We start from the raw sequence: 113215 nt of genomic DNA, 5'->3' as shown, positions 1-113215 counted from the left end.
TCATTCAAGAGATATGCTAAAAAATCCTTATGACTTTATATGGTACTTATAAATGTAATCACAAAAAATATGATGCAAAAAGAAGTCTTTATATTTATAATTTTATATAGAGAATATAGAGGTGATATATTATCCAATATAATTTGAATTTTATTTATTGAGTTATTTTAGAATCAAATACTTTCTAGAATTATACTTTCCACAAATCAATGCGTATACAAATGCATATATAAATGTTAATATTATACATATACCATCAATAACCAATGTTAATATTGCAACTATATGAATGCAAAAATATATATATATATATATATATGTTTAAGTACTTTTGACTATTGAGGTGGAGTTTCTCTCACGAGTTGCATGGCATATTAAATAAAACAGACATGAATAAGTATACAATAAATTAATTAATTAATAATGCTAGCTAGGAGATGCTTTTTTGCCTTTCAATGAATACACTGCTTATATACATATATAAGTAAATGAGGAGTGCCATAATTTTATTAATATAAAAAAATAAGAACTCCATTAAATTTTATTAATATAAAGATAATTAATTAATTTTGAATGAATTAATAGCAAAGATAAGATGTTGGACTTAGATCGGCTTTCCGCTTTAAGCAAAAAACTAGAAATGACGTGAATCACAATCGAACTACAAAAGTTACAATAAACTTCTGAAGTGATAAAAATATTTAATTAAAGACTTTATTTGAAATATTTTTATCTCATTAAAGAATCTATTAGTGATTTTATTAATATTCAATTATTAAAACTTTTTTTATTTTTTTAATTATTTACTATTATTATTTATTATTGTTATACAATATATTTAAAAAAATTATGAATTACTAAGGAAATAGATATTAACTATAATTATAAACTAAACGAAATAACATAAAAGATAAAACAAAAAAAAGAAATACCTAGCTCAGTCCATGTGTGATTGAGGAATGTAAATAAAAGGTGAAGATGGCACTTTGATATGGAAAGAGGGAGTAAGTATTAATAAGTACTATGAAATACAAAATAAAATATAATATGATAAGATATTTTTATCTTTTTAGATATAATAGAATAACATTTATGTCATTAAAAATATAAGTAAACTTATGTATTTGTCTCTCCATTAATGGAGATAATCATTATTGGTATAAATGTAATGGAAACACCGGTTGTATGTAATAAGAATAATCATCATTTGATTATTAGCAATAGAACCAAAACAAAGAAAGCTCAGAATAACAAAATGATTCACATTTGTTTACAACTTTCACACATGAGAAAGAGATTGGCTTTGGAAAAGGGTAGTGGTGAACTATATGATAACTTGAGATTTTGGTTTACAGTACATAGAGCTTTTTTTTTGGGTTTCAAACCTTACATTAAGGGTTTTGATTGAATGAGAGAAAAATGAAAATTGAGAATTGGAAAAGGGAAGAGAGATCCCCTTCTATCAAGTTGCCTTCCTTTTTTCGGATATCTTTCTGCATGTTTGTAAATTATCATCTTTTAAATTTTATTCCTTTCTTTATTTTTTCTTTTTAAATTTTTGTAATGTATGCAATAAATGCTAGCCTTTATTAAAAAATTATTTTTGAATAAAAACGAAAACTTTTATTTATTTTTTATAAATTAAAATAATTCTACCCATAATTCAAAACTTTTCTAGTTGTAATTAAGAACCGAATAATGAAGAAAGATAAAGTTGTATTTTTTTTAATCATTTTTTAGTATTAGAAATATATATATTGTTTTCTAGATACAAATCAGTATTATAAAAACAGTTTCATGTCAGTTGGTTCACTTGTTAAATCAGTGAACCGGTCTCAATATCAGTACGATATAACAAATATATCGGTCATACAAAGATCAAAAATCAACCAAAATCGGGATTTTCAATTGAACCGTACTGGACATGCTGGTCAGTTTGATTTAAAATTATTATTTTTAATGAAAATGACATATTTTTACTAAAATGTTGATACCGAGTCAAACACACAACTAGAACATTTTTTATACTTCTAAAATATGATTTACCATTAAGTGATATATTATTTTTTGTTTTAACAAATTGTGCAAATAAAACTTGTTATTGTCTTCTTTTTTATTTGTCAATATTAATGTTAGTATAAAATATATGTATATCTATCTTCATTGATATACGGTTTAATTTGTGAACTATTATACTATTATACCAGTATTGTGGTCGGTTTCATAACTGGTACATTATTAATACATTGATACAAATTAGATAAATTTGAGAGTTGATGGTACTTTATAATTCTCAATTTAAATAATTTGAAATAAAATAAAGATATAAGAGAATGATGTAGTAATATTTGTAATTCTCACTCTGGTAAATAAATTGTAATTCAGTAAACCCCAAAGTTGCAACCACCCAAAACTCAAAGAACTTAAGCTATGTGATTTCACCGGATTGAATTGTGTAATAATGCACTTTACCCACTTCAGATTCTCTTCTTCCCTCCCTTCTCTCATAAGACTCACATAGGCATCCTTTTAAAAAAAATATTGATTACCTCTTTTCCTTTCAATATATCTATGACTTTCTCTATGTAGAGTGGGGGATGCACCCCATAAATTCTCTATAATTGTTTGTTAATCTCTAGAGATGGAATAGATAGAAATATTATTTGTTCTCCTAATAATTTTTAGTTCTTTACTAATAAAATTCATTTCTGATAAAAAAATATATCCATGACTTTGAATGCCTTTTATTTTCTCCATATTCAACATTTATTATATTAATCAGGTTTTGGTCAGGTTCACGGTCGAGTATCACATATATCAAATCCGAATCAATTATTTTAAATTGGGAAAACTCAAACCCAAATCAAGTTAAAGTAGACTTTTCTCCATTAAATTTGGATTAGGTTCAAACAACTATCCAGAAGTTTGAGTTATGTTATCATCTCTACACATTAGTACAAAGTTTCTTCCATGGAACAAGAGCTTAGAGGACAACTGCAGCCTAGCTAAGGTTTCAATCTTATTATGAGGCATGTACTTGTCGCAAGGGTGTTGTTGCTACATCTGCTCTAAACAAGCATATAAATAGGTTTTAAGGATCTATTGTTTTAAATTATAGTTATTTTTACAACATAATTATGATTATTATAATTATAGTATTATGGTGATTGCAATATGGATTATGACCTTATGTAACTTAAATGTAATTCAATGCAACCTAAATGTTGCCTAATATTATTACATTGGGACTATATTATTATGTTTTGGTTTCACACTACAATTATGGTGTAATGTAGTTACAGCGGTCAATAAAAGTAAAATATTACAGTCGTATTTAAAACAAAAAAAATCACATATATAATTAAGTGATGATTGAATCTGATAGAGTATTCTTACAAATATATTCCTTATTTATAATTAGTTTGTGTATCTATTCTATTAATCTTGTATCTCTTATGTTAAGTCATATCCATTATATTAGGTAACCTATTAATAACATAGTTAATTGCATAGTGAATAGTTTCCTTATTTATTATATAACAATCATGTATTTATAATTATACTATGGAATGAGATAAACAAAGATTTATTTCCCATTAGAGAAACTTCATTTTTTTTAAAATTTATGTCATGCAATTTTCTTTTGATAAGCGGAAAAATGCATATTAAAGGAGCACATCGGGTTCCGCTAGTCTGCAAGGGGCCAAGGCAGTAGTTTTTTAATTCTGAACATTACTATCGAGAAAACGTTGTGTTTTAAATCATGAGAAAAAGTTGCATCATGGCTTATAAGAGACATTACATTATGATAAATTCAATATCAACGTAAAAATTTATAGACTGTTACCATTCATTATGTATTACACATTCAATAATAATCAAATATGAATGATATAATGACAGTATAAAAATCTCTTACTTTGTAGGTGCATAAATCTCATCATGTACATATCATTCAAATCAAACGAAAACTTAGCTAAGTCAACAATGTTATATGTATATGAGTTAGTTTTCACGGTCTAAGTGAACCTCTGAGATGGATGCAATCTTGCACAATTTCGTGGAAGAAAACTGGTCACCCTCTTGCTTGTAAGCAATCAGATTCAAAATTCACAACCATTAGATAGAAGCTAATCTTGCATATTTTCGTGAAAGTAACAGTGTTGCACATATTTTTAACAATATTAAAATTTGTGCAACTGTTATATACTAATATTATTCGTTTTTCATACTTACATATTACTGTAAAATAACAATACAACATGCCTTGAAAATAACAAACTTATAGGGATGTGAACATAGTGATTTAGTAATATTTATAATCTATAATTCAAAACTTATTGCTCAAGTTTTTAACCATATTTTGGTGAATAATTTGTACTTCATTCAACCGTATAGAAACCTTAAGCCCTGGTGTCAGCTGTTGTTTGTTTACTTTACTTGTAAACAAGATGAAGAAGAAAATGGAGCACGAGGAAGAAGAAGAATAAAGCAAAGAAGGAAATGAATATTATTTGTAGAGAAGGAAGATGAAGAATAAGATGTGTAGAGAGGTAAGCGTTTGAGTCTAGTATTATTGCCTTAAGCACACTTCAAGTACAAAGCAAACCTTCCTTTTATAGCATCAATCAACTAACTACTTAAAGTATATACTAAATATATTAAATAACTAAACTGAATCACAATGCATTAACAACACTCCTCCTTAATTCAGTCAATTCTCAATCTTACAATGTCTATCCTCAACCTTAATTTTTCAAACCTCTCCTTCTTCAATGGCTTGGTGAAGATATCTGCAAGTTGCTCTTCACTTCTGCAGAACACCATCTTCAACTTTCCCTTGCTTACTTGATCTCTTAGGAAATGAAATCTTGTCTCAATATGTTTGCTACGACCATGAGACACTGGATTCTTAGCAAGATGTATGGTTGATTTGTTGTCAACCATTAATACCGACCCGTTACCTTCTTCCTTTAGCTTTAGTTCTACCAACAATGTGTCTAACCAAAGACTTTGACAAGTTGCCATACACGCTGCCTTGTACTCTGCTTCACAAGAGGATAGGGCAACCACGTCTTGTTTCTTTGAACACCATGAAATTGAAGAGTTGCCAAGCATAAACAGATACCATGTTGTGCTTTTTCTGTCAAGCTTATCTCCACACCAATCAGCATCACTAAAGCCAAGCATATCATAATTGAGATTGCTGAAGTTGTTTGGTAGTAGCAGACCAAGATCTATGGTTCCTTTGATGTATCTAAGCAATCTTTTGGCTGCTAGGAGATGCCCTCTTGTTGGTGCCTCCATAAATCTACTGATCAGGCCTACAACATACACAATGTCAGATATTGTGTTGCAAATATACCTTAGGCACCCAACCATTTTCATGTACATGGTTTTATCAGCAGCTAAGTCATCTTGTAGCACTAGATTTCCTGCTTCAACAGGTGTTGAAACAGAATTGCAATGTGACATGTTGAATCTCCTCAAAACATCGGCAATGTACTTCTTCTGATGTATGACAATTCATCCCTTGATTCTAGTGAATTCTATCCCTAGGAAGTAGGATAGGTTTCCTAGATCACTCATATCAAACTCACTCTTCATAGCTTGCATGAATGAATTGATCTCACGCACATCACTGCCTGTTACTAGGAGGTCATCTACATATAGGCACACAATTATCATTTGATTTAGCTCTGCACCTCTTAGGTAGACATCATACTCAGTTGTGCATTTGGAGAAGCCAAGCTTCAACAAGAAACCATCAATCCTCTTATTCCAGGCTCTTGGTACTTGCTTAAGGCCATACAAAGCCTTATGCAATCTGTACACCAATCCTTCACTTCCTGCTACTTCAAACCCAGGTGGTTGAGCAACATACACCTTTTCTTCTAATGGCCCATTCAAGAATGCTGATTTTATATCTATTTGTTGAATGCACCAACCCTTATAGCTTGCCAATGATACCACCAATCTTATGGTTTCCATTCTTGCAACAGGGGCAAAAACCTCATCATAGTCTAGGCCTTGTTTTTGAAGAATTGCCACAAGTCTGGCCTTGTATTTGGTCACATATCCTTTTGGATTTATCTTTACTTTGTAAACCCACCTTACATCAATGGCCTTCTTTCCTTTTGGTAGCTGAGTGAGCTCCCAAGTTCTATTTTTCTCAATGGACATGAGTTCTTCTTGCATAGCCTCAAGCCAATGATTCTGCTTGAATGCTTCTTCTGAGCTTACTGGTTCCATTTCAGCCAGGAGAGCCATGTGAACCAATTCCCCTTCAGTGGTGATTTCTGAGTCTGGAAAGACTTCATAGTCACTTAGTCATAATGGTAGTTGTCTAGCTCTTTGTGGTCTTTGTTGATTTGGAATTTCTTCAACAACTGGTTAATTAGAATGTAATAGTTCCAAGTCTGCTAGGCCATCATCAAACTGCATTGTTGTGTGCTTTGATGGATCATTGTTTTGTCATTCCAATTCCAGCCTTGTGTTTCATCAATTTTCACATCTCTACTCAGCATTATCCTATGACTTAGTGGATCATAGACTCTGTATGCACCTGTAATATGATAGCCAAGCAATACAAGTTTCTTGCTTCTATCATCAAGTTTCTTTCTTTGAGCATCAGGTACATGAGCATAGCAAAGTGAACCAAACACTCTAAAGTGATCCACCCTTGGCTTTGAGCCTGACCAAGCCTCTTCAGGTGTAGTTTCCCTTAGCCTTTTTGTAGGACTTATGTTTATGATATACACTGCTATAGAGACAACTTCACCCCAAAATCTTTGGGGCGTAGACTTTGTTCTGAGCATGCTTCTTGTCATGTTGAGAATGGTTTTGTTCTTCCTTTCTGCAGTGCCGTTATGCTGTGGGGTATATGGAGCAATTACTTCATGAGTCAATCCTTCCTTGGCACAATAATCTTTCATCTCACTTGACAGGTACTCTTCTCCTCCATCAGTTCTCAAAGTCATCAATTTATGTCCACTTTGTCTTTCTACTTGGGCCTTAAAGTTGACAAAGGTTGAGAATACTTCACTCTTCCTCTTGATCAGATAAACCCAGGTCTTCCTTGTAAAGTCATCTGTGAAGGTCACGAAGTACATGTTGTTTCCCAATGATTGTTCTTCAAAGGGTCCACATACATCTGAATAGATCAACTCAAGTGCCTTTGTTGATCTAGTTGGTATATGAGACACAAAGTTCCTCCTACTTTGGTTGCTTGACAGACAATCATCACACAAGGTGCTTGAACTACTAATTGATGGTAATCCAGTGACAATTCCTTTCCTGCTCAGAAGTTCAAGACTCTTGAAGTTCAGATGGTCATACCTCTGATGCCAAGTCCAATTGTCATGAGTTATCTTAGATAGTAAGCACTTATGATTATTAACTTGAATTCCAATCTTGAAGGTTCTATTTTTGGATAGTGGAACTCTCAAGATGAGATTCTTGTCACAGTCATACACATTTAGCATCTTGTCTGCCATGGTCATTTCATACCATTTTTCAAGTAGTTGGCCAAGGCTAAGTAGATTACTCTTCATCTTGGGCACATATAGGACATTTTTTATACTTGCACTCTTCCCATCCTTTCTTCTGATTGAGATATCTCCAACTCCTTCAGCATTGATGGAGCTATGATCAGCAAACTTCACTCTACTCTTGGCATTTTCGTCAAGACTCTCAAACCAATCCTTGTTGCCTGACATATGATTGGAGCACCCTGTGTCAAGATACCAGCAATCATCCTTGACTTCTTTTTCGGATGTGACCATTAGTAGGACCTGTTCCTCTTCAGATTCCTCCTCTTGAGCCAACCTGGATTCAATTTCTGGACCACTGCCATGAGCAATCTTGAACCTGCACTCAGATGCAAAGTGACCAAAATTCTTGCAATTAAAGCATTGAATTTTCTTCTTATCAAACTTCTTCTTGTTTCTCTTTGTCGTCTGGTCTTGTCCACTGCCTCTGTTTTCAGAGAATGAGTTTGAGTCATGCCTTGTTCTTTCATAGGTTCTTCCTTTTTCAGGTTTCCATTTGTTCTTAAATCTCTTTGTGAAGTTTCCTTGATTGAATGGCCTTCTGCTTGCTTGAGCTTGGAGAGCTTGATCAGTGTTTCTCTATGAGCTTCTTTCCTTGATCCTTTGTTCATGTGCCTCTAAGGTGCTTTGCAATTCTTCAATCTTGAACACCTCAAGATCCTGAGACTCCTCTATGGCAACAACTACATGATCAAATTTGGGGTTTAAGGTCCTCAACACCTTTTTAACTACCAATTGATCCCTCATTACTTCACCACATCCCTTCATCAGATTTGTCAGTGATCTGATTTTGGTGAAGTACTCTGCAATTGTGTCACCATCTCTCATTTGTAGCAATTCGTATTCTCTTCTCAAGGTTTGGAGCTTCACCTTCTTTACCTTCTCTGCACCAGCATAGCATTTTTCAAGGTTGTCCCAAACTTCTTTTGTTGTTTTTGCGTTGGAAATCTTCTCAAAATTTGATTCATCCACACATTGATGAATCATGAACAAGGCTTTACAATCTCTCTTCTTGCAATCTCTGTGAACAAGTCTCTGAGCCTTGGTTGCATCCTCATCTACTGATTGATAGCCTTCTTGAATTATATCAAGTACTTCTTGATAACCAAACAAGACCTTCATCTGTATGCGCCATCTTTCACAGTTCTTGCTGCCCAGAGTGGGTAGTGTCATTGTGAAACCACTATTTGTAGCCATGAATGAATGAAGAAGTTTCCCCTTTCCCACATATCCAAGAATCGAAGGAATCACCTAAAGCAAAGCTCTGATACCACTGTTGTTTGTTTACTTTACTTGTAAACAAGATGAAGAAGAAAATGGAGCACGAGGAAGAAGAAGAAGAATAAAGCAAAGAAAGAAATGAATACTGTTTGTAGAGAAGGAAGATGAAGAATAAGATGTGTAGAGAGGTAAGCATTAGAGTCTAGTATTATTGCCTTAAGCACACTTCAAGTACAAAGCAAACCTTCCTTTTATAGCATCAATCAACTAACTACTTACTATAAACAGAAAGTATATACTAAATATATTAACTAACTAAACTGAATTACAATGCATTAACAACATCAGCAACCCCAAATTTCAAAATACTTATATTGCAAGACGTTACTGTCATTGATTGTCATCATAGTTCTTTCTATGCTCCTTAAAAACGCAAAAGATAAAGAAAAACCAACACCCAATAGACACACCATTTTGTTTTTCACAATATTATTGTCACTCATATGTATTACTTTTATTTTAACACATGAATGGATTATGCGTTGATAGCTTAGAAGGCTCTGGAACTGTCAGTGCATATATTATTTTCTCGATGATCACATATTGGAGCCTCTTGTTGGACGACACACATGATTCCTTTTACGAGCATGTTCTTCACTATGATGCTGTGTCCTACATGCATATCCATACCAGCAATCTTCTCTTGCTGATGCTTCTGGTGGAAGACGCTTTTGTGATAATAATAATATACACAAACAATAAAAGAAAGACAATCAACAAACAGTTTTAGTAGAGAGCTAGAATCTGTTGATGAGCATTATGCTTTGAGTTCAAGGTACTTACGTATTTCGGTATAGAAATCCGAAACCAGTATAGGAGAAATGACACCAACTTCTGAAAACAATCACTGCATGATTAAAAGAAAGCATTATGAGTATGCAAAGATTGAAGTGACACTGATAACAATCATCCAGCACTGTTAATATCTATAGAGAGACATAAGATAAACTATCATCCAGTATGAGTATGACACTATTTTCAGTGTTAACAGTATGCAACATGTCTGAGATATGGGACCTGTTACAATATTTAGATAATTCCACTTTAGCTTTCAATGATTCAGGACAACACCTTACCAGCATACAGATGTGCTAGCATTAATCGTCTCAGCGTGATTCAACACCAATCGTGTTACATCTGCTAAGAGAAAAACATGATTAATGATGTATAACACAGGGATAAACATCATATAAGTGAGAGATAAGCATGTAAAAATAAAAAGCCGTCACCAACAGAAAAATGAGAAAAGGAAACCTATGTATGAATGAGTCAAGGTCGCTAGTGTACAAGATCAATCTTTGCACCAATGTATCACTGTTTATAAGAATATTATACAAAATCTACCACTTGATTGAAATTGTGCTTTATGAATAGTATGCAAATGTGAAACGGGGATCTTAAAAACCCAGAAGAATAATTCTCATGAAGCATTACAGGGGATACAAATTTATCACTTTACCAATTTCTTTGTTGTTCAGCTTTACTATCCACTCTGATACAACATCTTGTAATGTCCTCTCCATATGTCTAATGCAACTATCAGTGATCTAGAAAATCATAAATGATAATGACGGTAAAAATGATAAGCTAAAACAGATAAAAAAATGATAACAATAAGGGGATCAGAAAGCACATACATTCTGTTCATGCAGATTATTTTCATGTGCTAACAAAGGGATTCTTGAGATAGAGTGTTCTGAGATCTGCAAAGCAAAAAAACAAGTTGACAAAGGTCACGGATCATGACTAAGTGACTCGTATGTTATATCCACGACTTCCGTAACAATTAAAAGTTGTGACAAACGAAGATGAAGTAGTTCATACAGGTTTTAAAGTATCCCGGGAGCAAATAGGGTAAGAGTTACTGCCCGTTACCCCTAAAGCATGCCAGTAAGCTCCACAAAATGATCTATCACATCCTGAACCTGAGAAAGGAAAATTTGAAATTCTTTGAAAGGACATGAGTATTAAACCTCACCACGAACAAATGCAAAGTACATAAAGTAGTTGATTCCTCAGACGGAATTTAAAATGAGCTACAACAAGATACAAAGCTGCAAGCTAGCAAGAAATACCTTGACCCCAATCAAAAAACCACTCAGAAAAACAGAAACTCAAATTTGGCAGTGCTACTAAACCACATATGAAAACTTACAATATTGAGGAATGTTAAAATCAGTACGGGATGGCATCATTCCTCCACATGCTTGACATTGGAGATGAACAGTGTTATTATTGCAATGAAACCCACCAACTTCATTAACTGAAAATTATAAGTAGTGAAAACGATGAGTATAAGACCAAAAAAATAAGTGAATAAATAAAGCAAGATATCACAAGTGATGCAAAATTCCGAGAAAGCCAGAGAGGATATATGGGGGCATATCAAGTCAGAACACTTGAATATAGTGACAAATAACATTTAGTATAAGCCATTAGATTAGCATTAACAACTTAGATTAAATCCCTAAATAAAATGAATTGTATGCCTTCTTTCTTTTATTCCCCCTCCCACCACATCCTCGCTGAACTTTCTTTCTTTACTTTCTGTTTTTTCTTTCTTTTCAGTTTGTTTAGGAAGAAATTAGTACTTGTTATGTTGAGTATATTAATAAAATACTTTTATTTTAGCTTTATGAAGAAACACTCTATTTAAGGGTGAAACTTTACTAGGATTGAGAACTCATTGAATTCTAAAGTACAAAATACTGCACAATTTATACCCAAAAAAATCCCATATACCATAGTGAAATAATGGTGTACTAATACCCCAAAATGATAACTTTTGGCTCTATGTATAGCACATAAAACGATAGGTTGCATTGTTTTACGGACATTATTTGGTGCCCGACATTGTCTGGGAGTAACATTACCGCATTGTGGACACGGAAGGTATGTGCCATCACTTTGATCATCCACTGGTGTGTGAGCTCTCTTTCGACGATTCTTCTTTCCAGATCCAATGACCTAATAGTGAAAAGTGAAAACACAAAAGGTAGCAACAAAACATCATTACACACTAACAAATGATAAACCATGATTTAAGACCGCAAAATCCAACAAAAACTTATCAATCTCCATTTTCAGGTGGAATACAGGATTCTGGCAAACAACGTTGATGATAATATAACTTACTGCAAATAAAATTGTAAGTATTTTATTGCATTAACTGACCCCAAAAATGAGTACATTTTAAGATGGTTTGTTTTTGGGTTAACTGCATAACACTGCTGTGGGCAATCAATTCTGACCATTAAAAGAATCATGTTACTCACAAGGTTTGATCGTACGGATGAATAAGTATCTAAGAGTGCAACTTCTTCATCTGAGCGTCTTAAGGAAGAATCAGCTTTTAGCATATCCTGTCGAAAAGAATTAATGAATGATAACAACTAAACCTTATCACACCAGGTTGGTCAACTACATGGGTTAATCAATACCATCGGGCAATGTCAATTATCAAAACTCATACTTTCAAGTAATATCTTTTAGAAAAGGACAAGGTACAATTCTTTGGATGCTTGCAACATGTGTAATGCACATGCTAAGTCTTCATTAATAAGCTGTTACACCTATTAAGTTTTTTTTAAAACAACACAGGCACCTAAACAATTGTACCTGAGATTTGCCCTTTAGAAAAACAACAGACTAAAAAGGGAGAAGAAAGTCCATAGATTAAAGAAGCAAGTACTAAATGTAATGAAAGAGAAGCCCCTAAAGCATGGACTAGAAGTTGTTCAAAAGCATGATTAAAAAAATAGTATCTTATATGAAAGCAGTCAATTCTTTTTGAAGGTGCAGTCAAACATTAAATATCAAGCTTAAATGCAGTCCTTGACGTCAATAATAAACAATGCCAAAATTCCTAAGGGTCTGATTACGAGTTGGGTTTTGGAGAGGATGAAGGGAAATGAAAGGCTTCAAAGCCATGAGATACACTTGTGAGATAGCTTTGAAGCCTTCCATTTCCCTTCCTTCCACTCCAAAACCCAACTCGTAAGTAGCAAACGAACCCTAAAAGTATATTGTGTTTGTTTATTTGTCGTGAGTCATGACAAGGAACACACACACAAACATTTTAAAAGTAAGTAAAGCCTAAATTATGATTAAGGTGTCAATTGGTGAAGCTTTTAGAAATCAATAATCAGAAAAGGTGCCCCTAAGATGACAAATACAAGAAACCATGAGAACTTTGAGGCTAAACTATATTTTGGGCTAGTCATCCTAGGAACTATGCAGGAGATTAAACTTTGCCTTCCATATAAAAAAAACCCTCTGATCCCAGGCACATTATCCTTTGCCCCCTATTCCACTGGCGCAGATGCCCTAAAGTGGAGAAACACACTCCAATTAAACATGATTAACTATCTCATCCACTTGTAACTCAACTTCTAGGAATGCTTTGGCATAAAACTTACCTCTGCAATGGTACGCAGAAAGTGGTTTTTTCCAACAAATTGAACAACTCCTCTGCAATGAGGACAGAGTACATTTGAGTGGTTTTCTTGTGATCTCCTTAACCACTCTGAGAAGCAACCATTGCTGTAATGTCAAACAAGATTTCAAGGAAAAGTCAATTAATAGAAACATAAGTGCAGTACTAAGAAAAGGGTAAGATCCTTGCCAAAAGTTATGAAGGCATGGAGCAACAGTGACAACATCATGCCATATGTTTAAGCAAATGCTACACTTAGCATTCTCAACATCTACACAGATCTGACCGAAAAAGTCAAGTCAGTACTATTGCTACAGATGAAAAAAGTGCTGAAGACATTGAAGGAGACATAATAAGTTATAAACTGTCAACCTGAAGCTGTCTCTGGCTAATTTCTGGGCTTGACAAGATATCAAATCTGTAGCTGACAAATCCTAGCAGCATGAAAATAGAGAAAGATGGAATTAAAGTATTTAGCTTGGAAATATAAAAACATTGGAATCAAAAGCCAAATAATTAGCATACAGGCTCAGTCTAACTCTACAATAAAGACATTTACTAATTATTGAGAAGACCCAAAAATCATGTAAAACCAACCAGAATTTGGAACTTAACACTGGCAAGTATAATTTAACCATGTGAAAACAGGAGAAAAAAACTATTGAGACAAGTCATTCCCACTTGTTTCGACATATTTCATATTAGGTAATAGATGCAAATTACATGCACTAATATATGCCAATGTTACCTCCCAAGGCCTATTTTCTCTCTAATGACCTATACTAACTTAGATATTTAACATACTGAAGAATTAATTTCACCGCTTTTGCCAAACCAAGCTCGAATCCTATTAAAGAAAACATGATAACATGTTAATCAACCGAATGAAACTTGAAATGTATATATTTTTTAGACAAACCAAAGGATTATCCCATTAGCATCACTATTTATGGAAGTGTAACAGCAGAGTCGAAGATATAAAACATAAATTTACAATTTTTAACTCTATATATGTCATCAGCAATATAAATTGTTACACTAGCATAAGTATTAAAGAGACTCTAACCTTCTCTATCAGGACCTGGAATAATTTCACTCCCATCCTTGATGACAACAGTGTTCTCATTTTGCACCTCAGCCCCATCAACAAGTATTGTATTCGGACTACAAGATAAATGCATGATACACTCAACAACAAAAAAGGGAAACAGTATGGAAAATAAGCAGAGGAAAGAAGACAAGACCCTTCTTGTGGAGAGACATAAAACTTTCAATATTTCAAGAGGGGAATTTATGAAGTATTTGGTAATCCTTCGTCATCAAGAAGGTGAAACAAATTATAGTGATTCCAACCCTAGCAAAGCCGGGAAGTGAATATATCATATCATTGTTCCTACTAACAATCATCATGAGAGGGTATATGGAAAAATGTAAAACATTAGCTATATCTGCTCCAACTGCAACTTTAAAGGATATTTGTCCAATAATAGATAGGAACAACTAACTGTGAAGGGCTCATAGATCGCATTTGTAAGTTTTAAATTCCTCTAAAAAAATCATTTCTAATAAATCACAACCATTATCTTGAAGAAAATTAAGGAGCGTGATTTACTACTCAATTACTTAATGATCACTATTAAGTAATCATGAATTTACCTCTTGTTTTCTACTGTAGCAGAACATAGATCAGAATTCCTAATTATTTTGCACCAGCTATGTTTGTCACTAAATGCAGCTGATATCTCTGAACATATTACTTTTTCATCTGACCTTATCTCAACATCCGAATATCTCGAGTCTGACGGAACTGCAAGAAGGAAAGAATTTGACCAAAATAAGAACCTTTAGGAAGTTTCAAACTCTACACTAAAACTTTTGGGGAATACCGAAGTGACCTTAACAGTTAAAACTACTATGCTTGTAAACAGCATTCAAAATACAACCTTTATACATCTTCTTTATCCACCATCACATGTATAAAATAAACCCAATAAAACAACGAACTGCATCACTAGCCTCCATTTGAACAAACTCTCCCAACTCCTTCTCAACCAAATAAACTAAAAACCTATAAAGTTGTTGTCAATGTGATAGTCACACCTCTCAAAGTAATCATAGTTCAAAAGTGATTTCCACAACAACCCAATATTACAGTCTATACACTACAAAAGGAAAAAAATGGAGGCTTTATTATTCCACAAAATGTGGGGTTTAGTGTTTTTATCTGCTAACTGAAGAAAAAACAAATCTTTCACACCCTATCTTCTGGTTCTACTTAAACTTTGAAGATTGAAATGAAATCAGATAATGGGGATGGGGTAAAATTGAAAAATGTGGAATACCCAAGTTTGAAACTTGAATTGATATTTGTATTATGAATACCACTAAGAAATTGAAAAGGAAAGAATAATGGTTACCAAGTTTTGCCCAGATTTCATCATGAGAGGGTTTGATTCCAGAGCATTCACCTTTTTCTCCCATTGATCACAAAAGCCTTTCCTTTTTGTTTGCCTCTGAATGAAAGAGAGGGTTTATAAATGAGTTCAAAGCGTGCGTGGGAAGCAGTAACACTAAATTATCATCGCATGCCGAGTCAGTTCAAGTGGGTCACCAGATTCTCCTATTTGGGACCACATCAGCTCTACAACTTTGCTTTTCCATTGAGTAATACAAAAAGTGAGACAAATATTATTCATATTTGGAATTATATAAAAAATATTTAATAATTATAATTTTAACTTAAATATTTTTTATAATTAATCAAAATTGATGGTACAGAAAATGGAACAATAGATGTTTTCCCTATTTAGATGGGTAATATACAAGGTAAAAAATAGAATGTCATAACTATTATTATATAACTGATTACTCTTTCTATTTGAAATTAAATTGAGATTCCATTTTAAGACTTACAATATGTTCCCTTAAGAAAAATACTTAATACATGTTTTGAAAAATCAATCTTCATCGTTATTTTTATTTTAAAAAACCAAGTTTCCCAAAAAAATACATGTATAGTACTTTTCATTATGTGAAAATAAAAACAACAAATAACACGAGACAATATCTATTGTCCCATTTTTTGTACCATTAATTCTAATTGTTTGAAAAAATTATTTAAGTTAAAATTGTAATTATTAAATATTTTTGTGACAATCTTACCTCCTGACATATAGAGTGGTACAAAGTTATAATAGAGCAGGTGTGATCCCTCTACATTGCATGTAGTTAAAGGATGGCACAAAATATTTACAATTCCAACGGACAAATGTTTTAAAAAAATAAAAGAAAATATAATTTTTAATAACATATTTATCCTTTCATTATAAATTTAAAATGAAATTACACTTTTGACATAGGGAGAAATACACATTTACCCTACTTCAAATACCACTCTATGAATTTATGGAATAGGAACATATTGTTTTTAAGTCTATCTCTAATCAATCATAATAAAACAAAAATAGATAAAGTCATAAATGCATTTTTTAATTAATGTGACATTTTGATTAGTTTAGAACAGATTTCGGCACATAGGAGAACAAATATTTGTTCCAATTTAAAAGGATTCACATTTTGGTGAATGCTTTTTTGTTTGTCGGTTAATTTGTTCATATATGTGATCTTTCTTACCGTAGTTATATATAATGAGAGGGCATGTGTGATAACATCTAAATTTGGAAAACAGGTGATATCTTTATGTGTGTGCATATCTTGTACATAATATTTTCTAGATTTTTTTTATATTTTTCGATTTAGTATTTATTGTTCTAATATTTTTTACAGGAAATGTTTATGGAGTTGTTTATTACATTGAAGGATAAAATGAAGCAGAAGCTATTGGAGGTATCAAATACTGTATTTGGGTAAGTTACTATTTTTATGTTAAATTTTTTCAGTATAACACAAATAACATGAAAAAATATAAGAATATGACATTTAAATATAACTTGTTTCTCAATTATTGGAAATGAAACTAGTTTACTTATATTAGCATTGAGATATTAGATTTAGATTAGTAACCTTTTGCTTTACTCTCACGGTATAGCACTTATTTGAATCTTAGTGATTCAATGAATCTACTTTAGACCATTTTCAGAGTACAATAATTAAAAATCTGGATATTGCCTTAGAGTTGGATGTCACTAGGGATTGGCAAAAAAAACTCATATCAGTAGGTACTCGCAGGTAAAACCCATATGAGCACGGATACGGGTCACAAATGGATACATGTAGGTATTATAAATAGGTTTTTAAAAATATTTATAGTACATACGGACGTGTATGAGTATTATGGTACCCGTACCTGCGGGTACCAGTTATTTATATGATTAATATATTATATTTAATTAAAATAAAAAATATATTATTCTAACATTCATTACACTATGTATATTTTTTTTTACTTTGTTTATATATTTTATAGAGTTTGGTGGTAAAACATCCTACAAATATTATTAGTAGAAACACATATATTTTACAAAAATATATACTTTTTGTTAAGGAAATGAGAACAAAAAATCACACAAATAGAAAACACCAATAAATTTAGCATTTTTGTCAAATATTCAATCAAAAGGTACAAAAATAATTAAGTTTTATCTCATTTGAAACATAATAGAAGTAAAAAATTAAAAATTCATTTATAATATAGGAAATTCACAGGTATCCGTTATACCCGCGAGTACCTAGAAAGACCCCGCACACGGCTACCCATATGGATACGGGCGAGTTTGGGTAATGTTCTCCTGTTTTAAAACAAGTAGCAGGTAGCTACTACTGCATGTGCCCGTTGCCATCCCTAGATGTCACAGTAGTTGTTTCTGTTGGAAAAATATTTAAGATAGACTTTAATGCAAAACTTTATACTTAAAGATAAATAATATATACATACTAAAGATGAAGAACACTACATATATAGCTAAGGCATTTCATATCAAATCATCAAGAAAAACATAGATAAAACTATAGTGAAAACATACCTTAGTATATTATAAAGAATATGGTGAAAGAACTTTATATCATCTTTCATCATGTATCCATCAACTTCATATTTTTTGTTCTTGTATACAAAGGCATGTTCACAGTAGAACATGTAGGTTTTTTGGCCTTCCAATTGTAGATCATCATTAGCTTTAGTTTTTCTTCTAATAGGATGAAGAGAATGATGGTGTCTTATGTCACTTGTCTCATAAGATAGTCCACAATTGGGGACAAACCCTTATTTATAATAAGTGCATACACTCTCATGAAGAGTTATGCTACTTGATTTCTTATTTCCAATTTTGTCCATCATAAAAATAGAAATAAGACTTTAAGTATCAATACAAAAAATTTCATCACAATTTTGTTTATTGTCATATATCTTACTCGGATTAGATCACTTTAATTTGACTATTTAAAATAATGATCATAAATACATTTAAACATTACATATGTGACATGAGTGTCATTGTTTGAAAAAAATTGAAAATTCAATAAATGATAATAATTTTTTGGACAAATCACATTTTTTTACATTGAATGATGCACTACCTGTGATTGATCAAAGATCAAAAAAATTCGTAAAAAGATGTTGTCCGACGTTTTGTCTTCTTCTTTTCTGGAAATTATAAATATTTGATGTTTAAAGTTTTATACTAAAATTAATAAATCTATATGAAATAAAGTTGTTTGATTAAATATATTAGCTTTTTTAAAATGTAGCTTTTAAATAAATTATTTATATTGAATTTACATCATGTTTCATAATTGTTTAAAGTTGATTAAAAATGTAATAAATATTTATCGAAGCTTAAAAGTGTTGAATGTATACATTGTAATTCTAAGTAGCTTTAAGTATAGAAACCAATTGGGCTTAGCATTTGTGTAATTGGGCCTAGTAGTTAAAACTTGCTATAAATGGAAGGTTCAGGTTGTTAATCAACAACCAATTCATTTCTATTTCTGTTTTCCACTATTCATTATCTTCTTTAATTCTTTCTCTTCTACAGTGGTATCAAGAGCCATATAATCAAGGAGCTTGTGGTGAAGTCCCCAATTTTTCGAAGAAACTAAGTGATAAGGAATTCACGGGGTTACAAGGATCAAGATTGTGAAGTATGACTACATCAAATGGATTCAGCATAAATCTACCTATCCTAGATGGGAAGAACTTCGATCATTGGAGAATCCAAATGAAAGCTATATTTGGATTTCAAGATTGCCTTGATGTTGTACAGTAAGGGGTTAAAGAGTTGGATGAAAACTCAACCGAAGCAGAGCAGATGGAGTTTAAAGAGGCAAAGAAAAGAGATTCCAAGGCAATCTTCTTAATCCATCAATGTGTGGATCACTCGAATTTTGAGAGAATATCTACAGCAACAACTTCTAAGGAAGCTTGGGAAATCCTAGATAAGTGCTATTCGGGTGGAGTGAAGGTGAAGAAAGTGAGATTGCAGATGATGCGCATGCAGTATGAGCTACTGCAGATGGAAGAACAAGAGTCCATAGCAGACTACTTCACAAGAATCAGAACCTTAATCAATGTAATGAAAAGTTGTGGAGAGGCCATACCATACTGGAAGAGGATTTCCAAGAAACAACTCCACTGACCTGAGTCAAGAGGTGGAATCAGGAAATGCAAGAAAAGGAAACTACAAAACCAGTGGAAAGAAGAAGAAGGACAAGAGTAGAATTCAGTACTTTAACTGCAAGAAATGGGGCCACTTTGCATCAGAATGTAAACTCAGAGTTAAGAGTAAAGATGCAGAGGCAAGTCTAGCCAAGGAAGAAGACTCAGATGAAGAAGTCTTGTTAATGGCAGAAGGTGAGGTGGCTGACTTGGAGCTAAGCACATCAGAAGAAAAGCTATTGATGATTAATACTCAAGATGATTATCATTGCTCATCCAATAGTTGGTACTTGAACACAAGATGCTCAAATCATATGTCTGGAAATAAGGAGTGGTTCATGAACTTTGATGACTCAGTAAAGACCAAGGTAAGGTTTGTAGATAATAGCTACATCATTGTAGAAGGAATTGGCAGGGTACTAATAAAGAAGAAGGATGGATCCAACTCCTATATCTCAAATGTACTCTATGTACCAAAGATGAAGAATAACTTGATAAGTCTAGGCCAAGTGCTAGAAAAAGGATACAATATGAGAATGGAGGGTATGATGCTCAAGATCTTCAACAAAAAGAATGTCATGATCATGAAAGCTCCCCTCTCACATAACAGAACATTCAAAATTGGCATCAACTTGGGTGAAAGTAGATGTTTAGAGACCATAGCAGAGGAGACTTGGACTTGGCACCACAGATTTGGTCACCTAAACTTCAGGAGCCTAGAGAAGCTAAGTCAAGAAAGATTGGTCATTGGACTACCCAACATAAGGATTCCTGCTGAATTGTGTGAAGAATGCATCACAAGCAAGCAATCAAGGAATTCCTTCAAACAACAGGTTCCATCTAAAACTACCATGCCATTAGAAGTTGTGTATAATGATGTGTGTGGCCCTCTAGAAGTTCAGTCTATTGGAGGAAACAACTACTTTATAACCTTCAAGAATAACTTTACAAGAAAACTCTGGATTTTTCTAATGAAGAGGAAAAATGAGGTCTTCAACAAATTCAAGAGTTTTAAGGCAATGGCAGAAAAGCAATGTGGTAGCAAACTCAAGGTGTTAAGGAGTGATGGAGGAGGAGAGTATGTATCTCATTGCTTTCATGACTACTGTGACAAAGAAGGCATCATTCATGAGATAATAGCTCCATACACTCCTCAGCACAATGGAGCAACAGAGAGGGTGAACAGATCAATCCTGAATATGGCAAGGAGTATGCTCAAAATAAAGAAGTTGCCAAAGAAGTTCTGGGGGGAAGCAGTGGCAACAGGAGCCTACATCATGAATAGATGTCCTATAAAAAGTTTGCACAAAGTGACTCCAGAGGAAGCTTGGTCAGGTGCTAAGCCAAGTGTTAAGCATCTCAGGGTGTTTGGGGCAATTTGCTACAAACACATTCCTGACAACAAGAGAAGGAAGCTGGATGATAAAGGAGAAAGGTTGATCTTCCTAGGGTATCACTCTACAGAGGCATACAAGGTGTACAATCTAGATTCCAATGTCATATCATATAGCAGAGATCTAAGGTTTGATGAAACTCAGGCCTGGGATTGGGAATCAGCTGCTAAGCCACCAAAAAAACAAGTCAGATGGATATTAACACCTCACAAGGAACTCTAGTAAGCAACACAGCAAGAGAAGAAATAGCATAAATCAGTGAGAGGCCTCAAAGACAAAGAAATATGCCTACAAGATTGAGAGACTATGAAATCTTCTCAGATACTACAATAACATCAGAAGGAGATCTGGTCCATATGGCTCTCCTAGCTGAGATGGAACCTATAACCTTTGAACAAGCAATCAAGGAAGTCTGCTGGACTGAAGCAATGAAGGATGAGATCAGGTCAATAGAGAAAAACAAGACCTGGGAAATCACATCATTGCCCAAAGGAAAGAAAGCAATTGCAGTGAAGTGGGTCTACAAGTTGAAGCTCAAACCAGATGGGTCAGTAGCAAAGTATAAGGCCAGGCTAGTTGTTAAAGGGTTCTTACAAAAACCTGGTCTAGACTTTGGTGAAGTCTTTGCAGCAGTTGCAAGAATTGAGACCATCGGACTGATCATTGCAATAGCAAGTTCAAAGAAGTGGAGCTTGAGTCAAATGGATGTGAAATCAACATTCTTGAATGGTTCATTGGACAGATAAGTGTTTGTGAAACAACGTCAAGGCTTTGAGGTTCCAGGTCAAGAGCAGAAAGTCTATAGACTAAACAAAGCTCTCTATGGACTAAGACAAGCCCCTAAAGCATGGAACAAAAGAATAGATGGATTCCTAATCAAACAAGGACTCATCAGATGCACGAGTGAACATGGAATTTACATCAAGAGCTCACCTACAAACACATCAGCGATAATATGTTTGTATGTAGATGATCTCTTGATAACAGGATGCAGAGATGATGAAATAGAATGCATCAAGACAAAGCTGAAGTTTGAATTCGAAATGACTGATCTAGGCAATCTGTCATACTTCCTTGGAATAGAGTTTGCAAGATCTGAGGAAGGCATAGTAATGCATCAAAAGAAATACATCACAGATTTGTTAATGAAGTTTGAAATGCTTAATTGCAACTCATGCTCCACACCATTAGAAGCAGGGAATGTCTTGTGCAAAGGAAATCTAGATGATCATAAGGTTGATGCAACACTCTACAGACAGATGGTAGGATCACTAAGATATGTTTGCAATTCAAGACCAGACATCACCTATAGAGTTGGACTTGTTAGTAGACATATGGAGGATCCAAGGAACTCTCACATGATGGCTGTCAAAAGAATACTCAAATATATAAAGGGAAGCATCAATTTTGGTGTATTGTTCCCTGTCAACAGAGGTAACAAACCAATCTCAGTGTATGGTTACACAGATGCAGATTGGAGTGGAGACAAAGATGATAGAAAGAGCACAACTGGCTACCTATTCAAACTTGGTGAAGCACCAATAAGCTGGAGTTCGAAAAAGCAGGATGTAGTGGCACTCTCCTCATGTGAAGTTGAATACATTGCAGCCTGCTTAGGTGGTTGTCAAGGCTTATGGCTACAATCTCTACTGGCAGAACTGGGAGTATGTCATGATAACTCAATGCTTATATTGATGGACAACAAATCAGCAATTTGTTTGGCTAAGAATCCGGTGGCACATGGTAGGAGCAAGCACATAGACACAAAATACCATTTCTTGAGAGATCAAGTAGAGAAGCAGAATCTAAGGCTTGAATTCTATCCAACAGAGGAGCAACAAGCTGATATTTTCACAAAGCCTTTGAAGAAGGAAACTTTCGAAAAACAGAGAAAGAAACTTGGTGTTCTAAGTGAAGCTAGCTTTAAATATAGAAACCAATTGGGCTTAGCATTTGTGTAATTGGACCTAGTAGTTAAAACTTGCTACAAATGGAAGGTTCAGGTTGTTAATCAACAACCAATTCATTTTTATTTCTGTTTTCCACTATTCATTATCTTCTTCAATTCTTTCTCTTCTTTATGCTTTTCTCATCATTGAAACCAACAAAAAGTATAAAAAGAAATGTTAATTCAAATAAAATGATTTAATACTATATACTATACACCACATCCTCCTCCATTGTTCTCCTAGGTTATTTTACACAATCCAAAGAATGTGTTGATCTGTTTATGTTTCGTTTTTCTGGTTATACTAGTTTTAATTTATCTCACATTTCACAATTAGTTCTCTCCACAATAGTAAAAAAGTAGAAGTATAATTTTTTTGGTTTCTCACAAGTATATTTGTACTGGAGGCAATCATATGTGAGCTAGTAACATTTGTAAGTATATGAGGTTAATTCTAACTCTCTTAACAAATAGTTTTTTCATCCACATTAAGCAAAAATATAAATGATAGAGAGGTATTGTTTTAAGATTTTCCAAGCAATTATTCTTTATGAATTCCAATATAGAAAGGTAAATTCAACATGGGTTAAAAAACTTAACCTTCTTAGATTACTACAATAAATTTTCTTAAGTATATCATATTTTTTGTGGATAAATATTATTTGTCTTAAACGGTTTCTCATTCTCTGTCCTAAGTTAACCAGATGTTACCTTTTATTAACTTTTGTTTTTTAAAAAATTATTTTATTTATATGGCAATATGTGACACATAAAAATTTTGTACATATATTTTAGCATGAACATGTCATATTATCTTTTGTCATTTCTTTCATTTTTATGTTTAAATCATTAAACTATATATGTATTATAGTATACTTTTAGTTTTTTATGATTTATTACATTTTTATTTTAACAAAATATTACTACTTATGATTGTTGTCATTTGAATTCCCGTAAGGGCGTTAAAATGCATTCATGTAGCATTAAAAATGTCCATTAAGAACAAGGATCATCCGTGCCGTCAAAAACAAAAACGACATTATATAGTGTTTTTATTTACATGAAAAATGCATATACAGGTGAGAATTGTATATACTATGAATGTAATATACATCTAACAGTATAAATATTTATCCATAGTCAGTTCATCATTTACATTTTATTTGGATTTTGTTTAAGAGTTAGTGATAATTGAAAATGAATGGTTAATGCAGTGATAGTACATAAAACTCATACATTGTCAGTGTATATATCTTTTTTCTCATATATTATTAGTGTATCATCAATCATTTTATCATTATTGATTCTTCATACAAAATTAATACAAATAAATTATGTATTATAGTGATTAGTGTATAAATCTTTTTACCCATAATGCATAGACATGTTGCTCATAACATTTTTATTCGGAAAAGCAAGGCAAAAAAGAAGAATTCTCCTCTGCTATGGTGAGCATGGATTGACCAATACCTTGTCTCTTACCTGACTCTAAAGTTTAGTAGGATCGGGTAAGACTTATCCTTTATCCGACCTTAAATGTTGGTAGGACCATTTTGTTGGATTCGGACTCGACCCTTAACCTGAAACTAACTCGGTCCTAAATTTCGACTGAGACAACCTTTGAACTAACTGTTGACCCGATTAAATATAATGCGCATATCTTTAAAAAAAATTCTCAATATTTTACTTATTATTATGAATATGTAATTTGACATATGAAATGATATATGTATATATTGATAATCATATATATGACATAAAAGGTAGAGAATCAAATATATTTTTGACCAAAAAGATGTTATTAAGCAATACCTAATTTTTTTTACTACTATATTTTTCATAAAAAATGCAACTATCCTTTTTTCTTTACAGAATTCATTTCTCCATTTTCTCTTTACTCAATAGTAATTTTTTATGGGTGGCTATATTAACGAACTCATTCAATATTGTGATTAAAAAAAAGTGACCCTATAGAAATAAATAAAACGCAGTTATTATAGCTATATAATTCCATACTTTAAGCTAAGTATATTCAAGCTCATGTGCTTTTTCGGTGGGTGACTGCATACATATACAAAGTACTTTTATAAAATAGATGATACTCAATAGAATAATCAAATTTAAGAAAACATATAATATTGCAGCTAGACACCCATAAAGAATTGAAATCGCAGATCTGCAAAAAAAAAAAAAAAAAAAAGCATGGCATAAGAATAAGATTTGTCAGAAAATCACTTAATTATTAACTTTTTAATTTAAATATATTTTTTCAACTAATTACATTAAATGAGTACAAATATATTATCAAGTAAATGAAATAATATAATGTTTTTTAATGGTAGATATATTAGTAAAATAGAATACATAATTATCTGCATTAAATAATACAATGTATAGTGTGTTAATGGGTACCTTGAATGAAACATATTTATAATGTGTCAATGGGTACCTTGAATGAAACATATTTATAGTGTGTCAATGGGTAAGTTGAATGGAACAAATATATCTTATCTCTCAACAAATTCTATATTGCACTAATAATAATGAACTAAAAATAGAATAAAAAATAAAAAATATTTAAATCTTTTAATCAATATTATATATTTTTATTGGTATAAAATATAATTTTAAATATAATTTGAGATAAAATATCTGATGATGATGCTTAAACATTATCTATAGGACAATGGATAGAAAAAATCATGTTATCAAATTCTATGTCATGTCATTCTACATTCAAATGGCAGAAAAGACGATATTTTCTAGGGTCACTTTCTTTGATCTGTTCAGCAAATGAATGGGAAACGATAATGGTAAAGACATGAATGACACGTGACTGAGTCCAGAAATCAACAAATATAAATTTCGTCTGAAAAGGGAAAACCCATCAAAATATAATTTAAAAAGACTTTGTCTAACTCAAACTTTTGTATTATTCACTCACAAAGTAGTGACCAATTGCATTTCCACCGTGTAAAGGTTTCCTTTATGGGGAATCATTATCTATATTTATTTTATAATGAGAACTAACATTTACCATTTTTTAACGTTGGGTATAAGGATTTCTTTGAAATATGTAAGAATCACAATTTAGAATGTAAAATGCTTATATTAAGATGAAAAGCAGAGGATTTGAAATATGAAAAGCAAAATTCTTAGGAATTTTAAAATCTGAATTATATAAGAATGTTGCATTAATTTCACATTATTAGATGAGAATGTTATATCGAAAAGCTTAATATACATGCAACAATAGTATAAGCTTTTTAAATTGTTATTACATCAACATTGATGTCGATATTATTTTTGAATTTTAATTACATTCGTAATAATATTTTATATCAACCAAATATGAAAATATACGACATAATTCTCAAAAATCACATTCTCTATGATAAACACATTCCTTACTAAATATCACGTAACTTATATTTAGTAGGTCCTTATTATATCACATTAAAAACTTATAACAAGAGATTTGTACCGGGACAAAACATATCACCGGTTTAACAACCAAATTGTAGAAATGGAGAATTATGGTTTTACATAAGGTTGTTGGTCATATGAATGGGTAATTGGCGGATACATATCTATTGTCCCACAAATTATATTAATGCATATATCACTAGTTGTGATTAATTAAAAAAATAATTAATTATTTAACTTTGAAAACTTTCTTCAACCAACCATGCCATATGCATATAGGAAAATATTAATTAAGGACCGTAGTATCTATATACTGTCAATATAAAAATTTATATAAAATCAAGGTATTATACACAATTTATTTATATTACTTTTTATGAAGAGTTAATAATAATCAAATATTTTATGATATAATGATAATGTAGAAAACCGATGCACTTTTCTCTTAATTAAATTTCAATCATTTAAAAAATATGAGATATGTTCACGGTTGGTGGACATCTTCTATCCCAAAAGGTATAACATTTCATATTTTACTTTTCATGATTGATCAAAAAATAATTAATTATTAAACTTTTAACTTAAATATATTTTTCAACTAATTATACACAAATTAATAGGCCTTTATGAGATAGTATATGCACTCAAAAAAATTAATTTGCTTTTTTAAAGTTCAAACAACTTGCAGACCAAGGAAGGATGATCCTCTGTAGAACAAAATTATACCCTCATGAATCAAGCCAATTAAACATCATCAAATAGTATAAAAAATTACTTTATTATTTTGTGATTTTTCTTTTTAAGTAGATAACAATTTCTTATTAGACTGGAATATAATAAGACATAAAAATGTGAGACATGTAATCCTCATTCGGACCAAGCCCATAGATAGCAAAGCAGTCAAAGGAAGCAAAGCAGTATTACATTTTCTCTTTTTTTGTTTAATTTTTAATTTTTAAATATAGAAGGCAGAGAGAGAAAGAAAGAGTATGTGGAAGTTGGAACTGTGGAAGTGCTACCAAAAACTGGGAGCATATGCTATCCACAATTTGTGTCACTCCATATGTTATGAGCTTATGATTGGTTAAAAAAATACTTAATAATTAAATTTTTAATATGAATATTTTTTTGACCAATCGTAAGTCCATGACACATGGAGTGACACAAATTGTGAGATAACAGATGTATACCCAAAACCAGAATGAGATTAAACCGGACTTTTTATACCACTACAATTATCACCTCTGTTGAAAAAATTATTTAAGTTAAAATTATAATTATTAAATATTTTTTTAGTCAATCATACCATCTAACACATAAAGTGATACAAAGGAATAAATACCTACATGTTTAAATATCCTCTTTGACAAGGTAGAATATATCAGAAAAAGTGTTTTTTTACGCTTACTTTAATAGTTAAAAATACATATTTAACTTCAAAATTTAAGAAAATTTTATAAAATTTTCATAAACTTTATTAATATTAAAATAAAACTATCCTTGTGAGAAAAAATAAAAAAATTGATGGTGATTTTCTCGGAATATCAAAGCTAGGTAACTTGTATTCTTATATTATACTGTTGTGAGTTTGATTGTAGTGATTTCATTGTTTATGTAGAGACCAATTCCACTTGTTGGTAAAGTTTAATGAGTAATTGAGAAAAAAAAAATACTTCATAATACTACTTGCAAAGAGATATAAAGTTTAAAACATGTTTGCCCACTTTTTCAAAGTTTAATGATTAAACATTTTTTCAATAATCATAGCTAGTAGAGGTGTCAAAACGGGCGATCCGGTCGGGCCTGCCCACCAAAGTTCGAAAATTTATAGGGCTTTGGTATCATATTAGGTATATTTTATAAAACTCAGACTTTTTAGTCCGACCCAGTTAGGCTATATTAAATCTAAGTTCGGGCTGGGCTTACCCGAGCGGGATCATGCTACTCGTTTTCCTTATTTTTTTTATTGTTTTGGAACATTTGCTTTGGTAATAAGCATAAAGTGGAAATTTACAAAACAAGTTATAATAAAAAATAGATAATAAATATTGTATTATGAACTTTGAATAAAAATAGAGTAATATCTAAACATAAATATTTATAAATTTATGTAATGTTATAAAGTTAAGAATTATATTATTTTCCTATTTTGTGAAATATCCTTTTAATTCTAATAACAAAATAATGTATCAAATCAAATGAGAAGACATTATAACATATAGATTTCAATTTTATTTCCTTAGTTGTGTAACTTCTACAACAAAAACAAAATAAAGAAAATAACGTTTACAACAAAACTAAAAGAAAATATAATTGTTTACCATACAGAACTCCACACAACTAAATTTAATATAATAGTTCACAATGAAACTATTGATAAAGAACATACAAAATATAATATTTTTTATAATGTCCAAAGATTCACATATTAAAGTAAAGTTACAAATTATATTGTGTTAGGAAGTGAATGTCCAATAGAAATGAGAGATTTAATAAAAGAGTTATCTTAAAAATTATATATGTAGACATGACATCACGTCTTAATTCAAATAAGGCATTACATCTATAATTTTGGTTGCATCAGGCACAAGAAGTGTGTTAAAAAAATTATATATTAATATCAAATGATATATATTTTTTAAATAAATTAAATATATTAAAATTTATATAAATATTTTTTAGTTTATGTGGGTCAACCTGCCACAACCACTTAAGGCGGGTTTGAACTATAATTTAATATCCATAAATTGTATTCGGACTTTCTAGTCCGGTTTGGTTTAGCCCGAACCCATATGAGTAGCCCGTTTTGAGACCACTAATAACTGGTGACACATGAAAAAACACACATGGTACACATGTGTGTTCTCGTTTGAGAAATAAATATTATAAGATGAAAAACATGGAGAATGTTCACATGATACATAACCGTTTGTAGGGGTGTTCATGGTTCATTTGGATCAATTTTTGGGCAAAAAATCATTCGATCCAAACACATAATTAACATGATATCCGAGCCATTCTGGACTGTTTATATTAAGATGTCATATCCAGTCCGGTTCAAATATTATATGCGGTTTCAGTTCAATTTGGATCGGTTTATTATAAAAAATTAAAATTACACCTACACTAAAAAATCATAAAACTTACTAAATATTAAGCACACAATAGCAAAAAATAGGGTTCAACAACATAAAACTTTATTAAAAAGTGTCTAACAATATTAGAAGTAAACAAAGCACAAAACAAAATAGCAAGACATCAACAACAAACAACATTAATGGTAGAAGTAGCAGCAACAAAGCAAGATATAACTTAAACAATTTAATCAATGAGAAACAATTTAGGAGTTTGACATATAGTTAAGCGTGGAAGATACTTATAAGGGATATACACTTAAACAATTTTGGACTGGTCTGGATCCAAGAGATGGAACCAAAAATCGGACCGAACAATCTTTAATAAAAAAGTCCAATACAATCCAAACACTTTCGGTTTTTACGATTTTGGTTTATTTTGGATTAATTTTCGGTTTTATTTTTGGACGGATCTGGATTTAAACATCTCTAACCATTTATCAACCTTCCATCATAGTTTATACTATTTTATCCTAATGTCAAGACTACTCAATATCAAATGGCCAACATCTAGACAATCAAAGTACTATTTACATAAACTATCAGTCATTCCTAGAAAGTCGACCTACCTAGTGAAAATGATGACAATGATAAGACATGATCGAGTTAGTGTTTGTAAAACACAAAAATATTCCTATATGCCAAATGTCATACCATTTGATCAGTACACCTTTAGATTATCCGCATGACAAAGATAGACCAAACCTAAGTGTGTGTCTCAACCAAAATAAAGCAATACCACTCATAAGGATAAAAACACATATCTTGAAATACACTGTTACTAAATCTTTACCCACTCAAGACAATCCATTATCAGGTCTTACTAGATTCAAGGAAGAAACCTAGTTTCCAAATATAACTCTTATTAAACGTGTGATTGAACTTTATCCGCTCAAAAGCAAGTTCAATGAGAGAGGACTCTCAACTTTTTATAAAGGTTATCTTTAATCATTCTTTATTTGATGTGTGATTTCAATGCAACTCTCACACCTCAATGACTTTATGATTTTTTTGTAGAACCCATCCTATTTAAAATTTTGTATATCTAACAAGCTTAAATTACAAAAGAAAATTATAATATAAAAATTAAGAAAAAGAAGCTCTATCAAACATTGACTCAAAGTCAAATTAATTTTGAAAGTGATAAATATGTTCTTAGATGGGGTTGACAAAAATATATATATCCCCACTCTAAAAGTAGTTGGCTATAATAAATGGACTGTTTCCCAAAATAAAATTTACTCAATAGTTAACCCCATGCTATTAGATAATGGTAAAAGACCAGAAAATACTGAATCTAATGCAGGGCACATAAAGGAGGTAAGAGATTCTTAAATAATAGAGATTTAAAAATAATGATTCAAATTTAATATATACGAGCAAATTGATGATTTTCTGAAAGAAGGAAACGTAGTGGTACTATCACAGACATCCACACAAGTCACTACTCAGAATCACTAAAAATAACTGACACCCTTTTAGGTGTTGGTGCAAGAATTTTTATGCTATCAATTAATAATATTGAAAAATATATAATCTATAATATATGAGTTTAATATATTGTAATTATATTATTTATCACTTATGTTCTATTCTTTACAAAAAAAAACGAGTGATATAAATTAATTTTGATTGATAATATACTAATTTTATATGAATATTTACATTGACATTACATATATATTAGTCATTAAATAATATTTAACAATATGAAAAATTTGTATTAACTTAAACTGTATATTAAAGTCATTAAATTCTCTCAATCTTATTTGAGTTAAGGTATCAAATTATATTTTGTTCTGTTCATATATTCCCTCAATACTCGGGTCTTGTGTTTTTCTCTCTCTTCTCTCTCTCTGTTCTGTTTCAACTTTCAAACAGAGACAACAACAATGGCGAAATCAAACACAAGCACAAACACCATCCCAACCAAACCCACATGGGTTCTTCCTTACCGAACCCCGAACCTCAAAGAAGACTACAAACTCGGTCGAAAACTCGGTCAAGGTCAATTCGGCACCACTTTCCTCTGCACCCATGTTTCCACTGGTCGCACCTATGCGTGCAAGTCAATCCCAAAACGGAAACTTTTCTGCAAAGAGGATTATGACGATGTTTGGAGAGAGATTCAGATAATGCACCATCTTTCTGAGCACCCAAACGTGGTTAGGATCCATGGTACTTATGAAGATTCCATGGCTGTTCATCTTGTTATGGAGATTTGTGAAGGTGGTGAGCTTTTTGATAGGATCGTGCAAAAGGGTCATTATAGTGAGAGAGAAGCTGCTAAGTTGATTAAGACTATTGTTGAGGTTGTTGAAGCTTGTCACTCTCTTGGGGTTATGCATAGAGACCTTAAGCCTGAGAATTTCTTGTTTGATAGTGTTCAAGAGGATGCTAAGCTTAAAGCTACTGATTTTGGGTTGTCTGTTTTTTACAAGCCAGGTTCATTTTCACTTCAAAGTTTTGATTTTTATGATCTTTAGGCATCTGGGGTGGTATGTTTATGGATTTGAGGCATTATTTATTTCATATTCTTTTTCTCCTTAAAGTTCGAATTTTTGTGAACTTTTCAAATCTGGGGTGTTTTTTGTTCATATATCTGAGGCTTAGTTCTGACTTATGAGTTGAGATGTTTGATTTAACTTTCATATGGGTTTGTTTGTACTTTCTAAATTTAGCAACTCTGGAGAATGTTGCATATTCATTATCGAATGCTTTGTGTATTGGGATATAATTCATGGTATGTCTCTAATTGGATCCTCATATTATAACTCAGCCTTTTTTGCTCAACTTGAGTGAATCCTATTTCAATCTTATTGATTCTGGAAAAAAGGGGTCCGTTATAATTGCTCCATTTACTCTACCTATTGAGCAATCTTTGCTTACAGGATGAAGTTAACGAAGCAATGGGATGTGGGGGGAAATTAAAATGAGGGTTCAACTATTGATTGTGGTTGATTTTGGTATTTATTTGTTTCTGAAATGTGAATGATTTGAGAAGAGAATATCGCTTGGGCCTTTCTAAAGGGTTCATAGCTGCTTCCTCCTGATCATGTAACCACGAAGAATATAGGCCCCTACTGATGTATTTGGTTAGAAATTCATAATTGATGTAGAACGTTGGGATCAAGATTTGACTTTTCTGTCCACACTTCTTCATGCTGTCAATTAAATTGAGTCATAGACATTGGTGCTGTTTGCGATTCTTCTTCCTGTGACAGTGAATAGTGAGCTGAGTTAGTTATTCTGAGCAGGAAGCTTATGACACATTGCATAAGCTCATAAAACCACTAAAACAATTTTTATGTGTGGGAGATATGAAGAAAGGGATTTCTTTTTATCAGGGTTCAAAGGAGATGATGCCACAAAAGCAAGATACTGCATTTAATGGGGGGTCGTGGTGTAAGGGTGATCAAATAGGATAAGGGCAGTCAGTAATTTTTTCTTTTTTGTGCGATTTCGTGCTGTAGGAGTAAAGACGTGATCCTTTTGGGCTTCTAACTGCTTGAACGTTGGGATAGAGATATATCATATTTACATGATTTAGAATAATGTGGAGCACTTATATTTATATTCAAGTGGTTTTTTTGGGCTATACTATATTTAGTTGTTTTTTCGCATGCACAATTTGCAGAATGCTAAAATAGTTGAACTACTTACCGCACTTTGTTTAAATAAAAAAAAATGAGTTCATTAGCTGTCGCCCCACACCCTTCTTTTCTTACAACAGTCCTCTAAGTGTGGGAAAAGGTGTCCTAATACTTCCTTTTCATGAAAAAGTCATGAATCGAGAAAATATTTGTTTAGAAAAACATTTTTAGCTCCTTAGAATTTAATTAGAAGTTATGTGGTCTTTTCTCATAGTTACGGCTTGAATTTTCTACTTCCCTTCATTTCAGTCATTGACAGATCAACTGGCAATGCTTCCATAATGTGTATGCTTAACAGAATCGTACTTTTTCAGGGGAATCCTTCAGTGATGTTGTTGGGAGCCCATACTATGTTGCACCGGAGGTCTTACGCAAGCACTATGGACCTGAATCGGATGTGTGGAGTGCCGGGGTTATGTTATACATCTTATTAAGTGGCGTGCCACCATTTTGGGCTGGTAATATGTCATCCACATGCTAAAATGTATACATTTTACTTTTTGCTTCATGACCATCCTTCATAATTGCTAATACTGTTCTGTAAATTGTCACCTTCAGAAACTGAACCCGGGATCTTCCGGCAAATTTTAATGGGAAAACTTGATTTTCAGTCTCAGCCTTGGCCTAGCATTTCAGATAGTGCTAAGGATCTAATTAAGAAAATGCTTGATCAAAATCCAAGAACAAGGCCTACAGCACATGAAGTACTGAGTAAGTCTCTTAAACTTTATATTGAGCAGGTATCATGATGAAATTTTGCTGCATTAATATTTAAGCAAGGGGTTCTCATGGGCTGGGTTTTATCAAGCCAAAACTCTAGACACAGACCAGACCAAATCGTGGTCGGTTTAGCGAGCGGTCCGGATTGGGCTAACCCAACATTTGGGTAAAATATACAGATTTGAATATTATGTATAACTTAGTTAAATTTTTTAGAATATTAAGAAAAAGTATGGGTTGTCTTATAGTATGTTTTCTAAAACAAAATATATCAATGCAAAAAGTAAGTTTTTATATTATAATTTGTTAGTTACTAATATTTCATAGCATTATAAGCTTCAATATATTATGTAGCGTACTATCATCAGGCTGGATTGGGCCATCCATACCAAAGAGTGATCCAAAACTGGCCCAAAAAATACATCAGGCCTGATTTCAAAAACCAAATTTAAACATTTCTAAGAATTGATTAGCAGTTGTAAGATTTATTTACAAGGCTGTAGCACTAAAGTAGTTTTCTATCTCAGGCCATCCATGGATTGTTGATGACAATATTGCACCAGATAAACCTCTTGATTCTGCTGTTTTATCTCGTCTGAAGCAGTTCTCTGCGATGAATAAACTGAAAAAGATGGCTTTGCGTGTAAGGCTTCTGCAGACCTTTTTGCTCAGGCTAGATAATTTATCTATGATAATATGCTGACCATGGACCAATATGTTCTCTTTCATTAATGCCCAATTCTGTGTCTTCAGTAATTATATGCATTTTTCTGATTGCATACTGATTTTTCGGGATCCAATGGACAGCCATTACTTTCATACTTTATGAATTTCATGTGCATTCTTTCTAACAAGACATATAAAAAGGCCTTTGGATTCTAAAGCTTATTACCATACATGGTTGCATCTTTATTTCTGTCGACGGTAGCGATGCCACTGTCTGGAATTTTTTTGGGAGCAAGCTACCGGAGTGTCTTACATGTCTGTAGGAGATTTCTCAACATGGTTGGACTGGAATATTTGCAGTATGCCCTAATGGTTTTCTCAACAGTTGGTTCACTATTTTTATTATAAGGATTCAGGCCTTTATACATGTGCTTTTGTATTTCTGGTGTTACTCATTAGATCTGGTTTGAGTATTGGATATGGAACATGACACAAACTCATCCTTTTTATTACAATCTTTTATGCACCTCACGGGCCTTAAAATTGAAAGACAAGACATGCAGAGGTTCAAGTTCCTTTTCATGCAAGTTTTGGTTGTTGCTGCAAGTGCGGAACACCAAGGTTGGAAAACCGACATGAATAGAATTTGAAAGAAGTTTCGTTACATTCTCTTGTTAAAATTTTGTGATTTCTTTTACTTTGTGAAGTTTTTGAGTTAGGATTCGTAATTCCTTATTTTTGGAAACAGAACATATCTCATGGCTGGAAACTTGAAAGTGATCCATTTTCGTACTTTTCTGCATGTCAAATTCGAATACCACAACAATCATAGTTTTCTTTACTTTATTCTAGGTTATCGCTGAGAGGCTCTCCGAAGAAGAAATTGGTGGCCTGAAAGAATTATTCAGGATGATCGACACAGACAACAGCGGAACCATAACATTTGATGAGTTAAAAGATGGCCTAAAGCGAGTAGGATCTGAACTTATGGAGTCTGAAATTAAAGATCTAATGGAGGCAGTAAGATAAATTGTTTATATGTACTTTTATATGTAGGAAAGTTATGTTTTTAGCTGAACTGGTTTTCTTCGCGATTATTGTTGTCTTCGAGTTTTGAACTTACAGTGTACAAGATTGTATTATTTTGCATGTGACAGGCAGATATTGACAATAGTGGAACAATTGACTATGGTGAATTCATTGCTGCAACTGTTCATTTAAACAAGCTGGAGAGAGAGGAAAACCTTTTGTCAGCATTCTCATATTTTGACAAAGATGGTAGTGGTTACATAACCCTTGATGAGATTCAACAAGCTTGTAAGGATTTTGGTTTAGATGATATCCATATTGATGATATGATCAAGGAAATTGATCAAGACAATGTAAGTATCTTTTATGTCTTAGTATTTTAAGGGAATATTTTTTTTTTCCTTTCAATTTTATGTTTTCAGTGATGGTTACAAAATTGTCTCTTTGTTTTCATTTTGTTTTGTTTCCAATTTTTTCATTTTATTTTCTTGTTTTCACCCTTTCCTTTCTAAATAATATTGAGAGAAAACATGTCATCTGAACTACGGGTGAGCAGGACCCGACCCTACCCGCTCAGCCGGCACAGTTCGATCATGATCGAGTCTGAATATGATCGGGTCTAGGGCCAGGTTCGGGTTCCAAAAATAGACTCAGTCAATATTTAGGGCTGGATAGGGACTAAACATGACCCGGCCCGTCCCATCCCAGGGTCACTCGCTCATTATGTTTGTACATGTTTCTACTCAAATGTGTATAGAGTAATGATACTGTTTTGGTCGAAAGTATCATTTATTCTTTAATTTTTCCTTAATATATATATGATTAATAATATATATACATATATCATTTTATATATCAAACTACATATTCATAATAATAAATAATATTGAGAAATCTTTATCTAAAATGAGTATGCATTATATTTAATCGGACCAAGGTCAAGGTCGGGTCGGATTTAAAGGCTGACCTGATCGCTATTTAGGGTCGGGGTTAGCTTCAGGTCTAGGGTCGGGTCCAGGTTCAAAAAAGTGACACAACCAATATTTATGGTCGGGTAAGGACAAACTTTAACCTGTCCCGACCCGGCCCATGCTCACCCCTAATCTGAACATACAATAATAATCAAGTCTTTATCCCAGTTGGTGGAGTCAGCTGCTATATGGATCGAACGACGTCATAATTTAAGAAAACATTAAATTCGATAAAACATTTCATGTCTTCTATTTTTGTTTTTACTAGCAAATTTAAGAAATGACACCTTTTGTTTTCATTATCTTTCTTGTCAGATTTGTTTTTTTTACATAAAACAATATTTTGATGTTGTGTACAAATGTTGAAGACAATTTTGTAAATATTACTTCGAACAAAAAATGTGACCTCGGCCCTAAGTTTATTGCAATAAGCATATACACCTACAATTCATCTTTCTACAATATAACTATATGCTAACATTATTTTGTGGAGTATAATATCTATATATTGTCAGTATAAAAATTTATATACAGTCAATATATCATTCATTATTCATTTGTATTACTTTTTTAAAAGAATCAATGATAATTAAAAATTAACGGTGAATGATAAATTTATAGTATATAAAACTCTTACACAGTCGTGTATATATCTGTATTAGGAATATGTAATTGCCTAAACTTGATTATGATGCAGGATGGACAAATAGATTATGGGGAATTTGCTGCCATGATGAGAAAGGGCAATGGTGGAATTGGAAGGAGAACAATGAGAAAGACATTAAACTTCAGAGAAGCTTTTGGGTTGTTAGGCAATGGGTCCAATCAAGTTATTGATGGTCTTCTTTAGTAATTTATATATATGTTGACAAAATTTTAATTTGGTAAATTTCAATATTGTCCCTAGCCTTTCCAAATTTTGCATCTATATATATACCCATCTTTTCCTAAGTTGTTTTCTCGTGGCTATTGGATAAGATCCACATGGGTAGAGCAACTTTGATGCATTATTTTGCTTTGTTTATTCATTGAACGAAAATATAAAATGGCCCACACAACGTGACAAGTGACAACAACGAGTTACCGATTCTTAATAAAATATATTCATGCTAGACTATTGTTTAACCAAATTGTTTTTTGGTATATCAAAGATTATTTTCTTTGTAACTACTAATAACATCATATTGTAGGTCCTCGTTGCAATTTACTGGTTTGTATTACATTATATATTCTATATTTACCTCAGTATACTAATTAGCTTATAGCATTTCATTTTATTTTATCATATTTTTAACACAATTAAAAACGACTATAATTATGTTTTTTTGTACTATTAAAGGTATTCATCACCTTTTTAGGTAAGAAATTAATTCCTTTTGGGGTTCGTATTTGTCCTTCCCAAAAAATATCGCTCTTAAGAATTGAACTATCGACTGTAGGGATCTAGTGGGGTTATGGTTGTTGCAAGTTCACTGATTGTTCAATAGATATTTTGTAAATGTCCAGAATGGGATGTGGAATAATCTCAATTAATGAATTTTCATATGTATTTAGTTTTAGTCCAAACCTGAAACTGAAGAACCTAACCCTTTAGAAAGCATCACGTAATTACCTTATTTAAGGATGAATAAACATGATATACATTCAGTGAAATATATTTTTCATACTCCATTACATTTTTGACAAAAAATGGGTTGCCTTCATTATCTTCTTTTTCACAGCAATAGCTGTCATCATTTTCATTATCAGATGGAGCAATGATGTATGACACGAAAGAATCTCCTACAAATAATGTGGGACACGGGACAATTACTTTTCCACTTTTTCAGCCAAAATATAAGTGGAATTTATTTATCTTTAATAATAAAAAAAACGACATGCATGATGTAGATAAGTTTCGTGAAGAAGATAGTCTCAAAAATCAGCGTGAAAGTTATGGGAAATCTTTCAGTTGGTATGACCAATGTATTATTTTTGTGGGCAGTGAGTGAGATTAAGCTCCTTGAGCTCTTAAATATATTTTATATTAGTAGAAACCATTCCATAATACTCTTTCATAACAAAATAGGTAAATTAGTTGATCTACTGTCCGAAACTTATAATAATATCTCGTACACATGTCCAAAGTCCAAACTACACAAAATACAATTCTATCATTATTTTCTCCTTAATACATTCATTTACAATCATATCTTATCTAATATATTTATCTAATGCAACATTTTCATCAACTCTATCCATTACATAAAATTTCTTTTCTTATTGACATTTTATAATCTAAGATTCATTCTTCATTCTCGTGTAACACATTAAAGATACTCATCACCTTTTTATCTATATGACAACCCTAGCAAAATCTATCTCCTATTTGAATGATAAGAAACAATTTCACATTTTATTTGTGTAAACGGCTGAGCCATAGTTTAAACCCAAAATTTCCACATTGTAACATATAAATAGAGAGAGAGACTAGAAATATAATAGTTACTAAAGTTCTCATGTTTTAAAACTTGAAGTGACTACTATACTCTTACTAACTAAAACTTACCTCATTTGAAGTATAAATTTTGCATAACAAGAAAGTGAACCCCAAAATCAAAATTGATTTTGAAATAGAAACTAAGACCATGGGTAAACCAATTAAGGATACATTAGAGTGATGAAGAAAATAATACACCCAGGGGGAGACATCAGAAAAAGAACTAATATTTGATAATAAAGAGCTACAAAAATACCTGTTAAGTGCCTCCTGATACACAAACAAGATTCCCACCTAATTGAGTCCGTAGAGGGTAAATGTACGTAGTCTTATCCTCCCAAGCAAAAAAAGGCTCTTTCCAAGTGTAGAATTCAACAGAGTATTCAATGTGAAATTTAGCTAAGTGGATTGTCTACCTAAAATAAATAAATAAACATATCTTAAGTGGACATAAAACTAGCTCAGTTAGTTTTCTTCTCTTCTTCTTTAGCAGCAGCATCCACCGCAGTAGAAGCCACAGTCGCGTCATCTTCACCTCCAAAACCAAACTCATTTACACGTTTCTTGTCTACCGGATAAGCCCACTTCTGGTATAAATATATGAGAAAGATAATATCTGCAAGCCAGGAAAGGCAGAAGAAATTAAGACAGCATTAAGGTCATCTAACAAGGAAACTGCAGTCAAACAATGCATACTGCAGTCAAACAATGCATATATTATTTCAGAAATGAGTTCACTTCAGCTAAAATTCTGATTTAATTGGTAATGATAACTAAATTGTCCAACAGTGGAACAAATCACTGCATTATAGAATTATGACCCTTTCAGCTAAAATACAAGCAGTTGAGCCATTTACATTATATTCAGTTATGCAACACCTCCTCCCCCTTCTCTAAAAGTGGAATTATCAACTTCAGAAACTCCCTGTTTAAAAACTAAACTAGGTGTCTCTGTCTTCTTGGAAATGCTTCTCGAAGTAAAAATAGCTTGACCTCTTGGTATAACCACACAATGAAGTTTCCAGGTCAAGTTTATCAGATCTCAGCCAGGTTTCGATTCAAATTCCCATTATATAATATACATCAGAAAGAGACTAATGATGTTTTACAAGATAACATTTCATCTGACAATGACCTAGTGGTCCATTGGCGCCTAGTTAAATTGAATAAGTAAATTGACTTTTCCTCCTCCCCTCACCAAGTTTCTTAACACCTCTTTTGTAACTCAACACAAGAAAAAACTTCATATATCACTCCGAACATAATTATGAGAAAATAGTTGTTATGAACTTATGATCCCAATCTTACCATCACGGAAGACAGAAAGGCGATGCAGTGTTGGCATTTTAATGACAAAGGCGAAAAGATCATCAATGATGGTGTTGAGAAACTTGTAAGTCATCTGCCTCCAAGGCATATGAGCAACAGATTTAAGTTTGTAGTTGATGAACAATTGAGGGCACATCATAATAAAACCTGCATTTTTTCCAGCAAAAAGAGCACGGACATTACATTTAAAGACCAGAAAACTTGAAGTTCATGATCTGTAGAAAGCAGTGGCTAGACAAAGGGCCAAAAGAAAGAGAAGAAAAACTACAGATTGTTACGACACACTTTGCCTAAAAAGAGAACTAATCATGCTTAAATGCCAGACTAACTATGGTATTTCAACTCCCAAGTTGAAAAGCAATATAAAAATTGTAGTCTTAAATTCTTCGATTTGAAAATATGTATAAAAACTCATTTTGCTTTGAAGAAGTGTAACCCAATTTATTTATTACTACCTAATACTTATAATCATTACATGTAGTGCACTAGAAAAAATCACTTAATCAAGATAATGATATAACTTTCATGCTGAAAATGGTTGCTCATCGAAAACTTCTACTCAGGATGCGACAACTATCATGATTAAAGTGTAAGGGGAAGTTATCTTACTCAAAGTACTTCGTTTAATTTCATCAATTTTAATACTAAGGGTCATAAATGTTTTTAAAATGCCAAAACAGAATGATAGCTTAACAGAAATAGAAGAGTGCTTACCAAACATGTAGACACAACTAGTGAGTGATGACAGAATCCAAGAATACCAGCTCCTGTGACGCTCATACATCAATGAGTAAACAGAGGAGCCAGCAACGAGGAGAAATAAAACATATGATAAATATTTCATTGCAATATCATCATATTCCTTAGTTTTGTTCTGTGCGTATGACTCTCGATCTCTGAACCTTAACATAGGTATCCTACCAGTCCTATCAATCTGGGGATAAAGAAAAGGGAAACAGTAAGTTGCAGATTGCAGACAACAAATGTCAAATATAAAAGAAAGTTGAGAACAAGACCATTTACAGAAGTAGACTAAAGCCATTAATTAACTTCAAAAATGGACTCTTCAAAATATTCTACACTTACACAGTTTTACAAATGAAAATACATAGATGTAAGAGCCACAACATTGATAATCGGGAACGGTAATGGTGTGTCCGGAACAATATTACATCTTATTCCAAACACAGATTTATCAAATATGTTCAGAACCTCACATATTAAAACATGACAATAAGGTCAAGAAAGATACCTCTATGTGCATTGCTTTTCCAATTTTCCAGAACTCAATAATACATCCAACTCCAGAGCTACCAAGAATCATCCAGGAGGTATCATTGTCAAGTAAATAGAGGAAGACAATAAGTTGTGAAATAAAGCTGACAACAACAGACTTTGCAGAGAGTCCTTCCATAGATTTATTTTTGTTCCAAAATTGGATGTCTGGGGAAGAGAAAATAATTAGATTGCAAGCTATAACTCCAAGCAACTCTACCAGAATTTCATTTTTGGAATTAATTTCCTAAAGACACATAGAATCACTCACCGTTCTTGAAAGCAAAGAAATCAAAAACTGAATGAAGTAGAGAAACAGCCATGGTAACTCCCAGGAGGTAAGGATTTCCTTCCAAGAATACCCTCTGATATAAACAACAAATAGTCAGCCATTTCAACAAACAAAGGATTTATAAACTCAGTGGGAAACAAATGCACGAGTGCACAGCCTACAGAGAAATTTGTAACATGACCACTAGAAATTTCATCATAAAACTTTAAGGCCACTGATATAAGTTACTGTTAAAGACTAGTTATCTTAAAAGCTTAAGTTGTTTGGTAGAGGTCTAGAAATGGTTTTTATATCTCTAACCCACCTAATACAAGAACCCTTAGGACTTGAAGCCAACTTCTTAGAGAAGGACACACTGATGAACAGAAGCAGGTTATTGAAAAACAAAAGCCCAAGGGCCCAAATGTTTGAAGTCATTTCAATATTCAACAGGAAATGCAAGTTCCACTTCCACCAAGTTCATTATAGAATAACTGGGCATTGCACAACATTGAATTAATTACACAGAAGTTGGGACAGAAATTCTAACATACCTTTAACTCATCACCCTCTCCGTCAACCATGCTTCCATAACTACGGTGAATCTGGAAGGACTGATCAATCTGCATGAACAGTTGCCACTTTGTCATACTAATGGGACCAACCTCCAGATTAAGCAGTAACTCAGTTACTGTCTCATTCATTGGTATCAGCTTATCTCTGAGTAACCAGAACTCATTGAAAAAAACAGTCGGGTAGTAATTCCCCGTGATAGGATCAACATTCAAGTCTGGGCATCCACAGTTAAGGAAACTCATACATATGATCAGTTAACTTGCCTACATAATAAAAAAACCTAAACAGGGGAGGAGAGTTTGAATATGCATCAACCTATAAGGTCACAGGAGATTAAAACTAGAAATAGAAAAGGCAAGAAAAATCATACATATGAGGAAAGTGATAAAAAAATATTTGATCATATAAAACCCCACCATCCAAGAATTGTCCATTAGTTTATATGCATGTATTAAAAAAAAAGCGACTCAGTGTACGATGCTCCCAATTGGTGGAATATGGGGAGGGTAGATGTACGCAGCCATACCCCAGCAAGTGAAGAGACTATTTCCAGGATTTGAACCCGTGACTTCATGGTCACAAAGCAACAACCTTACTGTGGCGCCAAACTTACCCTCTAGTTTATATATCTCTATTAATGTTGCAGCAATGTTGCCCAATAGCAGCCATGGCGGGTGGCGGTTGCGTTTTTTGGGCTACCGCCATTAGCCATTTGGGAAATCCCGCCAAATGGCCGTGTCCGCCTTCTGCTCGAAAAAACCGCCATGGTGGTATGGCGGTGGCGGGGCCACGGCAGTATAGTGGGTTGCTGGTCAGTTTTTTTTTTAAAAATTGGGCTGGGATGGGTTTTTTGGGCCCATTCATGGGTTAAAAATTAAAACCCTAACCCTTTCTATTTTTGCCTCTTCTCCTTATTGCATCTATCTCTCAAAACTGAGTTCTCTGTTGTGTGCTGCCTCGACTGTCGCCGCCACAATCACATTTCTTAACCCTTTTTCATTGCGTTTTCCCTTTCTCTATCTTTTTTTCTCTCTTGTTTCTTATTTTCTCATTTCTTTATCTCTTTTTCATTCCATTTTTTTATTTCGTTTTTTATTTATTTTCAAAATATATATTTTTCCAGTTTGATTTTTTTGTCCAGATTACATTTTTCCCACTTTTTTTTTCAGTTTATTTTTTTAGTTTACTTCTTTTTTTATAGCTCTTTTTCCAGTTTACTTTATATACAAATTTAAAATAATTATTTAACAGTAGCACAGTGTATTCCAAAAATAGGATAACACACGGTGTAAATATTTTGCATTTTATATTTGTGTTTTGCTTTGATTTTTAGTTGTGCTTTTTGCAAGACTTGTTAGTATTGTTTATTTTACTTTTTACTGATCGTATGATGTTATGAGACATTGATACTTAATGATTTTTATTAAACTTTATGTTATTGTTTGATTTTTATGTTATTATATTATTATTTTATTTTTCCTATTTATTTTTTGTCAACCGCCATTATGATGTCGGCTATTTGTCTGCAACGCCTTCATGGCTGAATTTTGACAACCGCCATGGGCAACACTGTGTTGCAGTTGCAGAATATGAGCAATATTCTTTTGAATACTAGACATAGAATCCAGAAACCAAGGCCAAGCAACTACAGTAGACAGAAAAACATAAAAGAAATGACAACTAGCAAGAGATGTAAATGCATTGGATACATGGAGCGATGTTTGGTGGGATGCCATTTTTCGAGTACCTGCAAACAGGAAAAGGCAATGTAACAATAAGCAGCATGTGCAAAGAAAACACATCAATTAAAGGTTTCTCTACCAGAATGGCACAAGTAGAAAATGTCAAGGAGAGAAAGGGAAATGTTAAAATATAATTTCATAAAATTATGTAGGCCCTGACATTGAAAATTATGTACTGCAAATATAATGTTCAGGTAATGAAATTTAGTAAAGGCTACCAAACTGGTAGTTGCTTATTAATTTGTATCAAACCCTCTTAATGTGTAATTGTGTATGAGATTACTGGGGTAATGAAATTTTGAATTGTACCTCAATATAAGGTTCAGACTAAGACTACAAGCATAGTTAAATACAAATATGGACTTCAGACAACCTGATGCACTAGAGTACATGTGGACCAAAGGATGTATCCTTCTACTAACATGAATCTATTTGGGTGGTCAATGATGAAAATTGTTGCCAAAGAGACACAAAAAGAAGGAAGGATTAATCCTGACCGGCATACAAAAACATCCATTAGCTAACTCAATTTGGTTATTTACTTAAAGGTTTGAGGTAATAGTTAACTTAAAAGTTTAAAGAAAGGGGAGAATAAGAAATGAGACTTTAAAAAGTTCAAAAGTTTAACAATTAACTGTAAGACTGGAACTTAACCAACCGGATCCCTAAACTATTGTTAAGTTCCAGTCTTACAGTCTAATTCTACCAGAAAAGAGGGGAGATAAGAAATGGATTTTTTTCATTCTAAGAGAGGGTGTTAAATGTTCAATCCTCTAGGATACTAGTCTCGTACAAACCAAAAGACCAGAATTCTTCCCGTTAAAAGAAGACCCGTTTATCTGTCAGACTCTTGCATCTTCTTCATGATGCTTTCTCAAAGAATAATAAGTGGAGGTCAAATTTTATAGAGAGATCATGAATGGCTGAAAATACAGAACATATAGATAGAAAACATATTTCAAAGTTAAATGCATCCAAAAAATTAAGGAAATGCAAGGAACATACTTTGTGAAATCAGCAACCAAGTTTATCGTTACATTGGGTTTCAAATATGAAATCCACTCCAAAGGGCCATCGTCCTCAGAATCATTTTGCGTATCACCAGCCACCTGGCACAACAGCCAAAAGAGATCTATGTTGGGATCATCACAAGAAATCCATATGTATTGTATCATAGCACTATATCAAGCAGTGGATACCACTTATTTCAAAAAGAAAATGGATAAAGTAACTAAAACAGATTGGTAGAAGAAGTCCCTTATAGACAAACTAAGTAGAATCATAAGGACTGATCTCTCACGGCTCATTGAATATAGAACTATAGAAGCGTTAATCTATGTTATTGTCAAAATTTCTAAATGATAGTTTGAACTGAACGATAATACTACCAAACTACATGCTCCTTTCAAAAGCTCAGTGAAGAGAAAAATGCTGACGATTGCCGTGCTGAATTACAATTATGCTGCATAGATATAAATGATATCCATCATTTCTTTTACCCCATTTCTCCACGAGCTTCAGCTCTAATTTTATCTGTCTTCTGAAAGTGCTGCACCCATGACATAGTATTTTCAGTTCTCTAACAAGAGAACTTCATGTAGTCATTCGATCCATGTTGCACCCATGATTTATGATAGAGCATAAGGCGTCGTTCGATCCATATAGCCAGCCCCACCAAGTGGGACAAAGGCTTGGTTGCTGTTGTTGTAGAAAATGAACTTCACTTGTTAGTTGTTATTTGACAGAAATAAACCAAATTAATTCAAACACAGATCCATGCTTCAACAGAAAATCATGTAATCTCATGCTAAGCAAGGCCTCATGAATACAGTTATTTGGAACCTTCACACATACTGGCATGAGTCTTGATGGGATGCCCTCCCCAGCCTTTGCTATTTAAGGGGAGCGTCCAAACTCTGCCACCATTAGCAAATGATTACTATTCTACACCAGAGAAAATTAATAAATCTAGAATTTAAGTTCTCTGTCCAATATGCTGTCACTGTGTCACATCATCGTGGTTCCAGAAATCACCAGACAAATCAGGAAGGCAGAAACTGAAGACAAAGCTTGAAAGACCCTTCCAGTCCCAATGTTAGTATTAAAATATGAAAGTTTATATAAAACCTCCAGAGTTTGCAAGGAATATAATATGATAAATGAGTTCTATAGTGTAAAAATAATACAGATCTTGAACACAGGAACCAAAGTACAATGTATCAGAACAAGTTGGCTGAAAGCTAATCATAAAAAGCATGAGTAAATAGCAAACCTTGGAGGCCACTTGATCCTCACTAGAATCTGGAGAGGTTCCCAAAAGACTCCTCCTTTTATCCGCTCTTGATTTGGGTAAGTATTTCACAACAGCTGAATTCAGTAAAAGGAGATACAGCTTAAACCACTTTCTTTAAGTTAGACATTTTAAAAGTGGCTAAAGAACTAACGCATCTTACCATGTGTCCTTCCAAATGCCGCCTGAGGCTGATATTCCGGGTCAGTTGGGTCAGGTGAATATCCAGATTGTGCAAAGAAAACATGAGCATATAGACTCCCATTGTGCTTCAAGGCCTGAAAAGAGAACAGGTAATGATAAAGTCCAGTATATTAAAGGAAATACTTTAAACATTCTTCAAGCAGAAACTATGCATGTAAGTCAAGCACAGAATAGGACTATAGGAGTAGCATTGCCAGCCAGCAAGTCATACCTCGGATGGGTCATATTTCAAAGCAAGAGTTCTGGTACTTCCAGGTCCCCAAGAAGCATATGGAAGGTTGGTTTCATGCCATACAAGGTCACGATCACTACTAAAATCATTAAACTTCTCATGCTCGGAAAGATATAGCCACATATCCTGAACAAAATAACAATAGAAAAAACAACTAGATCAAGTACAGAAAAAAAGAAGCAACACAAACTAGGAAAGTCTTCGCACTAAAAACAAAACCAAACCCACTATTTATAGACTACTATGATAACACTGCACAACTCTATCTGTTCAAGTCCAATCACACATTTTTTAAAACCTTCAGTTATGTAATCCACTTTGACGCTTGGGCAGTCATTCATTAAACACGGACATATAAACATACAGAACACGCAACTGTCCAATTGTGCATATACAAGTACTTTATTTGAAACTCTAATAGTAAACAAAACGATCATAATATGAAATATGAGCATTTGGTGCGCCATAACAACATGATTTACTGATATGATGTTGTGTTAAATCTATTCAGTTTATAAAGTACACAAAACATTGAATCTACCTAAAAGTGTAAGCAAAGTCCTTCCTACAAGTAAATTTAATTTGAAACTGAATCTAATAGAAAACTAACATATCAATAACAGTATCAGGATCTAAAAATTCATAATAAACAGAAAATATAATAAGAATCAAACAAACAATAATATAACATAGAATGGATGAAATAGTTCTCACGAGAGGCTGGCCTTGTTGAAAGAGATTGGAAATAAGAGGAGAAGGAGCACCAGAAGGATCGGTGGGGGCACGTTTGGGAGAGAAGAATTTGGAGGCGAAGTACCAGAACACCGCCATGCGTATTATTCCGGTGATGGTTTTCCCGAAACCTCCGCCACCTTGTTGTTGTGGTTGTTGTCCTCCTTGGCCTGCAGCTACCGCCGGCGGAGCCATGTTCGGCGGCGTTTGCAAGTTAGAGAGTGAGAGAGAATCGAAGGAAACAAATATTACGGAGAATCAGGATGGAGAAGATTAGTATATATTATTCTGTTGCAACTCCAGCTCCGATACTTAGTGCAATTAGATATTTTTTTCCACAAACCCTATAGTTTTTTAATTTCAAATGATAATTGCATATATTTATTTAGTTATCTTTTTTACTTAGGGTATCTATCATAAGTAATCATCTCATACTTTGTTGGCAAGTGCTTCAGTAATTAAATCGTAAGTTTGTTACATTGGATATATATGCTTATATTTTTATATATAAAAATCTATAACAAAATTTTTAAATAGGTAGATATTCAACTTTATAATTCATATTCATAATCTACTCAAAATTCACATAAATAAACAATTTTAAGTCTTTAACAAATTCAAAGTCTAAATTATAAAACATATATCAATCCAAAAGTATCACTTAACACTAGCAAAATTAACTAAATGACACAAGTTCACAATTCACTCAACAAAACAAATAAATTTGGAGTTTTAACATTTAACACCAAAGAGGCAAAGTTGTCTCATATCGAGATTATATTTTTGCACCAAATCCTATCATCAGACAGTACTCCAAGATTACACAAATGTCACTGAGATTTCACACAAATGTTAGGAACAAAAAAGATATAATCTAACTATATCTTGGAAGCATGTGCCTTAAAGTGTTGAATAAATGTTGGAAAGGGTTTTTAAATTTTTTTTTAAAAATAAACCGATGGTTTAGTCAAATACCGGCCGGTTCACCAGTTTTGACCGGTTTTGATACTTGGTCGATTTAACATCTACACTGTATCAATTAGGGATCTGATTCGCCTGTTTTCCAGCCGGTACATTATGGTTTTTACATCATTGGTGTTGTGTGATTGCCCCTCTCAACAATGAGAGTAAGTTCATTAATAGAAAGATAAGTACTACAAAAAATAAAGGAAAATATAACATGATTCTGAACACCCAATTTTGTCCGGCCCATAATACTTTTTAATAAAAAATAATGTCAGATAAATAATATAAATATTTTGGGTATTTTCTATCGAATAATAATATTTTTTAGGTATCCCAAAATATCTATATCATCCCTCAATTCCAAATCACCCATAAACCCTCTTTCTCTTTGGCAACCACTTATACCCAACTAACCAGCCCACTCTTTCTTTTGACAACTGCTCATCCCACTTTTCACTCCCTCACTCACGGATCCCTCTCTCCCATCACCTATTATTTCAACAGAAGCCACTAAGAGAAAAAGAGGAGGAGAACCTAGCTTGGTGGGGGTAATTCCCTAAACCTTTCTTCACCCTCCATAACAAACACCAAACCTTCTATATCACCCATCAATTTCTACCCACTTGAGGCTCTTCTAAGAAGGAAACATCTCTTATTAAAACCCAGCAATCCACGACAAAGGGGAGAGGGGATAAGAGACAGGGGCCAATTTTTCTTCACGATCATATTTAAGAGAATTACATCGAGAAAGAAATGGTAGTGAAAGTAGTCGTATAACTACCAGATTATTTCATTACCATATACATTCCCGTACACACTCACATATATTCCTCTACCATCATCAGCTCATAACACTCTGATCATAAGTAACTTCAACGTTACAATTATTCCCAAAAAAAAATCTCAACATTCAAGACGAATCCAGAATCTTCCAACAATCTCCATAGTCCTTAAAACTCTACTCCTCAAAGCTCTTTCGCCATGGCTTCTTAAGTGTGAAACATATACATGCACAAGGCGCTCAAAAATAAGAAAAAAAAAGAGAGTTTGGAGGTATACATTTCAAAAAGAAAGCAAACTTGGATAAAGGAAGACATGAATAAAACAAATGGAATGGAGATCAAAGCCACCGCAAACTCCACATCTCTCACAACTTGGAACGGTCAATCGGTTTGCATCAACCAACTATGTGGTCACGTTTGGGCTAAAACCATGGAAGCTTCAAAGAGTCCACTGATAGCACCAATAAGATTCTGCTGTCATATAAGAAAAATGCATGGTTTTCTGTGGCAAAGGATTTTTCAAAGGATCTCATGGTATTGTATGACTTTGATAAAGTTCATGTGTTAGTTCCCCTTAATCCAAAATACAATGAGAAAAGCACATTCTATGGGCTCTTTGAAGGTTAGTTTATACCTGGATAGCCAAGCTTAGATACTTGTTATATATGACTTACTTGAACTTCTCTCCTCTAGTAGACATTGCGCCATGCCATTGAGTTTACTTTGACGTATTCAAGAATATTTGCTGCATATGCTAAATTGATAGTGAAGAGATAGTTGATTTTTTATATGATAATAACATATTCTTTAATAAGGTGCTTTTTAAGCTTAATGTGCCGTTGTTTGAAGCTTATTTTAGTATACATGCTTGATAGACTAGGGCATGTTAGTGTATGTGAAAGACCAACTTTCTTCAAAGCTTTAGTTATTAGGTAGATGCCAAAAATGGTTTTTATAAATCTAAGAAACTCATTCACCCAAGTAGGGCCTATATTAAATATTACAATAATAATGCTAGTTTATAATCACATTAGCATATTGTTTGTTTTAAGTAACAGGGATTACAGTGTTTCTCTAATAGCAATATAATTAAATGTTATAAATTTTACTTTAAAAATGATGACCATGACTTACAATTTATCATTAATTAAATAAATGTTTGAAATATTGTTAGCAAATTATTGTTTTGAGATGTAGTAGTGAGGTTACAATTCGTATTGTATCTTTCTCATTGTTTCGGGTCGAGAATCGGTCGCGGTCATTTGTACTGCTTCTGCTATCTATCAAAGTATGAAGGGGTAATCAATCAATGTTAATTATTCATCTATTAATTCCACTTCAATTAAACTCAAACAAATTTATAAGCTTTACTTTATAAAAATAATAAAGTTTTAATTGTTTTAAGATTCAATAGCGAGGTTACAACTCGTATTGCATCTTTTTCTTCGCTTCGAGCTGAGAACTGGTCGCGGTCACTTGTACTGCATCTACTATCTATCGAAGTGGGAAGAGGGTAAGCAATCAATGTTGACTCTTCGTCTATTAATTCCACTTCAATTAAATTCAAACAAATTTCTAAATCTTTTAATCAAACCAACTTACCAACTTTCAAAAAAGAACTACGTAGTCTTGATTTCTCCATTGCACCCGGGGATACGTAGGAGCAATATGAACTTGTCATACACAAATAAAAATAAAAAATATATTTTGTTTAAGTAATTTAATTTAAATAAATGAAGGGTATTCAATTTATGCAATTAGTCAGGTACCGTTTTATTATGGGCGAACGGGGTGCTAATACCTTCCCCAATTCGTAATCGACTCCCGAACCTAGATATCAAAAATCCAAAAGCCCAATGCGATTGGGCTTTAAAGATTTTTCTACATTTTTAACCATAAAATGTAGTGACGACTCTAAGAGGTCGTGTAGACGAAAATCGGGACGCGACAATGATAAAACATTTTTATCCTTTTACATATAATGTAATAACAGTTTTGCCATTAAAAATACAAGTAAAAATAATTATTTGCTAATGAGAGGATCTTTGTTCCTCAACAATGTGTCGTTCATAAAAATCGAGTACTTAACCTTTTAATCATCATGAGAATTTAGGTCTTATATCACTCATTCAACTTTTTTTTGGCAAGTGTGATAAATTTAAGATACATGTAGATTAACTACTCAATATTGAATGCACATATTTTAAAGAGTTCAAAATTTATACACTGTCAACATATCTCATATGATTGACTTGTATTATTTTTATTTAAGAGTCAAATGATAATTAATATATTAAATATATATAATTTAGTAATAGTGTAAAAAAAACACACACATATATATATATATATATACTACTTATAAAGCAAAAACATAAAATAACTAACTATTCATGGTGTAATTAATAGTTTTCTATTTTACTCTCACTATTTTCTATTTTATACCAAAAAACTATATACAAATGTTCCATTCATTCACATTATTACTTAGTTTTCAAAAACTATCATCTTTATTACTTTTTAACCATATTTTTTTAGAACCGTTTAAAACCTCTCATTTGAATTAATTTAAAAAAAAACTGCACATTAGTTACTCTTTCAAAAACTACCACATTCAAAGAAATTGTTGCCTAAATTATATATTTTGAAAGTATAACACATCTTTAGTTATTATTCTTTCCACTGTATTATTTTAGGATGGTATTGCTAAAAAAGACAAAGAATGCACTACTATCATTTCCCATTTTTATTTTCCATTATCTTCATCTTACAATTTTCAGGTATTGCTTTTTTCTTTCAAAGAAGAGACTTAACAATAACTACATTTCATGGTAATACAATATATTACATGAATGAATACAATAAATAAATGTTTGACATTCTATTTTATTCTGTACTTTATGTTAGTGAAGTTATGTTGTTACATTGGTTAATTGTTAAAATGTGTTGTTCATCCAGGAAGTGGAGTTGTTGGAATAATACTCCTTGAATCAAAAGAGAATGATGTTTCAATTAACACGGATGATGCATTGGCATTCCACTTTGGTGTTGTAATTGGTGGTATAACAAGGAAAATATTGAATTGGTTTTTTGTTGTTGGGGGCCACTTCAAAAGCTCACAAGTCCGGTGAGTCAACTGACTTTTTTATAGTTGGATCCAATGGAATCTTTACTGACCCACATTGATACTAATTAGAACTTTGCAATCTTTAATAACTTAACTGATAATTAATTTATCTACATTTAAAAGTGGTAAATTTTATAATTTCATCTTATCGAATGATATTTATTATTTTAGTTTTTAATATAACTCTTACATACTTACTATTTATCTTTGCTTCTTCTATACAAAGTAAATATGATCATATTTCTATGTGGTAACCAAATAACATATGTGATTGGAAAGATAATTGGCAATTTAACTTATTTGGAATATTATTTGGTACATAACTTATTTGGAATATGAGTTATCACCAAAAGATCATGTTATAAAAAATGTGATAAAAGTATACTAATCACTTACAATTTACTCAATATTGTTTTTATAGATGGTTGATTCCATATCAAACCATCCCATAATTTTGGGTAAAAGGCATGGTCTTATTCATTCATATGTTTTACTACATTTGATGGACGTAAAAAAATATATAATCAATTGAAAGATAATTACTATCATGGAGTATATATAATTCTATATAGTAAGTTATAAAGTCAAAATATGTATATATTTGTTGGTATGGAAACAACCATTATTTGTAAGAGAAATAATATGAGGTCCTTTTAAATCTCATGTTTTGATTACTTTTTTATGTTCCAATGAAAATTAAATTATACATAATTGTTAATTATTATATATATAGTTGGAAAACTAAAAAAACTATGAGTTACTATTATAAGCTACCAACCCTTCCTTTTTATATGTTCCATTGATATGGGTTATAGAGGAAATTGATTAAATATCTCATTAATGCATCATCAATGAGTGAGGATCAGTTAGATCAACTAATTTTGTTTCATATAATAACTTTTCTAAGTGAAATGAGATTGAAAATTTTAAATTTTTTTATGTTTATTTTTAATTGATATATTTTAATTTATCTATACAATACTTAATTGATTAGGACCGTAAATAAACATATAATTCTATACTAAATTATAAAACAGATTCAATAAGATTATTATTTAATATAGATTAATACTTATATTAAACACATTCAATAAACCATATATCCGGTATAACCACTCAGGTACAAATATATAAATATATAATTTCACTACTGGTTCATTTAAGTCAGATTATTGTATTGATTGAATATATATATCTAAGGTACATGTATAATTTCATAAAGGAAAGTGACCTATAAAGATAATTGTAAGTGATTCAATTATTTGAATGTTCAATTTTTAAATAATAGAATTGAATAATTACCTCAATCAAACATGTTCAACTCCAAATTATAATATCTAACATAAATTATTATATTTGATATTTATAGTATATAAATTATACATTATAAGCAATAGGAAAGCGGGTTGACATGCACTTTCCGTGCCTGTCAATATGTTAGTAATTATAAAGGGCTTTGTTGTAATGGCCCATAAATTCCTCCTACCTCACGGGTCTGCATTCCATTAGAATGGGATGATGTGTCCTAAGGTTTCAATCCTTTTTCTGCTCCTTTGTTAATTTAATTTATTTTTGTTTTATAAAAAAAACCTTAACTTACCTAGAAAAGGGCCTTTGTTAGGCCTATCCATGGGCCGTATGGGTCTTTTTTGACAAATAAGTTTAATTTTTGTTGGAGATCATGTTTAAAATTAGATAAATATTAAAAAGTTTTATAAATAATTTATTCCTATGAGAATTGGATAGTAAGACTACGACTCGTCTTGTATAAACTCTGACTTTGAGTCGAAGAGTGATTGTGGTTATGTATACTTCTTATGCTATTTATCGAAGTGAGAAGAGAGTAAACGACCAATCCCGACTCTTTGTCTATTAATTCTCTTTAAGTCAATTTAAACAAATTCTAAAGTTCTAATTAAATCAATCAACAAACAATTTTCTAACCAGAACTACATAGACATGATTCCCTAATGCATATATGGATAGGTAAGAGCAAGATTAACTCTTGTTAGACATAAAAATAAAAAATAAATATTTATTTTGAGTAATTTAATTTTAATAAATCTAGGGTATTTAAGTCCATCAATTAGTTAGGTATTGTTTTATTATAAGCGGATGGGGTGCTAATATCTTCCCTAATCCATAATCGATTCTCAAGTTCGAAATTTCTATCTCAAAGACCATTTTATCCTATTTAGGATTAATTTGAGTTTTCTTCATTTTAACCGCAAAAAAACTTATGACTACTCCCAAAGAGATTCCGTAGCTGAAAATCAGGTTACAACAATAGAATTAATACATATATTTTTCCTCTAAAAAATGACATATATTCCTTTCAAACACTACACAATTTTGATATAAAAGAATCTACTATTATATTTCCTTAATTACTCAAGAATTTTCAAGCATTCAGCACTTTCAAGAAATTTAAACTATTATTTTTTCTTTGATTTTGCACAAAAATTGCATTTTTTAACAAAGACCATTGAATTATATTTTTGTTTCAATACTAATTTTTAGAATATTATATTTTTAACATTAAGTAATTGCATTTTCTAAAAGTATATTTTATTTTAGCATTAAGTATAGAAAATAATAATTAATTGAATTACTATAATGTTCATCATTGGAATCTTGGAAAAAATTAAGGAAAGTGATGAATAAAAAATAAAGGCTCTTATTTGTAATATGGAATTGAAAGACAATGAAAACAATACCAAACCCTAGTATGTAAAATACTAAGAGCAATGATTAGGCAATGGAAAAATTATAATTCTACATTACTTAGCCACTCCTCTTAAACCGACCCTTCAGTTTTTGAACTTGTGCATGATCAAGGAAGGTAGTCTTTTCCACTATGGCAGAATCCTAATTATTTCCAAACAATGCAACATCAAAAAGTTGAACGCTAGGCTTTACGCTACTGTAAATAACATTAGTTGAGGCTTTTCCCTTACCAACATTTAATGCAAAATGCAACAACCCTTTTGGTAAAACTATAATGTTTCCCTCTGATATGGTCTTCACAAAAGCAGTATTACTATCTGATGATATAAAACCAGCAGTGAGATTACCTTGCAACATTATTATTACCTCATCGGCATCAGCATGAGTGTGCATTGGGACTACACCTCCTTCCTCTATGTCGAACCGTGCCATTGAAAAGCCAAGCCCATTAAGGGATGGGAAAATATCAACAGATGCAAGGGTGAATGAGAAATTGAAAATATTATTTTTCCTGGTAAGTAGTTAGAAAATACAAAGTCATCCAATGTTACTGTGGCAGGTGACTTGCAGGGATACCCTGCTGGAGTCCTTGCCACTTTTAAGTCTGCGATGCAAAAGTCTATTGCAGAAACATGGGAAGTGGTTGATAAGAGAAATGCAAAGAGGAAAAAAGTACGAAACATTATTATGGAAAGCTAATGATATATGAAAACTAACAAAGTGAGAGACAAAAGTGAAATAAGATCAATGTATGTAATTATGGTGTGCATTTTGTATAAGTGGAACAAGCTATTTATATTGTCCTTATAGTGAAAATTTTGAAATTTTATTAATCACGTTAAGAAATAGAGTTTAATATTTATATATTGTTAGCGTAAATTAGTTTTAAATTATAATAACATCATCCACCTTTTCATTTGTGTTATTTTATTTAAGACTCAATAGTAGTTAATACATGGATAATATATTACTAGTGTAAAAGCTGATGCATAAAGTATTTTCTATCTCAATATTTTAATTACATAAAGTATTTTCCATCTAAATGATTGGAGAAGTTTATTTGAATATTTAAAATTTTCCATCTGAAGTATTTTCCATCTCAGTATTTTAACTATGTAAATCTTGATTCCTTATTGTATATAGGGATTTGTAGGAGCAAGAAAAATAAGTATTTTCCATCTCAATATTTTAACTACGTAAATCTTGATTCCTTAATTACATAAAGTATTTTCCATCTAAATGATCGGAGAAGTTTATTTGAATATTTAAGATTTTCCATCTAAAGTATTTTTCGTCTCAATATGTTAACTACGTAAATATTGATTCCTTATTGTATATAGATTTACAGGAGCAAGAAAAATAGGTTAGTAAATCATTTAAATAAGCTTCCTCGATTGTAATTGACAACTAAGCTTAGAACTTTAGTTTAGTGAATAATGCATTTTGAAGTAGTGGGCAATGAATAGCATAGTAATCAATGTCTAGCCTCAAACTTGCGTGTGGATTTCCATCATGGTTTTATTGACTATGATGTCAATCTCATGTTCCATTAGTGTTTAGTAGTCCCCAACAAGCAAGAATATATTCATTTTTGTTAAATGTTTTCTTTTATTTATTATTTTTATTATAATTAAATACACAATTTCTTTATTAGTAAATAATAATGAAAAAATTATTCTTTATCATATTTAGTGATTATTCTCATGAAATAAATTATAATAAAGATGGAGGGAAGATGATGACTTTACTTCTTTTTCTTTGATCAACTTGAAGTGGTTGTGATACATCACTTTTGATCATTGTAATTTACTTTTGGATAAGCAAGAAATAAATAATTAATAGATTTTTTTTAATAAATAGTTAATTGAAATAATAACAATAATATAATAATACAAAATTTCTTTAATAATAAATAGTAAATGGTAATTCAACATGAATATTTAATTAATTAATTTTAAATATATAAAAAATGATTAAAATAATACTCATATTAAGAATTATGGCAGTCGTAAGTATTCACTACTTTTACTTATTCATCATTTGAACAGTTGCAATAGATCGCTCCGGATCTTTAGAACAAATAAAACATACTCAACCAACCGACCAAGTCTATATGAAGAAGTACTTAAGTCTTGATCTCATGTTGCATATAGTGACATATTTGTTGCAAGATAAACTTTATTGAGACATAGAAATAAAAACAATATTTTTGTCCTTAATATGTGAGTAAATGATTAATCAAACAAGTTTAAGGTATAAATGATCCATGTAATAAGCTTGGATATCATCAAGTATATGTGGATGATGTGTTAATACATTACCCAATCTATAATTGACTTCCAAACTTAGAACTCTAGTTTAATTGCCAACTTTTCTGAAACTAGGCATAAATAAGAGTCTTTTAACTTGGTGGCGGTTCCAAACCGTACGGGAATATTTTGCAGTTACACAAATTTTTAATCTTTTGTGTTTCATATAATTTAATCAACATAAATTAAATATATTTTGGAAAAGGTTTGAAGACATAAATTAATTTAATTTCATTCTTAGCATAAATGAATAATGCAAGTCAACATTAACATAAAATTGGAATGCATAAATAGTAGGACATTAGTATCCATTAACATTTAAAAATTCTAAGTTAACATTCAGAAAATGATACATTTATTCCCTTATGTCAACATTTTGGTAAAATTCAATAAAAAAATAATAGTCAATATTATTTTTTGGATACTACCAAAAAGATATTTCATTACTTTTTGGGTAAGGAACTAATATCTTTCAGGATGCATAACTGCCCATTTTAACGAGTGTTGTCCATAAGAATCAAATCATTAAACTTTTGGTCACCTTGGAAATTTATCGAGCCTTACACGACTTGACCAACGCCTTAGTCTTATAGATACTACACATATCTTCATATCATTACAACTAATACATAAAGATTTCCATTAAAAAAAGGACATATATTCCATTCAAACACTAAACAATTTTGAAATTAATGAATCAACTATTATATTTTCCTGCATCACTCAAAATATTTAAAGGAAGTCACGATTTTCAAGAATTTTAAATTATTATTGTCACTTTGATTTTGCACAAAATAAATTGCATTTTTTTAACAAGACCATTGAAGTATATTTTTGTTTCATTAGTAAATTTTCGAATATTTTATTTTTTTAGGATTAATTGATTACATTTTTTAAAAGTATATTTTATTTTCTTTATATATACTGCCATCATTTTACAATAAAATAATAACTGATTGCTTTAAACAAGAGGAAATGTATATTTGAATTAGGGATGACAAAAATACACGATCCATGGATACCTGCTAAAATACCTACAACAGATATCCATAAAAATTGCTTATGAGTGAGAACAAATATCATGATACCGCCCCGCGGGTACCCGCATATTTATAAATTTAGTTTTATAATTAAACAATTTATATATGTTACACTTTTTATTATTTTATAATTATATATTATCTATTTTATTATTATTTTATAATGAACTTTAGTAATTGAAATATCTATACTTCTATACAAATTCTCTAAAATAAAAAATACAAATTTAATACCTAATAAAAATATTTAATGTCATAAAATAAGAATGCGGGTTGACTGTATGTCGACACGCTAGTATATATAAAGTCAAAACTTGAAATAACTTCTCTCATTGTGTAATTTTTATTTCCTATTTTGCCCTTCACATTATTTAATTTTTACAAAAAAACTATATAATCCTAAGCAACTACCACCAATACATTAATTAACCACATATCTCACATTAAATTAAACATTATCATAAACACAAAAAATATAATATAAAGTACACCAAACAAACAAATACATTCTAATTCAAAAAATGAAATATAAAATTTGAAGTGTTTGTACACACTAGTTATATATAAAGCTAAAACATGGTGTAATCACCACCATAATATAATTTGTATATTCATATTTTGCCCTTAAATTTTTTAATTTAAAAAACCATATAATCCTATATAACCACCTCAAACATTATTAATTATAAGTTGCATATTCTAATAAATAAATAAAATATAATATAAAGTAAATATAATACAAAAAATACATTTTAATGCTACAAAATAAAATGTATAAAAATTAATTACTTAGTACTGTAAAATAAGAACGTGACCGACAGATACTCGATAGACACGAAGTGTCTGTCGCCACTAGTATATATAGATATTAAATCTTATTTTAAAACAATAACAAATGTTTTTCCCTACCAATTGGAATGAATTTATTTCCTGTAAATGTCAATCTTAAAAGGCAGTTAACAATACAGTTTGAAAACATATTCAAATAAGAGATATTTTGATTATAACAGAAGATTAACTTACCTAGTGGGAAGCCATTCCAATTTTTTTAGATATAGGTACATATGCATGCAGACACATAATCCATGATTTGAAAGAGACCTTATGATAAAAGTTTTCAAGTTTTGGTGTTTAATAATATAATTCTATCCTAATATTTATGCATGATTAGTGTATAGATTATTTATGCATACTTATTATATAATTTATTATTCTTTCTTCATTTTTTAAAAGTCAGATATAATTAAATATAAATGATGCAATAATGTATATAGAATGATGAGTGCATACATTTTTTCTCATAATATATTAGGATAAAATAAACAATGCATAAAAACTACTTTTTGTACTGTTATGATAAAACCAAATCAAACATCGTTTATTTTTTCTCAACATCAAGTATATTTTTCCATGAGGTTCACGACCAGAATTTTTTCTGAAATATAAAGATTGTAAAAATAAATTTTGTTTCTATCAATAAATATATACATTCTGATTGAATCATTAATATCAAATTCAAGCAGCTTAGTCAACTATCAACGATATAGGTTTTTTTAGCATCAAATTAATTTTTGTTATGATCACTCAAACAATGTTCGATTAATGCAGCTGATGTAATTAAAGTTTGGTTGTTGTATTTAATTAGGATATTCACATTGCTTAAATGTTAATTTTATAAGGTAACAATGCATTTATCATTGTGCCAAATCTTGTTCATGTGATTACTAATGATTTCGGCTTCATGCAGCGAGTTGCAGTCTACAATCCGAACTAAGGATATGTGTTTTTGGAGTTAGTTCATCCTTGCGAGATCACGATTCCTTTTCTCGACCATTGTAGCATGTGTGTCGCCTAGGACATAAGGGGCATGATAACTTGACGTCATCCTCACCTTCCTCTAGCTTATCAGTGACATTCTGCTCAGGGTTCTGAACTCAAAGTTAGCCATTAAATACGAGGTTGCGCTTGTTGCGGGGCTTAACCCAAGACCTTACGTTACGAGTTGACGACAATCATTTATTGCCTTGTTTGTGTTCCCGAAGGCACCCCTCTCTTTCAAGAGGATTGACATGTCAAGCTTTGGTAAGGTTCTTCCCTTTACATCGAATTAAACCACATGCTCTACCACTTATATTTTTGTTCATGGCGAATTTGTCACTTACACAGTTGCCCTTATTAAAAATATAGCTATGCTTCTAGTAAAAATGGCTTGTATTGGACCTTTATATAATTAATTACTTGAAAGTGACTTAAGTTTAAAACGTTATTGTAGTAAAAAGATAAAATTGCCCATATAATCAACTTGGGAAAAAACACTTCGATTTCATTTTGGATATACTTCTATTATTTGTTATTTGAAAAGAAATCTTTGTTATTATATTGAAAAGATGAAGTTGCCATTATCCTTTGATGATGTAAATATAATATTAACATAGAAGTTTAATGGGTTTCCACTCACCTAAAATAGATATTTAACATGGGATATGAAATTAGTAACAAAAAAAAGGGAAACAATTACTACTTATCAGTAGGAATAAATTGGAAAAGTAGGTCCTTAAAACAAAATCTATTGTAACAAAACATTTCTCAAATTTTGTTCCGCATCAATGAAAACATGTCATATCAATTTGAATTTTAAACACTTATTATTATTGTTGTTTTTAATTCGTTATCATCTAAATGGAATAAGATTTGAGACATAATTCAACACAACAAAATCTTTGTTAAACTTATTGAAAGTACATTTGTAGCATACTAAAGAAACTTATGATCTCCAAAACTATACTTTATCACTAGTATTTGGAGATGCTAGAGGAAACAAAGTTAGCAATTGTGGTTCAGAGAATCCTTGTTTAGACCTTGGTGATGGATGCAAATAAAATCTCCTCTCCCTAATAGCTTTCTCCTCTTCTTCAGTGTTTAGTTCAGGCATTGCTGAATCTTCTATCTTTTCATCTTCAAAAAGAGTTAACTTAGAGAAAATTCTTGAAGGGGTAATGGGACTTGGAAGAATACTTGAACACCCTGATCCTGGACTTGGAGTAAAGCTAGAATTTTTTGATCCTGGGCTTGATGCTGCTGATTTATATTGAAAAGTTGGCTTAACTATCTCAAGTTTTGGCTTCATATATTTCCTTCTCTCATGAAGTTTTGTTGTTGTTCTCTTCACACTAGGAATCTTTGTTGTTACATCTTCTTCTTTGGCTTCTGTAGTAGTATCTGATGGACCTGTTAATCTTTGAACTACTTCCTTGAATGCACTTGAATTTGTGTGAACAAATGTTGTTATTGGTTTAGAATCAGTTGTTGATGCACCATGAATTGGTGGTTTCTCCATTCTCATCATTCTACAATCAGAATTCATAATAATCAATGGGTGGCTTCACCTGAAAAATTCATGATTGTATTTTAGCCAAATTGGAAATCAGACATAAGAATGACACATAACATTCTTAAACATGACTCCATGATATTTGTAATGTACATGCATTATACTTTATATCAAGAGAAGATAAACAAAAAGAAGTTATAGTATTGTGGCTGAGGATTCTACACAAATGCAGACTTAAATAATTGCATGACCCCACAATATGTTAGAAGCATATCAATTGAATTATTCTATGTATTGCAAAACGTGATATTGGGGAAGTTGTGTCTGTAAACACGGATCATGTATTTGAAACTATGTTACATGAAAATTGAAAAATGACCCTCAATAATGCTCTGGGAATTTGTTGACCCAACTAGTAAAGAACCTACCTTGGAAAATTGTGGTTTTTCTTTTAATAGAATATGACTAAGATTTTGCAGTTCAAGACATGTTATGCCTGATTGTCTATGACATGGTTTACCTGTTTTTCTTTGACTATTGAGATCATGAAATTGGACTTGCCTAACTGAAATTGATAATCAAAAAATGTATGCATGCAATGATATTTTATGCACGCATACAACCCAAAGTCGATAACGACTCGAGGTGAAATTTATCTGAAATTAGAATTTCAAATCTTAGAGTCGTCACTCTGGGAAAGACTTTACTTAACCATTACTCTCGAGTTCAAAGATTAGTTTAATAGTTATAGCTATATTTGTGACATACCAAAGAAAAAAAATGATATTCCATGCAGCTCCAACTTGAAACAATGCATTCCCTGAATTGCAAGAGCTCTATGAAGTCCTATTACAGTTTGAACAAATTCTAAAGGATGGATATAGAACTTAACCTTCAAAAAGAGTTGGTCCTCCATTTCTCTTTTGATAGCATACTTGACGTAAATTCAAACCATAAATTGCAAGGATGAATAATTAAGAAGAAACTTAAACAAAATATGCAATTTAAAACCAATATTCAGATATTCCTTCCTTCTATCATGTGTGAAATTCAAGGGAAATATGAACATGCAGTGTAGTTCAAATATGATATGGATTGAAATTTTGAAATCAGCATTTGATATAAGAACAAAGTTATTTTCCTACCTAAGGTGATTTGATGGAACTCAAGCAAATGCTGCTTCTTTATATGTACCTCAATATGTAAAGGTAAAGGAAGAAAATAAGATGAGAAAGAAAAGAAAAGGGAAGAATAAAAAGTGTGAAAGAGAAGTGAGTGTAGTTAAGGATTTTCTGGATTTGCTTAACTCAGATTCTAAGGAAATAAGCTAGTCTAAAGGGAGAGAAAATGTGAGGATTATTAGATTTTTTAAAGATAATTTTCTTCTAGATGACCAAAGACCATGCATGGGATGAAATGCCATGATGTAGAAACAGGTCTCAACTTAGTCTGTTAGAGATTTTGAAGGAACAAAAATAACAACCTTTGAACTATTTTTTTGGGATATTCTAGACTCAATTTGACCTTAAAAAAGGTTACAAGCTACTTCAAATATACAATTATTTAATATATAATTCACTTCAAAAGGAAATAGTTTGATATCATTTCTTCAAGGTTTGCTGGATTGTCTTCATAAATACTCATTTTAATCCATTTAAAAGATAAGACTAATATTAGTTTGCTTCATAAAAATAATTTAACTTTTGAAATAGAAGATAAAACTATTAATTTTGCCTTATAAAAAGTTGACATTATTCTAATATCTCATTCTCAATCATAATATAAAATTGTATGTGGATCCTCAAGATTTTTAGAAAGGTCATAGATGGTATCACATTTCATTTTTTTGATTAAAAAACAGGGAAAGGTTCCTATTGTTAAGGTAATAAATGAAGTCCACTAAAATATCTTCTGGCTGGTTGTGAACAATCATATTCATGTTGCATCATTAGAAAGGAACATGGCAGCAGATGAAAAACACAGATAAAATGAAGGTATACATCATAGTCAGGTTTAGGCCATGGAAAGTGTTTGTTGTACAAACAAACTTCTACAACTATGTAAACTTCTTTTATAGGTAATAAATAAGAAAAAGGAATGTGATCCCTTCCATGAAGTTATCTACAAAGTTGTATAAATATGATTGTACATATAACATAGTTAAGGTAGATAACTTAACTAGGGGAAGATCGATAAAGTTAATCAAATAACAAACACAAATATTTATCTCTTTAAAAATAATTAAAACTGATTCAAAATTGATAATGGACTGATATTCCCAATCAAGTTGTTGCACATATCAAACTAAATGAGTAAATTTGGAGATTAGTTTGGTAATTATTTATAAAAGTTGTAAGAAAAAACACAAAATAAGATCAATCATCATATTTCTAGCCAATAATATCGAAGATCAGAAAAAATGGATTATCATCTCAATTTTAGCCAGCTTTCAATCTCAAAAGAAATCATTGTCTTCATATACTAAAGGTGAAAAGGAAATACATAATTTTATAACTTTGAGTTCCTAAAATGCTGATGCCTATAGTCTTCAACTAAGAACAATATTTATTATCTCTATCTTCTTTGATGTGTTTATCTGTTTGTATGCACCCGTGCAACATCCTACGATCCAATACCATTGGAATTTGTTTATGCCCGATATGGAGAGAATTTTTCCATGAGCTTGGCAAGTTCCTCATTGAATTTTTTTTCCAACTGCACCTGTTCCGCCCAATGCCTTAGCTTCATTGCAGCAATATTGTCTTCATGAGCTCGGCCGAGTTTCTCCTCTTCAGCAACATATATTTCCATTTCTTTATCTTGGACCTCAACAAATTTTCCATATTCATCCACCCTACGATCCCAAAAAATAAAATCATAACTAATAAAAATTATAAATAGCACAAGTGCACAACCAAAATCAGAGTCATCTGAGAGTAGTTTTCTTTCAAATACAACTGAATCTAACATATAATATAAGGGAATGACATTGCATACTTGATTCTCTGTTGCGTTGCATTTAAAGGACTGGTACTTGACTGCTTCACCTCCTCACGTTTCTCCTGCTGCAGCCTCTCAAAATATTCTTCCTTTGCATTCCTTGAATCATGAATGATTCTGATCTGGTCCTTGAAAAATTGTTCTTGCAGGTACATCTTACATTGAGACACAGAGCATACAGTGGTTAGAAAAGGTAACAAGAAACAGAAGAGAAAAATACAAAACACTAATTATTTACAAGAATACATCATGTTCTAATGCATTATAAAAAACATCCCCTTTTAAACAAACTATAGCATTTGGGACAATGCAACTCACTATCATTGCCCATTGATTGAAAAGAATCAAAGATGACAAAAGGTGCAAAAGATGAAAATGTCAACAACATATTTTCTTCCTACCTCCTCAAATATGACAGATTAAGTTCTGCAGGCACACAAATCATATTATATACTCTACACAAAATCATTTTAATTGTAAAGAGAAAGAAAATTTGAATGTGTTTAGCTTATGCTTTCTCTAACAAAGCTTCAGCACATCCTCATACAGTTTGTCAGATGTTAGTATTACCTCTTCCTTATTTTCTTCATGTTGTTTTTTCGTTCTCAGCCTTACAATGTGACTTTCCTCTGATGTCTGCCGCAGCCTCTCAGCCATTATCCCCAAAGATTCTTCCAGAATTTTTTTGTGTTTTTCGCCTTTGACAGCCTTGTTCACCCAATAGTGAAGCTGTTGGTTGTCCTCACCCATTTTACGAATTTCTTTTACTACCATCTCATGGAATGATTTCATTTCATACTTGAGCTGAGACTTACCTACATGATTTCAGATAAGAACAGACAAAAGAAAGTCACCATAATGTCTCTATAGAAATGGATTTGCTGAATAGTCATCAAACAAACTGCTTGATGTATGAGAAAGGAAATGAACTGAGAGAAGAAGGATAAAAAGGAACCTTGAGAATGCCTGTTGAATAAATCCAGGTCTTCTTTTACAGCCATGTATCCATAGAGCTGACGCTGTCCACCCGGGAGAAATAACTTTCGGCGTCCAAACCAAGCATCTCGACCAGTTCCTTGATCTACAAAATGCTTGTGCAGACGTTCTGCCTCAAAATAACCTGTAGCTGAGGGTTCAAATAACAAAAGACTCATCCCTCGATGACCCTGTGGGCCATAAGAGTGTCGAGCTTTCGCGGCAGCATATGTGCTAAAGTAATCCAAAAGCTCCTGGTTACCCATACCTATCCACTAAATAGAAAGAAAATATGGATTTAACACAACAACCAGGAATGTTTTGGTGAAAATTATGAATGTTTTACTACATTAATACAAGAGATAAAAATAAAAAATTACTAGCTATTCATTTTTTGTTGGAAATATGAAAATATAGTTATACCTTCTCATTTTCATCTTGTTCAAGCTGTGTATTCTGAATGACAACCATTGGAGGCCAAACTATTGCATGATCTTTCTCCTCATCTTTTAAACCTTTCCATTTACCAAATACTTCTCCAGATGCAATTGCCGAAGTACCTCTTCTGCGTAATTCCTCATCTAAAATTACAGCAAACTCCCTATGGATCTTCACCCTTTTTGACCCTTTTGTTTTGGCATGGTTAAGCAGAGGCTGCAGACCTTTGTACCAATCAATAGAACCAGGACCACCCTGGCAAGCTGGACAGTGCCACTGCCTTTCTGGTTCATTGATCTGTTCAACAGTTAAGGTATCCAGAATCGCGAAGAATTTCGTAAACCACTTGCTCTTCTTACGAGTCTCGTGGCTCTTTTGACTACTATCAGAATCATAGTCATCACTCATCAGATCATCATCAGTATCTTCCATATCATCAAAGCCCTCCTCCACTTCATCATCCAAATCACTATTCTTCCCAGGGGACTCCGATGTAGTTTCATCGGTTACCTGGCTAATATTATCAGACGGCTGATAACCAGTACTAGATTGCCAATCCCACCCGTGCTCAAGAGGACGTCGGATTAATGGAGTTGCACTCACATTGGATCCCTGAGGTCCATTTGTAGTGAACTGGCCCCTTCCATTTCCTCTGCCAGCAGGTCTCCTGAAGTCGCCATTTTGTGTCTGCCAGGGATTTCCAGAAGCCCTTCCAACTCCTCCATGGTTCCAAGTGCCTTGCCTTTGAGCCATTCCGACATTCCCCGCCATTCTAGGATTAGAATTATGAACCGGAGGACCCCATTGTCTTGCAGAACCGCTCCCAGCTCGGTTTTTGGGTTTCCTTGCTTGTACCTCCCATTCGCCATCATCATGTTCTGGGCCTATGTTAACATCAACAAGACCCTGACTCAATTGCTCAATTTTCGGTCGAGGTTCAGCTATTTCTTTCCCTTTGGAAGAAGAACCATCATGTTTGGGGCCCGGAAAAGGTCGTCCATGTGCTCCTCTTCTTGAACTCATTTTGCACAGGCTCGGTTCTGGATAACTGGTTGTTGTCGGTCAAGCACAAAATCATGGAATTGATAATCTTTATAAAGAATAACAAAACAGATGGTTGAGTGATGCAGGAAAATAAACAATTGATCAAAATTGAACTCTTTTTTATATAGCACTAGCGTGTTGACATGCACTATCGTGTCTGTCTATTACCCCACTTTCCTATAGTTTGTAATTTGTAACGTATAGTTTGTATTTTGTAAATTCAAATATAATTTTTTGCACTAAATTAACGGTTGAATTTATTCAATTGGTCTAATATTTAATTTTTTAAATACACATTGATGAGTGATTATTTTGTGTTTTCATAGATAACAACAATATTAATATAAAATATATAATGCCTAAACTAACTTTCACTTGTCTTCGTTTAGGTAGAGTTGTGAAAAAATGGAGTGCATCCACGAAGTGTACCAATACATGTGTTACTTGTTATGATCGGTTAAAAGAAATTATTTTTCTGGTCAGACGTTAGTGATACATGGAGTGACATATTCTTCTGGTCAAAGTCGTGAAGGATACGAGTCTCTTGAGTATCTAAAAAATTAAAATAAATAAATAAAACAAAGATATGTATGTGATATGTTTTCACTTGTCGACCGGCACGGCACTTTGCGTATGTCTACCCGCATTCTTATTGCAAAATATAAACTAAAAAAGAAAAAATGTTTATTTAAAAAGATAAAAATCATTATATGATTGTTAGATATTAGTATTGTGTAACATAGATAAAAATCATCATAGATAAACTACCCGCATTCTTATTATATGATTGTTAAAAATCATCATAGATAAAAATCATTAGAAGATAAAAGTTTTTATTAGTTATTAAGGAGAGAGGTTAAAAATGATAAAAATGAAATATTAAAATTATACCATGGTGATTACCACTTGTTTTAACTTTATTATAGTATTGGTATTTATGATATTTTAATTTACACTTGTTTTAGTATTTTATATACATCGATGATGAACGTATCATATAATATCTTTTGGAAGAAAAAAATTGTAGATATGTATAGTATCCGTTTTTCATAGAAAGACTTTCGGAGACATATATAAGTGAGGACAACCAATTAAATCTTGCCAACATATTAAAAATTTAATTTTAATTAAATTTAATCATAATAAGTTTTTCTCGTTTCATAGATGCAAACTATAAAATGAATTTCAGGAAGAAAAGGCTCAAATAAAAAAATTAATATGATGAAAAAACTATTAATTGCATAATAGGAAAAAAAAATTGAAACTCTCAAAACCATAACATTGACCCATATTTTGAACCTAAGAAAAATGACAAAACTTAGTCCCACTTTGACATAAAAGTAAATCTGGGAACTAATCGCCTTTACACCACACACAGATCCAATTCCAAAAAGAGAAAAAAAGCGATTAATGGAAGCATAAGTTTCAGGAGAAAAAAAGAGATACAAATAAAAAAGAGATTTTTGAAAGAGATATATGAGAAGAAACATGCATAAAATGAAAGGAGGACATAAAGAGAATGTTGTGTAAGAGAGTACCTCAGTGTTCAGAGTAAGCATATAAGAGAGAGAAACTTTTTAGGTTTTGTTTATATATTATTAGTCAAACTCACCAATAATATATAGGTTTTTTTTGTGAGTGTTAGGGCCTCTTGGGTGAAAATCTTGAATTCTAGAAACTTCTTGTCCAATCATCATTATGTGTGTGTGACTAAGCAATGTGAGGGGTATAATGGAATATGCTTTAAAAGATTCCAATACTCATTAGACATCATGTATTTTAAAAAAATTTAATAGGTATGTATTCACAGTATAATTATTTTTTACTCTGTTAATGCATCATTCATATATTAATGCATCATTCATATATTAGTCATTAATTATTATCGACTCTTAAGATACAGGAGATAATAATAAAAAAATACTAGAGGTACAAATAGTTTCATTGATTATAAGAAAATGATAGTATCAAATTTTGAGGTTCCTCTCCTTGAAATTATTACAAGAAGTATTTCTATTAAGTGGGTCAGTTAGAAATTGGTTTTACAATTTATAAAAAGAGAAAAAAAAATACGTAGTTACTTCATTATCCACCATTCATTTTCAATTATTTTGACTTTTCACAAAAAGTAATTCAAATGAAGGGTTTTCAATTATGTTTGACTTTTTACAAAAAGTAATTCAAATGAAGGGTGAAAGATACAGTGATTGTGTATAATTTTTTATACTGTTCAGTGCATCAATATTACTATGGTTTCATCAATTTGTTTTCTAGAGAGAAAAGTGGTTGCATAATAATAAGACTTTGAAAATTGTAAAAATGAAGGGTGATAGATATCATGGTATTTTCAAATTTTTGTGGACTCAATATTATAATTCATGATGTTTGCCTCCTGGTCAATATATCATGGATTTAACTATTGAAACTAATATTTATTTATAATTGTAAGCTGTGTACATCTGTCGTAGTGAAACTGAAATTATTAATCATTACATAGAATTCAATTATTGTATGATCAAATTTCTTTAATCTTTTTATTTCATAATGAAAAGTTTGAACAGTAATTGAGAGTTTATCTATTTAAATTTTTTTTGTTAAAGGTTTGTATATGTATAAATATAAGTAGATATGACCGATTTAATCGGTATATAGTTTAATTACTGAACCACCAGTTAAACTACTGTACTATAGATCAGTACCCAACCAGTTTAATAACCGGTACAATTTTAACAATTTACAAAACCATATGTATCTACTAATGCTGTTGGCTTAAGTATAAAGAGAAAATAAGTCCACACAACATTTGGCTTGAAATTTGTTGATTTTTTGTGCGCTATCAAGAGTATTCTTCCACTCAAGTGTGTATAACTAACTGTCTTTCTAATAAGTGTCATTTTCATGAATTAAATTTTTGACCTTTTGGTCATTATATAATTTAGCAGAGTATTATACTATTAGACAACACCTTGAAATTTGTTGACTTGTTGCCAAAAACATTTATCAGAATTTGTAATACTTAGATTATACGTGTTGAAATGTTAATATTATAATAATTTTTGCAACATTTTTGAAGTTAAATGCTTTCAATGCTTATTTTCTCCATGATACTTTTAATAGATGCTTCACAATTCATTTACTAACAAGATATCTAAATGTTAGAGTTATTATGTTGGGGAGGATTTATCTAACCATTATTTTTGCCCTGATGATTAATCTCAAAATCATGAAACATTAAATCAATGATAATTATAACTAGAGCACCAACAACCTTATAACTATTGTAAGTTATATTATATGAATCTTATATGTCATTTATCAGTACCAGATCTTGAACAAAATTTTAGAGAAGACAACAATATATTTAATTACAATTAATTAAATAAATAGAAAAAAATTCAAATTTAAATGGCTAATAATACCAAAAATAAAATATTGCAATTGACATACTAACCTAATCTTATTATTTGCTCATTGAAAGTCACACGAACAAAATATATATATATATTATCAATACATATATAATCTCTTTCATCAAATATAAAATCATTATGAAGTCATATTATTATAAGCAGCCATCAACATCTAAACATACGAGGGAACTTTGATTCATTATATATAATTTTTAGAATTACTACACAAGTTGCACTATATTTATTTATCTAGGCATAAATTAAAGAAATATATAAGCTCCCATTAATTTCTTATGTAACTATTGTATAGACCTCAACCTCCGCATACATTTTGGTTTCCCAAACCAATCTTTGCAATTCTAATATAATAGTTGCACAAATCTCGATACAATTTTTATACTGAAAATAAATATATATTACATTCTAAATAATTAAATTAAGGATATGCTTAGGAAGAGCCAAATATGGGATAATACATTTCTCTTAAAAATACTTCTAAAGTTTATCTACATTTAATTGTTAACCATATCTAAACAATTATTCTTCCATTATTTTAAAAATAACATTTATTTATTTCTATTCAATTGTCCCATTTTTCAAACTTTTATTAATTATACCAAACAAAATGTGAAGAGAAATTAAGAAGAATATTAAAAAACAAAAACTATGTGCAAAACTGTGTGCTCTGGTATATGGAATCAGGTGTGCAATATTTGAGAATTATCATGGAAATGAGAATTATAATTTATTTTATTTTAAATAAGTTAAAGGTAGGATTCTTAGATTTTTATTTTGGCCATAATGCGATGATCTTAATATTATATATTGATAATGTAAGTGTTTTTTATATTGTTAATCAATTATTCACCATTAATTTATCAACTATTATTAATTCTCAAACAAAATTAATACAAATCAGTGATGAATAATATACTGATAATATAACAGATTTATCAATGCATAAATTTTAAATTCATATAACAATCGACTCTCCATATCATACAAATTTGCAATATTTAATCTAATAGCATCAATGCCGTGACGTTGGTCCAAAAGTGCTAAGTGAAAAAATTGTTGGATTGCATCAGTGGTGACATGTGTTGAGATCAAAGTGGTTAGTGTCACATGATATGTTCCTACTTCCTCCCATTACTGTGTTTTGGTATTTTTGTATATTTGGTACAACGCGCAATCATTGAGAGAAATATTAATTATATTTTCTCACAGATATTAATTTTAACACATATTTTATTATGAAAATTATTTTTGGTGTTTTAAAGGTCTTTAGTTAAAGTATGTGTCATGTTATATTTAAGAAAAGAGTGTAATATTGATGACACTGTAAAGAATTATGCACAATCAGTGAATTATCCATTCATTTGAATTACTTTTTGTGAAAAGTCAAATATAATTAAAAATGAATGATAGATAATGGAGTGACAATGTAAAAAACTCTTACTGACTTTGGTGTATACATCTTTTTCTCTTAAGAAAAATAGAGAAAACAACTTTACCATATTTCATTGGATTCTTCTGTCATCTATTTTCAATCTCATTATTATTTGTCTGTCACAAATAAAATGAGCTACATTAAAATTCAGACATCACAATGCTTTATCAGCTGATAGGTAAAATATTAATCTATAAATATTTCTTAATCATTTCTATCCGATATAACTCATAAAACTTTCATCATTTCATTCAACTTGCTTGAATCTTATGATTTTGTCAATTTCCTCATTATTTTATATGATTCATCTATAATACCTAAATTTAGTTATTTGTATAATATGATATTCAATCTTTATCTCTACTCATTTTAACTACATTCAGTGAGGTTTGTCAGTCTTTCTTTACTAAGCTTACACTTCATATATTCATCACGATGCTTAGATTTATACTAATCTATATGATATGGAGCTACATAGTATTCATCAAAGGAAATTGTTTTTCCATTTTTAATTTTTTTATCAGTATTTGACTAAAGATTAACAACGTGCATGCTAAACTTTTAAGCTATAATGAGACACAAATACTTCTGTTAATTAATAATTAATCCATTGACAATCATATCAACAAGTATGATTATTACTTTTATATTTCTGCAAAAACTAACGTGTACTGGAATCAGTTAGCATATTTCGGAAGACTTCTCTTGAGGTTTCTGTTTTAGACATGAGCTCCATTATTGATGTTATGATATTATCTATCTAATCTTTTATTTCTAAATAAACATCTTTTGAAACCCCTTTTATTATTAGTATATTATTACATTTCATTGGTGAGTTTGGAAAAGGTAAGATTGCCTCTTATTCAATGTCAAGAGTTCTAATTCAAGAACAGAGATATATTGTCTCAGATCTTGTCTCATGCATTGTATTATACTAATGATAATGAAGTAAAAACAAAAACAATAATAACAAATTTTTAAATTTTTTAATTGACATATTTTTCATTGACACGAACAAGCGTATGCAAAGTATCTAGGAAGATCTCCATTCCTAATTCAATACAAACTAAAGCTATATTCTATAAAATAAAATGCACCATATGTCTAGAGAGCATAGGCAGCACTGATATGACTATAGAGAAGCAAATGTGTTTGAGAAAAGAGACCTAAAAGAGCTGTGTGTATCAGAATATTATATACAGATTCAGACAGAAAAGCTTAAAACAAGTCATGACAATGGGAGCAGAAATGGTAGCAGGAGGAGTTTCTCCAATTGTTCAACATCATGAATCAGATATAGAACTTATTAGTGCTGAAAGGGTACCTCACAGTGGTCAACTAAATGCACCCTTGAACAACCAAAAGCCTAAAGATGAAACAAACTATGTTGAGGTTACCATGGAAATTGAAGGTGACCCTATTGCACTTGATAGTGTTGAAACTGTTGCAGATGAAGAAGAGAAACTGGGCTTGATCGGCAAGAAGCTCGAGAAGAAAGCTTCTTTTGGTGTAGCTGTTATGCAGAATGCTACAATTCGGATGAAGCAGCTGAAGCGTTTAACTTCATTTTCAAAGCAAGCGAAGCGCTACGATAGGAATAAGGCTGCAGCTACTCATGCTCTTAGAGGACTCAAGTTTATCAGCAAAACTGGCGGCGGCGGCGGCAGTACAGGATGGGCTGATGTTGAGAAAGAGTTTGACAAGCTTACTGCTTCCACTGATGGGTATCTTCCTAGAGCTCTATTTGCGCAATGCATAGGTATTACATACCCTATGCCTACTATCTTGTCTCAAATGATAGATGTATAATTATAGAGTAATGTTTCTAAGCATATCATTGGATTTGGTTGTAGGAATGAACAAGGGTTCTGACGCATTTGTTGAGAAGTTGTTTGATACTCTTGCTAGGCAGAGAGGTATTCGAGGGGGTTCTATTAACAAGGTCCAGTTGAGGGACTTCTGGGACAATATTTCTGACCAGAGCTTTGATTCTAGGCTCAAAACATTCTTTGACATGTAATGCTTTGATTTTGTTAATATAAACATGAAGTATTTGCTGAATCCTCTGAATATCACCAAACTTAATTTGGAATGCAGGGTTGATAAAGATGCGGATGGCAGAATCACCGAGGAAGAAATTAAGGAGGTACGGCATCATTACTTATGGATACAAATATGAGCACAACAGAACTTTACTTTCCAAGTTTCTCAGCAGAAAAACTTGTAAAGTAGTTTTACCAGAAAAAAGTCTAGTCTGCATCCCCCCAACCCTACACATACTTCAAATTAAGATCTTTCTTGATTATGTGTTCACTTGTGCCGTCAGATTATATGCCTTAGTGCCACTGCCAACAAACTCTCAAACATTCAACAACAAGCAGAGGAATATGCTGCTTTAATCATGGAAGAACTAGACCCTGATGAGACAGGATTTATCAATGTAAATGGCACAACCTACTCTTTGATCTCAAGATTGGAATAACTTCATCCACTATTATAGAATTCTCATCTCTCAATTCAATCTTAACCTCCTAAGCCTTTTTTGTAACTTTTTACTGGGAAAAACAGATAGACAACCTGGAGACACTCTTATTGCATGGACCAGATCAAACCACAAGAGGAGACAGTAAGTACCTGAGTCAAATGCTAAGCCAAAAGCTTACGACGACATTTGCGGAAAATCCGATCAGGAGGCGGTATAGAGATACCAAATACTTCTTACAGGATAATTGGCAAAGAGTTTGGATATTGGCACTGTGGATCGGTGTGATGTTTGGTCTATTTGCATACAAATTTGTGCAATATAGGAGAAGAGCTGCCTATGAGGTGTTGGGCCATTGTGTATGCATGGCAAAAGGTGCAGCTGAGACACTTAAGTTGAACATGGCTCTTATATTGTTACCTGTTTGCCGAAACACCATCACCTGGCTCAGGAATAAGACCAAGCTAGGGGTTGCAGTTCCTTTTGATGACAACCTCAACTTCCACAAGGTAATTTCCTAAGAAAGGAAAACATATCTAATTTATCCATGTTTGTTTGCATTTGTAGCAGTTTTTAATAAGGCATATAAAATTATAGCTGTAGTAAACAAATGGGAATTCGTGCAGGTAATAGCTGTGGCAATAGCAATTGGAGTTGGTATACATGCTATTTATCATCTTACTTGTGATTTTCCGCGCCTTCTATACGCAAGCAGTGAAAAGTACAACCTCATGAAACCTTTTTTTGGAGATAAACCATCAAATTATTGGCATTTTGTCAAATCATGGGAAGGAGTAACAGGAATTATAATGGTTCTGCTAATGGCAACAGCCTTCACTTTGGCCAACCCCCGGTTAAGGAGAGGCCAGAACAACCTACCCAAATTCCTTAAAAAACTCACAGGTTTCAATGCCTTTTGGTATTCTCATCACCTTCTAGTTATTGTCTATGCTCTCTTGGTTGTACATGGGATCAAACTTTATTTGACTAAGGAATGGTACGCAAAAACGGTCAGCACCTTCAGTTAACCTTATGTATCTATATCTAGTTTTATTAAGCTGATTGATAATAGATTCACAGGCACTTGATTTTATCTGTTTTGTAGACCTGGATGTACTTGGCTATTCCAATCACCATTTATGCATTGGAAAGACTGGTTAGAGCACTTAGATCTAGCACTGAGTCTGTGAGAATATTGAAGGTTAGTATGAAATAATAAAAACCCATTACTCTTTACATATCAGCAGCTTATGGTTCAATCAAAATTACTATTGGCTAACCCTAGAAAGTATGGTAAATATATAAATATCTATATTCATATGCATATGTTTCATTAAATTTATTCCTAATTTGAAGGTGGCTGTTTATCCTGGAAATGTGTTAACACTTAATATGTCAAAGCCTCAGGGATTTACCTACAAGAGTGGACAATATATGTTTGTCAATTGTGCTGCAGTGTCTCCATTTGAATGGTATGCATTTGAAGAAACCTCAATTACTCACATATAAATGCCTTCATATGCATTTGAAGTAAATACTGCATATAAATGCCTTGATGTTATAACCCCTCAAGGGGCCATTTCCCATTTTCTCTTTTTCGTCATCGGGATGTAACAGTAAGGTTGTTTGCCTAATAACCTCAAACTATTCAAATCCCGGAAAATGGAAGTCTTGTGCACTGAACCGCTCTTATTATTGGGCAAGGCTGTGTAATTTACCATCTTCAAACCCTAAGGAGGAAGTCCCATGCATTGGATCATCCTTAATTCCTTATTATGCCCTGAATCTAATATCTACATTGTTATGCTTTCACAGGCATCCATTTTCCATAACCTCAGCCCCAGATGATAATTACCTTAGCGTTCACATTAAAATCGTTGGTGATTGGACTCGAAATCTGAAAACTAAATTCTCAGAGGTAAATTAATTATATAATTAAAATGACAACATAACCTTATCTCTGTCATGTGCTGAATTATTGAAAATTGGAGTGACATGAATAACTTATTATTATGTCTATGATAATTGGTTTTGTTCATTTCAGGTGTGCAGGGCACCCCTAAATGGGCAAAGTGGACTTCTAAGAGCTGGATGCACAGAAGGAGATAACAGCCCAAGGTAAGTTCTATTTGAAGTGGGGATATTATAATAAATGTCACAACTTTGATTAAAATAGCATGGAAAAGAATATGTCATGGATACCTAACATGCCAAATAGTAGTTTGGCACTTCAAGTTGGAGTAAACAATTGTATCAATACCACTACTTACTTCAATACTTTATTTTTTTGGTGAAGTACTTCAAACAAATTTAAAGTGAGTGTTAAAATATACTTTGATTTACTTAAAAATATCATTTTAATATAATCAATAAAAAGTTCACAATAACTTTAACTTGGCTATTAATTGAATTATTTTATGATATTTTTTAAGGGAGTTTTAATATAAATATTTCGTTTTATATTGAAATTATAGTTTTGTGTGGATAGGTAAGGGTTTGAAGATAATTGGAAATGGCTACCACTAACTATGACTAAGAATTAATTAAACAAAATTATTTATTGGTCAGAAAATATAAAATTAGATTATATTTAATTCAAGTTTTATTTTCTTACCAATGAAAAGAAAGGATACATAGAGTGGAAAACAAAACAATATATTTGTTTTTGTTCAGGAATGAGAATATAACCTAAACTGACAAAAAACCCACTTTGATAGGATTAGGGTTTATTTTTCCAGTATGTTCAAGTTCAGATTTGATATTGGCTATACTTGAATCAATCATACTTACTTATATATTATTAAACTTATGGTTATATATGAAAGTTATATGTATTTGGGTCGGGAAAAAGAATTTAGGCCAGGTCAAGGAAACTCGAAAACCAACAAAGGAGGGATGAGATTCATTTTTTCAACCTCAAAGGGTTCAAATTTGGGTTCTAGGACAATGAAACAAAATTGCAGCAATGATCTCGTCTAGATTAATAATGATTTTCATGTAGGTAAGGGTTATGTTTTTAAGAAGTAGGCTAAGAGCACAACAAAATTATTGTCTCATCTTAGTCATCAACCATCAAGCTTATGTAGATCAATAATTATTTTATTGAAGTGTTTATACAAATTAGATCACTCAAGGATCTTTAATGCAAAAAGTTTCTATTTCAAACATAACATATTTGTTAGGGATTTTGACATGTATCATGACTCCATTTTTTGTCATATCTTTTTCTGAGACGTAAATCCATGACATGATACATCACCTCGTTTGGAAGGTTTAGTATGGTTCTCATGGTCCTCTCCTTTATCTCATACAATTCAATTCATTCATGTCATCTAGTTTACTCACATGCAATGCTTTCAACGAACTTTGTTGACCTAATATATTCTTCGAAAAGTTGACTTATTTGAGAATTTCTAAATCTTAGCTTATTTTCAACTTCTCGAAGCATTTTGTCGCTTACCATGCCCTTCCTTATCTCTAGGTGCCTTTTATCTATCATAAGCCTTTCCTGGTCCTTAACCTCTAGTAATTGTAGGTTCCATCAATCCCCAACTCGAATTTTGCAAAAAGTTAAAGAGGCATATGATAACAATTGCTAATAAAAAAATATTTGTTAATGAGATTCAGTCAATGTACATAATTTCATGAATGTTTAAACGACTATATATTAGAGAATAACATATCTCCTCATATTAGGAGATAATTTATCTCCTCCGACCAGTAAAAGTATGACACATGTACTATTTTGTTTAGTTTTAAAAATATTTTTATAGAAAATGATTAAATATGACAAATGTCTTGATTTTAATGGTTGTATGAGACTTTATTCTCTTTATATTACTACAAATATCCTAATTAAAGTTTATAACATGAGGATGATGTGACTCAATAAACTTTTACCTATGAATAGACAAGCAAAAGCATCAATTTGCCTATCTGGAGAGGAATTTTTCGTTTACATATATATGTGCATCTGATGCAATACATACATACATACATCAATAGCCATGTACCGTATGGGAAGCTCGATCTGCTTCCCTCCATTCACTTCGCCAACTACAATTCCATATGATAGTGCAAATATGAGCGACAAGGACGGCAATTGAAAATCGATGCATGCAAACATAAGTATGATCAATTGGAAGAAATACTTAACCCAAAAGACATCTCAAATGTAGTGAGGGTTGGCCAAGTCAAAAATAAAAATGTACTTTTGATTGGAACCATCCATCCGTCATACTTGCAGTTATATATTGTTATTTTCCTCTTTGCTACAGATTGAGTTTTTTATGGTGAAATGATATGTTTTAGCCTACTGACGAAGAAGATACTTTATTATGACTGATATGCAGTCCACTTCCTAAAGTTATGGTTGATGGTCCATATGGAGCGCCAGCACAAGGCTATTCACAGTATGAGGTGGTTTTGCTTGTGGGGTTGGGAATAGGGGCTACCCCAATGATCAGTATACTAAAAGACATGGTGAATAATGTCAAGGCCTTGGAAGAGGAGGAGTGGGACGCAATAGAGGAAGGATGTAGGGTAGGGGATGGCAAATCAACATCATCATCAACCCATCAAAAGAAAGCTAGGCTCAACGATTTCAAGACAAGAAGAGCCTACTTCTACTGGGTGACTAGAGAGCAAAGTTCCTTTGACTGGTTTAAAGGGGTGATGAACGAGGTAGCCGAAGAGGACCATAGGGAAATGATTGAACTCCACAGCTACTGCACCAGTGTGTATGAAGAAGGTGATGCTCGTTCTGCTCTTATTGCTATGCTGCAGTCTATAAACCATGCAAAGAATGGCGTGGATATAGTCTCTGGAACACGTGTTATGTCTCACTTTGCCAAACCCAATTGGCGTAGTGTCTACAAGCGCATTGCACTTAATCACCCAAAAGACCGAGTTGGTAAGTTTCCACTTGAACTAATATGCTTTCTCTTCATTCTTTCTTTCTTTTGAAGCAACTCAAGGGGAAAACACATCAATAATTGCTAATCAATAATATTATACTTTTTCCAAAGATGTCTATGGCAATGCAAATTTAACTATCTATCAATAACTGATATAAATTTAACTATTTATATCAATTATTTTCATAATCTTCTATATCCACTACCATGTATCACTCTTTTTCCATCAAAGAGAAACAACTACCTAGTTAGAGAGGTGACCGTTTCTCATTAATGGCAAAGGTATAGAAGATTCATGTTCTTATTTTCAATGTGTTTCATGAAATTTAAAGCTTATCATCCTAATTACTATAGATTGAGATTTGAGACAGTTGCTTAATGTAATCCAGGTGTATTTTACTGTGGACCAGCTGCCCTTACCAAAGAGCTTCGTCAGCTTTCTTTAGATTTCTCCCACAACACATCCACAAAATACGATTTCCATAAAGAAAATTTCTGATAAGATGGGAAGTGGCGAGAAGTTGCTAGTCCTCTACCTTTATCCACACCGGATAATTTCCACTATGAAGTATTAAATTTTGATAACCTAATTTTATACTTCTATTAATAGATGGTTGTTATAGCTTTGTAAAAGGACAGTAGACGTGGGATGGGATAAAAAGGTTAAGTTGAGTTGATCCCCGACTAATGGATAAAAAAAACTACTGATTTCAAAAGGTGAGGTTATGTCTCAAGTGTGCGTCATCGTATCTGTGTATATTCATGGAATCAAGGAGAAATACTACAAGAAGGGCTTATTACTGGTAATATAATGAGAGGGAGCTAGGTATAAAGTAAAAAAGGACGGGGAATAAGTTGTTCAGTCAGAATGCACTTAGCAAGTTTGTAAAGTCACCCCTCTTAGTGACAAGAAGTTTGTATTTTAATGCCCGGTTTCTTTCACTTTATTTATCGCAAAATACAGGAATGTTCATGTAGATATAGTATGATTGATCATACTGTTTGTGATAAGATGCATATTGAACATTGGCATTCATTATCTCTTTTTGTGGGTTCCTTCGGAAAATAATTCAGAGACAAATATTTCGTGATCATAAAAGCTGTCAAAGTAGATTGTGGTGTGATCCATGTTTTATTTTTCTAGCAGTGTCTTCTCTGCTTAGCCACGTTTCTATCCAACACTCAACAACCAACAGTCTGGAATTCCTGATTTTGCTACATGTTCCTCCAAGAGTGATATGACTTGCACAATACTTAGTTTATGAAACCCATATTAGATTTTTAAGTTATGATGTATCTATTTGTTAACAGGTTGAGATTAGTAAACTTTGCCTTGACATGCTGTTATAATGCTATGATTCTTACTGTATTAGAAAATGTGTTAATATTAAATGTTCATCAACAACCCATAATTAGTAAACTTCATCTTGACATGCTGTTATAATGTTATGATTCTTATTGTATTAGAAAAGGTGTTATATTAAATGTTCATCAACAACCCATAATTAGTAAACTTCGCCTTGACATGCTGTATTACAATAGAGGAAACTACTTGTTGGCGTATTTTGTCATAGAACTGTTTGTAATGGCATTCTTTTTGTGCAATGATTATGAATTGGATAAGTAAAAATGATAAATTTTTATCTCTGCTTTGAAATTAATATGAAGATACTAAAGTTTGGTTAGCTATTTTTTATAAATGCTCTTCTACCTTCCTATTACTCTCACTTCTATATCTTTCGGTCATCTTATTTATACACAAATGGGCAGGAATTTTTAAGCATCTTCACACTTTTAGCCACAGTGAAAACATGTTTCATGATTAGCTGACTCCTTTTGTTTAGAAAAATCACTCCCAACATAAGATTTGATAGCAAAAGGAGGGGGAAATACACTGACCTTATCGAATTTTGAAGAGCCATTTTCTTGCCTTCTTGTCATCTAAGTTTCCTTCTCTGCCTCTGGAAAGATGGTTTCATTAGCTGGCTACCAATGGAGGCTTGTTCCGTGCTTTGAGTTGCTTGGAATGGTATAAGAGGCTTCTTTTTGTGCAGACTGGTATTTTTCATGCAACTTTCATTACAAACAGGAGAGGCAGCCTTCGCTTTCCATGGCCTTGGAACCTCCAATCTCTCCAAAATCTTTGTAGTTTCCCTGTCTAGCTGCTTATTACCATCTCGTGGTGATACTCTTGGTTGATTCAACTTGAGATTGGACATAGAAGATGGAGTAGAGTTCATAATGGGGTTTTCGTTTACAACCAATTGATTCCATTCTTCTGTAATACAAGCCATGGTTTTGTCGTCTTCGTCTGTGATACTCAATGACATAGCTTCCTTATCCACAGCTATGACATCAATGGCTGATCCTGCTCTCCTATTTACCTCCGCTGAAGGTTGTAGACTTGGGCTTAGTTCAGAACATGCAGTATCCAGTTTAGGAAATATTGACCTACAGTATAATATCTCATTAAAAAACATGAGAGAACTTTATGTGTTCAGTTAAGCAACTCCTTTGCAACACTGATATATTTAGAATGATAAACCAAAAACAGTAGCCTTAAACTGAGATATAAGCCAATCATTTTCTCCAGAAAGTAAATGTAAGAATTCTTTGATGCTGTAATAAATGTTCATCAACAAACAAGTATATCTGGCAGCATCTGCTCAAAAAGGCTGCCTCTTTCTTTCTTAATATTTTTTTAAAAAGGGTTATGCTGACCTTAGGCTGAGGATGAGGAGTTAAATAAAGATACGTGTATCTTGGAAAACTAAGTCTACAATTCTTCAAGTAATAAATTTGACATTTCTCAGTAAAAACATACTATCCTTAACCTTCTTATCCTCGGGTTAACATTTGCCTTAAAAGAAAACCATTCTTAGGAAAGTTTTTAATTTAAATTCATGCACTTGTACAGGTCCATCTGCGTGCAGAAACTCACCCCAATTGTAAGCTTTCTTTGACCAGCAAATTTATCTTTTGATGAAATCCTCTTTCATGCAGCAACGGATCATAATCTGTTAGGTCAATCTGCAAGCAAATATTGGTTCCATGTTTCAACATTCTAAAATACAAGGAGCTATGTCACGTTTGAAATATTTATATTATTCAATTTCAATATCTATAATATGGTAACTTGTTCAAGATTGTACAGAAGTTTGTGAACATCATTTTTCCAAGACAAAGATGTTAGGAACAGACCTCTTATCAACTGCATAATTTGAAAATTTTAGATAATGAACAACCAAAGTTCTCTCAGATAAATTCTGATATGTAGAACTCAGCACATTTGAGAAGAAACCTAGAGTACAGTTTCATGTGTGACGGGCATTTCCCTTCTCCACAGTGATCCTTTAAAATAATGGCAGCATAAAATTTCAATTGTCTCCAACTGACTGTAATTGGAGGGGAAGAAGAAAATAAAAAACATATCTTCAGGATAATGTTGAAATCAAACCTTTAGCAAACAGGCTTGAACGGAGTTCTCAATTTCCTTATTGACTGATGAATCAACTAATCGATTTTCAGGAACTCGTAGGACTTCTTCTGCCCCTGCAAGACGCTGCATGATTATTGGTTACAGCTCCAATAGAAAGAGACAAATTATCATCAGAATATAGACATCAGAATACATATATTCTATCGCAATACTGCACACATTTGAAAGAAACTGGAATGGCACTGGCACGGTTAACTGTGATTGTACTGTCTACTGTGTGTGACTGTGCAGAGATTAAGATGGACAAAGATTAAAGAGCAAGAAGGGTTAGTACTTCTCACCTTCAGAAGCATTGGCCCATTATCTGATGACTGCAGAATATAATAGCAACGATAGGGAGACTCTGCCATTGTTTCTATATCGCAAATTGAAGAGCATATCAAACCTTGGTCCATTGATTGTAGAAGACTAGAAAGGCCTTGAAAAACTGCCAAATTGTAGCCGTGCAAAGAGTTACGAAAGAGACATAAACAATTAAATATGATGAATAATTTCTAATGTACATTGAATGACAACAATTCAGGATAATGATGACACTCTTAAAACAAATTTCAAAAGGGAAAGGGGATTTCAACATACGTTGAGCATTCACATTTGACTGGTCAGAGTCATCTGAAGTGGATTCAATCACATGATTATGGGACGGAATCACAACAAAAGGAGCACCTATTATGAGACCTGCATAAAAAATAAAATGCTGATATTGGACGTCTTAAAGGTGAAAGGATAGTGAAATCACAGAAAGGAGTTTTAACAAGATATTAGGTACACCAAAAATTGCTTAATCAGTCACTCTACTGACACGAAAGACAAATAATTTGGTCTGAAATAAACTCTAAAATTAAGTGGAAAATAAGAGATAGAGAGGATGTGAAAGAATGAAGTTTTTTCTTCCTCTCCATTAGGTCATTTCTATAAATGCTAGACTGATCAACTTGATTTTGCTATCACTCAATCAAGTAGAAGTTCCTGCAGGTTTCGTTAAACTCCTGATATGCACATTGCAGTCAAATTAAAATGAAAAGAAAACCTTGTTAGGTAATACTATGAAGTCAACATATAAATAAAATGCCATGAGCAAAATACATACCTTCATCAAGAACTGCCAAGTTTATCCTTGCAGTAACAGTTATGTGAATAGATGAAGCAACTTTCAGGGGCTTCAGGGAATCATGGAATGAGGGAAGAAACAGAACTGTCTTTTCCCCTAGTCTGACAGAATTTTCAATAACATCACACGTTTCCAGATTGCTGCCACTGACTGGACAAGAAATTCTGTTGAAATTCTTGTCAACATCCACTAAAGGAATGCCATGACATCTGCATGTCTATGTAATTCCAATAATTAATGATTTTCAATTTTCCTTTCAATGAGTGGAACTGAAATTTAGAAGAAACAAGATCTCCGTACCTACTAGATTGCACGAGATTTCATGATAAATGATTAAGGGACATTTGAAAGGCAGAATTGGTTTGTAATCAGCAATCATTACACCAGCAATGAAAATAGTTAATAGAAAGTGGAAACTTAGAAAACGAAATTATTCTGCATGACATTCTTGTTTCTTATGTTACAACTAAGGTTTAAGTGTTGTGATACAGGTCGACTTATGAATTATGATATTGAAGGTTTTACATGGTTTATATTTAGATGGTATAGGCCAGCCAACCCATTGAAAGCCCATGGCCTGGTTCATCAGAAGCTTGGTCTGGCTTGCCTAGTTAAAAAAAGTTAGATATCGACTTTTCAAAAACTTGTTTACCTTATTAAGCTATGCTTGGCGCGAGTTAAAAAGCCTATTATGCTCAATAGATTGGTCTATTTAATTGCAATATATAATTATTATTATTTTTACTAATTTACTATTCCTAAAATAGTAACTTGGCAAGAGTAACTCAAAAGATTCTTACTCAATTCTCATCTCTCTCACACTCAATCATTGTATGTTTGTAACTCGCACTACTATGCTTTCGCTCAACCCTTGCAAAGCACGGTAACTGCAGCTAGTTTTCCTTTGTTATCACTCATCTACCTATTTGAAGATCTTACTGAATATTTGTATAGTAGGTTATACCAACCTTAGGAAAAAACTTGTTACAAGCAATAGATGAGGCTTGAGCTAAAGAAAAACTCTTTAGTGAAACATGTCAGACTTATTGATCGCAAAACCTAGCCCAACCCAGTTAATATCATGGAACTGCCTCAAATGAAACTTATAATTCTTTCCAAACCTTGATAGCTTCCACAATTTAATTAAGTGTTGTGATACAGATCTACTAGATGCTATTGAAGATTTAACAAAGTTTATATCATTAAACTGCCTATCATAAAACTAAATATATTCTTTCCAAATATGGATAGCTCCATAGTTTACTTCTGGATTTATGGATAGTAACTTAGTACGTGACTGCTTGTAATTGTAATATAAGCAACCAACACAAACGTTCTTGTAATTTAAAAAATAATAATTATATGTCTATGAAAATTGTTTAAGTGATTAGTCAATACGGATTGGAAGCACCTTTACCTGACAATGATTGAAGCTTTTGGTTATAGAATTGACTAATGCGAACAGGTTGCAGAATATATGGTCCACAGAGTCTAAAAGGTTGTCCTTGAAAGTGAGACGAGCTAGCAGCGGCTCCTCCATGTCATCTTTCAAAACCTGCAGCCATCTTCTAACCAGGCTGTGGAACACTCTGAAATCTGCAATGCTTTCCATAAACTGTTTAGCTCCAATTTGTAAAAATCGAAAATACTATTTGAGACTATTTGAGTTTTGTACAAAAGCACATTAATATATTTGAGCAATGCTACAGAAATGTCACTTTAAATCCTGCTATTTTTCTTGTTTGGTGTTTCAAATATGTGATAAAGAACGGAGTGGTTAAACAAATGCCCGTTCATTCACCAATATGCTTACGAAATGAATTCCTTAAAGTATAGCATTGCTCTTGGAAAATAGTTCATTTATTGCAACAGAGGTTTTCCTTTTCTGTGTTTCTTAACGCCAAAAGTTCAAGTTCTATACATCTATATCCAAAAGCAAATTAAGTAGAAATTAATTTTGGTAACTACACATTGTGAGAATACTTAACCTTGGATATAGGTTTGAATTGAGCAATTATCAAGGTGAGAAATACAACGGCGGAAGTTGTTAACATTTTCACGGTTATCATTCAGATGGCTTGACTTTGGCTGAAATACAGCAAAATCAACCGAAACACATTTATCTGCAGCGTCCTTTTGAAAAACAAAACATAACAAACAGTTTAGAGTTTGGAAAAGTGAAGTTTATTACAAAACCTAAGAGCATAAAATCCATGTCATGAATGCACCACAGACTCACCATGAGGCTTTTTGTCGTAGTAGAGTCTACATCTTCAGGCAGATTCGAAGTCATGAATATCACTCTCCTCTCAATATCTTTACCTTGCCACGAATACAACACTTGATCACTCAAAACATTCGAAATCATCGCATCTGAAGATTATTCATCAAATCAATCAATTATTACATCGCATATGTTCTCTAACAGAAAATAAATATCATGTCTACAAATAGAGATCGTACCAGAGTTGTTATCAATATGAGGAAGAAACGCATCCGAGGGCAAAACGTTAACAGCGTGATGGAAATCGCGTAAATTGAAGCTTCCTGTGGGAGTGTACGCGATCTTCAACTACATTACAAGCAGATTCAGAACAAACTACAAGAATATCACGTGCATTTCGAATTTTTCCAATCGAATCATAAATTGAAAGGAAAAAATTGCTCAACGCTGAAAACAGTTACCTCGTCGGAAGAAGATAAGCGATTCTTAAAGATGTAGCACAAACCGATTTTATCAGCGAGGATGGTGGACTTAAGCGGGTGCGATGAGTACGAAGTTGAAACGGCGTAGAAGTTAGCGAGTTGAAGCAGTGACTGAGATCGACACAGAAGCGCTCATAAATCGTGATTCTATTTAGGAACGATACTATTGCGTTGTTGCTTGGTGATTTGATAATTAGAGAGTTTATTTGATATGAACAGTTCCAAGGTATGTACCTGCTTCAAGTTTCTTAGTAATGGAGGTGCCAAGCTCCGAAGATCCAGAACGAAACACACCTGAACCATTTCGCCTTCGTTCTCTTACCACTCTGTCCGAGTGATTTGGCGCCAAATGTGAGGGATTTAAAGTATGATTTTTTATGGGAGTATATCTTTTGTTCCAAATTTTGTATTATTTCATATACCATTTGTTTTTCATTGGTTATAAAATACAAAATTATATTTATTTAATTCATGTTTTATTTTTATAACTAATGAAAAAATAAAAGGATACAAAGAGTGATAAAAAGTATGGGAAAGAATATGTTAACCCAATTTTGACCGGAGTATTTTAGTTTAATAAAAATTAACGTGAGGAGTAAGATTTTGAATTGAGAGGGAAGAAGGGGAAAAATTAGAAAAGGAGTTGAACCTCTTTGGCCCAGATAGAAACTCTAATTCCCTCCCCTTTTGTAAACCAAAATTAGCAACTAAGAGAACCCTAATCCGCAAAATGAAAAGGGGATGCAACACTAACTTTTGAAAAAAAGAAATAGCTACAATTAGAAGAAAAAAAACACTTGATAATAAGAGACTAAAAGCGATATGTTTTTCTTCTCATTTGTTTTATTCTCTTTTTGTTATTATAATGTATGTACTGTAAGTAGTTATGTTTGAAAACTAATTTCATTGTTAAACATCTCACGCCACCATTCACCCACAACTATTCTCTCATGACTATTGTTTTATTTTGTATTTATCCTCGTTTTGGGGCCCACTATCGTAGTCAGCGATGGGACTGCTGGCACCGTCATGGCTGCCACCGTCGCCACTGCTCCGACAACCCCATTCAGCAAAAGGGTTACCATGGTGGTAACCCCTAACCCTAAACCTCAATTTAATTTTAACCTAGCTCCCAATTTAATTTAATTCAAAACCCCAAATTGATCTTAACCTAAACCCCAAATTAATTTAGACATAAATCCTCAAATTTATTTAGACCTAAACCCTAAATTGATTAAAACCTAAATCCCCAAATTCTTTTTTCATAAACCCCTTTAATTTTTTTCCTTTTCGTTCTTTGTTGTTCGTTTTATTTATTTATTAAATTTTTTATTATTCTGATTTTTGTATTAATTAATTATTTAATAAATATAATAAAAATATTTTTATAATATGTATGCATCTTGCCAGTAAATCAAAAAAATAATTGTTTAAAAGTAATATGAGGTAATTCACTATATGTCAGTGTATTGTTGTGTTACCTTATGTTGTAATATCTTTTTAAACATTTTTTCGAGCAATATGATGTAACCCACTATAGACCTAGTGCATTGTCGCGTTACCGTATGTTGTGAATTCTTTTCAAATAAAATTTTAATTTTAAAGTAATATGAGGTAACCCACTATAGGCCTAGTACCTTGTCGCGTTACCTTATGTTGTAATTTCTTTTTAAAATAATTTTCTAAAGCAATATGAGACTACGAGGTAGCCCACTATAACCTTAGTTTCTTGTCGTGTTACCTTATCTTGTAATTTCTTATATAATTTTTTTAAGCAATATGAGGTAACGCACTATAGGCCTAGTACTTTGTCGCGTTACCTTATGTTGTAAAAAAATTTCCAGAGCAATATGAGATAACCCACTATAGGCCTAGTGCCTTGTCGTGTTACCTTAGGTTGTAATTTCTTTTTTAAAATAATTTTTAAAAACAATAGGAGGTAATCAACAATAGGTCCAGTGCCTTGTCGCGTTACCTTAGGTTGCAAATTCTTATCAAATAATTTTTTAAACCAATATGAGGTGACCCACTATAGGTCTAGTGTCTTGTCGCGTTACCTTTTACTATCTTTTTAAATAATTTTAAAAGCAACATGAGGTAACTCGTTATAGGTCTACTGCCTTGTTGCGTTACCTTATGTTGTAATATTTTTTCAATTAATTTTTAAAAGCAATAGAAGGTAACGCACTATAGGCCTAATGTCTTATCGTATCTCCTTATGCTGTAATTTCTTTTCAAATAATTTTTAGAAGCAATATAAGTTAGCCTATTGTATGCATTGTGCCTTGTTTTGTTATGTTACTTTTCTAACTTTATAATAAAAAATAAAAAATGTCCACCAATCAACTACTTTCTGAAAGAACTACGTAGTCTTGATTTCTCTATTGCAGTTAGAGATATGTAGGAGCATATATTTCTCTCTCAGGCACAAAAATAAAAAAAAACAATTTGTCTTTCTTTTTGTGTGAATGTGAGAGTAAAATTAATGCTTTGAAATAATATCAACATGATTGATCTAGATACCGTTTTTATAACAGATGGTATGAGGCGCCTAACACCTTCCTCATCCGTAATCGACTCCTGAACTTAATTTTTTTTCCTCTGAGCAGACCAATCCTTATTTTAAACTGGTTTTTTCATGTTTTCCCTCTAAAAAACACCGATGACGATTCCATTGCATTTATTTACTTTTATTCTCGTTGGGACCATGAAAGTGGGGTAACGACAACATGGCAACTCCACTAGGGATAGGTGAGAGTCAGACCTTAAAAGATTAATTATGTGAATATTTAGTTCATTATTTTAATTTTATCGTTTCATTTTACTTTTGTTTTTGTTATTTGTTTTAAAACTATTCATATGTATATAACTCTTGTATGTACATTCCATGTTTTACTACAATGTATAGGTTCTGGGTTATTTTTTGTTTTTATGCATTCACTTATCAATGTTTGTACTCTCCCAACACACTTTACTATTCATGCATTGATAAGGATACATTGGCTTATCACCATTGGACCTTCATACACATTTTGTTATTGCGTTGATGTATCACTCAGATTGTTACAGAGTATTATGTAGATGGCCCCCATGGTATCTCGTACACCTTTGTCTCATATTTGTGATATTCGGGTCGTCAGCTTCCACTAGTAACGGTAGTATGAGGACCTAGAGGAAATTTAGTACCACCAATTTTTCCTTATATGGACCTTAGAACTTCACCTTAGGGTATGACCTTTTAGACTGACCTTGTAGGATCAAACATCTTTATATAGTACATGGAAGTATACATTTTTTTGTTATTTTATTATTCGGCATAAAGTCAGGAAAATCTCTATCTCGCAGTCATAAATGACTCACCATCACATGAACCTGAGTGAATTAAGGTACCATTGCACTTTGATATTCTTATGTCACGATGGAAGGCTTACAAAAAATCATTTTATAACAACATCCATATGCATATCATGCAATCATGCACTTGGTAAAAACAAGGAAAATTCATTTCATACTAGCATCTACATGTATATAACACAAAAAAAAAAACTAAAGCATCCAAATTAGTTGACTTAAAAGTATGACCACTTTTTCTGCAAAATCAAGAATTAAGTACAGCGGAAAAATTATGTAAAAAATTAACATGTAAAAATTAAGAGATAAAGAAGAAGAGAGTACACCGAGATTTTATACTGGTTCACCTCTTGTCCACCGAAGGCTACGTCCAGTACTCTTGCAGCACAATAGATTTCTTCACTAAATATTAAGTGTTGTAATTACAATATCTCACCCCGAGACCTCTATGTACCTTACATACTCACTAATACTTACGTCACTATTTGGAAAACACCATTTCCAAGTGACTCTATCCCCTTTCTTATCACACCCTTGTGAAAGAAAGAATTCTACAATGTCAATGAAGAATTTACAACAATGGCAAGATTGCATTTACAATTTTGGAATGTAATATCACTTGCAATCTGATAACTCTTTGTATATTAAGTAATAATGTTCTTATAAGTTTGTAAAACTTTGAAACCCTTTTCTTTAAGCAACTCAGAAAATTCACTTTGAAAGTTTAAGAACAAGTTGCAAAAAGTGCAGAAAATATTTCAGAGAATTTTTAGAATTATGTTTGAAAGTTTGTGAGAAGATTGAGTAAGAGTTATGATTTTATTATGGATTTCAGTGCCTTTAAATAGGCTTTCCAACCAGCCATAACACCTATTTGAAAGGGTAGGAATTGATTGGAATAAAACCATTTCGTTTGGGATGAAAATCATTCATTTTAAAATCTGAAAACTGAGGCAACAACTCTAAGTAATCGATTACAACTTTGAGTAATCGATTACCCAAACTTTATGTCCAACTGGGCATTTAAAATTTAATTAGAGTAATTGATTACAACCTTGAGTAATCGATTACTCAACTTTGTTAAAACTGGGTAATCTGTTACTTACATACAGTAATCGATTACCCTGCAAAGTTTTTGTTGGGTAACTGATTTTCTCACTTATGTAACATGTTACTTAGATACATTAACTTGTTATACACTATTTTTAAAAATTGTTTTGTTTATAATTGAAGTGTTTCAATTTTCTTAAAAAAATAGTTTGAGCATTACTATTATTGTCTATTCGAGAGTATAGGATAGAAGTACTTATTTAGACTTAGCCTAATTTGTCTTGAAGCTTTGTCTTCTTTGTCTTTATAAGTATTCTTCATTTTCTTCTTTTTGGTGATGTTGGTGTCTTCATCAAAACCGTGTTAAGGTCAGGAGCAAATATCTTCTTCACAATAGCATCCACATGCATATCATGCACTCATAAAAAAATCACAATAGCATTTATATGCATGTCAAAAAAATCATAGCATCCACATGCATAAAATGTACTAGAAAAAGCAAAAAAAAAAAAAAAAGAAGAAAATGTCATGACATTTATGTGCATACCATGAACAAAAAAATCATTTCATAGTTGCATCTATAAGCATATCGTGTGTAAAAAAACAAAAAAAAAATGCATTACCTACTTGCATCCATACACCTATGCAGAACTTTTCCATACAACCAATCATTCAATTTCATGCATGTCATGTTCTATAAAAAACAAAACAAACAAGAAAATAAAATGGAGGATTCATGGAACATTCATATCACTGCAACGTTCATTATACCATTTATATGAAATGCATACATCAAATCATACACCCATTGCATAGACATGTGCAAAAGGACTAGAATTATTATATGTTTTATTAAGATCCGTTATTGAACGATGTATCTTTCTATGTATCATAAGACCAGGAATTATCAATAAAACATATGCAACCATATTGTGGAGCCTGTGTGCTCTATCTATGATTGTTGTCAACCACTACACGATCTATATGAGTTATAACCCTAGAAAACGTTGTGAGATGGTCAAATTGTTATATGGAAAGTTCTTCCTTTGATGACGGAATAGTTTCAATAACTCAAAATAATTTTTTAAACCAAAGTCCTTCGAAGTTACAAATTCAAAATTGGAATTATTGTACGTCTTAGGAAAAACAACACTGATCAAACTCATGTTTTCAATATTAGAGCTTGAATAACAATGAAGGTTAACAATTCACAAAATGAAGGAATCTAGGTGTCGACATAGATGACGAGAAGAGGAGAAGAGTTCTATCTTGTACACTTTGAAGTTTCTTTGGACTTATATTCATGTTACTTGAGATAATATCTTAGTGAATTTGCATGGCTATCTAATGATTCATCCACATTCATCCATTTTTATTATATTCACTCTCACATATTTACCATTCTTCCATAACTTTGTGAACATCTATATTTCGTGTCACATTTCTGTCATGACGTTTCACAAATCAACATGTGTATCATAATTTTGTAGAGACTTTGTACAATTATAGGGTACTTGAACATTATCAATTGATTCTTTTGTGATACCTGATAAAGATTCCATTGAGTTGGTGATGGATAAGAGGTCCGCTGATTAAAGAAGTGGCAACGAAGCAATCGAGTGAAACTGAGAATGTGTGTAGACTATAGAGATTTGAACAAAGCAAACCTGAAAAATGATCTTATTGATGTTTTAGTCGATGGTGCGGATAGAAGCCATAAGTTATCCCTAATAAACGGATGTGTGGGACACCATAGACAACAATGGTGTATGGGATGGAAGTTGTTTCACCCATAGAAGTAGAGATTTTCATGTTAATATTCTTGATGGAAGTAGAGCAAGAAATGTCGATATGGGTTAAACTCAAGTATAAGATATTACACATGATTGAAAAGAAAAGGTTTATAGTCATTTGCCATGGTCAATTATACCAAGGTAGAGTGGTGAGAGCTTTTGATTAGGTTTGTCCAAGAGAATTCAAAGTTGAAGACTTGGTTCTTAAAAAGATCCTTCTAAATCAGGAAGATGCTCGTGGAAGATGGGCTCCAAACCATGTAGGTCCCGTCATTGTCAAAAATGTGTTCTCAATGGGAGCTTTCATCTTGGAAGACATGAAAGAGAACTTTTTACCCAGATATATAAACATAGACGCGGTTAAGAGATTATATGCCTAAAACTGAAAATTAAAAAAATTAAAAATAAAAATAAAGGCTTGTTAGGTTGAAAACTCGAAAGGGCGACCTAAGCAAAATTAGGGTATCAATAAAAGCCTAGTAGGTTGAAAACCTGAAAGGGAGACCTAGGCAAAAGTTAAGGCAATATAAACACTATGAGTGAGCCAAGATCTTCCACACGTTTGTGTATCAAGTGAGAATCATAGAAGCTTTGAGCAATGTGGGAATGAGCAAGAAGTTATGGGAAGAATGAAACAAAGCCAACTAATCTAGTTATTTGGCTCTCTCGTAAGAGCAATTGAGGAATGAGTAATTATCTTATATTGGGGCAAAAAATTTGCAAAAATTTGTAACTTGTTATAGTCTTTCAAGATATGGATAGAAATGTTTTACCCAAACCTATGAACACAAATGCATTCAAGAGGGTCTATGCCTAAAAATAGAAACTTAAAAAAAAGGTCAGTTAGGTTGAAAACCAAAATGGCCAGCCTAAGCAAAAACTAGGGTATGAATGAGAAACCCGTTAGGTTGAAAACCCGAAAGGGCGACCTAAGCAAAAGTTAGGATATGAATGAGAAACTTGTTAGGTTGTAAACCCAAAAGACCTAAGCAAAAATCAGGTTATGAATCAAAGCATGTTAGTTTGAAAAATTGAAAGGGCAATCTAAGGAAAAGTTAGGGCATTGAAAAGACAATTATCTTGAAAGTCTATTACCATTGAGGTAAATCAGAATCTTCCACATGTTTACACATCAAGTTGGAATTGTAGAAGTTTCGGGCTTTATGTGATGAAATATAAAGTTGTTGGGAGTATCAAACAAGGAAAACACAGTGGTCAAGTTTTACGATTGTCTCGGGAGATCAATTGGTGAATGAACATTTACCTTATATTGGGGTAAAAATTTTGCAAAATTTTGTAACTGGTAATACCTCTCGTGACACATATATCATTGAACCTCCCTATTAAAATTTCTTGAATATCAATAATTGAAAATTTATTCATTTCCCTACTATACATTATGTGTGCATGTCATTTAGATAAGTCTCAAGTTATATAAATATGATGTTCGAACTGCATAATCAGATAACTCTTATGATATTGTCTTTCGCTAGTGATTGAGGCGAACAAAACCCATTGGAACTAAGTCTCAAGGTGTATATCGACGAAGAACATATGATGTATTTTTACATAAGGAAGGAAGGAATACCCTAACGGATTCCAAGATTCAAAAAAAGATAAATGGAAAAAAGAAAGAAAGAAATAGGGTGTGATCAATATCAGTTTGATTAGTTGTTGTCTAACGAAGAAGCAATATAGTTGCATATCAATCAAACTTGAAAATGATAATTAAGTTAATCACATATGTGTAACTCATTATACATGCATCATCGCAAAGATCTTCGCCTTACTCATGCATCATCTACATTTGTATCACCATATGCACGCATGGCTGAAAGTCGTGACCCCTAGTGATCTCATTTTGTTTTCGACCAAGAGTTCCTCATTATCTGTGCGTTCTCGTGGTCTTTCTTTGTACTCGACTCCCTAATGGTCTCATCTTGTGCCTTGTGGCCCCCTAGTGGTTTCATTTTATTTTCAACCCAGAGTTCCTCATTATCCATGTGTTCCCGTGGTCTCTCTTTGCACTCGACCCCAGTGGTCTCGTGTTGTGCCTTGTAACCCCTAGTGGACTCATTTTATTTTCGACCCAGAGTTTCTCATTATATGTGCTTTCTCGTGGTCTCCCTTTTCACCCGACCCCTCAGTGGTCTTGTGTTGTGCCTCATGACCCCCCATTGGTCTCATTTTATTTTCGACCCAGAGTTTCTCATTATTTGTGCGTTCCTGTGGTCTCTCTTTGCACTCGACCCCCAATCGTCTCGTGATCTGCCTTTTGACCCCTAGTGGTCTCATTTTATTTTCGACCCAAAGATCCTCATTATTCGTGCTTTCCCGTGGTCTCCTTTTGCACCCGACCCCCACTGGTCTCGTGTTGTGCCTTGTGACCCCCAGTGGTCTCATTTTATTTTCGACCGAGGGTTCCTCATTATCCGTACATTCATGTGGTCTCTCTTTGCACCTGAACCCCCACTGGTCTCATGTTGTTTCTTGTGACCCCTAGTGGTCTCATTTTATTTTCGATCCAGAGTTCCTCATTATATGTGCGTTTATGTGGTTTCTCTTTGCACTCGACTCCCCAATGGTCTCGTGTTGTGTCTTGTGACTCCAAGTGGTCTAATTTTATTTTTGACCCAGAGTTCCTCATTATTTGTGTGTTCATGTGGCCTCTCTTTGCACCCAACCCCTAGTGGTCTCGTGTTGTACTTTGTGACCCCCCAATGGTCTCATTTTATTTTCGACCCAGAGTTCCTCATTATTTGTGCGTTCCTGTGGTTTCTATTTGCACCCAAACCCCTAGTGGTCTCGTGTTGTGGCATGTGACCCCTCAGTGGTCTCATTTTATTTTTGACCCAGAGTTCTTCATTATCTGTGTGTTCTTGTGGTCTCTATTTGCACCTGACCCCCTAATGGTCTAGGGCCGTGCCTTGTGACCCCATTGGTCTCATTTTATTTTCAACCCAGAGTTTCTCATTATCTGTTTGTTCTCGTGGTCTCCCCTTGCACCTAGACCCCCTAATGGTCTCGCATTGTGCCTTCTGACCCCCCCCCCCATTGATCTCATTTTATTTTGACCTAAAGTTCCTTATTGTCTGTGCATTCTCGTGGTCCCTCTTTGCACGTGATTCCCTAGTGGTCTCGTGTTGTGCCTTGTGACCCCATTAGTCTCATTTTATTTTTGACATAGAGTTCTTCATTATCTGTGTGTTCCTGTGGTCTCTCTTTGCACCCGACCCCCAGTGGTCTCATTTTATTTTCGACCTAGAGTTCCTCATTATTCATGTGTTCTCGTGGTCTCTCTTTGCACCCGACCCCCCAATGATCTCATGATGTGCCTTTTGACCCCCCAGTGGTCTCTTTTTATTCTCGACCTAGAGTTTCTCATTATCTTGTGTTCCTATGGTCTCTCTTTGCACCCTACCCCCCAGTGGTCTCGTTTTGTGCTTTGTGACCCCCATGGGTCTGATTTTATTTTCGACCTGCAGTTCCTCATTATTCGTGCGTTCTAGTGGTCTCTCTTTGCATCTGACCCCTAAGTGGTCTCGTGTTGTGTCTTTGACCCTCAGGTGGTCTCATTTATCGTGATAAGTCTTTAAAACTTTTCCCTCTATGTGTTACTTCCTAGTCAAAATTTGGTCTTTTATCTTTACTTTCTTCTCACCATAATATCTTTAGTAACTTTTTGAAAGGAAGTTGAGCCTCTTTGGCCCAACCAGAAACCCTAATTCCCTCCCCTTTTATAAACTAAAATTAGCAACTAAGCGAACCCTAATCAGCAAAATAAAAAGGGGAGGCAACACTAATTTTTGAAAAAGAGAAAGAGGTACACTTAGAAAGAAAAAACACTTGATAAAGAGAGAAGGGAGAGACTAAAATAAGTGTATCATCTTCTTTATCTTCCATAAGCTTTAAAGATATGTTTTTCTTCTCATTTGTTTCATTCTATTTTTGTTATTCTAATGTATGTACTGTCAAGTAGTTGTGTTTGAAAACTAATTTCATTGTTGAACATCTCACGCTACTGTTCACCCACAACCCGTCTCTCGCGACTATTTTTTTATTTTTGTTTTATTTTGTATTTATCCTCGTTTTGACCCACTACCGTGGCCAATGGTGGGACTTCTAACATCGTCATGACTGTCGTTGCCGCCACTATTCTGACAACCCCATCCAGTAAAAGGGTTACCATGGTGGTTACCCCTAACCCTAAACCTCAATTTAATTTTAGCATAGCCCCCAATTTAATTTAACCCAAAACCTCCAAATTGATTTTGACCTAAATCCCAAATTAATTTAGACATAAATCCCCAAATTGATTTAGACCTAAACCCCCAAATTGATTTAGATCCAAATCCCCAAACTATTCTTTTATAAATCCCCTTTAATTTTTTTTCTCTTTTTCTTCTTTGTTGTTCATTTTTTTTTATTATTCTGATTTTTGTATTATTTATTTAATAAATATAATAAAAATATTTTTTATAATATGTATGTATACATGTGAGTAAATGAAAAAACAATTGTTTTAAAGCAATATGAGATAACTCACTATAGGCCTAGTGTCTGTCGCGTTACCTTATGTTGTAGGTTCTTTTCAAATAATTTTTAAAAGTAACATGAGGTAAACCATTATAGGCCTAGTGCCTTATCGCGTTACCTTATGTTATAAATTACTATCAGATAATTTTTTGTAGCAATATGCGGAAACTCACTATAGGTGTAGTGCATTGTCGCGTTATATCTTTTAAAATAGTTTTTTAAACAAATATGAGGTAACACACTGTATGTCAGTGTTTTGTCACATTACCTTATGTTGTAATATCTTTTCAAATATATTTTTAAAGCAATATGATGTAACTTACTATAGGCCTAGTGCTTTGTCGCATTACCTTATGTTGTAATTTCTTTTCAAATAATTTTTTAAAGCAATATGAGGTAACACACTATAGCATAGTATCTTGTTGCGTTACGTTATGTTGTAATTTTTTTTAAATAATTTTCTAAAGCAATATAAGGTAACCTACTATAGGCCAAATGTCTTGTCGCGTTTTGTTGTAATTTTTTTAAATAATTTTTTAAAGCAATATGAGGTAACACACTATAGACCTAGTACCTTGTCGCGTTACCTTATGTTGTAAATTCTTTCTTTTCAGAGCAATATGAGGTAACTCACTATAGGCCTAGTACCTTGTCGCGTTACCTTATGTTGTAAATTCTTATCAAATAATTTTTTAAACCAATATGAGGTGACCCACGCCTAGTGCCTTATTGCCTTTCCTTATGTTGTAATATATTTTTAAATAATTTTAAAAGCAATACGAAGTAACCCACTATAGGCCTAGTGCATTGTCGCGTTACTTTATGTTGTAATTTTTAAAAGCAATAGGAGGTAACCCACTATAGGTCTAGTGTCTTGTCGTGTTAACTTATGTTGTAATTTCTTTTCAAATAATATTTAGATGCAATATAAGTTAGCCTATTATAGGTCTTTGCATTGTTTCGTTATTTACTATGCTAACTTTATAATAAAAATAAAATATGTCCATCAATCAACTATTTTCTGAAAGAACAACCTTGATTTCTCTATTGCAGTTAGAGATATGTAGGAGCGGGTATTTCCTGTCAGACATAAACAAATAAAAATATTTTTGCACATGATTGATCTAGGTATCGTTTTTATAACGGGCGGTATGAGGTGCCTAACACCTTCCTCATTTGTAACCGACTCCCGAACTTAATTTTTTCTCTCTAAGCATACCAATTCTTATTTTAAACTAGTTTTTCATGTTTTCCCTCTAAAAAAACATCAATGACGACTCCATTGCATTTATTCTCGTCGCACCCATGAAAGTGGGGTAGTGACAAAACCTGAAAAGACACTTTTTAGAAACATTGATTCCAAAAATGTATTAGTTCAATACAGATAAATAGAATTATAGATGGAAAAAGGGGCTAAGCCTGCTGGCCGCCCCGCATTGCCCGCAAATTTATGCGGGCAAGACATACAAAATTTGTTTTTTTGCACGTTTCGTCCGACCTGTTTGCCCGTCATGCCCGCAGGAATTTCTGTTGGGCAATGTAGGCGGCCTGCGAGCTTCACGTAATTAAAAAGGAAAAAATATTCAAATAAATTATGATGTAATGTGATTTAATGTCTTAAAAAGTTGTAAAATAGTATGATTTGTTCAACTTCATATAAAATATCAAAAATTTTAATTTTTTTTTATCTTCAACTACTTTATTTAACTTTTTTCTATTTTATTGTATTAATTTTTTTCTTTTTATGTTGCTTTTCAATGCCTGCAGGCCGCCCGTTATCCCGTTTTAAAACAGGCAGGGCCTGCCATTTTGTCCGATAAGGCAATGCGGGCATGCCCGCACCCACATAAAATGTTGCGAGCACGGGCAAAACAGGTCGGGCGTCCCATTTTGTCATGTCTAAATAGAATATATGAGATAACTTATATGTCCTAGCTAGTACTAGTATACATGATAGGGACTAACCCTCACTATAAAATCTCTTATTTTACACATAAAGTATAGAATGATTACAATTTCCTTAAAAATGTTTTTTGGTATTAGCAAAAATATCTTCTCATTATGTAAGGAATTAATCTCTTTTGTGGTCTGTGACTGTCCCTACCAACAAGTATCACTCACAGGAATTGAATTTTTGATTTTTAGGTCTTTCTGAAGATTTAATAAGTCTTGCATCACTAAATCAACACCTTATCAGAATACTGATGAGTTTGACCAAAAATAACTTGTAGATTTGTTTTATTAGAAAGAATTTGTAGAAAAGTTCTTAATTTATAAGTCATGACTTATAACCATTTAAATTGGCTGTGCCTTATAATCTGTTGATTATAAGCTTTTTAAATCATTTTACCATTTTTCAACTAGTTTATTAATCCTCATATCTTTAGCCTTTAACCAATCTGGTAGTCAATTTTACCACATACATCTTTAATAATAGAGATTGCAAAATAGTGAACCATGTTAATTAGGTATTGGGTTTGAATCTTGCTTTATTATTGATGAGTTGATTATAGTTCAGGCAACAACCTTGAAGCTGGATTTTTTGTGTTGACAATAAACAAGAGTATGGTTTGAGAATACCAAAAGCACTATTCCAATTCTTCACATACGTAATCATTGATCAACTAGTTTTGTTAGTTATACCAACCTCTTTTTTTGTTTTGTTTATTTTTCTGGGTTTATACCAACTAAATGTCTCATCCAATTGATTAAAATTTTGAAGTAATAATAACTAAATAATACTTTTCAACGGCACACTCGTCACTTTTTCTTCTTTTCTCTTTCATACGTTTCTTCATATCTTTAGGTCAACACTATACGTATGTGGAGCAGTTAATTATTGACTTTACAATACTACATTTATCCTTTATAGAGCTATACATATGACCCCTCCAAGTAAGCTTATGTATAAATAAATAAGTTAAAATGTATTTAAAATTTTAAATTGAGACTATTAATTATAAGGAAAATGATATATCATCTTACACGTGTTACTTGTGGGTATGATAATTAATATGATGATTTAGTAAAAAAATATAGTATTACTCTAACTATAAACTTGCTTGGATAAAGAAAAGATTGTAACAATCACCAAATAGCAAACTATAAATTTAGAAGCATTTGATTAATTGATTTATTTCACTATCTAATCAATCAAGAAGCACTTACGAAAATATATTCAACTCAAGAAATGGACAGTTCACAAGTGTATAAATAAGAAAGGCTAAAGCTAATATGCGAACTCCATATTAGTTCGCTCAAAACATAATTGATTTATAGTCGTTGGATGAAAAAAGTTGTTACCAATTACCATTTTGTGCACCTTTTAAAAGTTGTGGTGGCATTTTACGACTTCAGTATAGAAGTCGTGATAGTGGAATACAACTTCTGGTGAAGATAAAATCAGATTAACCAAAAACGACTTCAAGGTTGAAGTCGTTATCAGCCAAAACGACTTCTGAAGTCGTTATCATAAAAAACAACTTTAGGATAAAGTACTTACATTGTAGCTTATTCGGTAAAAAAAAAACTTAATTTTTAAGGATAAGGTGGGTTCGACTCCTTCCTTGTTCATTTTTATCATATTTTTTTTTGTAGCTCATTTGGTAAAAAACAACTTAATTTTTAAGGAGAATGTGGATTTGACTTCTTCCTAGTCCATTTTTATCATATTTTTGTTCTATTTGACTTACAGTTTAGTAGATGATATCAATGCAAATAAAAAATATGATAAAAATAAGTTGTTTTTTTACCATATGAGCTGCAATGTAATTGCTTTTTCTTGAAGTCATTTTTTATGATAACGACTTCAGAAGTCATTTTGACTGATAACAACTTTAACTTTGAAGTCGCTTTTGCTTAACCCGACTTTGCCTAAACTAGAAGTTATATTCTATCATCGCGACTTCTACACTGAAGTCATATAATGTCGCCATGACTTTTCAAAGGTGCACAAAACGGTAACCGATAACAATTATTTTTTTTATCCAACGACTATAAGGTAGTTCGCTTCCAAGCAAACTAATATGTAGTTCACATATTAGCTTTGCTCGTAAGCGAATGGACAATTAGTTAAAATTGCACCATAACAACTGAATGCAAAGTTTAATCTATTTACTATTATAACAAATAAAACTATTGCCACATTAGCAAGGGACACATGTCAATACCAACTATTGCCACATTAGCAAGGGATACATGTCAATACATACGAAAAATTATCTTTACTATTTGATTCAATTTAATATAATAGCTCATTATCTTTCTCTCACACTTTTTTCTATTCTTCCATATCTTTCTCTCACATTTTATTCTAAATCGTAGAATCATCTCTTTACTCTTCACTCCCTCAATTCATCACTTTTTCTTATCTTCCACCAATTTTTTCTCTTCTTGGTTAGTATTCTTTTTTCTTTTCATTTCAAAAGATTCTTTTGTCATTGACCATTTCCATATCTTTCTCTCACATTTCATTCTAAAGCATAGAATCTTCTCTCTACTTTTCACTCCCTCATTTCATCACTTTTCTTATCTCCCACCAATTTTTTCTTTCTTGGTTCCTATTCTTTTTCCATTTCATTTCAAAAGATTCTTTTATCACTGACCAGAGATATATGTTACCATTCAAAAGTATTCTATTTTTTTTGCAAGAATATTTTATAGTCAACTTTAGAGTGGTTCTTGATTTTTTCTATTGAATATATTGTATTAAAGTTTCTTCTTCATTAATTTTTATGTTTATTTTATAGATATGTGCTTATTTTATAGAGATGTATGTTACTATTTGAAAGTATTCTTTTTTTTTTTTGCAAGAATGTTTGATAGTTAACTTTAGAGTGATTCTTGATTTTTTCCACTCAAGATATTGTATTAAAGTGTTTTCTTTATTAATTTTTTGTTTATTTTATAGATATGTGCTTATTGTAGGATAATTGGAGTAGTGATTTGTCTCTAATGATGTGGACAATGACAAGAGTTGTATTCAATATGATGTATCTTATTGTTGGTTCACCTTTGAAGCACATTATTGTAGGTTAGTTTTCTATATATTTGTGCATCTAATATTTTGTTTATAGAATTTTCTACTAAAAATAATCATTACTTTAACAAAGAGCATATGGATTGTCTATACTAGGTTGTAATATAATTGTTGAAAATGACATCGACAATGATGGATGATACGGATTAAGAGAAAAGGTAATAGCCCATGACAATTTGGTAGTTGATTATTTTCTTTTCAATTTGTAAAGAAATAATTGTTTAAAAGTAAATACTAGAAAATATATTATATGTTATTTTACCTAAATTAGAGCACGAAATTGTATGTGTTTTAATATTGATTTTGATATTTTTTAGCAAAATAAAATCAACTTATAAATTTAAATTTAAAGTATACATTTTGTGATAATATCATTTTACTGTGTTTAATGTCATTTTATGATGTATAAAGATTTGTATATTAATTTAAGATTATATTTTTTATTGTACAATTTAGTTTTTTTATTCTTTTCTACTTAAGACTTTCAATTTGATCTACTAGAATATTGATTCAAGATCATAAGTGTAATTGAATCAAATCTTCTAAGATGGAAAATTATGCAATTTAAGGTATGTTATTATTTGCATTTATTTGAGGAGAGAGATTTTATGTCGTGTGCAAATTTGCTTAATTAATATTTTCACTACGTTATGAAACATTTATTGGTCAACCATTACATAACGTTCTATAATATTAAAGTGTAATAATATATTTTCATAAAATTAAAATTTTAAAAAAAGGAATTGCAACCAGCAAACTTATAAATTTTAATATATATGTTTGTGATTTTAAATTTTCCTCTATTAGTTCTGAAAGTACCAGGTATAATTTTAGCTAATAAATGATTTGATATTTTACACCTAAAATAGAATAGCAATCTTAGAAAAATGACTAATTCAAATATTAGTATAATTTCAATCAAAGTTAGTTCTGATTCCTTAATTTTAGACACTGCTCATTATAGATATAAACGTATCATCAATATTTTCTTAATTAATATTTTTACTATGTTAAGAAACATTAATTGGTCATGTACGTTATTTTAAAATTTATTTAATTAATATTTTCACTACATTATGAAATATTTATTGGCCATGTACATTATTTTAAATTTTATTTAATATAAAATCAATAAAATGCTTAGCAAATTAACTTCATCTATACACACAGTTATAATGCAGCCATTACATTAAGAAACATTAATATCAGTCGTTACATTATATAATATTAAAGTCATTACATAACGTTATATAATATTAAAGTATAATCATTATAATATTTAAATTGTAACAATGTAATAATATATTTTCATAAAATTCGAATTGTAAAAAAGGATTTGTAACCATAGAATTGTAACAAACAAAATTTATAAATTTTAATATATATGTTTGTGGTTTTAAATTTTCCTCTATTAGTTCTGAAAGTATCAGCTATATTTTTAGCTAATAAATGATTTGACATTTTACAACTTAAATAGAATAGCAATCTTATGAAAATGACTAATTCAAATATTAGTACAATTCCTATCAAAGTTATTTCTGATTCCTTAATTTTAGATTATATTCATTATAAATATAAATTTATAACCATTTATTGTTTAATTATACAATAGGTAATATGAAATATTTATAAATCATAACAAATTTGTATTCCTTAATTTTAGACAACACTAATTATGAATATATTTTGTTTATAGTTTAGATTTGATTCGAATATTGCGATGTTACTGTTGCAGTATTCAAATAGTAATAATAAGAAATATAATAAAATTAATAATTTTCTATTATTAATATTTGTTAGTAGTTATTAAGAGCATTAACAATTTTTTAATTTTATTTGTTTGCAGTTATTTTAGAGTCAAATAATAATGTGTATTTTAAAATTAATCTTACTTTATTGTCACATAATAATGAGTTATGAATTTATTGATGATTTTTAAATTAATATATGATAATAATGTGTTGCTCGATACATGATAAGGTCTCAGACCCTTCATCTTCATACAGAACAATATAAAGTATAACAAGATCTTTTTTTATCTCTATCTTACTGGTCAAATCAAACACCAAAAATAGAATAATAATCTTAGGAAAATGTCTAATTCAAATACTAATACAATTTAAATCAAAGTTATTTATGATTCCTTAATTTTAGACACTGCTCATTATAGATATAAATGTATAATCATTTGTTATTTAATTCTAAAATAACTAATAAGAAATATGTATAACTCATAACATATATTTATTCTCAATAATAGAAATAGAACTTCGATAATAACATGGATGAAGAAGCTAAATTCGGACAATAAAAATATTAAGTCAAATATATATACTATAAAAGTTATATTTTATATTAGAAAAAATAATATAAACATAATAATTATTTTCATAAGTAAAAATTAATTTATTAACGTTATTGATATTAAAATTAATTTTAAATATTCATATTTATGATTTTATGAATTCATAATAGTAAAAATATGAAATCGTACAAAATATAATAAGCCACAATATAAAATAATGATACTAATATTATTATTTTTTATTAAAGTTAATGAATAATTAAATTGTGATCAAGATAATAATATTGTATTCATTGAGAATAATATTCTTCCAAATAAAGAAATGAAACTTCATTTTTTTAAACATAATTTGTTCTGTAATAAAGCCTCTAAAAAATCATAATGTATCATTGACCTTTATTAAAAAAACAACATTTTTTGCTTAAAATAAAGTCATATCTTTGATTTGATTTAATTGTGATAATGAAATTGGTTCTTCTACATTCATTCTATTAAAAACAATCATAAGATATATAAAGTTGTATGTATTGTAACACATATTTTATTTATATTTTGTTTGAATTATTTTTTATTCCTTAATTTAGGTGATGTCATTATGTATATATATTTTTAGAATTTAGATTTGATTCTAATATTGACATGTTACTATTGCAATATTAAATAGTAACAATAGGGAACATATGATAAAAAATAATATTAACAATGGACAACATAAGTTTTTGTTGTATCTATTAGTCAACCAAATATATAGATTATAAAGTGATTAACATTTTGTTAATTAATTATTTTCATATGTAAAACATTTTTCTTTACCATACCAATTTTCCAGTTCCCAAAGGTATTATTAATTTAAATTATTATTGTTCCAATTTAAAGATTTTATTTATTGTTTAAAATTTTACATAACACTTTTCGCTGATTATATGTTCAATTAATTGTTTTATATATAATAACATTTTTTAAATTTTCTATTTGGGTACACAACCAGGATTTTTTTTATTTTCCATTTAACGTGACTTTCTATTGCATTCAATATTTTCATTTTCACCATTGAGAATTTACACAGTCCTTTAAAGTTTTTAAAGTAATACATATATTATTTATCAATACTAAGAAGTCATTTAAAATGTCATTTAATATTTTCTCATACTCTTCAATGGTTAGCCTTACAGTATACATGTGATTGTGTAAAGAATACCTTTGAATGTTCAAATTTTATGGGCATTTTAGTTAGTCATACCTATGGTTTGCTTCTTGCCTTTTAAAAGTTTTGCTATCTTAAGAACTTCTATAATTTTTTCATTGTTTTTCACTATTTTGCTTTTGATTTGTTATGTTCGTTTTTTAATTATCTAATATTACCATCAAATTCTTATGTTTTCTAAATGTTTAGGCCCTTTTAATTCCATTCTTAATCAATATTTTTTCTCTCTACAATATATGTTAACATCATGTTTTCAAATCTTTTCATGACTCTCATATGTATTAGTAGATGTATATTTCATATTATACGAACTTTGTTGAGATTTACTATGTTGGACAAAACTCTCAACTTTATCCATTATTAATTCATTTTATATCTAAATGGAAAATGTGAACTCTTATGGGTACTCATTTACTATTTTGTGATATGACGAAATGCTCTTACATGAGTGGTAATAAATTCTTAATTATCAATTAATTATATATCAACCTAATAATGTAATTTAATGCATAATATTGAAAATCTCTTAAACACATACATGATTGTGTTGACTTCATTATTAATTTATATTTAACTAATGAATACATGTTTATTCCGTCCCAGATTGGTGGTGAACTTATGGATTTTATAATTGTTATTGATAATACAAAAGTGTGAAAACATTTTGCGTATGATAGATAGATATATAGATGTCAAATGAAGATTGGATAGTTACAACAGAAAACACATACAATAAATTTAGTTCACAATGTTTATATTTCTATGTATTTCATTTTATTTTATCAAATTATTACAGAATATTAATAATATATATCTCTTTAATAATTAGATATTTATGTGCTTCTAAACATGCATCAAAATCAACATGTCTTATGTGAATGCACATGTAATATGCATGTTCTTCACCGTGTAAATGCACAAGTATTAACAAGTATTCTTAACCATGTGAATGCACATGTAATATGTGTTGTTAATCAGGTGAATGAACAGGTAACATGTGTGTTCTTAATCATGCGAATGCACAAACAATATGTGTGTTCTTAAACATGTGAATGCACAAGTAACATGTATGTCCGTAACCATACGAATGCACGAGTAACATGTATGTTTTTAACCAATCGAATGCACGACTAACATATCACTACAAGAAAATATCTTGTTAGCCACGATTCTTTTGCCACACTAACTAGTTTGTGCCAAAATTAATACTGAAGTCAACCCATTAGCTATTGTAGTTGGACCCGTGTCAACAAAAAAAAAGCCCCAAAACCTTTCATCTTTCATTTTCCCTCTCTCCTTTGTCCGACACATTCTATTTTCCCATTAAAGTCCTTCATCTTTCTTCTTCCTCTCCTTTTTCCCATTATTATCCTAAAACCCGCACACTTCCTCCTCTTTCATCTTCCTCTGTCCAAATTCACTCTTCTTAACATTGATCATCAATATAACAATCCCTCTTTATTCTTCATCAATATAACAATCCCTCGTTATTCTTCAATTCATCGATCTCGTTTCCTCCAAATTCTTTCATCATGTTCCTACAATCAACAATTTCTATATTCATCAGTTCCTACAATCAATAATTCAAGTCCAACTTCAACCAACTAGTTCCTATGAAGCTTCACTCTTCAATCACTCTAATCTAGGTTCAAACTTCAAATCCCATACTATGTATAGCTAATTTTATTATGATGTTTTTCGTTATTTGATTTTTAGGGTTTGGCTTCTTTTGATTCATCTGATTTTATATCTATCTCTTAGGTCAAGTACTCTACAGAATCATATAATCCCACCAAATGTGAGTCCCTTTTGATTTTAATATTATTCTCTTTAAATTTTCAGATCATTGTAGTATTGTAGATTTCCATCTATAATCTTTTTAAATAGTTATTTTATCATTTTAGTCACTCAAATGTATGGTCGGTTTGAATTATTTTTTTGCCTTTACAAGATAGTGATGATTTATGTAACATCACTTATTTTTAAGTGTTAATATGCCATTGTGTTATGAAAATATACCTTGCAAGTCTAGAGTTCATTTCAAGGTATTAACAATGTTGCTTTACTTTTTATCCCCTTCCTAAGATCATTCAGTAAGGTGCTTAATTTTATGACTTAAGTAAATTTCATAAAGTGATTTTAGTTTGGATATTACAAAACCTGAAGAAAAAACAGTGATTTGTTGCCTATTGTAGAGAATGAAGTTTTGTGAATGTAAAAACTTATGTTAATTTATATTTCATTGATTGTGTTAGGAGCTAAAATTGAAACGACCTATATGTCGTGGTGAGGTCGTTTAGTCAACTTTATTGAAGAAGGATGGAAGCTATATGAGTAAAGAAGGAAAAACTCTAACTGTAAGTAATCTAATGTCTTTTGCATACTTCCCTTATGACACAGGAAATGCTTGTCTCAAAACAGTCTGATATTGATATGTGTGGAATCATAAGTTTATAGCATGGAGTCCAATCATGTTGAACATATTCATTTTTAGTCTTCTACACCTCTGCTGATATAGTTGCCAAACTCCCTTATTTCATTTATATTGTGCTGAGAATTGTCATTTGAGTGTGTTCAATGTCTCCCTTTCTCAAACTGATACAAAATATGTATTAATCTCAGAACATCAGTCCTTGAACAACAAGACTTTCTTACATATACTTTCTTAAATATGCAACCGGGAATTAGTGCAATAGGGTACTCATGTGAATGACTTGCCAACAAATGGGATAGACAATTGATGTTCCAAGTAATGTGATGATTAGTGTATGTAATATACCATTGGTATCTTGCATTTAGACCAACCAGATACCATTAGGTGCAGGTTTTGTTTCAATACTTGTTTCTAGTAGGTACTATGTTTAATAATGTAATTTGATTAATTTGTCTTACTTGACGAGACTGTCAGAGTGCACTCTTCTCCTGTTACCATTTACAAGGAGTTTCAGATGTTGATATTTCAGAAAGATAAGTCTTTTCCCATTGGGTTCAATGAGAGAAAAATTATCATGTAAAATTTATGACATTTTTAAATGTGATTTTATTTTTATTAAGTAAGGAAACTTTTAAGTTGAAATTGTTATAATGTAATGTGCTCTCCTGTTTATGTCACTCCAATTATAAATCTTCATTGATTCTATATGGCTCATCACTTTTGTGTCACATCACAAACTTCATGTTCATTTTACTAGTCGGGTGAATTATTGATTGGTGTGGTTTTAAGTCTACAATGAAAGGATTTGTGCATTCCTATAACTCGAGCACATTTTCCTCTGGGATAGACACATGTAAGTACAAACAGAGTTGCCAACTAGTCTTAAATCTTAAACTAGCTTCTAAAATTCCAACTTCTATAGAGAGGTTTTAACTGTAAGCCATAGTTTTTATCAAGCCTAGCTCTACACCATATATAATCCTCATCTTAGACTCCCTTCGAATCTTTATTTGAATATCATACTTGAGCTTTTTAGTCTCTACTACTAGTACCAGGAAGCAGAAAAGGCTACAAAAATGGAAGCTGGCAAGGTCTTCAATGATGCAAATGAGGCAAGAGACACCTGCAGAGTAGCTTATATATATGCTTTCCTTGCAGCTAAAGTTAGCTCAATACCAATTGTGGATGATAATAATTCATTGCTTGACATATATTCAAGAAGGTACTAACTCTCTTTTCTTCCCTTTTTTTGGTCCATGTGCGTGCGTGTGCTTATAATTTTTATACCTTGAAAGGTTTCCTCTAACATATATATATGATATGTGCTTGTCATTTTCTTTGGTGATATTACTACATTGGCTAAAGATAAAGCTTATGCCCAGATATCTCTCGACGACATTAGTACCCATCAGGTGATTATGCTTTTGAGATTAATAACACATTTGATTGTTTTTGTTAGCAAAAATTGAATCTAAATAATAATGGCTGTAGGCATGGCTTTTGGGACATTAATATCCATAAGGTGATTATGCTTTTTGGATTTGTTTTCTAAAAATTGGATCTAAACTTAATTTTTCTATTCTGCCATATATCATTGCATTAACCAGGTTAGCATCTCGAATTGTTAGGATCATTTTGTATTTCCTAGAATCCATCAACTTCACCATCATATTTCAGTTCTCTCTACTATGATTAGGAATTTTAGGTTAAGTTTGTTAGTAGTTTGAAGCTCAAAGTTATCATTGGTTAAGTATGTTAGTAAACCATGCTTTGTTTACACAGACTTGTTTTAACTTGTAGGTGTAGCAAACTGGTTTCTTGCTATCATATACTTTATTTCCGGTGTTCCAGCATCCTATGTAATGTGATATCGCCCTCTTTATCGTGCCTCGAGGAAGTTTTAAGTCTGATTGAATACAATAATTGTTAGGTATCAGTGGTTACAATACACCTAGAAGGGGGGGGGTTGAATAGGTGTCGCGGTTAGAATTACCGCTTTTCGCAAATCAACACTTAATGCTGAATCAACCCTATTTAATCGATTAAGGAGAAAAGAATAATCGATTATAAGCACAGTCTTAATCGATTAACACAAAAAAACAGTTTTAAACAGAAACTATTTTAATCGATTAATAGAAACAGTATAATCGATTAACACAGGAATATTAATCGATTAAACAGAACCAGTAAGCAATTACAGAAACGATTAAATGCGAAACAAATAACCGATAACAGAACGAATACAGAGCTTACAAATTTGTATATCAGAATAGCTTGCAATACAACAAAAGAACAGAATGTATTAGTTGAATCAAATATACAAATTAAATCGATTGAAAAACAGTAAAGAGAGAGAGAGAAACAAATCCTGCAAATCGAATTTTTATCCTGGTTCGTTTGCTGTCCACTGCAAACTACATCCAGGCCTCCCGGCTGACTTGGGAGATTTCCTTCACTATAATCGAATCAATGTAATTTACAAACACATTATCCAATTACAACACTTAGCAAATGACAAGAAATCAAAGAAACTATCCAATGGTTTGACTCCCTTCCTACCGATAAAGAAAACGTTTCTTTCGGCGTAGCCCCAGCCAAAGAATCTCTCGTTCTTTCCTTTTCTTACACTCTAAGCTATGAAGAAACACACAATCTCTACTGGTGATACGACACCAAGAGATTCCCTTTCACAACAATTACACAAGAATTACAAGAGTAATATTAAGCTATACCTAAGCTCAAATACAACATGAAGGCTTTACTCTAATGCACATTTAACACAAACACATGTGAAATGACAAGTATTAGTTATGAAAACAGAAGTTACAGAATTATAAAATTCATGAAAAACGCATCAAAAATATGCATGAACATGTGAGGGAAAACATGAGAGATTATAACATGAAATGCACTCAATCCTAAAGCAAGGAATCTCTCATTTCTAAACTCACTAATGCAATTAACAAATAGATGCAGCAATTAACACGTAGAATGCTCTAACTCTCTAATAAATGCAACATGCAACTTATGAGATTAATTCTGAAAACGCAGTTTATAAAGAATCAGTCCAGAACCCCAGATAATCGATTAAATACCTTCTTAATCGATTAACGGGACTAAAAATCATAACTGATTCTGTTTTTCAGTTTTTCAGTTTTAACAACTTAAATATTGACATTGTGGTGTGTATTTGTGATGTATGCATAAGAGTTGCTAAATTATTTCCATGTTCATGGCACTTTATTGGCTTGTTTCTCAGCAAGAACTGATAGCTAACTTAGTGAGGATACAAAATGATGTAATTGCTGAAGTTGATATAGAAATTAGAAAGAAGTACAAATGTTTCAATCCAATGTTAAGTATCAGTGCAGTACTAATGGTGGAGCTGCAAAACGTGGTGCTTTAGGACCTTTTGGTATTTTGGTTTTTGCAGATGAGGGATATTCTGAATATACTCATGTTCTTTTTATGTCATTAAAGGAACTAATGGTCATCTTAAGACTTCAATATGCTCTAATCAATCATGGTATTGAACTATATGCTCTTGGAGCAATGTTGCTTTAATTTCTTTTTGGTGCTTTTAAAACGATTCTGTTTATGTTTAGTTTTGACTAAGGGCTACCCTTACATTAGCTGAAAGTCACAAGTATTTCACTAAGATTATCATATTCCATTTACAATCTTATTTCGAGTGGATTTGTTAGAAATGTAATTTTAGTCGTCAAATGACCTTTTAGATTTCTGGTTTTGCTTTACTGCTATAAACTTGATTTATTATTAATATATGAAGATCTTATTTATCTTGCTTTCTTTTTATGATAGAAAGAAATGTGAAAGGAAAGAATATTTTTGTAAATTGAGAATCAATTTTAGCTTGTAAATATTTAATTTCATTAACAAATTTATCATTATTTTATGGAATATAATGATTGCTAGAGATGATGAGGAGAGAAATATGTGAATAACTGAATAAATAATTAGCCACGGTTATAATGTGGTTAAATTAATGGTAAACATTAGCCACGGGTGTAGTTACATTAGCCACGGTTGAAACTGTGGTTAAAGAAATGTTACCACACTTGGTGAAGACGTGGCTATAACATAAATGGACCGTGGCAAAAATTTTGCAACGCCAGTAATTGCTAGGGGAGAGGTAACCGTGGCTGCTGTATTTTGCCACGGTTTTGTGGTACAGTAGCGACGGTTTTAACCGTGGCTAATCGGATAATTTTTTTGTAGTG

At 31.9% G+C, this 113215-nt stretch overlaps 7 protein-coding genes across 11 annotated transcripts; 2 read left to right on the top strand and 5 right to left on the bottom strand.

Annotated features, from left to right (window-relative positions):
- Window positions 9116-15856, bottom strand: LOC109358409 (E3 ubiquitin-protein ligase CHFR). Of its 2 annotated transcripts, none has more exons than XM_019602615.1 (15): window positions 15684-15855; window positions 14923-15073; window positions 14333-14430; window positions 13639-13700; window positions 13456-13547; window positions 13250-13373; window positions 12107-12193; window positions 11705-11798; window positions 10987-11094; window positions 10656-10756; window positions 10469-10534; window positions 10291-10378; window positions 9908-9968; window positions 9615-9678; window positions 9116-9499 (listed from the first exon to the last, which is right to left on the bottom strand). In XM_019602615.1, exons 1-15 carry the CDS (start codon window positions 15745-15747, stop codon window positions 9368-9370), a joined length of 1392 nt encoding a protein of 463 aa, XP_019458160.1. In that variant the 5' UTR covers window positions 15748-15855; the 3' UTR covers window positions 9116-9367. The 2 variants fall into 2 exon arrangements, 1 of the variants encoding a protein (XP_019458160.1); XR_002108962.1 differs by having other exon boundaries at window positions 9457-9499; window positions 9849-9968; window positions 15684-15856.
- Window positions 31583-37837, top strand: LOC109358400 (calcium-dependent protein kinase SK5-like). Its single transcript, XM_019602603.1, has 7 exons — window positions 31583-32226; window positions 33749-33892; window positions 33993-34145; window positions 34682-34797; window positions 35673-35840; window positions 35978-36202; window positions 37518-37837. Exons 1-7 carry the CDS (start codon window positions 31674-31676, stop codon window positions 37668-37670), a joined length of 1512 nt encoding a protein of 503 aa, XP_019458148.1. The 5' UTR covers window positions 31583-31673; the 3' UTR covers window positions 37671-37837.
- On the bottom strand, window positions 39506-48299 carry LOC109358391 (cleft lip and palate transmembrane protein 1 homolog). Its single transcript, XM_019602592.1, has 12 exons — window positions 47933-48299; window positions 47198-47344; window positions 46946-47060; window positions 46765-46859; window positions 45498-45601; window positions 44460-44497; window positions 42729-42964; window positions 42175-42268; window positions 41881-42071; window positions 41343-41562; window positions 40608-40775; window positions 39506-39915 (listed from the first exon to the last, which is right to left on the bottom strand). The coding sequence occupies exons 1-12, from the start codon at window positions 48143-48145 to the stop codon at window positions 39761-39763; spliced, it is 1776 nt and encodes a 591-aa protein (XP_019458137.1). The 5' UTR covers window positions 48146-48299; the 3' UTR covers window positions 39506-39760.
- On the bottom strand, window positions 61624-62632 carry LOC109342854 (VQ motif-containing protein 31-like). The gene has a single exon (XM_019580888.1). The coding sequence runs from the start codon at window positions 62263-62265 to the stop codon at window positions 61681-61683; it is 585 nt and encodes a 194-aa protein (XP_019436433.1). The 5' UTR covers window positions 62266-62632; the 3' UTR covers window positions 61624-61680.
- Window positions 64647-69281, bottom strand: LOC109358374 (protein SUPPRESSOR OF GENE SILENCING 3-like). 3 transcript variants are annotated; one of them, XM_019602572.1, is made up of 6 exons: window positions 69228-69281; window positions 66631-67685; window positions 66188-66482; window positions 65803-66047; window positions 65230-65387; window positions 64647-65086 (listed from the first exon to the last, which is right to left on the bottom strand). In XM_019602572.1, exons 2-6 carry the CDS (start codon window positions 67666-67668, stop codon window positions 64882-64884), a joined length of 1941 nt encoding a protein of 646 aa, XP_019458117.1. In that variant the 5' UTR covers window positions 67669-67685; window positions 69228-69281; the 3' UTR covers window positions 64647-64881. The 3 variants fall into 3 exon arrangements, with proteins under 3 accessions (XP_019458117.1, XP_019458126.1, XP_019458108.1); XM_019602581.1 differs by having other exon boundaries at window positions 66631-67693; window positions 69228-69264; XM_019602563.1 differs by lacking the exon at window positions 69228-69281 and having other exon boundaries at window positions 66631-67778.
- On the top strand, window positions 73664-80778 carry LOC109358354 (respiratory burst oxidase homolog protein C-like). Its single transcript, XM_019602531.1, has 12 exons — window positions 73664-74308; window positions 74403-74565; window positions 74647-74695; window positions 74876-74989; window positions 75118-75540; window positions 75658-76041; window positions 76137-76232; window positions 76388-76503; window positions 76847-76949; window positions 77076-77149; window positions 79384-79943; window positions 80337-80778. The coding sequence occupies exons 1-12, from the start codon at window positions 73780-73782 to the stop codon at window positions 80444-80446; spliced, it is 2721 nt and encodes a 906-aa protein (XP_019458076.1). The 5' UTR covers window positions 73664-73779; the 3' UTR covers window positions 80447-80778.
- Window positions 81383-87620, bottom strand: LOC109358361. 2 transcript variants are annotated; one of them, XM_019602543.1, is made up of 12 exons: window positions 87498-87620; window positions 87243-87374; window positions 87021-87129; window positions 86797-86930; window positions 86546-86690; window positions 85975-86153; window positions 84537-84774; window positions 84026-84124; window positions 83728-83873; window positions 83405-83509; window positions 82889-82977; window positions 81383-82398 (listed from the first exon to the last, which is right to left on the bottom strand). In XM_019602543.1, the coding sequence occupies exons 1-12, from the start codon at window positions 87564-87566 to the stop codon at window positions 81885-81887; spliced, it is 1959 nt and encodes a 652-aa protein (XP_019458088.1). In that variant the 5' UTR covers window positions 87567-87620; the 3' UTR covers window positions 81383-81884. The 2 variants fall into 2 exon arrangements, with proteins under 2 accessions (XP_019458088.1, XP_019458096.1); XM_019602551.1 differs by having other exon boundaries at window positions 86797-86879.

Source organism: Lupinus angustifolius, chromosome LG01, assembly GCF_001865875.1.
Source record: "Lupinus angustifolius cultivar Tanjil chromosome LG01, LupAngTanjil_v1.0, whole genome shotgun sequence".
NCBI lineage: Eukaryota > Viridiplantae > Streptophyta > Magnoliopsida > Fabales > Fabaceae > Lupinus > Lupinus angustifolius.
Note: the sequence above shows the minus strand (reverse complement) of the source record. Positions and strands in the feature narration are given on the sequence as shown.

Excerpts from the sequence above, each read along its gene's own strand:
- LOC109358409 (XM_019602615.1), bottom strand. The coding sequence starts at position 15,747 with ATGGGAGAAAAAGGTGAATGCTCTGGAATCAAACCCTCTCATGATGAA. Across the intron at positions 15,074-15,683 it reads TGAAATCTGGGCAAAACTTG|TTCCGTCAGACTCGAGATAT; the intron begins GTAACCATTATT and ends TCCTTCTTGCAG. Across the intron at positions 12,194-13,249 it reads TTCTGCGTACCATTGCAGAG|GATATGCTAAAAGCTGATTC; the intron begins GTAAGTTTTATG and ends TCTTTTCGACAG.
- LOC109358391 (XM_019602592.1), bottom strand. The coding sequence starts at position 48,145 with ATGGCTCCGCCGGCGGTAGCTGCAGGCCAAGGAGGACAACAACCACAA. Across the intron at positions 47,345-47,932 it reads TTCAACAAGGCCAGCCTCTC|GATATGTGGCTATATCTTTC; the intron begins GTGAGAACTATT and ends TATTTTGTTCAG. Across the intron at positions 47,061-47,197 it reads TGAAATATGACCCATCCGAG|GCCTTGAAGCACAATGGGAG; the intron begins GTATGACTTGCT and ends TTCTCTTTTCAG.
- LOC109358400 (XM_019602603.1), top strand. The coding sequence starts at position 31,674 with ATGGCGAAATCAAACACAAGCACAAACACCATCCCAACCAAACCCACA. Across the intron at positions 34,146-34,681 it reads TACAGCACATGAAGTACTGA|GCCATCCATGGATTGTTGAT; the intron begins GTAAGTCTCTTA and ends TTTCTATCTCAG. Across the intron at positions 35,841-35,977 it reads TTAAAGATCTAATGGAGGCA|GCAGATATTGACAATAGTGG; the intron begins GTAAGATAAATT and ends TGCATGTGACAG.
- LOC109358374 (XM_019602572.1), bottom strand. The coding sequence starts at position 67,668 with ATGAGTTCAAGAAGAGGAGCACATGGACGACCTTTTCCGGGCCCCAAA. Across the intron at positions 66,483-66,630 it reads AACAAGATGAAAATGAGAAG|TGGATAGGTATGGGTAACCA; the intron begins GTATAACTATAT and ends CTTTCTATTTAG. Across the intron at positions 66,048-66,187 it reads ATTCAACAGGCATTCTCAAG|GTAAGTCTCAGCTCAAGTAT; the intron begins GTTCCTTTTTAT and ends GAAATCATGTAG.
- LOC109358354 (XM_019602531.1), top strand. The coding sequence starts at position 73,780 with ATGACAATGGGAGCAGAAATGGTAGCAGGAGGAGTTTCTCCAATTGTT. Across the intron at positions 74,566-74,646 it reads CTCAAAACATTCTTTGACAT|GGTTGATAAAGATGCGGATG; the intron begins GTAATGCTTTGA and ends TTTGGAATGCAG. Across the intron at positions 76,950-77,075 it reads TGAAAACTAAATTCTCAGAG|GTGTGCAGGGCACCCCTAAA; the intron begins GTAAATTAATTA and ends TGTTCATTTCAG.
- LOC109342854 (XM_019580888.1), bottom strand. The coding sequence starts at position 62,265 with ATGAATTCTGATTGTAGAATGATGAGAATGGAGAAACCACCAATTCAT.
- LOC109358361 (XM_019602543.1), bottom strand. The coding sequence starts at position 87,566 with ATGGTTCAGGTGTGTTTCGTTCTGGATCTTCGGAGCTTGGCACCTCCA. Across the intron at positions 83,874-84,025 it reads GTCAAATGTGAATGCTCAAC|TTTTTCAAGGCCTTTCTAGT; the intron begins GTATGTTGAAAT and ends ACAATTTGGCAG. Across the intron at positions 83,510-83,727 it reads ATGGGCCAATGCTTCTGAAG|CGTCTTGCAGGGGCAGAAGA; the intron begins GTGAGAAGTACT and ends ATAATCATGCAG.